Below are 139,280 nucleotides of genomic sequence, written 5' to 3' on the forward strand. Positions count from 1 at the left end.
AGAAGTTCTCTTTATAAACTGCCTGACCACCAGGTGGTGCATGTGACAGGAGTTTACTTTTTAAATTACAGTGTGACATTTGCCCTGACAGTCAAGAAAATGGCCATTGTATGCCGACAAGATTTTAACTTACGACTGGACGCATGTGGAAACTACTTTTAAAAAACTATAAGAAGTCCTCATTCCCTCCAACTTTAGCATTTTTGCAATGCAGCATCATTGATTCATTCTTAAATCTTTTGATTCTGTAGGATTAGAAAATGTGGAAGAAGCCAGTCTCATGAGTAATGCGTACTATTTATGACAAATCAGTCTTATGAGACATACAATCCATAAAACACCTTGAACATAAACACATGCTTTTCTTTTCCTATTTCTTTTTGTGTGCAATGACTTTACACTTGTTTTTCAAAGGTAAAAACATTTCAGTGGGCCAGCTTATCCACCACTGTTTCCCACATTCTTTGTTTCGATCAATTCCTAAAAAAGTAAGACTTTTTTAGTCCTTTAAAAGCAGAATATGGACAAGCTGCAGAATGAGCGCTAATATACATAAATAAAAGGACTGCGCAAACAGTCTTAGCCCCTGTCAAGGGCATGTTGTTGAAGTCAAATTGACAACATGCTCTGAGGTTGTTTTTAACATTTGAAGTCTAACCAGAGTTTAAGTTCTCAGATTTTTAAAAATAACTGTGGCTCTGACAGGCGGACTTAGCAGAGTGAGATGTGAAGATAACAAAAAAAAAACATGATTAATGTCCGCACTGAGTCATCCTTGTCTGACTTGAGCAATACATTAAGAAAGAGGAACTTGGTTTTTGGTGGGATAGAGGACCACAACCTTATATGGTTATCTATGGGTTTCTGTGCTTGTATAGCAATGAAGAGTTTCAAAAAGAAGTTAAATTTAAAAGTTGTTACACTGACCGTGATGATAGATTATTCTTGTTGTGCTAAATAGAAAAAGGGCGAAACAGAGGAAAAAAAAGTAACTTTCCACTGTGAACGGTTGCGTGTGTTTGTGTGCGTGCATCTGGGTGCGTGTGCGCATGTCCGCTTGCCTTGTGATTCACCCTTGTCTAATAATACCCACAGCCAAGTCTAATAGCTGATGCTTGTGGAGTCCAGAGAAAATGAGGAATCAGGAATAAGAAGTGAGAGGGCTGGATGTCCCCTTACACGCTTGTCAAGCGACCGTTCCATGTCATTGTGAAACACATGATGGCCACTGAAACCTCTGGGGACTGTCAGCCAGGAAATGTAGGCCTTCGTTGTGGAGTGTCCACCCACAGAACTGAAATATTCTGTGTGTGTTTTTCCACAATTCTTGAGAAAATTGCAAGTGAAACAGAATGCATTTTGTCCAAAACCCACCCGCTGACACGAATCACAAACCGGGGGGGCAGTTTTCTGTAGGCTAATACAACCCTTGCACATAAATGCTGGATTGCTTGCCACTCAGTGATGATGTTTTGTCGGGTGTGGGCTCAGATCACATTGTGCAAAACTGCATTGCATGGCAAAGTGACAGTATCTGATCGTAAATCGTGGCTGTAATTAGCCCTGCAAGAGTGTCAGTATACAAAAAAAATGTCTCACGCGTATATTTCGATTCTTGTAAATAAATATACTTTGCTGTTTTTGCAGATAGCAGGCCATGATGCATGTGCATACACCATAGATCTTTACACGTTGTCACACCATTAATCGAATTTTGCCAAATTTAACATGCATGCAACAAACACACTTCAGTGTTTAAAAAGTTGCTTTGTCTTGTTTACATGGTGACTTCTTCATTGCAATTTGTTTTATGTTAGATATGTGAAATAATGTGTTTAGCCCTTGGTATAACCTGGCAACAGCCTGGTAACAGATGCTTTAAATGCTTCTTGCAATCATTCTGTGAGAACAAGTACAAATCAGAATGCATCTATCTAACTTCACGCTGTCTTTTTTCCTCCTGCCACCCTGCTTTGCCACTGATTTAATTCAAAGGGGAAGCATCTATTGTTTTAGCCATGCCGATTACCATTCAGTTCATATTCTCACAACACTTCTGTTTAAGCTGTTTTTGTGATTACATGTATTGCAACCCTTGTCACAGAAGTGTAGTGGATAAAATAGACTAAGCTTAAAGCAAAATTGCTTAAAACGCCAATCAAAGGTCACTTCTCTTGTGCCACCTTTCTTTCATTCTTTGCAACAAATGCGCATCAAACTGATAAGAAATAATAATAAGAGGTTTGAAACTAGACTGCTGATGTGGCCAAATGAGTTGAACTCATCAACATTAGGAGTTCGCGCTGGATTCACAGCTGTAACAACTTGTCTTGTAGGAAGTTTGTCACCTTCTTGTTTTAATAGGGAAGAAGAAGAAGGAGAAGAAGAAGAAGCCTTATGGTACCAACCTAAATTGGTAGATTTAAGGAAGTTTTTAGTTCCCCTGCTAATTCAGAGATATATAGAAAGCCTGCATTTTTCAGCCACCTTTGGCAATTTGCTTCCAGTAGTTCAGCAACTCCCGTGTAGAGAATTTACAGCTGGATGCTGTACATCAAGTGATGGTAAGACCCAAGCAGTATTTTTTTTTTTTTTTTTGTTCTCTCTGAGCGAGAATGTGGGCGTTTCTTAACTGATACAAGTTCGCTGTTAGTAATACTTTGTGTTTTTGTACAGGTTTTTAAAAGTGCAGTTTAGAACCAAATATATTCAAGCATTTAACCAACATAGTTCACATTTTTTGTCTCAGTAATTTGGATTTCTTTATTTGGATGTGTTTAATTTTCAAAAGATTTTAATTTGTTTTGTTAACATTAAATATAAGTGCAGATAGATATTCGTCTGTTTTAAAACTTTACTGTTTGCCTTTTTGCATGTAACGTCACTGTATTTACTCAGAATGCACAATTTTGTGCAAGAAATGCATGTGACTGAGTTTGCTTATTTATTTTTATTTATTTTCTTTTTTTTGTAAGTTGGTTAGTGTTAGAGTGTTAATCTTTAATAAAAGCCCGCAGAATATGTTTATATACAAATATTTATGCTTTACTTTCATAGCTTTGATATTTTCTGCTGCACAGAGTTAACCAAAGTTTATATCTACAAGCATCTGCTGTGAAGAAAGTGTAGTCTGCCTGGGGACTTTCTTTTAAGGGTGGGGGTTATAACCTTTTTTTTTTAACTGAATTACTCAACTCGCTCAGAGAAATGGTGAGCGAAGACGATTACGAAATTCGAATACTGCCACAGGAGTTACAGAGTGTGGACATCAACCTGCAGTCATTCTGGTCAAACTGATGTTTTGTGCAGGGGGAGTGCAACACTTCCTGTTGCGACGTACCCTGTATCCTGTTTTCCACAGTCAGTGGTCATGCATGTCATTCCCCTCAGCAAGGCTGTGTGGGCACAACCTCGTGACCATGCGTTGTGAATTTTCTGAGACTGAATCAAGGGAGACTCCACATGTCTGAGAAAAACTCTAAATGTCAGCAGAAAAAAAAATCTGCAGGCCTACGACGGCACGATGAATTTATGCACGTCTGTTAAGAAAAGACTAAAAGTCTAAAATGTGTTTGACTTCAGTAAAGGACTGTATAATCCCTGTGTTTTGCAGTGTTAAGTAAGCTGTAACAGTACCATTTGATAAGCAGCAGATTACTTCCCTCAAAATATTAGTAATACCTTAAAATAAGCACATACAGGCAGTGATGAGAACACTAACACCTCCACACTGCTGGCCTTGACAAGACATGAGGGGCCACACTACGCGACCGTGAATTAAGAGGTGCCAATTTAACTGTTTGCCTACATGTGTGGACTTGCAGATATGTATCTTGTGACTGTATTCAGACTGAAAACTGTGAAGTGCTCAGTTACACCCTGTATTGCAGCCAAACCAGAATGCAGTCCTTGGTCTGAGCTGCTGCAGGCCACAAGTATGTAATTTCACAGTGTGTCACTTACACTTACACTTAAATTTATCAACGCTGAGAGCCTTATTTTATATCTCACTGGACCTGTTTGCCTTAGAATAAGCAGCCTCTATTTAGGTACAAGACATCTCATGCTGCATGCCCTGTTACTGGGTGTACATTTTTAATGTGCAGCAGCAGGGACAGTGCAGGTATGTTAGCAGAAGTCCTGCTGTTGTGTATGTTGGTTAACAACTGTGGCTTATTGGGGCATGTTATGGAAGTTAATATCTATGGAACTTATTCAATCCACCTCCACTTTTTACTCTTTGATGTTATTGTTGATGAAATCAGGCAGCTAAATATTTGCAGTTGGTTTGCTGCCATTGGTTATTCTTATTAATAATAAAATATTATTATTGTTAGCTGACTCAACGCCCAGGAAATCAACGAACAAAAGAAAAGTAGGCCAAGTCCCTAGAAAACATGGACACTCCCAACAAAGGTGGTTCTGTTGACAAAATCTTTTACCATGAGCTTTTCCTCTACTTATTCACGTTATACATGAAATTACAGACATTACAGTTTTACTCCCAGAGTCCCACACCAACTGATTGTATGGCAGCTTTTAACTAAATCCCCTCAAAGTGCAGGGTGCCACGACTAAAATGTTTTTTTGGATTGAATTGTACAAGAAAATAAAGCAGAAACTCATTGTGCTATGCTAACCATCCACTGACTGCAGCTTTCAATTTACCCTAATTAAGGAAACAATATTGATTTGTGTAATTCTCGTTGAACAAGTGGTAGTAAAACACCCAGAAGTAAAACAGGATTTAAAACTATTCAAGCAGTGATATGGGACTTTTTAACAAAGCCACTAAAGGAAGAAGGACTATTAGGAATGAATTACCATGAATGGACCAGCCTCTTTAATATTTACGTTCAAAAAGGAGGTTCATTTGCATTCAGCATTAGTAAAATATACAAATGAATTAATGATATTGAAACTTAGGCAGCTGCCTTGTATTTTGATGCTGAGTCGAGGTTAATGCCTTGCTCAGTAACCCTTAAATGTCATTAAGAGTGGGTACAAACTGTACAAACACGTACATTGCTGCAGATGGAAGAGTAAATATGGAGCCCTCTGAGTACCTTTAATTTATACTATTCCAGTCTGCTTAGATTTTTTCATGGTCATTATTTTTTTTCACATCTGCAATGTGGGAGTATCTGTGACAACGGAGATAAGTACAAACAACTTTGGCACAGCGATCGCGCTGAAACTGGACATTAGGAGCACCTGTTTGAAGAGCAGCTGTGCTGAGCCTCGTCATGTTTTAGCAAAATGTCTGCCAGTGGTATAACAGAGCCCTAAGAAATAAACGCATGCACACAGTGTTAAGTAAAGGGATACTTTTCCAAAGGTTGCAAAGAAGTTTTTAGATTGTATTACAGTTCACAGATGTACCTAATAAAGTGACCTCTGACTGTATTTCAGCAAGAGGTTAGTCAAAGTCACTGTAAAATCATACACACATGACAAATGGAAGGCTTTCAGAGAAACACTGTGTTGCATGTGATGTGTTGTGGTAATGGTTTTTATGTTGTGTTTTTGATGTTGCAACCTATCTGCATGATGTTGGAATAAAAATAAAAATAAAGGTTTTACTGAACACTGAATAAGTTGTCAGTATTTCTTTCTTAAAGCAATATGACTACTGAGTTTGTGACTGTACTTGCAATAAGTTTCAAAGCTGTGTGGAAACTAGTTTGTTTTCAGCCATCTGTTTACTGCAGATGTTTCTGTTACTGCAGTTTCTGTTATGTTGCACAATGCGAATTACGTGTCAACGGTCAGCTTTGTTTTGTTATTTACGCCGGCATTGCCACTCTTTTAATAATACCTTTATATGCCTGATGCCTGTCTGTTTATAAACTGCATAGAAGGGCCTCATCTGGAGCTGGCCTGCATTAAACCTGCTGAACCGACCACAAAATAGCACTCAAATTAAAATAAAAATGCAGCAGAGAGGTGACCGGCTCTTATCGAGACCTGGACCACGAAAAAGGATTCATTTAAAGTCAGCCTTCAAGGAACTGAATCTGAAACAAGAGTTCCCAGTTCCTCATTTAATAGTATAATACTGCTGTTGTGCATGTAATGTACTTCATCACTCAGGCCACAAGGAAAGCAAACTGACACTATAAAACCAAAAAGAAGAGACGATTAAAACACTGACATCGAGTGCAATTTTAAAAACTTTGATTGTATGCTCATGTATAAAAACATTAAATGTTAATCTGGTTTTTCTGTCTTTACCTACTTTGGACACAGTGTTGATGCAATTGTTACGACAGAAATGAAACCACAGACTGAAAATGCAGTTTTATGTTCCACTTAAGCAAGTTCAACAGGGATAGTTTGACTTATTTTTTTAGTCAGCATGTTCACACTCGGCACAGTACTGTTTTATTTACTGCATTACATATACAGGGAGTGCAGAATTATTAGGCAAGTTGTATTTTTGAGGAATAATTTTATTATTGAACAACAACCATGTTCTCAATGAACCCAAAAAACTCATTAATAGCAAAGCTGAATGTTTTTGGAAGTAGTTTTTAGTTTGTTTTTAGTTTTAGCTATTTTAGGGGGATATCTGTGTGTGCAGGTGACTATTACTGTGCATAATTATTAGGCAACTTAACAAAAAACAAATATATACCCATTTCAATGATTTATTTTTACCAGTGAAACCAATATAACATCTCCACATTCACAAATATACATTTCTGACATTCAAAAACAAAACAAAAACAAATCAGCGACCAATATAGCCACCTTTCTTTGCAAGGGCACTCAAAAGCCTGCCATCCATGGATTCTGTCAGTGTTTTGATCTGTTCACCATCAACATTGCGTGCAGCAGCAACCACAGCCTCCCAGACACTGTTCAGAGAGGTGTACTGTTTTCCCTCCTTGTAAATCTCACATTTGATGATGGACCACAGGTTCTCAATGGGGTTCAGATCAGGTGAACAAGGAGGCCATGTCATTAGTTTTTCTTCTTTTATACCCTTTCTTGCCAGCCACGCTGTGGAGTACTTGGACGCGTGTGATGGAGCATTGTCCTGCATGAAAATCATGTTTTTCTTGAAGGATGCAGACTTCTTCCTGTACCACTGCTTGAAGAAGGTGTCTTCCAGAAACTGGCAGTAGGACTGGGAGTTGAGCTTGACTCCATCCTCAACCCGAAAAGGCCCCACAAGCTCATCTTTGATGATACCAGCCCAAACCAGTACTCCACCTCCACCTTGCTGGCGTCTGAGTCGGACTGGAGCTCTCTGCCCTTTACCAATCCAGCCACGGGCCCATCCATCTGGCCCATCAAGACTCACTCTCATTTCATCAGTCCATAAAACCTTAGAAAAATCAGTCTTGAGATATTTCTTGGCCCAGTCTTGACGTTTCAGCTTGTGTGTCTTGTTCAGTGGTGGTCGTCTTTCAGCCTTTCTTACCTTGGCCATGTCTCTGAGTATTGCACACCTTGTGTTTTTGGGCACTCCAGTGATGTTGCAGCTCTGAAATATGGCCAAACTGGTGGCAAGTGGCATCTTGGCAGCTGCACGCTTGACTTTTCTCAGTTCATGGGCAGTTATTTTGCGCCTTGGTTTTTCCACACGCTTCTTGCGACCCTGTTGACTATTTTGAATGAAACGCTTGATTGTTCGATGATCACGCTTCAGAAGCTTTGCAATTTTGAGACTGCTGCATCCCTCTGCAAGATATCTCACTATTTTTGACTTTTCTGAGCCTGTCAAGTCCTTCTTTTGACCCATTTTGCCAAAGGAAAGGACGTTGCCTAATAATTATGCACACCTGATATAGGGTGTTGATGTCATTAGACCACACCCCTTCTCATTACAGCGATGCACATCACCTAATATGCTTAATTGGTAGTAGGCTTTCGAGCCTATACAGCTTGGAGTAAGACAACATGCATGAAGAGGATGAAGTGGACAAAATACTCATTTGCCTAATAATTCTGCACTCCCTGTATTAGAGTGCTGATAAAATCAGAGACAAGCATGACACATTTTAATTCCTTTTAAGGTTCCTATGCTGGAACCTGCTTGTAACATAATTGGGAATATCAGGTCACTTTACCTGTGAGGATTGTTAGGTTTATTTTAATTGGTCACCAAAACATTTAACATGGCTCTCTGATTCAAGATGGTGTTGCTAAAACAAAACAAAACAAAACAAAACAAAAAAACCCATAATGTAGTACAATTACTCACAGTATTTGAGTATTTCAATCTTTTGCAATATTGTACTTCTCTGTAGCAGTTCAGAGGAAAATACTGTAAACTGTTATTAAAGCTCAAGTCACTGATTATGCCTGTAGTACAAACTACTACAAATAAACTTGCCTCTTTGCCAGTTACAGCATTAAAATGAAGAACAATTTTGCATTAATAATTATCGTAAAATAATATAATAAATATGATCTAGGAATGTGTTATTGTGCATAATGAGCACTCTTACGATGGGATTTTTAAATACACATTGATGGTGAATCTACAAATACAACAGTTCTTTGGTATTTGTTCTGTGTACCAAAACTACTTTTACAAAAGTAACACAATAAAGTATTTCTCTCACCTCTGAAAATGATGACACATAACTTCTGTTATGAAATGTTGTATTAATTTTATTATATTTTTTATGATATGGAACACATAATGGAGTAATCTTAACTCTTATCTTATATTTAAATGATCATATTTGAGTTAGCTTAAATGGACGTTGAATGTTATGCCAAAAATGGTCATTATGTTGCTTAGTGAGGGGGGGGGAAAGAACCAAACATTATCTTTTGGTGTCACTGAAAATAGTTGTGATAGAAATAGTTCCGGTCTTGCTGCAGCTCACTCTGTGTATTAATACTCCTGGAAAATGCTACTGTACATATGGTTGGTTCAGCTCAGGCAGCTGTGATTCAGAGGGGGGCTGGTTTGGGGGTAGGCCTCCGTCTGTGTGTTTTTAACAGCTCCCTAAAGTGAGACAATTATGATCCCTCATCAGTTTAAGGTGAAACCAGGTCACAAGGATTAAAAGCATTTAAATTTACAAAAGACCCTGAGGTGGCACTATTTCTGTGACGGACTGTAACATGCCAGCTTCCATAAAGAGATAAATGCATATCTGCACTGCGTATGACTAATAGTGTGCATTTGCTATGATGTCTATGTGCATGTGTGTCGCATGTGTGTTATTTTAAAATGAAGTTTGACCGACTGATCGATGTATAGCTGAAATCTCTGAATCTGTGTGACCCGTGTTCGAAGATAAAGATAAACTTGGTGTTTTGATCATATGCCGGACTTTATTTTCAGCACAATGCCTTATCACAATACTGCATTCTTCCTCTTAAGCAGGCAGGTCTAACAATATGCACTCAGATTTATGCTACACTGTTACTGTATTATTTATCAGTTATTTCAACATCTGGGAAATACGCATTTATTTTCAGATGTTACAGTTGACATGATATGTTTCGAAACTGGCAACCAATGCAGCTACAACACTCAGCCACAACATTAAAACCACTGACAGGTGAGGTGAATAAAATCATCCTGTTACATCTCAATATTTTTGGGCCCTTGGAATCATGAGGATGAGACTCTGACATGTACCATCCACCTAAAGGTAAAGAAAAGGCATATATATATATATATATATTTAAGTTTATGTGCACATTTTTTTTTATGACATTTTTTTTTATGACTGTATGTATATATATATATATATATATATATATATATATATATATATATATATATATATATATATATACATATATATATTTGGTCGATCACATGGTCGATCATCGATCATCTAACATCTAAATTTGATGGCAGCCCGATGTCTTCCTAAACATTGAACATGTTGGCCAAAAAAATTAGTTTAATATATGGCATAACAATGCATTACTGAATTAAAAACAAACAGGTGTTTTCTCAGTTTCATAGACTTTCATTACTGTTTGGCAACAGAGGTACTCACTTCCCCCTCAGGAATTATTCCAACCGTATCTTCTCTGTGTGATAATCACAATCTCCATTTACCTCGGTGAGGTTACAGCACAGACACTGTACCTTCATCTTATCTCACAGCCGTGCATTGCATGCGTGTGTGTTGTGTGTAGGGGCCACATTTTCCTCAGCAAGCCACTGTTTACATGACCAAAACAAATGTAGTAGTCATTTTGCTACAAAGCACTCCTTCAGTCTCTCGGTTTCAGGTCCGCAGTCAGGATCCAGGCACATGGTTGCCATTTACATACTAAACATAGCAAGGTTGGTAAAATAGCATGGAATTTTTACTTGAGCCCTTGAGACAAAGCAGCTGAGCATTTATAAGCACCATATAGCCATGTAATACATGCTTTATAACATGTTGTTGTCTATTTGTAAACTGCAAGGGATAGTTGACATAATTTCAAGGGTTGATTTTAAAGCTTAAAAACAAAACATGATGTAGCAATTGTGAAAAAAAAGCAATGTTTATTTTAAATCTACATGATTTAAAAATGCATTATAATGTGCAGAAAGAATTTTAAAACGTAAATGTTTATATATACTAGTCCATCTGCTTAAATATGACACGTTGTAAAAGCGCAGACATTGACAAAGAGCACAAACAACAACACGTTAAACGCTTGCAAACACTGTTGCCCACATTTATCACCTCACACACTTGATGGGGGGAGAAACTGACAGTGAGGAAAGCCCTCGATGATGATTGGCTACCAAGGCATGGGACAGCATATAGACCCTGATAAATGTGAAGTTTCATGGTCTCCCCTGACAAATCATCAAATGGCCAGGAACCTTTTGCAGACACACTCTATTGCTCCCACCCACACTAAATTTACAGAAGTCAAAAGTTCCTTTTTCATTTTACAGTTAAACAGTGGGCCTTGTTTATTTAATTTTATCTGATGCAGTTGAAAGGCCTGTTTGAGCAGTAAGTGTTATAAGCTTGTGCTATACAATAAGAGAGGGAGACATTTTTTGGTTTTCGTTGACTGAGAGGAAATTTTGAAACATTGTGCAATGGTGCCGCAAAAGTTTTGAAAGGTTGAGAGAGCATTTTAACAGCAAAGCATCTGAGAGTCGGTCCTGGATAAGAGGTATCCATGTTCCATCCATACAGAATGGAGAGCTATCTCATTCAGCCTGTAAGTATAATTTCTTTTATTACAAATATCTAAACTCCGAGGAGACTTTCTAGCCTTTGAAATTTAAACAGAGCTGACAGACTAGTCCTTTTTTACCGCAGGACTAAACAGAGAAACACTCTTAAGAATGGATGACATACATTTTTTTTTAAAAATTAGATGAGTTAATGTGGTTTCTACTACAATTTGAATACAGGGCTTACAAACTCTAAGAGTGTATTATACGATGAGGTACATGAAATTGAAACTCAAAAGTTCTGAGAGTTTCAGAACTGTAGGACAAAGAAGAGAAAAGAAATCGTCACTATTGTAGCAACACTTGAAGCTAATTTAAATGTGTATACATTTACAGGCGACTTAAACGGGTGTTTAAAATGTTACAAATAATTTACAAATCCATTGGATAAAATGCAGATAAGGAATATATTTTCTGCATAGTCCACATACACCATTGACTTAAAGCTTTTCATTAATGATATATACATTTTGTTGTTGTTGCTTTTGTTGTTCCAGCAGCACACAGATGAAATTTACGACCCTGAGATCTACAGACATCAAATTCCAGAATATTCATATCCATATGTCCTAGATCCAGAAAGCCAGGCAGGTGAGTTTTACTTCAACGTTGATTTTATCTAATCTTTTACTGTTTAAAGAAATTAAATGTAAATTAATGATGAAAAAAAGTTTGGACTGTGAAAATCCACTCTGTGATATTTAAATGTAAATAATTTTAAAATAAAAAACAAAGCATGGAGATTGTATTTAAAGATACTGATGTCATTAACTAAACTGTATTTTTAAATATATAAAAAGATTGATATTAAACATAATTTAGTCATCCTTCAAAAAAATTTTTTGGCCATGGCTTAATGTGGTAACGCAGACTTTTCTGGTTTGTTGTACATAAAAAGACTGCAGTGTGTGCAGCTGGAGCACACTGGAACACAGGAAACAGATGCCATTTCTTTTTTGCCGCTATAACTACAGACATAGAACAACTTTCGCCCCATGGGGTTTTGTTAATATAAGAAAGGTGCTTTACTTTCTCTTGTAATCAACTGTTTTGAATGTTGCACTAAAACAAGTTGAAACTGGGCTCGCTGTGAAGGCATCACTTGTCATTTTGATGTGCTCTAACCTGGCGTCGAAAGATGTCAAATCTTTATCTACACCCAGAAATGTTTAAATTAATATATACCGATCAAGGTAATAGATATTAATTACTGTTGTAGTGCTAGAGTTGACGTGGGACATGCTTTTTGAACTATTTTTGTTTATTAGTGATAAGACTGCACTTTGCATTTAAAATATTTGCATATTTGCAGTGTTAACGCTTAAAAAAAAAACTTGTACTTTTCAAGCTAGCTTATCTATCTTTTGTTTTTTTTCTAAACAACTAAATAAGTTTTCAAAATAAAACAACTAGGGAAAATTTGTAAAAAAGAAAATTGCAAATTAAAGACAGTCAGTGGCTGTGGTAATAGTGCTAGTGTGGCAACAAACAGGAAAGAGCTTCATGCTGAATTCTCTTTTATTCATTTCACACTGTTGATGCAAACTCAGGCACTTTCAGAAAGCCAGTTTTCCACTTGTTGTTTGTTTAATTTCTTTAAATATCTCCAAATATGGATTTTCACAGAAATACATTGTGGCTTTTATTATGTCTCCACTGTCATTTGTGCATTTGTACAGACATTTTTCCGAGTTTAGATTTGTCTAAAAATCAGTCTGACTGGGTTTAATTTCTTTCCATTTTTTCTAATTTCACATGTTACAAATTCTGTGGTAGCAAAATAGTAATTACTGTACAAAAAGAAGAGAAAAGGTTGTGGCCATTATGCTGTTTTTCACCATCTCTATTTAGAACACTGGGACTACCATGCTCACCCTCATGTGCACCCTGCAGAGTTTGAAAACCTCCAAGAGAGCAACTTCACAGAGCTCCAGAATGTGCAGGCTCTCCACCCATCTGGGCTCTTACGACACGACACTCTACGATACGAAGCTGAAAACCTGCTTGATCCAAATCTAGCGGCTCATTCCCATGTGTTACAGCAACCAGTAAGTCCTCAAACCCACAAAACACAAGCAGTCATTAGCAGTCAGAGGCTAAAATGACAGTGATACTGACTACTAAAGGGAATAATTAAGTACAAATGAAACTGTTAAAAAGAACAAGTGCTGCCAGCAAGCTTTAAACTGTTGGTCTGCAGTGTGCATACTTCAAACTAAGGATTTCAGTGCATCATCATCAACTCCTCTAAATGAGTTATTTGAAATCAAACATTTACCCACCAGTGAGTATGATAACACATTAAACTACTTTGATGTTATTTTTTTAAAATCTATTTAAAGCCACTGACATTTACACTATACAACTGTGCAAGTATGAAGCATAACTATACTCTGCTCTCTGTGGTGGAGTGGAAAGAGCATTCACTAGAAACTGATATCTGTCAGCTGATTGACACATAAGCCGATTTTGCTACAGTGCACCATATATTTTTAGTTCTATGCAGACATCTTCAGAATCTACATAATTCGAGGCTGTTATTGAAATCACAGAGAAGATTTCGGGAGCTTGAGGCCCTTTAAGGTCCTGTTACAAAAATCAGGAAGTGAATCTTTTGAGTTACAAGAAACACTTTTATTTTAGTGCTTTTTTCTTCTTTCTTCCCAGTGTTAAAGGAAAAATTACTTTGAATAGGCTCTGTAGACTCAGCTAAACTCAAAGTCACATCTGCATGCTTCAAACCTCCAGTTATGAACCAGTGAACTAGAACAGAGATCTCTGGTTTTGGAAAACAGTACGTCTAACCGCTTCAGCGTCGTCAGTTTCAAACCCCATACATTTTGTTGCCTACCTCAGTATGAACTTGTGTTATGCAAGCGTGTGCGTGTGTGCCTGTTTTCTTGTATATTCACATGTTTCAAAGGAGAAAAAAACCCACAAAAATTCTACATACAATCTTCAGCACATGTGAGATCATGTGCATCACAATAAAAAGGACTTGTTTTGATGAAGATCACAGACTTTCCCCAAATCTTACCATGTATGTACCATGTATAGTGACATTTTTGGCTACATGCAAAGTTCATGTTCCCTATTTTAGGTGATGTTAAGTCCAGAGATGTCATAACAATAAACATTTCACTCAGTAGTGTGAAGACGTAAAGTCCTGAAACAAGCAGATACAGCTGACGTGTAGCATAAAAGCATAAGGGATTTTTCATGTTGTAAAACATCTTTTGATTAACCTTAAACTTCACCAAAATACTCACCTCATAAAGAGCAACTTGTGCTTTTGCTGTTAGCAATCACACAAAAAAACCCTCACAGAGCATGTGTGCCTATAGGTCACATGACGGTTTTCACTTGTTAGCGAGTGAAATTTCCCTTTTAAAAAAACATCTGCCATTTTTTACGAGAGGAAAATGTTTGTATGCTTGGAAAAAAAAAGAGACAGAGCGAGATAAGGTGTTGATACAGAAATTTAATTGTAACAGGAAAGTACAATGTGAAAACCACTGTTCACACATGGAAATTCACATGTAGGTATCCGCACCGACCGTTGCCTCAAAAGATGCTATGACTACATTGACAGCTATTGCCTGTCACACGCACAGGAGCATCCACACATCACAGCTCATGCAGAGAGAAACTTTGTTTTACGCTTTCACTTGCAGTGAGAACATCTTAGTGGAAACCCACACTTCACTGTACGTGTTTGATATAGAGTACAGTACAACAGTACCCAACGACCATAGCGAATAGCTGTGCAATGAATTATACTTTTGCCAAGCTTATACATCGGCATTGTGAAGATGACAATTCTACTGTTGCAGTGAAATGCTATACCGTTAAAAGTGTAATATGTTGTGGTCTTGCAGCACTACCCACTCAGGACCTCAGTTTTCATACTTATGGTAGAGCTGTCGGATGGCTTTAGATTTCACGGGTGTTTCTGATAAAGTGGTCACAGAGTGCATTTTAGAGTGGCACCATCATCTCTGTCTGCACTTTATATTAGTATCGTGGTTTAAAACTTTCCAAAAGTCTTTAGCTGTCAAACATGATGGCTTAAAAATGATATTATAACTAAACCCATGCACACATACATACATGAAATAGATAAATAGATGCATACATATTTAAATAAATAAAACGTGTGAAACTGTGTCTGAAAAAACAAGATAAGGGCTAAATACCATACTTGAAAAAATGTTACATTGCAAGGAAAATTTCTTTTCTCAATTAAAACGGCAGACCTCTTAGGAAATTAAGTACAGCTACAAATACAAATTAAAAGATGGATTACATCATTAAGTTCTGTAGCCCTTGGTAGTTGGATTGGGCCACTCTGAACATAGCAGTATCTAAATGTCACATTTAGTTACAGCGGAGTTTAGTTGAACTGCTTTACAAACTGCTCTTTATTGCATCAGCTTGTAGAAAGTACTGTATTGTATACTTTTTTTTTTTTTACCAATAAATGCTAAGTGCAATTTTTCATTGTTTAGCCATCTTTGGTGCTAATCATTGTTTAATATCATTCGCAAGAAGAAGCTCTTTTCTATGAAATGATACATCATTATTTCATTATTATTATTATTGTTTCACTTCAACTCAGGGGAAACCTGGAGATGAAAATAATTTAATAGATAGTCTACAAGTTAAATCATTGCAAACATTTTATTTAAAACTAACTTTGATTTGTATGCTACAGGTAACGTTCTTCCCTCGGACCTTGTATCCACCGCATATATCCCAGCGCAGCTCTGATGAAGAGGACCATGGGGCACGAAGTCCGCCACTGGAGGTGTCTGATGAGGAGTGCTTGAGAGATCGAGTTTATATCCCAACAGGAGAGCTGGGTAAGGAACTAGATTTGCTGTACTCAGTCTGTGGCAGTTAGCATGGATACTTTAGGAAGCACCAACTGTTCTGACCGTGTTCACATTCATAATCTCACTCTTAAGATTCTCAGGTCGTTGTATATCTAGAAGTTCTACGTCAATACTCTTTCTTTAGGTTCTTGAGTCCTGGAAACTAAAGGAACTTTCTATAATATCTGATCTGTATAAACACCATGTGGACGTGGTCCAAGTTCCTCCATGAATGCGTTGACCAAGACAAGGGGAATGTTCATTTGTTGCGTTTTAGGTCATGCATGAATCAGAGGTGCTTCAAGAGTCTTTGTCTGACTTACGGATGAGTTTTGCTTTCTGTGCACTTGGGTAGTGGACATTTGTCAATAACAAATGTCAGCTTTGTGTTCTGCTGACAACTTAAATTGCGCTTTTAGGATCAGCTACAAGTTGCACAACAACTGCTGGTCTTGCATCTTCTCCGGAAATTGGCCACAAAAAGACAGGGAGGTTTTTTTTTCTGTTATGAATTATCATGAATTTGGTCTCCAAGAATGGAATTCAGTTCAACTCATTCATCCGTCCACCAAGCCTGTCACAGCTGTCACTAGGCAAGAGGTGGGGTACTCTGAAAACAGGTCAATTCAGTTCAGTTCGGTTAAAAGTTTCTGTCTCTCTACACTGGATGTTGGAAAACATGCAGTCTGTAGAGTGGGAAAGCTTGCTACCTCGCTGGCCTTCTAATGAGGTATCTACAGAGATCTGTCAGTCTTTGGGGCATTTTTTTCTGCTGTGACCAAGTTCTGTGTAAAAGTAGACAGCAGCATGTTTGTTGAATAGGCATTTTTTCCAACACAGCAGGATTGACTCACACACCAGAGTCAGAGTCTCAGTGTCAGTGGACGTTCTGGATCATGTCCAAATCCTTTCACAGTTGACCATTGTTCTCTGGCTTAACCAAAAGTAGTGTGCACTTCCTCTTTTATATTATTTAGGATGTGACAGAACCTGAGTAGTGTCTGGTGCCCAGTGTCAGTAGTACCTGTAGTCAAGTGGCTTATGCTTTATGCAGTGTTTTGTTTTGTTTGGGGGATTTTTTTTCTTTTAAACCAAGCACCGAGGTGAGGATTTCAGTGGAAGTGAATGTGCGTCATACTAAACTGGTACCATGTAAAATGCTTTTTTTTTTCCCCCATCGGCTTTACAGAGTTCCTTTAGTTTTGGATTGTGTATGAGTGGAAGTGAAAGAGAAAAAAAACAAAACGCCATATTTCTCTGACTATAGAGACATTTTGTCCAAGGAGTAAATAGTTTGGTTGCATGTGTAATTGTCACCTACACTCCCGATCAGGTGGCTGTAAAAAGAACTCTTTTAAACTATAAATTAGATTTTTATTTAATTATTTTGTTAACAAATTAATCACAATAATCTTAGAGTGCAAACGAATGATTTTTAAATGTCTCAAAAAACGACAGTATGATGATATTAGAAAAAGATATGTGTTGTGTTCCCATATAACATACAGCATAAACAGTGTCTTTATCTTGCTTTTGATGTGTACAGGAGTCAGTTGTTTTCAGTTTTGTTGTATGGCTACAGGCAGCCATGTGTAAAGTGATGTAAATTAACGAACGACCTCCTGCATCGTTAATGTGAGATCTAAGCATTGGTTAACCTACTTCAGATACAGTTAACTGTGCGTCAAGCTAGGTTCATTTCATTACAACAGAATGATTGTGTAAAAAATATGATGAATCATGGACGGTTATATCTGCAGGAAAAACATTTTCCATTGCTTCTAAGAACTTAAAAGCGTTTTAGTGCAAAGTCATCGCAGTGTCCTGTACGCCGTGTAACGTTGACACACATAAAACAGATATTGTAAAATCAACTACTGCTCTGCTGAAACAATTTTATTTCTAATTTTCTCAGTGACCGATCTTTGGCTTTGTGTAATTTGTATAAAGTTATACATTTCTTTATTTAATCTTTTATGATTTATATTCACATATATATATAAAAGATTTTCTAATCTGTAAGTAAAACAAAAAAATTATAATATGTCACTTCTAATGATGCAACTCTCTTGTTTCCAAAGGTAATAAAAAGAAGATCCGCTTGTACCAGTTTCTGTTGGACCTTTTAAGGAACGGCGACATGAAGGACAGTATCTGGTGGGTGGACAGAGATAAAGGGACATTCCAGTTTTCTTCCAAACACAAGGAGGCTCTCGCACACCGCTGGGGAATCCAGAAGGGAAACCGCAAGAAAATGACCTACCAGAAGATGGCTCGTGCTCTGCGCAACTATGGCAAAACCGGAGAGGTGAAAAAGATCAAAAAGAAGCTGACGTACCAGTTTAGTGATGAGGTGCTGGGCAAGAGTCATCTAGACAGAAAAGCATACATATAGGCAGGAGCAATGCTCAAATACTAGCACTGAATAATGAAAAGTATAGATTTAATCAGTCTTCCTGATGAGTACTGCTGCACAGTGTGACCGGGTCTTTGAAGGTACTAGTAAATGCAGCATAAAGCTATGGACCACAATCTTCCTTCTAAGACATGCTGGGGGACCGTTTAATAAGTACAGAAGAATCACCATAGAAAGCTCAGTTTGGCTTTTCTGTCTGAAATATTTGGAAGACAAAATACTCCAAATGATCACAATGAAAATAAAGTCAGGGCCGAACACGATTATGTGTAACATGCTGTTTGTAAATGTGTATAGAGATTTGTGAATGAGTACTTTTGAAAAGCTGTTATTGCTGGTGTTCCTTGTTGAGGTGGCCAGAGTTGGAAGTGAAAGTCATGTGATACCATGGTTTAGAGAGACCTTTGATACACACACCTAACAGACAAAGTCAATATCAGGAACTAGAAAGAATTCCTGATTACAACTACCCTTGGGCCATTTTAGACAAAATAGCTTTAAAGTGTGCAGTTTATTGCAGATTAAAGTTTATTCCCAAGCTTAAAGTAATACAGTTCAATGACTTTAGCTCAGTCTCTCAAAAACTGCAGGCAACTCTTGTCTGACGCCTAACTCTTGTGAATGAAATACAGACAAACAACATGTACAAAACAACCATAAAGTTGAACTTCACCTCTGAAACCACAAAACCACTACCAGCCACGGGGAACAATCATCTACGATCATCAAACTCTACAACATCATTTTCAAACACATTCATAAATCTTTGTTCTTAATTTTTCTTGTAGAATTTCTTTTTTGTCATTTTGGTTTATTGTGTCTTTTTGATAGAAAGTATAATAGTTTTCCTGTGTACGCAACAGAAATATGAAAAAAAAATACATGGTTTTTACATTGAGACTTTAAATCCATGGGTAAACAGATTGACTGCTTCTTTTCAAAGGTAGTAAAGTCAGTCAGATGAACTTACTGATAAACATTGCATCTCTGAAATGTAAAACCAAGCTGGGATTATTGTTTTTCAGCTATTTGGAATCTGGAGCAATGAGTTCCAGCAGGTTACGTCTGCTTTTGTTTTGTAGCTTCATATTAAACGTACAAGCAGCAGCTATATGACTCTTTTCTTCGAACTCCTGATATGAGAGGGATTTGACTTGTTCGCTGCCTGTTTAAAAGCATTAAGGAAAAGAAACAGAGCCCTCTCTTGGGTGGGGTGGATGTAGGCATGTTGACATCCCCTATGCAGTTTTAAGTGGGGGTGTACACATATATGGTAGATGTTTATATTCTGTTTGGAAATATCTGATATATTTTCAAAACTAAATTCGGCTTCATGTCATTCAACCACAGCAATGACATTCAACTTCTTTGTCATGTTGAACATGTACAAGTTCTCTTGTAATGTTTTTACTACTGTTTGTATATATTTAAACTGGATTTTTTTTTAAATATATTTAAAACAGAATATTAGGTTTCATATCATGGTTTAGAAGACCGTATATGAAACGCTGTATGTTACAATTACAAATCGCATGTACAAAGTTAATAAATTGTCCGTCACCTTATCTGTATTGTGCTTCTTGCAAAGATAATTGTGATGTGATTTGGGCAAACACTGGAGATAAAACACAAAGAAGAAGAAACACAAAGTCTATATAAATTTGAATTGTGTTAGACACACAGATTAAGTGACATCTCTCATTACAACTGAAAAGATAATCGTTCAACTATGAGGAACTATGAGGTTAATATGGGGCTGGGGAGGTGAAGTCACTTGTCACCAAGTACTTATATCTGCCTGTGTGTACTGACACACCGCAGCCACCAGTTCCCCTGTTCATAGAGGGTATAAAGAACCCACTATGTTGAAAGTTACACAACTACAATTTTTATGTTATATCACTGAGTGGGCAATGTAGTCCTCTGTTCATTTGTTCTCTATTTGTTTTTCATTTTCTAGAATAAAACATTTTTTAGCAAACTGTCTAAAGAAGACCTATGAAATGCTCACTGACTTCTCCGTTTCCACACATATCCTTTTTTAACTGAGAAAATAGGAACTAAATTTATGTATCATGTCAGAATCAAGTATGTCAAAGGCAAATTTTGTCATAGATAGATGCTCCTGTATGTGAAATATTAACATATGTAATGTGTTACTGAGGGTAGCAGATTTAAATATGTATAATGTGTGAAATTAGATATTTAGAAACTGTGTTTTATGGCATATTGTATTGACCTTGTACTGTTGAAGCTTCATCGTGGGCCAGAGAAAAACACTTTGAGAGTTATTTTTTCATTTAAAGTGCTCAGCGTCTGTGTGTTGGTCTCACAGTTGCATTCTAGTTACGATGGCCACGAGTCTTTGGCATTATGGGAGTAGCCAAACTGCAACATTTACTACTGTAATCTGCAATATGTAAATATAAAGTTACCACAGCACCTGGTGTCTCAAGAGCCAACAGCTCCCCACAATGGCTGAGCTATAATTAATATCAATAACAAGTAGGCGTTAAAATGTCCTTCAGTCAAATACAGTAATTTAGAGCTCATGCAAGAGAAAGAGAACTGTGTACATGAGATGCATAAAAGCACCAGATTAGAGTATAGTATAGTACAATATAGTTAGTGTAATATAGTATAAACCTTTTGTAGACACAAATCCCTTTGGGGTGCATCAGGAAGGGCATCTGGTGTGAAAACGTTGCCAAATCAAACATGCAGAGCTACACGATGTGGCAACCCTTGTGAATAAGCGAGCCGCTGATGGTAGCTTTAGTATAGCATAGACAAAAAAGAGAAGGTCTGTTAGGAGGTAACAACAGAGAACGAAAGGCAGAAGTGTGGAGTAACATTTAATTTCAGGACTGTGGCTGTCAAAGAGAGAGCTGGCTGATTCACAAAATCATGGGTTTGAGGCATGCCACACAGGCTGGATGTCAGTAAGAAGAGAAAGAGGACTTCTGGAGTAAGCTGGATGAAGCGGTAGATAGTGTCCCCGGGGGGAGAGAGTGGTGTATGGAGCAGACTCCAAAGTTCATGAAAGTGAAGATAACAGAAAGGATTAGGAAGTGTTAGGTTGGTATGATACTGAAGAGAGAAATGCAGAACGATAGATAGTAGTGGATTTCGTGAAAAGGATGGAAAAGGCTGTGGTGAAAAGTCTAAGGAGCTTGGAAAGCTTGGTGAAAATGTGCTTCAAGAAGAGGAGGAGCACGGGGTAACATATAAGAATGGAGGTGAAAAGAACAAGTACATGAAACTATTCAAAGGAGGATGTTAACAAAGAAAAAGTGAGATAATCTGAGACACAAGCACAGAGAGGGTATACATACGGCAAAAACTGAGTTGAAAAGGAAAAGGCTAATTGTGAGTTGTATGTAAGGCTGAACACTAAAGAAGAAGAAGATTAGAGAGGAAGTGTGCTGATGCCAGTTTTCAAGATGATGTACAGAGCTGTAGTAACTGCACAGGGATAAAGTTGAAGAGCCATATCATAAAGATGTAGGAAAGAGTTAGTTTAAGAAGAGAGATGATGATCAGTGAGCAGCAGCATGGCTTAATGCTGAGAAAGAGTATAGATGTGATGTTTACTTTGAGAGTGTTGATGAAGAAGTATAGAAATGGTCAGACGGGGCATCACTGAATGAATCTGCAGAAAGCATGCAGTAGGAAAGAGTAAGCGAGTGGCAAGAGAGGAACTGTAGTACTGCATGAGGAAGTCAGGGGTGACAGAAAAGTATGTGAGGGTGGTGCAGGGCACCATGAGGATAGTGAGTGAGTAGTGAGGTGTGTAGTAAGAGTGACAGATGGGTTCAAGGTGTGGGTGGAATTACATTACTGAACTATGATGTTTGCAGTTGAGATTTTGATCTGTAGTGGGAGTAGGGTGCAGGTGGAAGAGAACCTGGGCAGGTGGAGGTATGCTGTGGAGAAAAGAGGAATAAATGTTTGTACAGGGAGTGCAGAATTATTAGGCAAGTTGTATTTTTGAGGAATAATTTTATTATTGAACAACAACCATGTTCTCAATGAACCCAAAAAACTCATTAATATCAAAGCTGAATGTTTTTGGAAGTAGTTTTTAGTTTTAGCTATTTTAGGGGGATATCTGTGTGTGCAGGTGACTATTACTATGCATAATTATTAGGCAACTTAACAAAAAACAAATATATACCCATTTCAATGATTTATTTTTACCTATGAAACCAATATAACATCTCCACATTCACAAATATACATTTCTGACATTCAAAAACAAAACAAAAACAAATCAGCGACCAATATAGCCACCTTTCTTTGCAAGGACACTCAAAAGCTTGCCATCCATGGATTCTGTCAGTGTTTTGATCTGTTCACCATCAACATTGCGTGCAGCAGCAACCACAGCCTCCCAGACACTGTTCAGAGAGGTGTACTGTTTTCCCTCCTTGTAAATCTCACATTTGATGATGGACCACAGGTTCTCAATGGGGTTCAGATCAGGTGAACAAGGTGGCCATGTCATTAGTTTTTCTTCTTTTATACCCTTTCTTGCCAGCCACGCTGTGGAGTACTTGGACGCGTGTGATGGAGCATTGTCCTGCATGAAAATCATGTTTTTCTTGAAGGATGCAGACTTCTTCCTGTACCACTGCTTGAAGAAGGTGTCTTCCAGAAACTGGCAGTAGGACTGGGAGTTGAGCTTGACTCCATCCTCAACCCGAAAAGGCCCCACAAGCTCATCTTTGATGATACCAGCCCAAACCAGTACTCCACCTCCACCTTGCTGGCGTCTGAGTCGGACTGGAGCCCTCTGCCCTTTACCAATCCAGCCACGGGCCCATCCATCTGGCCCATCAAGACTCACTCTCATTTCATCAGTCCATAAAACCTTAGAAAAATCAGTCTTGAGATATTTCTTGGCCCAGTCTTGACGTTTCAGCTTGTGTGTCTTGTTCAGTGGTGGTCGTCTTTCAGCCTTTCTTACCTTGGCCATGTCTCTGAGTATTGCACACCTTGTGTTTTTGGGCACTCCAGTGATGTTGCAGCTCTGAAATATGGCCAAACTGGTGGCAAGTGGCATCTTGGCAACTGCACGCTTGACTTTTCTCAGTTCATGGGCAGTTATTTTGCACCTTGGTTTTTCCACACGCTTCTTGCGACCCTGTTGACTATTTTGAATGAAACGCTTGATTGTTCGATGATCACGCTTCAGAAGCTTTGCAATTTTGAGACTGCTGCATCCCTCTGCAAGATATCTCACTATTTTTGACTTTTCTGAGCCTGTCAAGTCCTTCTTTTGACCCATTTTGCCAAAGGAAAGGACGTTGCCTAATAATTATGCACACCTGATATAGGGTGTTGATGTCATTAGACCACACCCCTTCTCATTACAGAGATGCACATCACCTAATATGCTTAATTGGTAGTAGGCTTTCGAGCCTATACAGCTTGGAGTAAGACAACATGCATGCAGAGGATGGTGTGGACAAAATACTCATTTGCCTAATAATTCTGCACTCCCTGTAGAAGCAGGACAGGGAGAAAGGTGTAACAGCAATGCTTTGAGGGGTAGAATTATGGTATGATGTATGTGGCATTAACAAAAAGGAGGCAGAGCTGAAGATTTTCATTGAGAGTCACGGGAACAGACAGGATTAGAAATAAGTACATCAGAGGGACAGTTCAGGGTGAGCAGTTTAGAGATGAAGTTAAAGAGACAAGGCTTTGATGGAGGGATAGTGAATATATTCAACACGGCATGTTGAAGATGGAGCTGAAAAGAGGAAGAACACAGTGAAGATTCATGGGTGTAGTTAAGGAGGACATGTTAAGGAGGAAGATGCTAGAGATAGAGTGAAAGTGAGGCAGATGATCCACCTTGGTGGCCCCTAAAGGGATCAAGCAACTTTGTATTTGCTTGACAACCTCATGGCTCAGTTGCTGCCAAAAGACAACAAGATTGCCATGCATGTGTGTCCAAGACACAGACCAGTTAAAGACCTTATCCATTAAAAAAAACAAACAAACTAGAGTTTGTCTCTCTATTTGTAGTTTTAACTCTTAGACATACGGGCTAACAGGAGGCAGAACAGATGTGGGGAGAGCAGACTTTTTTTGGAATCAAAGTGCTAAATATAAACTACTGCGTTACATCTCTTCCCCTCCCTCTCAAGGCCTATCATTCAGCTGAGGTGCTGGAGGAAAGGATGGTTGAAATATAGCCCTTGGTCAGACGTGACCGGTGACAGGCGGTGGGCTGGGAAGTGGGGGGTGGGGCACTGCTGGAATGGGCTGTAGGAGTGGAGTGGTGTCTGCGGACACTGGCTTAGGACTAGCAAAAATGGCACAAGAGGTGGGATGGTTCATGGAAGGAGGGGAGGCATTTTTGGAAAGAGGCCCACTATTAAAGGCAGGGGGTGTTGAGACAGACAGCAGACTGTTTGGGAGCAAAGAGTCACACAATTTGAAGAGAGGAGATTGATCAGGATGCCAGAGCCAGTCAAAAAACCAAGTAAGTGGACATATTCGACTACCTTAGCAAACTAAGATGGAGCAATTTATTTCTCATCTTATTTAATGTTCCTACTGTTCTGTCACATGCCTGCTTTGAGCAAACTAATCCATGAATCAAAAGGTTTGCCATAGATATGAGTTCTCTTAATAACTGTAAACTTTTAGATACACTCTTTATTGTGATATTACCACGTTCTACCTTAATATCTAGTCAGAAGAACAACAATATGGCAAGACATGTGTAAAAAGTACATGTGAGAAAAAGCTGAGATGGGCCACACCCCTCTTAAGCAATGAACCACAACCAAACTGCCTGCCTAATACCTGCATATCATTTTCGTTATAGACGGTGACAGCCTTTGTTTTTTGTTCATAGTGTTTTTATATGAAAAGTTTTCTAAACAGACTTAAAACATCGTTTTAAATATAAAGCTTATTTATTCCCATGCAATGACTGTAACCTGTGTAACTGAGAAATTACATTTGGAAAACATAAAGAAAATGTAGCTCTTCCTTTTCATGATTATTAAATGAAAGGTGGTTCAATATGTTCACTTTGTACAGCTTAAAGATGTGTAATGCAGTTGACCAAGTAAAGTAGCAGTATTCTTCTTCCATCCCCTCAAATTTAAATATATTCCATGGCTTATTAAGGTGCCACAAGTGCCTTTAATAAAATGCTTTATCAGCCATCATGTAGCCAGGAAGGGAAAATCAGAACCTACTACATTCGTGTGCATGCAGTTGTTGTTTCTCATCAGAAAACACTCTGAACTTGAAGCCTTTTTGGTCACGTCAGTAGCTCACTTACACATCTCGCGGCGCAGGTGGAAACATCGTCCGATGTGAAATCGACACTGTCACATTTCCAGCATCACTGCATTCACAAAATGATTCACTGATCCAAAAATGCCCCGCAGGATTCCAACTTGACAAATGACTTTCCACAGTTTTCTTTGCGCTCTTGAGTGGGAAATGAATGGCCGTTTGAGGAGCGAGAAGCCTGACATGTCACATATCCGATGACAAAGAGTGCAGCCCAAATGGCCAAGCTTGTGTGCGTGTGTGTGTGTTAAGACCTTTACTGTCAAGGATTTGTTCAGGACAAATTGTCTTGAGCCCATAACATTACTGACAATTACTATCAGTACAGTGCGGTCAATAAGATTGTTTTCAGTCAAACATTTAAAGACAAGAATAAATACAGCAACAACATTAAGAAAAGCTGTAATAATATATAAATGAACACATTTGGCTGCAGAAGGTGCATTCAGCTCAATCCTAACCTTTAACACTAATCACTCGTTAATGTGATTGAATTAAACAGAGATTAAACTGTAAATGCCAACATTTAACCCGGTCATCGTGAGATTCAGCTGAAATAATTTGCTAAACATATCCAAAAATAAGGTGAAATTAGGTTTAAAAGACCACTAATCAGCTTTACAATTACTAAAATTCTCTAAAAATAAAACTCAAGGGAGTCTATTTGACCTTAAAGCCAGACAGCAGTATGAAAATTAGAACAGTACAGATGACTGACAACATGACAAGAAGGGCACATTATTCTTCCTCTCCCTTTAAAGTCACAAAAATAGCATCCAGCTAATCCCTCAACTATGATACCTGCAACCCCTGTTGCAGCTTAAGCCTGCCAGCCTCATTTATTAGTCCAGTACATATGCATCCTATATTTAAACTCATACTTGCGGGGCCATCTGTTAACATGTGGAGGGCTTTTTTTTTCTTTCTTTTTTTGGTTTGTGTGTGGTTTGGTGAGGACTCGCTGAAGACTGTCCGCCTGCATTACACCAGCACAAAGTGTGCGATTCATAACCGTTAAACCATTAAACATGTCAGTCAGTCGTCTCAGTCACGCTCACTGTTTTTAGGGTTCTTGCAAAGATGACAAGCACTTAAGAGTTGCTGAAGAAATTTTTTCAGTCTTTCAGATTAAAAGTGTTTAGCTTGTACACATGCAGTACAGCACTGTTAATGCTTGTTCACGTTCCAGAATGTGCTCCAGAATTCATTTTTGTCTTCTAACTTGATGTTTGTGCTCTGACAGGATCTGTGTGGAGTGGCAAAAGGCAAATTTATTGGTTTTCAGTTAGCCCCACCCAGTGTGCTGTGGACTGTACAACATTTTTCACCCTGGGCAGCCATGCTGAGCTCATGACTCTTCTAGCTTTGTTGACATATTCATACTTATTGTTGCCCCCATATGTCTTGTTCTTTCTTCAGAATTTCTTCGGGCATGATCTTTGTTTTTTGAGCAGAGAGAAATTACCCAGATGAAAAAAAGTTTAAATAATGTCAAATCTCACAGATATTTGTCATTTAGTGTTTTTACAGCATGATCAAATTCTAATCACTGAATTGTCGGTGAGATGATGGTATCTGTGTTCACTGCTGGTCTGGAAGCATATGAGCTTTAAAGAAAGAAAGTTAAATTGACACATCCAAGGTTTGCTTTTAATTTCCAACCCACCCTCCCCAGTTTCAGCATTTGCCAGGAAACCAAAGACTCAGGAGGCAGAAGAGGGGTCCTCTGTGATCTTTGAGGCAGAGACCGAAAAGCCAGACGCTAAAGTAAAATGGCAGTGCAACTCAAAGGACATTGCCAGCGACAGCAAATACATTATTGCAGCCGACGGGAACAAGCACTCGCTCACTATAAAAGTTATTACCAAAGAAGACGCCAGTGTCTACGCAGTGATCGCTGGGGGCTCAAAGGTCAAATTTGAATTGAAGGTGGTGTCTCAACCAGGTGGGAGATTGCGATGCAGCTGCTGTGCATTTGAGGTCTCTGTGTGCTCACCTACGGGCTGTAATGTCATCACTGTGCACAAAGCAAAATGGAGCACTCGATGCAGAAAACCACTGAAGCAGTAAATAGTTGACACACTGCATGCACTTGATGTTTCTGCACATTCTGACAGCACCCTCTGACAGCTACTCAAAACCAGATCTCTGAAACAGCTCTGTATGCTGTGTATTTGAGAGATGTTTGCTTTAAAAGGATCAGTTTGACAATTTGGGGAATGCATCATTTCTTTTCCTGTTGAGAATTAAGTTAGAAGATTGATGAAACTCTCGTATTTGACAGCTAGATTCAAGGTTATAGTCAGCAGACAGCTGGCTTAGCATATAACTCATACTGTATTAAGGGCAGCTACCTTGACTCGGTCCAAAGATTAAAAAAAACATCAGACCACCTGTGCATGAAAGGGCACCTCTATAGCTCACTGTGAAGTTGCTGGGGAACCAGAAATGACTGTGTCGAACTTCGTCTAGACCTTTTTTAAAAAGAGACATCTATAAAGGTTTAGACCCTCAGAAGTGTCCAATTGTTATGTGGTTAAATATGTTTTGTAGTTGTGCATACAAACTTAGGAGAGGCATTCTTATGGGGCTAGAGTAATCAACTTAAAAACATTTTGTTTTGAATTCTGTTGGATTTCAGTAACCCTGCTGCCCCCGTCCCTGCTGGAGTCACAAGGTGATCAGTTGTTGGCTCATTAGAACAAATCTATGACATTCAAGCCTGGTTCCCTGAACGGAAAGCTCTGTATTAAGGGACTTTAAAAGTTTGAGTGTCGTCACACTGTGTTTTCCCCAAACATGACATTGTGATTTTTTAACACATCAAAAAATCCTACTGAAACGACATGAGAACCTACGTGGTCCACTAAATCAAAAATAATTGCCCCAGAAGGGACTTGAACACTAGTCAGCTGGCGTAAGGGTCTGTGACATTTGGCTTTGTCGCTATAACTGGAAACAGGCCTTCATGTTGTTTCAGTAAGACTTAAATTGTACATAACAGATGGTGGCGAGAGAGAGAGAAGTCATCCAACTCAGTGGTCGGATGACTCGTTGTAACGTGACTAGAAATTACACAGCTTCCTTCAGTTAGTTGCATGCCTGTGTCCTGGAGACTGTTGTCTCTAAATACAAATGATATTACAACAGCAAGTTTATTTCCCAAAAAGTCCAGCTCTTCATTTGAGGCCGTGAACACACCTACTCACTCGTTTAACTTCACTCATTTTGTCCTGTATTTTATCGCACCTGCACAGCACTCTAATGTACATTGAGACGATTGCCAAGTGTGTCACGAAGCAACATTTGTGCTATTAGTTTATCAGTGTGACCCTTTAGTAAGATGTAAACAAATGTCAAAGAAAGACAGCAGCCAAAGTGCCCAGTGTGCTATAAGGGACTGGCCACAGCTGTCTGGGGCTCATATCATAGCCACCTTTACTCTGTTTGCATGACGACCTTGACCCACACCAGTGCATTATTTCCTCATGAGTAACCACCACTTGACTGGCACTGAGGAAAGGCATGAGAGGCAGCTGATAACACATGGAAAGTCAGCGGGCCTTTAAAAAATGATAAGACAAAAATATTTTGGTGATGAATGTTGGCCAGATACCTTTGTGGAGATAGGTTAATTGAAAAATCTAAATTGCCCATTGGTGTGAATGCAGGAGTGAATGTGAGTGCGAATAGTTGTCTGTCCCAGTGTGTTAGCCCTGCGACAGACTAGCGATGGATGAATGTTGGCCAGAGAGTTTTTGTTGACAAAACACAAAAATGTTTTCACCTCTCGTATTATTTATGTTGTTTCAAAGACTAAAAACTCACTGTTTGGAGCTGATTCTTTGTTGAGAGGGGAACAGTGAATGGACTAAACGTATGATTGTTGTTTCTCTGTGCCTCTCAAATGTTGCTTGCTATCTTCAGCTGAGGCCCCTGCTGATGGAAAACCAGAAGAAGCCCCTTCTCAGCCTGCAGTAGCCCCAGTACAAGAAGAAACTCCTGCCCCAGCACAGGCTGAGGGTAAGTTCATTTTTATCACTCAGTGATTCCTTTGTTCTCTTACCAGCTGTCCATTTTTGTAAAATATGCTGTGAAAATCATTCCCCGAATACTCAAAAATGCCCCAAAATATCTCATAACTGTACATGTGTACTCCACAAAGACTTTGAAAACAGCTGCCATTTGTAAGAAAAGGCATTGCCTGGATGCTATTTTAAGTTTTGCACATGCTATGTTTAAAGAAAAGGTCTCCAAGGTCCTGTAATTCCATGCAGCAGGGTGGATAAATACAGGACCCCTCAGACTTTTTAATGACCTTCTTTTAAAGAGGATTTCACATTTATTTTTACTGTAGTAGAGTAATGTCAGATCAAAAATTGTCATATTCTATTTAACAAAGTTTCAACAACAGCAGAAAGTTGAATGGTTTATGTCATGTGCCTCTATGTGACAAGTGCATTAAGGAGGCAAATACAGGACACAGGAAATAACCTCAAACAATCAGCAAATCCAAACATTTGCCAGTGAAAAGTTGCCAGAAAACATTAGAATGAACCTCAAAGACAGTGAGCAAGTTTACTCAAGAAAGGGCAAAAGGCGACTAAGACAAGACAGATGCAGAGGGATGACTGGGGCAAAGAGGAGATACAGCTGAACTGGACAAGACAAGAGATGAGAGACTACCAAAATAAAACAGGAAGTAACACAGGCACAACAACAGCCACACACAGAGACTTGACAACCTGACATGAGGAACAAGGAGGGAATATAGTGACCACAACAGTAACTGAAACTAAAAACCCAAGCATGAACACGAAATAACATGCACAAAGCTGAAAAACAAAACAATAATAAACAATTTAGGAAAGACCCTGCGGATCATAAACAGAACACGAGGGACCGAAATATAAAAAAGATTGGGTCAGCAGCCCAGGACCATGATAGGTTTGTCTTAACTCTCAGAGCTAAGCTAATAATGTGCTATTTTCAACATAATGAAAAACCCAAACATTTTTATAATTGAAGTTCATGCTGTAGCATTGTATTTTAATCCCGTCGGTTTTCAGATGCACATCCTCCAGACACCAGACAGGACCTGACTGGACTCTTCACAGAGAAACCTCAGAGTGGAGAAGTCACTGTAGGTGAGTGGCTTCAAAATACAGGATATAGAATTAAATACATTTAATCCTTAATCTAATCCCACAGAATTAACCAGCTATGTATAGGAAGGGTGGACACACAAAAGCAAAGATACTTGTAATGAAAATACTTAAAAAGTAGAATATTGTATCCTTTTAATAAAAAACAAAAAGAAGCTATATCACACAATGAATGTAATGTGTATAATGTGCGCTCAGTAAGATGATCATTTGTAGAAAAGGTAAAGATGCCATCAGATATGAGAATCAAATCCAAGCCTTGTTTTCACACAGGTGAAAACATCACATTTGTGGCTAAAGTGAACGCTGAGTCGCTGCTGAAGAAACCCACGGTCAAATGGTTCAAAGGGAAGTGGATGGACCTTGCCAGCAAGTCTGGAAAACACCTGCAACTGAAGGAGACATATGACCGCAACACCAAGGTGGGCTAATGCTAAAAAGACATCACAACAAGCAACACTAGAAGAAATTTGGAATAACATATGTTAAAAGCTATGCTTCCTTTCAAGGAACACACAAATGCAAGGGCTCATGTTGTTTGTCACTAAAATGACCTTAAGGCTGGAATATGTAGCATTTCACGCTGAAGCAACCGACATGTTTTGCAAGTCCTGCCCTTCTCACTGTCAGTTGGGCAACATCTTGCCTCAGGCATTTATCCTGAAAGCACGACAAACCACAGGCACGCTATCTTCGAGGTAATGACACAGCAGTGACACATCAAACCTGTTTGGAAACCCAGAACTTCAAGGAAACTTAGAGATTTCAAAGGAAAGGAGGCTGGGAAAATCAGCAGACACCTTCCTAAAAACATCCCACATACACACAGCAAAACACATTATATCTCCAAACACATTAAATCTCACATCTCTTTGCACACATGTGATTGCAGGTCTACACATTTGAGATGCACATCATTGCTGCCAAGGCTAACTTTGCTGGAGGTTATAGATGTGAGGTTTCATCCAAGGATAAGTTTGACAGCTGCAACTTTGACCTCACTGTTCATGGTGAGCGTCCTTATTTTATTAATGTGACCCTCTTTTTATAATACATACATACATACATATATATATAAAACCACAGTGATTTATGGTATTGGACACTTTCTTTCAGAGGCTCGTGCTCCAGAGGGCCTGGATATAAGAGCAGCTTTCAGACGCACGTAAGTTTTATTTTAAAAAATTAAATTAAATAATAATTATGTCATTCCAAGAATAAACAAAGTGATGTGACATTTTTAAAAAGATTTTAAAAAAGTAAATTGTTTATATGAGTTGTTCATTGAGAGTTTAACTTCCTCATCCCATTTCTTTAATGTCACAGCTATAAAATTCACATTCCCTTTATAAAACTATTTATAATCCATTAATCAATCACACTTTTACTTCAATTTTGTATTACCAGGCTGACTATATTTTAATAAGTGAAATATTGTCATATGTGAAGGGTACATTTTGATACATTTTTTGTGATCTGTTTTCTGTAATCTCGTTTTATAATCAGAAAACCATTTTATTTTGGATTTGTTGCATATGAACAAACCAGTTTTTGCCCTCTGTAGAAAAATACAGAATATTTCTAAACAGTCTAAAGATGACTATTTAAAGTGTGAAGGAAGGACTGAATTATTTCATTAGATGAGCTGGAGTAATTACTTCTGCATGTTTTCGGTAGATAACAGAAACACTGAAAACCACTTAAGTACCCATAGGCAGATATATTTTTGCACATGCTTTAAATCAGAGTCAATGGGGAACAAAACTGCAGCCATCACTTTGCCGTCAGCTTTGTGTATGATAGCGAGGACTCAGTAGATTATAAAGTCAATGCACAAGTACAGTTGCTAATAAACTGCAGTGGATTATTGCTGTCTGTGAAAAATAACTGTGGAAATGCTAACCTGTCAGGAGTGAAGGCGGTAAGAAGAGAAGTGGACCAGGAGCAAGGTAGTAAAGGTGTTTGTTGCAGCAATTGAGGCCTGTATTCAAACTCTGAGGACTTTGTTAAAGAACAGAGAAATCAGGATGCAGATCAGAGACTCCTCTCTCTTCTGCGGCCTGCCTTTTCTCTGCCAAACAAACCCAGTGTTGTGAATGATACGGCCTCCCTTTTGCAGATTTTTGAGAACGACAACAGAAGGAAGACCTTGAGAGAGAGCTAAGTGTGGGACTCAAATTCAAAATCCAGAATGCAACTGCTAATTATAGCTGCGATTGTGTTAATCTTCGGCTCTCCATATGTGGAGATTTGAGCTATTAAACTGTTAAGTGACATGCCGCTAGTTGCATCTGTCAGCTCCCTCTGATCTCCTCCTGGGTCTTCATCAAAACACCAAAGCCAGCTGCACAAACAGCTACATGGCAGAGTGAAATTGGACGGTGGTTTGATCATACTGAAAGTGCAGGATGTGCTAAGACACAGGCTTTTCAGTAGCCGAGCTCTTCCATAAGGGGTTGCCACACAGAGGAAGTGCAGCTATGGTGTGTTGTAACTCCACCGCATAAACCAGAGACTCACCTTCTAATCCTGCTGCCGGGTCACAGGCAGGAGACAAACACACAGTCACATCTACTGTGCCCTTGTTTTTATCTGTTATCCCACTCATGAGCAGCAAACAGAGCCTATACCGTACGGTGACTTGTGTTTGCTTTAACCTTCAGTGTTTTGCTTTGTTCTTGCGTGAATGAATGCTGCTGCTCATGGCTTGAAGAACAGTTCTATAGTTTTGGGAAATACTGCTTTTTGACTTTGTTTCCAGAAATGAAGTAAAGTTATCCTAATGTAACAAGAATGGAAGGAGATGTAAACGGCTTGCCTCGATGCCTTAGGCATGACTGGCTTTGCTGTTTTGCTCTTTGTTAAAAGATGCTGGTATAAGACAGATACAGCCATTCCGCAAAAACAAGAACACCATCTTGTGTAATTTCTTAGTAAACTTCCATGTAGTAAACTATTTGAGTTTCAGCAGGGATTATAGTCACATTCAGATGCACACTGGCAGCTGTGGGCACCACAGTTGAGCAGTTATTCCTGTTAAACTTTTCCAAGTCTACTTCGAGTCCGACTGGACTCATGAAGCTGGTATGCTGTATTTGTGGAGCTTTGTGGATAAGTTTCCACCTACATTAACTGGACCAAACAGACCCCGACCCCCCTGAGTACACCAGCATAAATAAATGTGTATTTCCCAAAATGAAAGCTGCTTCCTTAAACATGGCAACATCTGTCTTTCCAGACAAAAACATCTGCCTGCACTTCACATCTTTCCATTTGTTTTCTTTTAGTTTCGGCGTGTCCGATCCAGTTTTTTTTTTCTTCCAACATTTTGATATGCAAGCATGTCTCTCCCTTGCATATTGGAGTAAACAGGAAATGATTTACCAAGTCTGGGAATGTGGATTTGTTTTATTTAAAATAGACTATTTCTGTTTAGTAATAACATTTACTTATTGAAGAAATGAGAAAAAGGTAACCTACTGGGCTGTTGATATTTTCTGATTCCTGCAGTAGCACAGATGGAAATGATGACTCAGGAGAGCTGGACTTCAGTACTCTATTAAAAAAGAGGTAAGCAATTACAAACTAATAAACAAAAAAATTCTAATTATTTATAGTCTTTCAGCTTTTGTTGTTGTTTTTTTGGAGGGTTGCCCTTTATAATCTAAAACTCTCACGCTTTCATTCCTTCTGGATCTCCTTGCATCTTCAGAGAGTAAGCTACTTCTGCATTTGCAAACTAAAAGTTGGAATGATCACGGATCTGCAACCAAATAAGCCTGAACACAAACTAACAATGCACAGTGATAATTTAAGGTGGCATGATGTGTTCATTATCTCCAAGCTTTTACATTTGTCTGTCACGCAGAATAGAAAAAAGTGTTACCATTTTTTAAACGTACACACGTGATTTTCCATCACATAACATCCTGAGTCACTTTGTCAGATCCCATTGCCTTTCCTCACACTTTAAATAAATCCCCTGCTCACCACTGTCACAGCCCCGAAGATCATTTCACTCAGTCTATAATAAGTCTGACAATACTTCCACCTCCGTGCACCTACGTTTTTCTTTGAAAGTCTTCGGGGTTAACACATGTCACATCCCTAAAATCCGCATATATGCCTCACTATAAGCAAACCCTGTGTTAAAATCCAAACAATGCATGCTTTGTTAGCATATGAGTCATTTTTGACTGACGTTGTGACTCAGGTTTAGCGTGTGCACGATTGCTTCAGTGCATTTTAACCATTGTAATGATATTTAATGTGCTTTAAAAGCATATTTCTAATTTGCTGATTGCATTGCTTTTGAAATGCTGTGTTTTAACTTTTCTGGTTTGTTTTGCCATATTTGCCTCTTGGGTTCTACCTCTGAATGAGCAGCAGTTTCTTAAAACCCTCAAATCGGTAAGAAACTGCTGACACGTTGTCTGAATGTCACTGGGAAACTTTTTGTTGTTCTGTGTTACTTGTTTTTTTTCCCCCCATGACAGCAAACATTTGACTGCAATAATTAATAGTAATGCTGAAATCACGATCATTCTTAGCTGATTAAGTGCTGCTAGTCTATTACAGAAGCATAAGCAAGAGTCAGTCATTTTGACAGAATGTAAAACAAATGCATAATAATTCCCCATTACATGATGCACAGAGCAGGCAGATGGAGTTAAACAAAACTTTACTCAGGAGGCAGTCTCACACCAAACAAGACATCAGCAGCAAGTAAGCAACAAGGAAACAGATGACAGGTACACAGAGGTACACAAGCAGTGTGCACAGCTTAGTTAATCCAAGGTATGAAAAGGAGACATTCTCATTTGTAGTGAAACTGCTCTAAAGAAAAAGAAAATGCACATTTTATCTTATTTTGATACAAATATGTTGATATTAATGTTTAATGGGGATCATATTTGCTAGGGAAATTTAAGCATCTCATAGTTTTTCACATCTATAACTTTTATTATCAGTGACACTCTCATATGGAAGGTGAGCAGCGCAACTGGACTGTATAAAAATAATGAATTTCAGGCCTCAATTATGGTGCAAGGGAAAGCTGTTTTCTCTATTTCTTTTATCTATATTATTTCTGCCTCTTTTCTGGCAGCCAGTTGTTTATTTAATGGGGTTAGGCAAGTAGTTTAGGTGCCTAAACATAACCAAATAAATAAATAAGTTCACATAAAATTTTAAAAAGTTAAAAAAAAGAAGACGAAGAAATACAAAGTAGGTATATATGGAAATATAGTACTACAAGTAAGTCAAACTCTTGCCATGCCTTCACCACCACTTTAACCTTTTTTTCAATCATCAAGTTTTTTGTTGTCTTCACTACCAAATGTAATTTAGTAGCGAAGATAATACATTGTTATGAAGCAGGGTACAGAGCTGTGGTTCAGGAGGTAGAGCAAGTCATCGACTAACCGGAAGGTTAGTCATAAAATCCCTGGCTGCTCAAGTTTGATATTGAACCCTGAGTTGAAGAATGAACATGAGAGAGAAAGCATTTAGGCAAGGGGAAAAAATGCTCGTTTAAATGTGTGTGTAAATGAGACATGTTGTACAATGCACTTTGAATGCCTAAGTAGGACAAAAAAGTGCTATATGAGAAACTGTCCATTAACAGCAGCACAAAAAATGTGCATGGGGAGCTTCATAGAAAGCCTTTCTCAGGTGGCTCAGTAATTTTGTTCATGTAGTTTGTAATACTCCTAAATTCTTGAAATTAGCTTTACAGTAACTACAAAATGAGATCAAGCCATAATGACACAACAGGAGATTACAAAACACAATCGATATCGATCTGTTTAAACTAATCGTTAGCTACAAGTTTGTAAACAATCTACTAAAATGACTCTTGAACGGTTGCTTGTTAGTTTTTCAGTATCGAATAATGAACTGATGCATGCAATATCAATGAATCTGACTGTGTCAGTTTTGCCAGTGTGTTACAGTGACTGTCCCTGTTTTAACAGCCTGCTTCTTTTCACTCATTTGTGTCACTGGAGTGGTTTTAACATCTCTGTCTTTGTGTGTTAGAACCGTGCAGGTGCACACGGAGACCGATGTGGATGTGTGGAACATCCTCAGCCAGGCTCCTCCTACTGAATATGAAAAGATTGCTTTTCAGTATGGAATCACCGACCTGAGGGGTATGCTCAAGAGGCTGAAGAAGATGAAGAAAGATGAAAAGAAAAGTGAAGGTTGGTGCGCTGAGCTTGTAGCAAAACTAACACAATTGAAATGAAAACCTAACAGAGACTGATTATTTTATTTTATTTATGCTCTGAAACACAGCTTTCCTCAAAAAGCTGGATCCTGCCTACCAAGTGTCAAAGGGCCACAAAATAAAACTGGCTGTTGAGGTTGCCAATTCAGATATTGAGGTGAAGTGGCTGAAAAACGGGCAAGAAATTCAACCAACTGGAAGGTCTGAATACACCCTACCTGTGCACCTTTGCTAAGTTTTATATTTATAGATGCAAGTATTTTATCTTAATCAGGGCCTCATGCCTCAGTTTGCAGGGTGAGCTGAGGGATACTTAAAATGCATGCAGCCTTCTGAATGAGAAAGTGAACGCTGTTTTATTTCTAAAGTTTTAAATAACTCTGCAAAAAGAATCTAGTTTTTAGCAGGTCTTAAAATTAGTTAAATACAATTAAAGTCAGATGAACAACAGCACATATTATATATTACACTGTGTCAGTATTTATGTAACAAAGATTAAGGTGTGATGGAGGAGGAGTGTGTGGAAAAACACTTCCACAGGAATTTGATTGATCATCGGTAAATGTGAGCAGCTTTATAAAAGCAGATGTTTTGGCAGTTTCTAGATCTGGAGCATTCAGATATATTTTAACACAATGAGAAGCAGGAAAGAAAACATCAGTGATCTTAGAGAAGCTATTATTGTTGCACATCAATCTTCATCATCAAACACGTTAAAGTCTGTCATTCTGCATTGGGGAAGATTATATTCAGTTGTAAAACATTTAAAACAGCTGCCGATTTTCCCACGAGTGGACGTCCCATCAAATTCACCCCAAGGCAGAAAATTTGGAAAAACCCAACAACTACAACTCGGACTCTTACATGTTAAATGCTAAAGTTTGTTACAGTACAATCAGAAAAAGACTGAACAAGGCTGGCTTGCTTGGAAGAGTTGCCAGGAGAAAGTCTCTTCTCTCTAAAAATGTTTGGCCAGGTGGTGGAGGGGTGATGATTTAGGGTTGTTTTGCAGCCGCAGGAATTGCAGTCACTGAATCGACCATAAACTCCTCTGTGTACCAAAGTGTTCTGGAGTCAAATATGTCAAAATTGCCAAAACTGGGCCATGCAAAAGGACAATGATCAGCAAAAGAATCAAGGTGTTGCAATAATCCAGTCAAAGTCCAGACCTCATGGGCATAAATAAATGCCCACAAGCCTCAATGACCTGTAGCAATGTTGCAAAAAAGTGGGTCAAAATTCCTCCACACCAATGTGAAAGCCTGATAAAGTCATACCGAAAATGATTACTTCACATTATTGCAACTAATGGTATTTCCACAAGCTATTGAATCATGGGCTGTGCTTAGTTTTCACACACTGCTTCTGCATTTTGACTTAAGTTCTTTTTAATGTGTTGTTGTTCATCTGAAATTCTATTTAAATCATTTTAGAAGATGCTCAGGGTGGCTTTTTATTATATTCTGTTGCAAAACTTTAGGAAGAACATACTTAACTATATTACTGATTGTTTTTCATTTCTCTCTTTTGCCTCTCCATGACCAACTTCCCTCATTTGTGCCTTTATTGCGTCATTTGGTTAAATCGATAGCAAGTAAGTGTCATAAGTAATACAAAACATTTCCTTTCCTTCTCACACGCTATATTGTGGTTTTAAAAAACAAATAAAAACAGTGTTTTCATTGTGTGATAATCTTCCTCCCTGTCAAGGTACATATTTGAGAGTGTTGGCAACATGCGGTACCTCACCATCAACCACTGCTCCCTGGCAGATGATGCAGCGTATTCCTGTAAAGTGGGAGAAGAGAAGTGCACCACTGAGCTCTTTGTTAAAGGTATTTGATGTTTTGAGAACATTCACAACATACCAGTTCCAGCACAGGTATGCAAAAACAAAGATGTTCAGCTAAATCACATGTTCTTATCTGTTTTGTGCAGAGCCTCCTGTCCTGGTAGTGAAAAATCTGGAGGATCAGATGGTCATGAAGGGTGAGCGGGTGGAGTTAGAGTGTGAAGTCTCAGAGGAAGGAGCAAATGTTAAATGGTTAGATGTTTTTCTTTACACTCATGGCTAAGCAGCCAGTAACTGATCATCCATGTCCCAATTTATAAAAAAGTGTTCCATCTACCATTAAATTATATTTAATCGGGTTAAATTTAGGCTCTCTTTTAATTTGCTGGATCCTTAACAGTTGCTCAGACACCCCACAGATGGCATCTGAGGATGTCGTGTCTGCAGATAGATACCAGGCCTCAGAGACTGTGAAGTGTTGCTACAAGCTGTGAATTATCATCTCAATGAAAAGGTTGCATGAGCCATTCAGTATGTCCCTCATGACCTTTACCTGAAGAAGAAAGTTGCTGCTACAAATGTATACAAGCTATTATTGTCTGGCCAGTGTAGGTTTGTTGAAACAAAGTACAAAGATTAAATGTATCAGATATACCACCTCTGTATTACAGTTCTCTGTGGTTCTATGTATTCCTGAATTACCTGTTAATCTGAAAGGTCACCTTGTGTATTTAATGGAGTGACGCAAGTAGACCTAAACCTGCCAGTAAATTGAGCTAAGGAAATGTGTGATTGTGTAACTAAAATGCAAAAAAACAAAAAGAAACAGGTGGCTGTAACAAAGTGAGAATCATCTGAAAGTTCCAACTTTTGCTAAAGCGATAAAATAAGTGTATAACACAGGACTGCAGCCAAAATGCTTCAAACAAATAGTCAAACCTGAATTCTTTTGCAAAAATGGCCCAAACTGGCATGTGTATTCTGAAATGCAGTGTAAACTTTCTAACTTAAGATATTGTCTTTATTTCACCTATTGACCTGTACTCTGACCTTGGATTCTGGAAGCAGGAAATCTGTAATGTTGCAATGTAAAGTTACATGTTTTTTAAAGTGTATCACCCAGAATAACATTTTAAATTTTGTTCCACCGCATACTATGAAAAGTACACAAAAACTCACCAATGAAATGCACTGAACCATAATCAGACATGTTGCTAAGTGATGAAACCAACACGTGTGTCATAATATTTTTAAGTGATGAAACAGATGAAATTTCTAAATGTCAAAACATCCCACAGGTCAGTGCTAAACCACCTAACATTGAAATATTAATCATTCAAGCTCTTTTATCTCAAGGGATGACTCAGTCATGTGTCTAAACATAGCAGGCAACTAAGCAAAGAAGTAATTTTAACTGTAACTCTTTAAGCTTTTTGTTACTAGCAGCCTGTTGCAAAAACAAGTAGTTTGTGGTGCGTGGTATGCAGTGTGTTCTTAAAAAATCTGAGGAATTTGGGCAAGTGGAGGACAAAAAAAGAAAGAACCTGGCTTAAAAAAATGTCTGCAGTAGATTAACAATATCTGACAGTCGTGTCCTTAAGATACAGGGGAAATGTCAGCTAAGCCCTGACACTGGCCCTTCAGTTGATCAGTCTAGTGTTCATCAAATCCTCATCATAAATGGTCTCGGTGGAAGTTTGGCTGACAAGAAGTCATTCTTGAGGAAGTGAAACAGGATAAAAAGAAGCCTGAGATTAGCGAGTTTACCTCAGTTGGACAGAAAGTAAGGTCTGATGAAGTGATGAATCCATATTAAAATTTGTGGGTACAAATAATCATCAGTGCATATGGAGGAGGTCAGGAAAGAGCTTCAACAGTGAGTATCTGCAGCCATCTGTAAAGCACGGTGGAGGCTCTGTCATGGTTTTGGAACTGCATTTCAGACAATGGTGTTGGGGATCTTGTCAAAATGGAGAAAGATTGATGAATTAAATACTGATTAAATACAGAAAAGTATCCTCAGATTTTGATTTAGTGTGCAGTGCCAACTTACTTACTGTGATTTTGCCTTATGCTACATTTCCACGTATGTTGGCACATGGTTTAGTAACATGTTTCACCATCTATTTACCATTTTCCTAGCAACATATTATGTACTGTACATAATATGACGCAAAATGTAACAAAAATCTAACGTCTAGCCAATTAGCTGTTTTAATTGTCATACTAGGATTCAGTGGCATCAAAATCCACAAGACGCAGTGCATTTTACCTCAAAAGTAGACAACCTCTGAAAAATGGTTGAGCAGTGTAACTAGCTCTTTTTATCTGAAACTTTTCACCATGTTTGTTGATCATATTAATTTTAATTGTGGTTTTAATTTTTGTTCAGGGAGAAAGATGGTGTGGAGCTGACAAGAGACGAATCTTTCAAGTATCGCTTCAAGAAAGACGGCTGCAAGCACGTGCTGATCATTAACGAGGCCACCAAAGAAGACTGTGGCCACTACAAGGTTAAAACAAACGGTGGCGAATCTGTGGCAGAAGTCCTGGTGCAGGGTGAGTGTCAGTTACGCCGTACAAACCATATGAACCATTTTTGTCAGTGATGAATTCTTCAAGGACACATTCCCATACCTTACCAATAGCTCCGTGGCCTTGCCACTCTTGGTATGTGGTCTATCTTTAGGATATAGCACCTATCATTGTCCCAAGGTTGCTCCACAGATGTAAGAGCACATGTAAGCTAAAGTTAGAAGACATATATTTCACCTAAAGGGCAAAGAGTACTTTGTGGTTTGAAAGTATGTTTTATTATTAGATGGTAGATTTTCCTCTAGTATCAAGTCACAGCAGCTCGGTGATGCTGATGTAGGATCCCCGCTGGGCACAACTGAATTTTGTAAGTCTCCTTTTGAGAAATTAGTTAGATTTGGAACTTTTTTTTTCAATAACATGATGGTCTTTGGTATATTTAAGACAAGTGTCTCTTTGAAGGTGATTAGATGTTTTATTTTTAATTCCACAGGTGATCTAGAAATAATGGATGGAGACTGTTCAAACTCATCCATACACGGACGTAGGCAAAATTCATTAAAAAAAATCTAGTTAGTTTTCCCTGTAACCATCTTAGCACCATTATCTCACAGAACAAAACATTCATCAAAATCCCTCTAAAAGAAAAGATTATCACACAATGGTCATCAACATCTGTTTAAAATTTCTTCGCTTTATATTGAATATGCATGCTCTCTCCTTTGCATATGTTGTTTTTTTTTTTGTGTGTGTGTGTTTCAGAGGTGTGTGTAGATATAAACCTGATCTTTGCCTCTTTGTTGGCCTTTTAATTGAACAGCGAGTGTCATGTTTCGGCTGTGTACAGGCAGGAGAAGGACCCAAACGCAAAACTCACGACAACGAAATTAAACTCAAAAAGCTGCTTTATTGCAGAATGGCATGGAAAACTAAACTGGGACATGGATGACTAACACACAGGGAAACACAGCCATGAGGGAGACTACGACACTGACAAAGAGAAACACAGGGCTCAAATACACAGAGGGATAACGAGGGAACAAGACACAGAAGGAGAGCACAGCTGGGAGTCATCAGGCTGGACGAGACAAGGGAAGCAAAACTAGAAACACTGACATGAGACACGGACCTTCAAAGTAAAACAGGAAACACACTGACTGAACTCTAGACATGTAAACTTAACAGCAACTGGAGAGACAGAACATAGGAACCTGAAACATGGTTTCAGCCACAGTAGACACAACATGGACCACAGGGAAGCCATATTACAAAGCCAAAGAACTAAACCTATGATAACCATAACTGAGACCTAGGGAAACAAGAAACAGTACAACAAAGGACTCAAAACATAATCCATAATATAAAAACACGAGATCTCTTCAAAATAAAATAGGAAACATAATGAGACGCAGACATGACAACCAGAACTTGACAACGTAAGACACAGACATGAAACACATGAAGAGCAGGGGAGACTTAACATGGGTTGGAAACACAAGGGGGAACTAATAAGCAAATGAACATAGGAGACCTAATGAGCTTAAACATACTATAAACATCAAAATGAACTAAAACTCAAAACACTGGGTCATAAGACCCAGGATCGTGACAGCGAGCCTGCCAAGAATTACCAGCTGCTATCGTGTTGCAGGGATCAACACCTCAGTCCACAGTAGAGCTCCCATTATAATGCCATTGGACATTCCCATCATATATGCCCTACCTAGCAGTGAGCTGACGTGAAACTGTTGTAACCTTTAAAAGGAGCGCAGTGTGAGATATCTCACCCAGATAACAATTTCCCTGGGACAACTTTAATAACCCTCTTGTACATTATTTCATCTGATATACAGTAATAACCCGAAGCTCCTGCATATGGTCCTCATATCCTCATATCTTGCCACTTTATTTTCTACTATAAATCTAATTAACTATTCCTCTTGTGTCTGTAGCTAAGATACAACACACAGAGGAGACCCTCATGCTCAAAATCATTATCACATTATCCACGCGTACAGTCGCTGGAGCTTTTATTTTTTTTAATCATATTATCCTCACAAGCTATCAACTAAACCTGGTGTCTCATAAAGCAGAAGGCCTGCTGTTATCTGCACTCTGAGCCTGTGTTTTCTGAACATGTAGAGAAAGAGCTGGAAGTCTACCAGAGCATCGCAGACCTCACAGTGAAGGCAAAAGATCAGGCGGTTTTCAAGTGCGAGGTGTCAGATGAGAACGTGAGGGGAACCTGGTACAAGAATGGCGTCGAAGTCAAGCCTGATGCCAGAGTGAACATCACGCATATTGGCAGGTGAGGACATGTTTGCACGTGGTAATGCGTGTTCGGTATGCTGCCTGCACTCCATGACGCCACAAGCTAAAGTTTTTGACCCCGTAGGATCCACAAACTGACCATTGATGACGTCAAACCGGAGGATGAGGGGGACTACACATTTGTGCCAGATGGCTATGCTTTCAACCTCTCTGCTAAACTAAATTTCTTGGGTAAAATGTGTGCTTTTATATTCTTACACTTTAAAATTAGAGTCTCTTTAGAGACTCACATGTTCAAATTTTACTTAAATAACTTATTTAATTGTTTTTTTCTTGATTTCCAAGAGGTGAAGATTGATTATGTGCCACGCCAAGGTACACAGCCACCAACTTACGCAGATTGTACCAGTCATAATACAAAATATTTTTCCATTTTAACCATTTACATTACATTCACAGATCCTCCTAAGATCCACTTAGACTGTATGGGTCGCACCACCGAGTCAACCATTGTGGTGGTGGCTGGCAACAAACTACGTCTGGACGTCCCCATCACTGGAGACCCAGCTCCAACAGTGATCTGGACCAAAGGAGAAAAGGTAAGACAAATGGAAGGCTTGTGCTATTAATCATTAATTAAGACATGTGCCACCAGTCCAGAGTTATATAGGTAAGATTTGAAATCTGAAAAAAAAAAAACCCACTTCATTCATTACCAAAGACACACTGATCAGTCACAACATTAAATCACCTACGTGACAGCGTACAGGTCACTGTTGTGCCACCAAAACTGTTCTGACCCAGGTGGGACCTCCGAGGTTGGATAGCGGAGCCTACAAGCTCAATTTGATTGAGATACAGGGATCTCAGAAGCCAGGAAAAAAGATCTTTTTGTTTGGTTTTGCTGGGTGAGGTGGCTGGCTGCCATCAGGGAGTGCTATCATCATGGGGGTGCATGTCCTTAAATAATGTAACTGCAGTGCAATGAGAAGATGAATGTTGTTCATTTTACCTGTCTGCAGTTTCAGTGTTGTAGCTGATTAGTTTATATTTGAAAGACATACTAATACTGCATTTTAAAAATAAATGCAACAATATGTTACATGCTTCCAATATTAAACAAGCCAAGGAGGTATATTTTCATCAAATTGCTTTTGATAATCTAAAGTGGCACAGGCTAGTTCTTCCATATTGATATCATGCAAACTAATACATTCCTCCCTGCTTTGGCTTGTAAACTTTGACGCTTTCACCAAGCTGAGTAAGCACAGTGCTGCTAATGGCTTCCAACAGTGATGCTAGCTGTAGTTTGCAAGTCTTTGATTTGAGGGGACCCTCTCTGTCCTCTTTGGCTTTTAAGGCTTTGCTCTGCTCAAATGTAGGCTAGTTCTGTAAAATCTGGAGATGACAAAGGAGGGCACACAACCTCTTGGACCACGAAGGATGGGGAAGTAAGTGTACTTTTCATTATATGCTTATTTTTTGTTTGTTTTTGTTTGTTTTTTTTCACTCACGCCAGCACTGCCAGCGCATGCCTCAGTTTCCACTCATGTGCACTTGCTGACCTTTACAAGCTTTTGTGACACATAAACAGTAAAGTCACATGTCATGCATTTAGATTTACAAATGTATTGTAGAAATGTGCTGTAAACCTGCTGTCTTACAGCTTGAGCTTTGAAAAGACTTTAACAAGAAAACCTCAAAACCTCAAAGAGCAGAAGTAACAATTGTAAACTAATACATGGATTTTCTTAAAAACACTTTATCCAGTGAATACCATGGTTTTTTCCTTCCTCTGTGTCAGTTTTAAACACTAAGAACAGGATAAAACTGCATGCAGAGTTCATCCATGTCACTAAGGTAAGAGCATGTTATGACTCTTCCCTAAGACAGACAGAGGGCACAGGAGGCTAAGCAGCAAGCACAATGTGTACAGTATGGAAAAGGTATAAACCATATGAGCATGAAAACGACATTTGGAAGCTCTCTTGCCACAAGGGGTCACGACAGCAGGTAGTTCCACATGTCTGATTTGGCAGAGTTTTTTGCCTGATGCAACTCCAATGGGGATATTTGTATCTAGTTGAAAATGAGCTAGCAACCTTTTGTTTGGCAAGCAAATGTGTTAACTGCTACACAACTGGAGATAAAATATACAACTAAATACTAGATTCCAACATTAAATGTAGTAATTGAGAAATATTGTCAAGGTATAATATTAAGTTTGTCATAAAGGAAGCAAGAGCAGCATCACCTCAATCCGGTATTGGTCAAGAAAAAAATTCAAATGGTTAATACTATCAGTCAGACCAGTATATTATATTAGTATTTTAAAGTTCACCTACTCTGAGACTTAATCTGATGGATTTTTACTTTCTATTTTAAAAAAATAAGAAGAATTAATTAGCTCATGAAATTAGATTTCAAATTAGATCTTCAAGTTGTAAAGCAGCAAACTGACATGCTAAATTGTATATTCATGGAAATAATAATGAAAGCATTCAGTGTCTGCATTTATAAAAGCTGATAAATGACTTCAACAAAGTCAAAAAGAAAGGGGAGAAACACCCTTCAAATACGTTATGAGAGTTGAATTTGCATGGTTTGTCCACCATAGGGCACTCTGCAATTTCCTTGTCAGCGACACATGTTTGCAACACTACAAACAACCAGCAGATGTGAGCAGAGTGAGGCAAAGTGTAAAAAAAATAATAATTTTAACAAATATTAACTACACAAATGGCAGTGTAAAATATTAGCTGATACACTTGGATTTTTTTTTTTTTTAAATCAGCAAATATTGTTATTTGTATTGGTCTTAAAAATCATAATTGATCCGGCTACAACCATCATTTTTAAGAAAGTGCAGCACAAATTCCCAAAAGAAACTTTGCTCAAAATAATCGAGTAACTTTCATGGTTGTCCTCATGTAGGTCGTCACAGAGGGAGATGGTAGGGTCCATGTGGAAACCACCAAGGGCCACTGTGTCTTCACTATTGAGTGTGCTGAAAGGCAGGATGAGGGAATCTACTCTGTTGTGGTTCGAAACCCTGCTGGGGAAGATACAGCAGATATCCACGTGAAAGTTGTCGGTAAGACATCATTATTCTCCCTACCAAAGCCCAAGCAATACCAATTAACACACACCAACAGCCATCAAAGTTGTAAATTTATGAAATTTATCTATGAATGTCAAACTTTCTTCTGACAAAAAGAAGAGTAATGTTTCTCCTCCAGATGTTCCTGATCCTCCCATGGCTCCCACAATCCTCAGTGTGGGTGAAGATTCCTGTGTCGTTCAATGGGAACCCCCTCTGTTTGACGGTGGCCAGCCAATAATTGGTAAAAATAACTTCTAATGGGCTTTATTTCATAATAATATGAGCCATTTTCTTTTTGCATCTTCCTTTATTTTTCCTTGGAGACACCAAGCCAATGGCAACACACATTTGTATTTGCAGGGTATGTGCTGGAGAGAAAGAAGCTGAAGAGCTACAGGTGGATGAGACTGAACTTTGACCCCTACCCTGAAACCACCTATGAAGCCAAGCGTATGATAGAAGGTGTGCCATATGAGATGCGAGTCTATGCTGTGAACAGCATTGGTATGTCTCGTCACAGTCCAGCCTCTCAGCCATTTGTGCCAATCGGTGAGTCCGTGAATTTATCTTTAGATTAAATAAACAGAAATAATTGCAACACTAAAATGGATAAGTGATGTTCCATTTTCATTCAGGTCACTTTCATGAAAAGGTTGATTGATGAGTTGTCTTGGTTGTAAAGATAGATTGTGATAACATTGGCATGTTTGACTTGAATAAGTTGGGTCATGCAAGTTCCAGTGACTTAGTCAGTCTAACGTTTCACTCAGGTCATAGGGCTAGGGTGACTTGTAATGTGGTCATGAGTTCAGGGTCTGTGAACTGCGCATGTAACAAATTAAAAAACAAAAACATGATGATGCAAAGATCATCTCTGAGTTAACTCAGGAGTACAGAGCATGTCTGTTGGCTATAAGGAAGAAGTGGCATTTCTGTGGTATAACGCAAACATGAGTAAATAGTCACTGAGACACCGAACACATGTCAGGCTCCTATGATATTGATTTAGAATGGACTTTTAATTAAAACAATTGATAGTCTATGACTAGTTCATCAATAGTCTACTGGGCTGCAGGCACACCAGTTCAGCTCCTGGGCTCCTCTTCTCCAGATCTATGCTGCTGTACTAGATGCAGTATGCAGTTTAGCATTGTCTTACTGAAATATATGACATAATCTGGATAGGAGCATGTGTAGCTCTAAAATCTGTATATACAGACTTTAGAGGCATTGATGGTGCCTTGCCACATAAGCAAGCGCCCAGTTCCACAGCCAAACAAGGTTTGGAGTTAGATGTACTCTTTATGACTGTCACTTTCCATTCAGCAGCTCAGGTTTTAGTTGTCTTTTATTGTGGCACTAATTTATCTAAACTGCAATCTTATCCTACACTTGTTGATTTAAGAGGGAGCATCAGTGTATCCAGATGGTCAGTCACTCTTAAGACAGCTGATTAGGAAACTATCCATGGCATCCCTCTCTATAAATAATGGCCTGGAAGCCCTTGACTCTGCTGGGACCAGCTGCTTAACACACAGGGGGGTCACTGCTTCTGTGGAGGCTGCTGCAGAACAAGCATCGTTATTACAACAAAGACAGCAGGACGAGAAGAGAAGACTGTCAATGAGAGAAAGAAAAAGACCACGTTGAAGAAGCAGATACAACCACCAGTTTAAATTAACAGCAGGACGTCTATGCACCGAGGAAAAATATGACAAAGCCTAAGCTCTCAAAGACGGCTGAGAAGAAGCCAGTGGAAGATAAGAAGTCTTTGGAACCTGTGGAAGAAACGGCAGCTGGGGCTCCAGAGAATGCACAAGCAAACTGTGAACACAGTAAAGCTGAGACAGAGGCACCTCCACCTCCTGATGCAGAACAGGAACCTGGAGCCAGTAGTGCAGAGGCAGCACCCAGTGGAGAAGAGGGAGCACCAGCTGAGGATGAAACACCAGCAAAAGGTGTCACTCTGACAGAAAGTGGTCCTCCTGCAGAGGAAGCTGCAGCCCCAGCAGTGCAGACCCCCGTGGAGCCTGCTGCTGCCGCTGAGCCAGACCCACAGCCTGTTTGCAGTAGGCATTGTTTGATTTAGGATTTTAGGATGTGATTTTTATTTGATTTTATTTTTTGTTGGATTATCATGTAGGTTTTAGAAAAAGGTTCAATCCACACTAGCAAAATTATTATGGTCATAGCTGACTGTATATTTAGGTCATGCTGGCAGTGAATTTTGATTAAGTAAATATTTGTCAGTGCACTGACTGCTCAGCAAATCATTCCCTAACACGTTTACTGGCTGTGCAACACACACAGAAATAGTCACACAATATTTAAAACTTTACACATTTGGTTTCTACGTGTTTAAGGGCAAGATGGAGTAGCTATTCAGTTTGTTCACAGCTCCGCATATGCTTTCAGTTTGTCCTCAGAGTGATAACAATAGGGCTAAACTAGCCACTAAATCAGTTCCTCCTCTGTTTCACACAAATTCTAATTAACCCATTGAAGCTGTTCTTCTAACTGTCCTCCTAAAAGAAAAGATTCAATCCAAAGACGTAAGGCCGAAAATCGACCATCTTGGTCTCTATGGATGAGAAACTCCCAGGCAAAAGAGCTGTATAGCGCTCCAGAGCCACAGGTCTGAAATCACGTGTCACACAAAGTATCACAGCCACTTGGACTTTAGCCTGGCAAGTCGAGGTCAGTCATATTCACTGACTCATATTTCACTGGATGGAAAATGATGCCTAAATCTGGCTTATGGGCTAAACGGCCATTTGATAACTAATAACATTTAATATTTAATTAATATGTCTTTGTTGTTCAAGTTAGGACAGGATTAGGCAACCTGACGCTGAATTTCATTATTGGAGATGAAGATTGTGCTAAACCCTGTGGACTATATAAGACCAATAGCTCATCTTCACATACCTCCCACTAAAGCTGCCTGAGTATGATCTGTGTATGCTAACAAGAACTTACACAAGTGCATACTGAATTTAACTTGACGGTCTACCACTGCTTCTTAAACACAGAAATGTAATAAATACTGTCGATTATTATCTTATTGGATGTAGTCAAGCTTATACTAGCAAGCTATATATACAATTATAGAGTGTAGAGGAACACTGCAGGAAAGAAAGATGCAAATTAGCCCAGATATCTATACAGAATTCATCAAAACTGCAGCACAGGCAATCCTGGATGGTCTGTTAGTAAAATTACTGCAAGGCAAACAGCATTATTTGTCAGATAATTCAATTAAAATGCTCTAAAACCTGCTTTTTAACTAAGTGTACATCTTTGCCTTAAAAATAAATTAATTAAATACAAGATGAGGAAAAATAGTGATTTTCTTTTCTCAGTCATTGCTTACCCGGCATGTTCTCCTTAAATTCTCTTTACATTAGAGTTTTAAATATTTTTATTCAGCCATAAACTGACACACAAAATAGGACCCAGTGAGATCCACTAAGATAGATTATGGTGATTTCTGATGCAAAAGGTATCTGGGGTCATGGAGATTTTACATTTTAAATGTACAGTCGAGAGCATTTAATAACATTCACACTATGTAGAGCCTATATTAAAAATCTCACATTATACTGCATTTAGCAACACAACATTCATCTTCACTCAAATATTAACATCATCTCTAAAAAATATCTACAAAAGGCCTTTTTATCATCGATGTGATCAATTGTAAGAGGACAAAAAGTTAAAAAGATTGTGCATTAATATATAATATATATGATCCCTAAATTCTAAAGCTCTCTGTCACTGTCCTGACACTGATGACAGACTGATTGTGAAAGAATTTATTTTAAATAAAATGAATGACAAACTAGCATCTACCTGGGGTTTCAAGAAAGACGTAATGTGCAGCAAAAGTGGAGGAAATGGAGAGAAGACCTGTTCCTCATAACTAACCTGAGGTTTGAGTTAGCCCTCTGGCTTTGAGCTTTTCCTCATTACAGGGTTCACAAATTTTACTAGGCCTCCTTTTTTGGAACAGGACCCTAAAGTGTAATGAAATGCAATTTATTAGGTAGACTTTAAGAAAGGAGATTTTTTTTTCTTACTGTCTATGACTTGGAGCTTGCTGACTTGACCTGGTGTGGAACAAAAGAAAAGTAAAGCTGCAGTGTAATGTGATGATGGCTCTGAAGAAGGGTTAAATAATCTTGTACTGATTATTGTCATCCACTTGTCGAGTAATTAATTAAAGTAATGTATTGCTTTAAAGCTCTAGCTGACTCAAAGGGACATTTATGTGCTCTCTGCCTCTTCCTCAGCTCCTACAAGCGAGCCCCTTGGACTGTGCATCGACGACGTCAGTGACACTTCTATCACGCTGAAGTGGCGGCGGCCTGAGAGAATTGGCTCAGCTGACCTTGAGGGCTATGGGATTGAGTACTGCAAGGAGGGCAGTAAGTACCGGAGCAAGTTGCATTTATGCTAATTTCCACATCATAACTCTGTGATTTGAGATTATTTGAATTTTTTTGTGGTTTCTGGCAACAGCTGATGAATGGATACCAGCAATGGAAGGTCTGACAGAGAGGACGTCGACGATGATCAAAGGCCTCACCACCGGAGACAAGCTGCAGTTCCGTGTGCGAGCCTACAACATGGCGGGACCCAGTGCTCCCACCACTCTGGCTCAGCCCGTCACCATCAGAGAGATTATGCGTGAGTAATTTTAATTTACACGCTTCATTATTCGCTTACATCCTTTAGTTCCCTACGTGGACGTGATACACAATGCTCAGCCATTTTTTCATACTCTTATTTTGTGTTTTATTTTCACAGAACGCCCTAAAATTTGGCTTCCCAGAAATCTCCGTCAGACTCTTATCAAGAAAGTTGGAGACATCATGAACATCGTGATTCCATTTCAGGTGGCTTCATGAACACATGAAACACAACAAGGGATGTTACCTATGTTTGATATCAAAGTAAAACATGACTGATGTCTTTATCATTATTGGTCATATCTGGTGGTCATATCAGTGTGACTGGATGGATAAAAAGGTAGGATTGTTTCACCTTTCCCAGCATGGACATAAAAAAATGTAAACCTTGGTCTGAAGACGGCGCCAGGTCAAAAGTTACTTTCATGTTAACATGTAGGCTGTCAGTAATTAAGAATGTGGCCACTTAAGAATCTGCTCTTTGGAATCTGGAAACTTCACCTGTAAGGTCAGATAATTGCTTGAAAAAATTGTTTGTGGGAAAATTCACAGTAGTTTCCTCAAAAGTATTTAAGATTTTTAACTCTGGATCAAAGCAGTGTAGTGATGCCACTTTGAGGTCAACCACTTTTAAAATGAGGTGCCTTTGATATTGACCATAGACTGGTCCAGGTCCAGGTCTGAAAAGGGAAGCCACAGTAGAAATGTTTTGAACCCACACTCTAATGGACCAGCAGGGGGTGAGTCCTGAGTTTGTAAAAAGAAGACAGGTTGTACTGAAGTCTATAGAGAACTACTTCTCATCTCCCTCACTCTATCACCTCAGCCCTGATTGTGTTCAAAGAAGGAGTTTGCAGTTTTGTTTTGACAAGCTGACCAACTGTGGCAACGCTGAGCAATGTTCTGTTTATGAGCTGCTGTTTGAACTTGTAAGTGTGACAGGAGAGAGTCGAAAGGTTGCTTTTCTTGTCTCTTATTTGCAGACAAACACAGAAGCAATCTGAGTTACAACCATTCCTTTCTCTTTTCTTGTGATGCAGGGGAAACCCAGGCCAAAAGTCACATGGAGCAAAGATGGGGAGCCCCTAGATCCCACCTTAGCTAGTGTTAGGAACAGTGAAGTTGACACGATCTTCTTCATCCGCAAAACAGAGAGAAAACATTCTGGGAAGTATGAGCTCCAGGTGCAGATTGAAAACGTGGAGGACAAAGCAGCTGTAACACTGCAGGTCGTTGGTAAGCAGAACTGAACAAATGGAGAGCTACGTTTGACTTCTAATCGGAGTATAAAAAATCACTGCATTAAAACAGCACCACAGATGTTTTGTCAGTGGGCACTGAATGAGAGCTCCTATTTTTTTTCCTTCTACAGACCTCCCAGGCCCTCCTGAGGCTCTAAAGATTGTTGATACCTGGGGTTTTAATGTGGCGCTTGAGTGGAAGCCTCCAAAGGACAACGGAAACTGTGAAATAACCGGTTACACCATTCAGAAAGCCGACAAGAAGACTATGGTGAGACTGCGCTAGAAAGCTTTTTGGAGTCCAGCTGGATCCAAACACTAGTTCTCGCTTTTGCTGTTAGCATGTTTTTCCATGCTTTTCCACCCAATAATAAGCAGCTAAATTCAATAAAAGTAGAGATTAATTGAATGTTTTAATTTACCTAATACTTTCCTGTCCCTTTTTCCACCTTTCAGTACCAAAAGTTACATAGAGCAGACGTTCAGGTTAGGAAAATCCTGGTGGACAGAATCTATTGGAAGCACTTTTGCTCGGCTTTCTTGTGGTACCATGCCTGCTCCAACTTTATAGTACCTGTGCCAGTAATAGAAATTTGTGCAATATGTTCCACATGGGGAACCTTTGGTAATTTTTGTTGCTAGTGCGTTTCTCCAGTGGTCAGGTTAGGTAGAAGAGATAATAACACTCAAATCTAAATTTCTTTCTCCCTGGCCCAACCGTCTGTGGTCCTGGATGAGGTCAGATTAATATTTTAGTCTCCCTCCTGGAACATATCCTCTAATTACAGCAGCTTATGCTGAACATGCAGTTTCTGCTGGCACACGGGAGAAGTTTGGTTTCTGGAATTTGTATTTGGAAACATCTGCATAGTTCTGTTACCTAAATGTAACCAAACTATTTTTTAAGTTAACAAAGTCTAAATATAAGTCAGCAGTTAACAAAGATTTATTAAATCAATGAGGCTTGGGACTCTCAAGCAAGCCCTACTTATCCACCACAGCCTGCTCCCAGCACCAACTTAGTCAGTCAGTATATTACAGTTGTGGTCAGTTTACATACAGTTTTTAAGTTTACATAAACTCATCATGGGCATAAATGGTAATGGTAAATGGCCTGTATTTGTATAGCACTTTACTAGTCCCTAAGGACCCCAAAGCGCTTTACACAACCAGTCATCCACCCATTCACACACACATTCACACACTGGTGATGGCAAGCTACATTGTAGCCACAGCCACCCTGGGGCGCACTGACAGAGGCGAGTAATATTATAATAATTTGTTTTTTAAATAATTTCTTTCAGCTGTTAACCTATGGTATTTGGTTAATTGTCCCTTATCAAGTTGCACCTTGACCAGATACTTCTGGTGGCCATCAACAAGCCTCTGGCATCACACAGACCCAATTTCTAAGGAGGCCTACACATTTTCAGTAGGGAGGTTCGCGAAAGAAGCTAAACGTTTTATCCACTGCAAAGCAGGTTTTGATGTGTGTTTGGGATCATTGTCTTTTTGGAACATCCGTCTGTGTCCAAGTTTGATTATTCCTTCCACTTTGTGCAATGCAGCAGTACCACTGCTAGAAAAGCAGCCCCAAAGTATGATGTTACCACTTTGACCATGCTTAAGAGTTGGTACGTTTTACTCCTTCAAACATACCTCTTGTCATTTTGGCGAAACAGCTCAATTTTTGTCTCATCTAAGCACAAAACTTTTCTCTAGAAGTCATTTGGCCTGTTCGGGTGTGCAGCTGCAAACTTCAGTCCACCTTGAAGATGCTGATTTTGGAGCAAAGGCTTCTGCTGTGGTCAATAACCTCTCAGTCTGTGGCGATTTAAACCTTATTCTGAACGGTAACACTGGTGTTCCAACAGTTTCCAGTTAGTGGCAGCTTTGAGCCTTGGTGGTTCTCATCTGATGTTTAAATTTCTTTCTGACCTTATCAAAATGGTAGCAGATCTAAATAACTTGTAGTTACGTACAATTGTGTAAACTCCTTATCTTGAAATCTGCAGTTGTTTAGAAACGTCTCCAAGAGACCTTCCCAATTCTACAATTCTCCTTCCTAGAGCCTATTGTTAGTATTGGTTACTCCAGTGAGTGCTTGTTAAGATATAAGCCAGAACCTTTCAAAACTTATTAAAAAATTAAAGTGACTTTAATGGCGAACCCATTGTGTATATTTGAGCCTTTTTGCCGACGTTTGATCCTGTGTGGATTATCGAAAACTGCAAATAAATTTGATCTTGAGCACCCAATTCTTGTTTTTTAAAGTCAAATTCAGACTCTTCCCAGTAACTTTCCTCTGTGGGTCACTAGTGATGTAATATCTGGCCTCCTGGCAAGAGCTCCAACTGCCACCATCCTCCACCTCGAGCCGCCAGGAACAGTGTCAGCCAGGAATGTCCTAATCTTATCCTTGTAGCTTTGAGCTGGTCCAGATTGTCTGCACAGTGACGCAGGACCATTGTTCCCCTGCCAGCACAGCAAGTGCTCATGTTTCACTCTAGCCATTATTATTAGATCAAATTAAGTTTGCTTGCAACATAGTGAGGTAGGAGTGTTTATTATCATGTTACCAAAAACAGTGTACCTGTTATGTGGCATAGATAAAAGCACTTAGGGCAGGTCTCCTTTAAATAAACCCTTATCATGTGTTGCGAAATAAATAACCTGTGATAAATTCTCCTTTGGGTGAGCACTTTTCTCTTATCAAATCAGTAAAATCTTTGTAATGTCTCAAAACTTTATGTGGGCTGTGCCTTAATGTAAAGATTAAATGTCATAAAATGAAATATTACCATAGCCATCCAGAGTAGCTTCAGGTGTCCTTAAGCTGAAAACTTAAATAAGTATGAATTACACCCTTCTGGACTCTAAATAAAACCAATTTATAAAAGTATGATGATTCATTCTTTTTCCTCAGTCATTCAGTTACATTTGTCTTTAAAGTGGTACTTAAATGTTCAATCTGTTTTTTTGTGTGTTTTTTTTAATTAATGTGAAGGAATGGTATACAGTCCATGATCAGTACCGGCGAACCCATTGTGTTGTGTCCGACCTCATCATGGGGAATGAGTACGTGTTCCGAGTCTTTTCCATAAACCTTGTGGGCCTCAGCCCAGAGCCGTACTGCACAAAAGACAGTGTTTACATTCAGAAAACAGGTGAGCAAATACAGCCAGTGTGATGCACTTGTGGTTATGATTATATGCTCTTTGGAACTGAGAGGAAAATATCCAATTGTCTGTCCTCTCAGGTATCATATACAAGCCACCCAACTACAAGGATCATGACTTCACAGAGGCTCCCAAGTTTACACGCCCTTTGGTGGACCGTTCTGTCATAGCAGGATACAACGCCACCCTAAGCTGCGCCGTGCGAGGAATACCAAAGGTCTGTAGGGTATGAATTAGATGTTTCAAAGATATTCACTTTTACTAGAATTAAACCTTGTTAAACATTTTCCTTTGCTTATATACAGTGCTTAACAATTTGTTAGACCATACATATATATATATATATATATATATATATATATATATATATATATATATATATATATATGTGTGTGTGTGTGTGTATATATATATATATATATATGTATATGTATATGTATATGTATATGTATATAGATAGATAGATAGATAGATAGATAGATAGATAGATAGATAGATAGATAGATAGATAGATAGATAGATAGATATAATAACTCTGTCAGAAAAATGCAAATAAATAAGCAAATAAATAAGCACTTTACATATCCTAAACTAGTACAGAGAAAACCCCACCATCAGATGACCCCCTATGAGCAAGACAGGACAAAAGACACACTGTGGAAGATTAATAATAACTAATAATTAAATGCAAAGTGGTGTATAAACACCTGGTACACCTCAGACATCACCCCAGTGATAGACAGAAGGAGTACAGAGCACTAGTGGATGAATTTGTGGAGTAGTCTGCGAGGAATCACCTGCTTCTTAAAGTGAGTAAAATGTGAGATGATGATCGACTGCACACATATCTGCATAGCCACGACAACAGGCTAAATTGGAAGCCCAAGACAGAGGTTGTGTAAATAAAGGGGGATGAGTAGATTCTATTTCCTAAGGAAGCTGAGGGAGCAGCATCAGAGCTGGTGACTCTAGCACGCTGAATGAACAAATCAGCAAAGCTGGCTCTGTGATTGGCTACAAACTGGAAACTTCTGAAGCTGTGGTGGAGAGGAAGTCACTGAACAAACTGTAATCATTATAATCTTGACCACCCTGAAATCTTTATTATTATTATTAGTAGTAGTAGTATTAATCGTATTATTATTATATTATTCAATCAACATTTAAACTGCTTTCCAAAATCTTTTCCCAAAAATATATACTTACATAATTCTACTTTTCCTCCCTTATTAGCCCAAAGTAACATGGTACAAAAACAAAATGGACATCTCAAATGAAGCCAAGTACAGGATGATCAGTAAGCAAGGTGTCCTGACGCTGGAGATCCGTAAGCCCTGTCCATTTGATGGGGGAGTGTATACGTGCAAAGCAGTCAACGACAGCGGTGAAGACACAGTGGAGTGTAAACTGGAGGTTCGCCGTAAGTAGTTCATGAAATGCATGTGTCCTCTTTTTCATGCCCCACTTAGACTGCACTTTTTCTCCAGCATCCTCCTTTAACACCCCCTTCCACCTCCCATGTTTGTTCTTAAAGAAAAACATTCACGCACACATGAACTCATCAAATAATTAAAGAAAAATATATAAATATATTTTAGTGTTAATAGCAGAATACAAAAAAAACTTCCACATTTGATGTGAAATGGTTTCTTGGAAAATACTAACTGACCACACACCCCAGAAAATCCTCGACACAACAGTCTTGTATTTATGTATTTATTTCATGAGTAAAATTGGACATTCATTAACAAAGAAAGATAAAGAAACCCATTCAGTTTGATATTTCCCCACATCCTGAATTGGCTCTCAGGCTGCACACTTACTAAGAGATAAACAAGTTTCTGCCGAAGTCCTTTGAGTCCAACTAACAATTCATTTAAATTATGAATTAAACCCGCTGAGCCTTTTCTCAGTTTTTTCTGTTAAATACTAACATTTTATGAAGTTCTTTCTGAGATAACGTCTTGGGGATTATTGGGAAATTACAGAGCTCTAAATTGTGCTGCAGAAAAATAATCCTGTTAAAAACTGATTTGCAATTTCTGTCATAACTGCAAACATAAAAATAAAATCACATTTGCACAGAGTAAAAGTTGGCATTTTTAATTGTCATAATTTACCCTGTCAAGCTCCAAAATAACCTGTAATATGATGATAATATGATAAGTTCTTAGGAGGGATTTGACAGAGAATTATGGACTTTATTACAGTCTCCACATTTATGAGGTTTTAAATGTCCACTGAGAATGTTTAAACAGTTCAGCTGTATTCATTTATTTTTAATTCAACAATAATTATTAATTGAATCTACAGACAATCATCACCAAGCTGTGCAACTCTCCTCAGTTATGTGGAGGTGTGACTTTCAGTGAACTACAGTTCTGCTTCAGCATTTTTTAAAAACCAATAAAACAGTAAAAACACACTACAGACATTAATGTTACCTACTCAGCACCTAACAGATTAAGTAATTTTTTGTTTTGTTTTTACTGAATAAAAATCCCCCCTGCCTTGCAGCTCAAATTACTAGAGAAGATAAGAAGGAGCCCAAGAAGGAAAAAATTCAAGAAGCCAACTGAAGAGAAGATGGCATCTCAGAGTTCAGCTCCACATCCTTTTTATGTTTATGTGCTGCTTTCCTCTCCTGCAGTCATCTCACATCATGTTATCCTCACTGTTATATTAGTGTCATGTAAACCACTGGATGACTGAAGTGAATGGGACTCACTGAATTTGCTGTTCCTTTATTTTCATTTTGCTATAAGTATTTATTTTTAATTATCCCAAACAATGATCTTTATTTCAGTCTAGTTCTTGGTATTGATAACAGAGATAACAGTGTTTAGTAAGTAGTATCAATATTTAGGAAACTACTTTCTGATTTGCTGCTTGTCTGGGCTGATTTGTGTGCATAAAAATTACTTGAAAACAGAATTACTAAGTGATTTTTTTTCAGTCATGTAGTGTACAGAGCTGTGAGGACTATGTATTTGCTGTCTTTCTACTTTTTAATTTTTTTTTCACATTTACATTTAAGATCATCAAAGTTTACACAATATTGGACAAAAATAACCTGAGTAAATTCAAAACAGACTTACAACCACCGTGTTAAATCATGAATTAACTATGATTAATCACATTTTTCTTTTCGGAAAAAAGAAAAAAAAACTACAGACCTCAGTCCTCAGTTAAGGTCTGAGTTCTTGATTCAACAATATGAAAGGGAAAAAATGACATCTATAGGGGAGCTCCAAGGAGAAAACCACTGCTGACCAAAAAGAATACAAAAACTCATCTTAAATTTGCCAAAAAACCTCTTGTTGATCCCCAAGACTTTTGGGAAAATATTCTGTGGACTGATGAGACAAAAGCTGAACTTTATGGAAAGTTTGAGTCCCGTTACATCTTGCATTAAAACTTCTTAGAAAGAACATCAACAGTAAAACATGGTGGTGGTAGTATGATGTTCTGGGGCTGCTTCGCTGCTTCAGGACCTGGACAAAATTGCCATAGTTGATGAAACCATGAATTCTGCTCTCTACCAGTAAAGGAGAACATCCGGAGGTAAAGAGTACTTGACTTATGCAGCAGGGAAATGATTAGAAACACACCAGCAAGTCCACCTCTGCATGGCATGAATGCAGGTGTTGGATTGGCCAAGTCAATGTCTGGACTTAAATCCAACAGACTTGTTTTTGCATGACCTTAAACAGGCTGTTCATGCTCAAAAACCCTCCAATGTGTCTGAATTAAAGTAATTCTACAGAGAAGAGTGGGCCAAAATTCATCCACAGTAATGTGAAATATGAAAAAAAACCCTAAGAAATCAAGAAGTGTACTGTATATGTAGGTGGTATTACATTATAGTGCAGCAAGGATTTTTTGAAAACCCCCAAAGCCTGCCACTGATACTCAGAAGTCTGGTGCAATTGATACGAGTTTCTGAGAGCTTAGTTTTATTGTAACAAAGCCTTTTTAAAGCCAGAGCTGTAAGGCATGTGCCTGAACTATGTGAAGGGCTAGAATAGCTGGGATGTGATTAAATGTAGAGTAGAGCACATTCTGGCTTTGCTCCATAGTGGGCTCCTGTAAGATCACTCAACAGTTATTCCTTTGATGCCTTGAATGTAAATATTTCCCGTGCCCTCTCAGCGTACAGCTGAAAAAGATCCAGAGAGCCTTGTACGTGTCACAGGGTCACCTGGAACATACTTGATAAATGCTTTAGAGCATCTCTGTTTTTTGCAAGGTGTTTTGACATTGGACTTCACCAAAATCCACAAATGATGAGGGTAAAGGGTAACATGGCTGAAAGTTAAACCAAGCACATCAAATTTCCTGTCTGTAACAATTCCACATGACAATTTTTACTCATCACCTTGTTACAATTCATGAGCTACACCACAGAAAGGAGACAGCTGTGGTGGCTGGAAGTGGAAAGAAACTGAATGCCACAAAAAGTGTGAAATAAATTCACTGCTTGTTAATGTAAATATCTAATCAGCCAAACACAGGGCAGCATCTTAATGCATGTAGACATAATCAAAATGACCTGCTTAACTTTAAACTGAGCGTCACAACCAGGAAGGTTTTAGTATTTCTGAACATGGCATGGTTGCTGGTGCCATGTTCAGATGTCTAAGTATGTCTACGTATTTCCAAACCTGCTGAACTGCTGGGATTTTTCCATACAACCATCTCCAGGTTTTACAGATAATAGACAGAAAATGAAAAAGTATCCAGTGTGTGGCAGTTCTCTGGGTAAAAATGCGGTCAGAGAAGAATGGCCAGACTGCTTTTAACTAACAGAAAGGAAACAATAATTCACATAAACATCTGTTGCAATTCAGGTATGCAGAAAAACATCTCTGAATTCACAGCACATCAAACTTTGAAGCGAATAGGCTACAGCAGCAGAAGACCACACCAGGTTCACCAAAATTGGACAATTTAAAAGACTGGAAAAATACTGCCTGGTTTAACGAGTCTCTATTTTTACTGCCACATTCAGATCATTGTGTGCTAACAAGATAAAAGCATGGATCCATCTTGCCTTGTATCAGTGGTTTAGGCTGGTTTTGTATTAGTGTGGGGACAGTTTCAGGGAATGTAGCATCTTCTGACGGCTACACTGTGGTTGCAAAGGGATGGACATGGTCATGTCACAAAGCTCAAACCCTCCAAGGGTTATATAAATTAAATAAAAACAAATACAGCACCTCTGAGATTTGGTCGAATGTGAGACTTGCATCATGGATGAGCAGCAACTGTGACACTATCATGCCAGTATGGACCAAAAATCTCTGAGGAATGTTTCTGTGTCTTGAAGAATTAAGGCGGTTCTGAGAGCAAAAGTGGGTCCAACTATAGACAGAATAGAGGATAAATGTGACTATCTTGACTTTAACCTTTGTTGCAAAACAATGAATGTGCTGAGGACGGTGGGTCTAGCTTTAAAACCTCAGTAACTCACTGGCTACTGACTAGTGACTGATATCTCTTTAGCCAATGAGTGTGCAGTTTCATACCACATATAATCCACCATTTTGAAATAGAATATCTTGAAGAGTTACAAAACAGAATTACATTTCATTCAGCATGACCCAAAATGGTTAAGTGAGTCTATAAACTCAGCAAGAAAGTCTTCAGAGAGGTCAAGACAGAGAGCAATTTTCCCATAGACCTCTACAGGACCGGCAGTCTTTTTGCAACCACAACTATCGCCATCTGGTGGCCTTCAGAGACACTGCATGCAGGTTGAAGACACTTTCACATTGGCTTCATTTCTCCATCCAAGAAGCCTTGTCCTGGTTTTATACGCTTTAAGGCTCTGGCTCAGAACTAGCATTGTGTAATTAATCACATTGTTAGCTTGAAGATCAACTAAGTTTCTGTAATTTACATTTAGTGGCAGAAATGGTACAAAGTTTTGTGTATCCATCACATACTGGGTAATAAGACTGATAACTTCTCACTTTAATTCATCAGTTGTACCTCAACTGAACATGTGGACAGAGCAGCTGGCTCAAGTCACTTCAAATGTGGTACAAGCAAGCAAACAAATGACCTTTCCTCTCATATACCGCCAGATGCTGGTTTGTGAATAGGACTTTCATGGTCTTAAAAGCAACACAAAAGTACAAGAATTATTGTGTTCATCCAATTTTATTCATTCAAAATTTAAAGAAATACCTTTTTTTCTACTTTAACAGAATAAAAACAACTCGGGGAGATCTCACGTGTAAAACTAGTAAGATTTAATTCAAACTGAAAATAAGTGAGATACTTTATATATAATCTGTATTATTCTGCAGGTTCATATCTATAAAACATAAAAACAAAAAAATTCATAGTTTAAGGTTGGTTAAAAAAAATCACAGTATACAGTACATAGATTCCTCCCACAATTTGCAAAGAACTAAAACGATGTACAAACAGAGGTGACAAATTAAAGGAAAGGCCAACTTTAAGCCGTATGTAAGGTGTGGCATTCATTCATTCATTTATTCTACAAGTCTGTTTGGATGACGGTGCCGGAGAGCCCCGTCTAACTTATCAGTCTACAATCTCCCATAGGTGCTGAGATCTGGCGACTGTGAACACATGACAAACATTATTAACGATTCAATGATCCCTCGTGCCCTGTGGGATTATCATCCTGGAAGAGACTGCTCATATGATGACAGAAATGCGTCACCACAGGATAAGCTGTGTAGCTAGTCGCTAAGGAAAAGTTCTATTTTGCAGAGAGACAAGCAGACCTAAACATATCAACGTTGCATGGATGTCAGGCATTTGAGTTTTCCTTTAATTTGTCACCTATCCTCTGTCAATGTAAAGCCAAGAATGCAAAAAAAAAGAAAAAGAAAAAAATGAACAAATCACTGTTGGTAGCCACTACAGTTGAGGAGGTAGCTTCCGTAGTTAGCATGCCATTCTTGATTATCTGTGTTCAAATAATTTACAGACAGACACAAAAACAAAAAACAATAATCAAAACTACACAAAAAGAAAGAAAGAAAGAAAGAAATAGATGCATACATTTTCACCACGTGGCGCATCAGACATCTCAAACAGTCAGCGAGACATTTTGGTAAGTGAACTTATTTACACACTCAGTTGTCTGGTGTGTGAAAACAGAAGATAGGAGTCGAAACGCCGAAATTGAAAGTTGCAGTAGAAGAACACAAGAACGTTTTATTGGTGGAAGAAAATGTTTCCCTACATTGCCTGAATTCCAAAGCGCTCACATGACGTGCACTTGTGAATACATGCTCAGAGGGTGTATCCACCTCAATGTGTACAGTCATGCTCTAGCACAACACCAGCCAATCCCTCGTCAAACACAGCTTCACTTAGGTCAGCTCTCAGGATGGAAAGACCTACATTTTACTTTAAAGCATTAAAAAAATGCTTTTCTGATGAGCTAGACGGACGGGACTCAGTATAACTTAAGCTGATAGCGAGTCTCAAACAGCAGAGTTAAAGTAGTCAATCTGTTATAGATAAATCTTCCTTTTCTTTTTAAATCAAGGCCTTATTTTCCTTTTTTTTTGTACCATCACATATTTACTAGTCAATCCATCATATACAGGAAACACACAGGCTGCACACAAATACCTTTTAATACAGGAGCACACTGCAGATGCTTGTCTTTAAATATCTGTGGGTGACTAACAACCGCCCCCATTTCGGTTATACTCGTCCATTTCATACTTATTGGCAATGCTAATGCACCATCTTGTCAACTCAGCTGGCTGCCAGTCTTGTGTAGTGTTCAAATCACGTGAAAGTGAAAGCAGTATTACATTCATGTTTTTGTCTTGGATGATATTCATGAGTTTGTTTGTTTTTTTTCTTGCTCATGAGCCAAAATCTGTTTAATATGTATACGACTTCAATCAATAGTATAAAAAAAGCAAGTTTTGGCTGCTCCATTGCCACAAGGGGTCACCACAGTGGGTAGCTCTGCACTTTTTTGTAGTATAACCAGCATAAATGTAGCTGATTTAAATTCGTAGACTGTTTATTGCCTTTTTTTTGCAACATATATGTGAGTTTCCATGCTCTGAAGTAAATCCAGGGTTGTAAATGTTTGCTAAACATAGAGCAGGTGGATAAAAAAACGAATACAAAAAAAAAGCCTGGCTTAGGTTATGCTAAGCTAACAAGCTGCTGGCTGTCATCTTACCCTAAGCCAGTGGTTCCCAAATTTTTTTGCTAGGCCCCCCTTTGTTTTACAAGAAAAATGTTCGCGCCCCCCCCTCGCACGCACAAACACATCCTCCAACCACACACACCCTTATTTTGCTCCATTGCGGTTTATTTCACACCTCAAACATTTAGTAAACAATTAAGCAAATACAAGTAATCTGCAATAAATTACAGGTAGTAATAAAATAAACTACTAACTCTTTTATGCTACGTCCGCACCTACACGGGTATTTTTGACAACGCAGCTGTTTCGTCCACATGTAAACGGCGTTTCGAATCACCGACTTTTTAAAACTCCTTTTTTGCATCTACCTGTTTACGAGGAATACAGAGCTCGTCACGCAGCGTCAAAGGTATGTGCCTTTTTTCATGTCACGCTGTGCGCCACGTTATTGTTTACATGAGATGAATTGCAGAATGGCAGATAGTCAGATTAACAGTATTTTGTCTCTATCTGCAGGTTTTACACGCTTACATATACACACACAGTTACTGTCCCTCTATTTAGAAAGGCAAAGGCGTCACGGTGTAATTATTTCACGTGTAGTTGTTTTTTTACTGTAATAATATTCAACATTGCTATCAATACATTTTTCAAAAAATGCCTCTCTGTGCAAAATGAGTTTAAAAACATAAACAGCTGTGGGATACTGTTTGTCCGTGATTTGAACAGGGGTAACAAATCATGGCAGGATCAGCCTGATATTATTTGTATCCCACTGTAACTTTACTGTATAAAGAGCTAACATCTCCAAAATGTCAGGAGTAGTTAGTCATTACAAGTGTTTGTGAACTAAAAATCACGAATGTGGGATGCTGTTTGTCCGTGATTTGGAGAGCCCAGCGCTGCTCCCGACGAAGGGGAAACCAATTATGCAGGGGAGACCTACCTTGGCAACTACATTGGAAACATATTCAGCTATGCTTCATCTCCTGCTTTGCGTTTCTGTGGCTGCCCCGTGCTAGCAGTGTCCATGCGTTTTGTTTTTTCCCCCCTTTTCATACCGCGCCCCCCCTGCAATGGCTCTGCGCCCCCCCTAGGGGGGCGGGCCCCACACTTTGGAAAGGTCTGCTTTAAGCAAACAAGCACATTTCCCAAAATGTTGGTTTATTCCTGTGATTTAAATGATTTCTTTTTTTATTATTATTATTCATAGGATTCAATTTTTGAGCAGTTTATGCTTATAAATACTCTGCATTCAGCACCATTAACAATCACCCTGTAGGCCACAACCAATCTGAGTATCAGGCCTAGGCAGATCTCATTTAAGTGTCATTGTACTGAAAAGGCTAACAGCATGCATTGCTCTGTAATTTAGCAAACAAATAGCTCAAAAAGGAAAAACAAATATGAAAATAAGGCCCAGATTTTAAAATAACTGGAATTTTCCATAAGAAAGATCAAAAATTGTGACATGAACCTGCATGAGAGTGCTTGTTTTGGTTTTTTGGTGAGGAAAAACTAATAAAGGTGCTGTTGTTTTGGTGAATGCTTGTTATTACACTGTATTTATCATTCAGAGGCCAGAAACTGTCTCCACCCAGCCAGAGACTTAATGCTACTCAAACAATAAATAATCTTTCACAACCGCTGCGCCTAGTTGTTGCTGAAACAGTGATATCTGCTACTTTTAATCACATTCTTAGTCTTAAAGTAAAGACATGTTTGTTTTAGACTATTTTAGACACTTTACAATCACACGCAGGCAGGGCAGAAGTTATTGCTGACTTTATATTATCCCCCCCGCTAGGTGAAGACCACCTGAAAGTTACATTCATACATGAAAGTTTAGAGTGATTATTACATTTGCTACATTTTTGTAAAAGAAAAAAAAATTATAAAATCAAAAGTTGCTGTGAAGAAACTTAAAAAATTGACAAGATGTATAATAATTAAAAATTTAAAAGCTTATAAGTACAGGTGAAACAGGGCAAAAAAAATCATTAACACATACATGGAGGCTTGCAGACGCAGGCACCGGTGGCAACATTTTCCTTTGCGAGATCCTTTGTCGACCAGTTTGTGATGCAACTTTCTCGGTTCAAACCAAGTTCCCTTTAAATGATTGGCTGCGTCTGTTAACACAGTTATTAGAAACTAAGTGCTTGCTGAATCGTAGGGTAGTTGGCACATTTTGCTGTTTGATATAAAAACGTTTATTCTTGTAGCATCCAAGTTCACATGACACAAATGCGTCATTAGTCCTTGACTCGAGGTATGTTGTATGAGTAGTGTACAAGAGGAAGGCCTCTGCTCTGACAAAAGCAAGCTCGGCCACACGCCTGAATCTGGTCCGAGCTATCTGACACAAAAGAGTCCCCCTCGTCTGCGTACTCAGACTGTGCAGACGGCGTGCTGCTGTCTCCCCAAAACCCCTCCGAGCGCTGGTATGCCGCAGCTCCAGCCAGGAGGGTGGGACAGCTGTGGGACTTGACCAAGTGTCTACAGACTGTGGAGGACGAGGGGGAAGAGCAGGTCCTGGCACGCAGTGCTGCCTCACACTGCTCACAAACAACCACCTCACCGCAAAGCTGCGAGTACATCCCACAGTCAAAGCCTAGGTGTGTTGAGGAGCCCCCGTCTGTGAGCTCAGACCCTCCGCCACTGTCATCTCGGTGACCTTCTGTGGTGGTCTTCATCTCCCTGGTTGAACTTCTGCGACTGCGTAGTCTCAGCCAGTCCTCCCTGAAGGCTGGGCTGAAGAACACGTACAGCACTGGGTTCAGGCAAGCGGGCAGCGGGAAGAAGATGAGGGTGACGGTCTTGGCAATCTCCGGGCCACCAGCTGTGGAGCCAGTCAGGAGGGGGGCAAAAGAGAACGCTGCCACAGGACAGAAGAAGATGCAGTTGGTGAAGATGAGCCAGGCGATGTGTCTCAGGGCACCCGTCTGCTCCGGATCTGCCAGCTCCACCCTGCCCAGTGTGCAGTACAACTGGGTGTACACAGCTGCGGTGAACAGGTAGGCCACGGCGTTGAGCAGCACCAAAATGACCGTAACACTCAAAGCTGGACGCTCGCCGCCGGCAAACGGCAGGCAGAGAGGAGACGAAGACTGATCACCGGAGGTCACGAGAGGCAGGCAGGCCCCAGCGGCGGCCAGCAGCGCCAGCAATCCTGCAGCGAGGCTGAAGCGTCGATCTCCTCTTAAGCACCCGCGACGGCTGCTGGCACTCCTCCTGGGCGACATCATGACCTTCCCAAGAATCATCCGCACGGCCACGCTGCGCTCCACGGATGCCAGCGACAGCAACAAGACTGACCACTCTGACGAGAAGACGGCCAGAACTCCTGTGATCTGACAGCCGGGTCCCATCTCCCACCACACCCCAAACTCAGCAAAGGATCCCCACGTAGCAACATCGAGCACAGTCAGCACGCCGACGTACAAGCCCGTGAGCAGGTTGGCCAGAGCCAGCAGCCCCATCAGCAGCCTGGCTGGAGAAAGAGACGGGGTCGGGCAGTGGGAATGGGCACCAGCTCGGTGTGAGGGAGAGAAGGTGGCCACCAGCACCAGGCTGTTAAAGACCAGCGACACCAGGCAGATGAACCAGACTGTCAGACGGATCATCCAGTTACCCAAGAGGTGTTCACAAGGCTTGAAAGCTCCTGAAAAGCCAACAATATGACAAATTTAGTTATTATCTTTTTAGGGATTATTTCAAATCTTTAACACTGATTGATAAACACAAAAGCTGACTACCTGGTGAAGGAGAACAATGCATAACCATTGAGATTTTTTCCACATCTTCCCCACCTACAAGAAGAAAGAAAATGGATATACTAAGAGGGAAAAGTGTTGTTGTTTTTTTTTTTAACTCAATCCAAACTAGTAACATTGCTGTTTAAGCTCTCTGTGATACTTTCAATTTAAATGTAGTTTACATTTTTTATATCTTTTTTTGGGAATTTTACACACTCATGACAGCCAGGAAATATAGCACAATTTTTAATGTTAGTAAGATGGAGTTACACTAACACTGCAAACAATCTTTTTACTTAAATAACACATGCAGTTAACATGTCCGCCATCCCCACCTGCAGTTTTCTTCATGTGTTCTTTCTCAAAAGAAGTCGTCACTGAGTCACATCCAATGAATGCACAGCACTGGTAGGCGTAAGGGACAGAAATGGACCTTAAAAAAAAAAGAAAATGTTTATCATTTAATAGCACTGGCAGATTTAAGTGTTGTATATACATTTCTGGCCCTTCCGATTGCTTCCAATAGTAGTATTTAGATGTGGACTAGCCTCCTCATTCGTGGAAGCTGTTGTGTTTTCCTCAGTTTTTCTATACCATTGTTGATTTGTTTCTCTTTGCTGTACTGAGGGACAACTGTTCAGTTTATACTTGTGTGCACTATGTATGCTTTTCAATTCTTGAAAACTACTTGTCCTCTTTGTCTAAGCATGCAAGTGTACTTTACACTTACATGTCCTCAGCCTACACAGCGTCATTCTCACCTGAGTTTAGGCAGGTTATTTGCAGTTAGCACATTTTTCATCTGCGGGTTCCCGGAGAGTTTCAGCTGACTGAGCGCGCTCAGTCCAGCTGTTGGAATCCCAGTGAGAGAGTTCATACTCAGGTCTCTGCAGAAATGATTGCACACAGACAGTTTAATTTTGTAGGGCACAGAGAGTGACACCAAACAGTGTGACTGAAGGTCCTACTCACAGGTTGGTGAGCGCCCTGAGGGTGAGGAAAGCATCTCTGTGGATAACTCGGATTTCATTTCTACTCAGGTCTCTGTGTAACATAACTCAGTGAATTCACAAATCAGGCATAAAAACATTTGTTTATATTGCATCAAGGAAGTGCATGACTAAGTGGACTTACAGTAAACGGAGAGCAGAGAGACCTTGGAAAGTGTCTCGGTTAATTTTTTCAATATGATTGTGCTGAAAGTTTCTGTAAATGGGAAACATAATTTTATCAGGTTATAAACAAGCAAACATTTCTTTAATCGCCTTATTTGTTTATTTTTTCTGCCTTTTAAAGCTTTCTTTTGTGTAATGGCTTTTCGATCTTCACTCACATCTCCTGCAGCTGGGTGCAGCCCTGGAGGGAAGGTAACTGTTTTATCTCATTGTAGGACATGTCGCTGATGGAGGAAAACAAACAGCTTCAATAACTGCACAACTGGGACAAATTAAAATGAAAGAACAAAGACAAAAAGGTTGGACTGTTCCATTCAGTGATAACTGGTCTGTAAAAATGAGTGCACAGACCTTACTAAAACACTATATATAGTTCTGCACTGTTCGACCTACTCTACTCTCTTTGTATGTTCCTAACGATCAATTACCTGCTGTAGGTAACAGGAAAGAGAATGTTTCTTACAGCGTTCGCAGCACTTTGAGGTCCTCGCACAGATCAGTGGGTATGGACGATATCTTGGTGCCCGACAGGGTCCTGAATATGAAAAGCTACTCAGTCACTTCTGAAACACAAAATCGCACAAGCAGAGAAAGATGCCACATCTGAGTTCACTTACAGACTCTCAAGGTTGTTAGTCCATGTAAGGATGGGGAAGTCCTGCATCATACTGGCGCCACGCAACATCCTGAAAACACAAGTTTGAAGAATAGTAAAATCATTATTACAGAGATCAAAGTGTGAGATGGTGTGACTTAAATAAGACTGACTGACTCTTAGAGCACATTCAAATTGCCTTTTTCATATATTTTTATTCAGCACTACCATCTGTCAGGAGTTGAGCCTGATGGAGGGACTTACAGTGAGTGCAGGCTGGACAGGTTCTGGAAAGCTGACGCGCCCACGAATGACAGAGGGTTGTCATAAAGATGTCTGGGAGAGCAGAGGGGGGAGAATTCAAAGCAAAAGTCATTCACTATGCGAGAATGGCACCATCTTCTGGACATTCATCTTTCTGAAGCCTCAAACTTGTATATGGCGTATTTACAAAGTTAAGCTATGAGTGTGCCATGTCTGTTTATAAATGAGTGTCTGCAAGTCAGAGGGGAGAGTTGGACCTTACATGGTTTTCAGCAGGGGATTGTTGTGGAAGGCCCCCTCGGGTATGGAAGCAATATCATTGCTATGAAACCCACTAAAGAGAGTAAGTAAGTAAAGTAAAATTTTATTTATATAGCACATTTCTAGATAGAAATCACAAAGTGCTTCACAAGATATAACAGATTCTAAAAAAAAAAAAAAAAACAAAGTTAGCAAAAAGCAATTTTAAAAAGATGTGTTTTTAGCTGTTTTTTTAAAAGTAATCAATGAATCAGCGGATCGTAAGTCCTGAGGAAGGGAATTCCACAGTCTGGCGGCCACAGTAGCAAAAGCTCTATCACCCCTAGTTTTCAGTCTCGTATACTGAGTGACAAGTAGGCCCTGACTACTCGACCTCAGAGACCTACTAGGGGCATAGGGCTGTAAAAGTTCAATAATATATGGTGGTGCTTGTTGTTGAAGAGCCTTAAAAGTTAAAACCAAAATCTTAAAATGGACTCTAAATTCGACCGTTGCATAAGCAACGGTGTTATATGTGAAAATTTAGAAGCTTTCGTCAAAAGTCTTGCTGCAGCATTCTGAACGATCTGCAGACGCTCCAAAGAACCTTTGTTTATTTGTTGAACCTTTGAGAAGGTGGCAGTGTCAGTAAACTTTCCACAGTTCAACACGTGGCATACACATTACTTAATTTCACATACTCTAAGCCAAAGTTAAAAAAAAAAAAAAGACATAATGATTCTATCAGTGAGTTAAGTGTCAAATGCTTTAAAAAAACTTTTATCAAAAAAACATGTTATCTATTTCTCTTTAAACATCATATCCAAAAGGTAAAAGCTCAGATATATAACGATGTAACAGCATTAAAGTCAACAGAATATTTTGTTTCTGTGTGTGACAAACAGAAACAGTCACAGAAATGAAGGTAGCTTAAAATAATTTCAGTATACATGTGTCTAATCCTCTAATATTTAATATAATTGATATTTTCCTCATTACACATCTGTCCTTTTTTAAACCAGAAAAAAAGACAGCAACTTGCCTCAGTGAGGCATTAAAAGCTTCCTAGCTTTAGTAACAGTACAAAATGTCTTTCTCAGGCAGCAGAAATGGGGCAGTATACTCACAGCTCTTTCAGTTTGGGGAGGGCCTGTATTGCTTTGGGAAAAACCTTCAGGTTGTTGAAGTTAAGATCTCTAGACAGAGAGAGACACAGGAAATCAGCGCAGTTTCATCCATCCTGTTTCGCATCCAAAAATCAATGCAACATTTAAACAAGGACATCTACAATTAGGAGGAAAGACTGGTTTTGTGACTAAGGCCAGCACAGAGTCACGCACTATTGCGTGTCCCCCCCACACACACACATTTTAGCCAGAGTCAAAGGAAAATTATCAGCCCTGTAAATATTTTATAAACACTTTTGTTAATTGGGGTTTCATGTACTCGGACATTACTGATGTTTTTGTTTATTAATGGTCACACATAATGGGGAAATGCATTGATTTCTGTCAAATAAGGTAACAGAGACTCATTGCCTCTAATGATCTACTGATCAACCGAACCTGCTTCTTCCCCCAAAGGCCTAGCTCCAGAAAAAACCCCTGCTCGTTTCTCTAAATATAACAAAAGCACATTAATCTATTAAATATTAAAATACTGAATGCTTCCAAGTACACTGTGTTGTAAGAAACTAGTTAATAATCCATTTTTAATCAATTTATTACTGGGTTCATATTTTAAGCAAAAAAATAAATATTGTTGACAATATCCTTGTTCAGGTTCCAGAACTGAGACATATTCAGTTTCAGTCATAAGCATTTTTCTTTGCTTAATAAACATATGCAATAACCCACAATGAGTCTGCCCCTGAATGTATGAATGAATGACTATTCAGCAAAAGCAAAGAAAGCCCTTCAAGTCCTTACCAAACCTTTCTGTCAGCAGCTAAACCTCTTGCCTCCACAGATATTACACACTTAAAGAAAAAAGATACATTAAAAAAACTGATGAAATGTAATACTGTACTAATTTTATAAGCTTACTTGTGTCCCCTGTGCTGTGTCATTGTGTCTGTAAATACCAACAATGGCTCAGAGCAAGTGCCACCAGATTATGTGTTGTACAGTAACCATTTGCCAGGAGGTACGGCTGTCACTGAAAGGTTTTTCATGGCTCTGTGGCAGTAGGAAGTGAACAGTGGGAGGGCAGATTTGATAAGCATCATGTACTTTGCTCTATTTATCCTAGAGCAATTAAAGGAGGAAGTGGACACAATGATGTCTGGAGGACTGAAGCAGAGGAGGGTGGGGCAAGGGGGGACATGTTAACACACACAAATATGAGCACCAACACGCACGCAGGCACACACACACACACACACACACACACGACAACAATTACAATACTGCTGTGTACTTACAGCGTCTCCAGGTTTACAAGTCCAGAGAAACAGTTGTCTCCTATCTCGTTGATTCTGTTGTTGTGAAGATGCCTGAAAAAGGTAAAACACAGATCTGCAAGACTGTCGTACCAAAGAGAAATAAAATCCTTCAATCATTCCTCGTGGGTTGTAATCTACTTTTCAGCTTTTGCAAAAATATCCCATGCATGATTTCTGAATGGCGCTTATGAATCAGGTGTCTGTGCTGTATGTGTATATGCAAAGAGTCCTCCTCGCCTAATAGATTCAAGGTCTTTTCTTCCTGTTTATTCTGACGTGTTTATACTAACCCTGCAGCAATGCCACTCAATGCGTGTGTTCTTGAGCGTGTGTTTATGTGAACATATAACAGCAGCAGTGAAAAAAAAAAGGTCTGGAACAATCCCTTGGATTCGCAGTGCAACGCATTTTTGTACAAGCTCCTGGCCAAGGATGGTTTTAGGATTTCCCTTAATACATAAAACAACATAACTTCTGCGTCACTGCTCAGCATCAAGCTCCTTTTACAAAGATTTTGCTAACATTGATTTGCAATGTCCGGTGCCTGTGGCTCGTTTCACTGCAAAAACGCCCTCATGCATAAACACAGCAGAGAATGAGTAGCGACCTGTTTAGCTGACTTATTAAGCTGTAAGCTGTGGAAATAAACTATGGTATGTCTGTGTTTGGAGTTTGACCCGCAGTCAAGCTGAGGATACATTGATAGCTAAAGCTCAGCTCAAAGAAAGATATTTTATGTTGACTTGTGGTGACAGAATAATACAAATGATATATGAAAAAACACAAACTATAGCTTACTTAACTCAGATGGGAACACAGGCAATACATTTAGATTTTACTAACATGATGTTAATTATACAGCCAAGTAGAAGAGATTTACCCATGACTCAGAAACTTAAGTACCTTTAAACTATAGCTAAACTCACCCTATAGAGAGTTAACATGTGCTGGCATTATAACCTGAGAATCGTCCTGATCTTATTGACAACCCACCCCCGAGGAGTTTCACTTTGGCATCTCCCTCTGGCCATGTGAATGTTTGCAGTCGCATTGCCTGCTTAATTATAGTTTTTCCAAAAAGTACACCAACGAGTTGTTCCTGCTGAGTTATTCTGTGTATAGTTCTATGAAAACTGCATGCAAAGGTCCTTTAGCTATCCTGGGGAATTTACTTTTATGGCAACTGTTTCACAGGCAGGCTACTTAAACATGATGTTAATAATTTGATATTTATACCAACTATCAACAGATCATTTATAGATTTACATCCATCTAAAGTTAAGGCACAAGGCGGTTTGGTGCCCTATGACGTTCATCATCCGCCCTGCACTCTGCACCATTGGCCCGACTGGCCAGAAACAATTGTCAAGTACACTGTAAACATTAACGCTTAAATGCTACTGTGCAGATTTTCATTCTAAACCACAATTAAACAGAAGCTTAATATAACTTACAGTACAACTAAACTGGTGAGGTTTGCAAAGGCGTTGTCTGGTATGTACAGGATGCGGTTAAGTGCCAACGTCAGAGCCTGAAGGTTCGCCTGGTGCCTCAGAGAACCGACGGGCACCTCCATCAGGTTGTTATCATCCAACCAGAGGTGGCGCAGCTGCTGAAGGCTTTCAAAGCTGTCATCTGGAACAGTTGTAATATGGTTGGCATCCAGGCGACTAAAAAACAGAGCAAAGTAGAAACGCATTTGTACTTTGGATTGGATTTAATAAATACATATAGAAATTACATTGCAATAATGGCACCATTACCTTCACCCTCTACACTTTCTTGAGCTTTTCTCTGAGCCCTTGGTATACATTTGTTATGCAAATATATATATATATTAGGGCAGGGCAATATGGCCAAAAATATTTATCACAATATATATTTGGAAATTTGCGATAACGATATAACTGACAATATAATTGACGCGAGACAAAATACTTTACAACTCCACAACTTTATTAGTGCAAAAAACCCCATCAATGTATTTTCACTTAAACAAGCAGCTGTTTTTTTAAGTAAAAATATAAAAATTTAACAGTGCAAATTCCTTGCTGACAGTTTAACCAAAAGGCATTTCCAGTGAAAACTGGCTGACATATCCTGAGCATAACCATGTTTAATATCCACAAAACTTAAAAAGAGGTTATACACACACAATACGGTAATATTATGTTGAAGCACAGTACGTATCACTCCGCAAGGCTCCTGCCTACGATAGCCGTAATGCTCCGACAATCCATCAAGTGGTGCAACTTCGTAGCTTAGCAAAGTCGTACTAAAACATTTTTTGACAGATTTTCGAGCGCCGTGTACAACATAAAATCGGTTCGATGTCAGTAAGCACAACCAGAATTCATACATAAGGTGCACCGGATTATAAGGGGCACTGTCGATTTTTCAGAAAATCAAAGGATTAATTTTAAGAGCGACTTATTTTCCAAAAAAACAAAGTAATAACGATGGTCCGCTTGCATGCTCTACCAAAAATTGTGCTTTGTTGTGTATCTGACGGATGAAAGCCAAACCAGTTCCACACCACTGAAGTTGCAGCATTTTTACAAACCAATTCTGGTTCATCTCTTTCATTTAACGATCCGCTTTCGCCCTTTTCATTCTCCGTCGCTGCCATGCTTTTTCTGCCACTGACATCAAGTCAAGAAAGCTCCTTACCATGCATGGAGGGTTTCATCCCAAGTCCAGCACCCTGAGGCTGTACGCTAAGCGGAAGGAAGGAGGCCGGGGACTGGTGAGTGTCAGCACCACAGTCCAGAATGAGACAACGAACATCCATGAATACATTGGGAAGATGGCCCCAACTGACCGAGTGCTCAGTGAATACCTCAGGCAGCAGAAACCCAAGAAAGAGGAGAGAGACAAGGAACCATCATGGAAGGACAGGCCCCTGCACGGTATGTACCATCGACAGATAGAGGAGGTGGCTGATATCCAGAAATCCTACCAGTGGCTGGACAAAGCTGGACTGAAAGACAGCACAGAGGCACTAATCATGGCAGCACAGGAGTACAAGATCCATAGAGGCTGGGGTCTATCACACCAGGCAAGACCCCAGGTGCAGGCTGTGTAAAGATGCCCCTGAGACAATCCAGCACATAACAGCAGGGTGCAAGATGCTAGCAGGCAGGGCATACATGGAGCGTCTTAACCAAGTGGCCAGCATAGTGTACAGGAACATCTGTGCCGAATATGGCCTGGAAGTTCCGAGGTCCAAATGGGAGACGCCCCCAAGGGTGGTGGAGAATGACCGAGCTAAGATCCTGTGGGACTTCCAGATACAGACGGACAAAATGGTGGTGGCTAACCAACCGGACATAGTGGTGGTAGACAAACATGAGAAGACGGCCGTAGTGATCGATGTAGCGGTTCCGAATGACAGCAACATCAGAAAGAAGGAACACGAGAAGCTGGAGAAACACCAAGGGCTCAGAGAAGAGCTCGAGAGGATGTGGAGGGTGAAGGTAACGGTGGTCCCCGTGGTAATCGGAGCACTAGGTGCGGTGACTCCCAAGCTAGGCGAGTGGCTCCAGCAGATACCGGGAACAACATCGGAGATCTCTGTCCAGAAGAGTGCAGTCCTGGGAACAGCTAAGATACTGCGCAGGACCCTCAAGCTCCCAGGCCTCTGGTAGAGGACCCGAGCTTGAAGGATAAACCGCCCGCAGGGGCAGCGGGGTGTTTATATATATATATATATATATATATATATATATATATATATATATATATGAACTCCATGTGCTCCAGCTCCAACACAGAAAAACTGAAAACCCTGTGTAGATTTATGTCTTCATGCATGTTCAATCATCCAGGTAAGAAAATCCCAGAAAGTTGGTTCTATTCACGTGGATGGAACGTTTTGAAAACCATGTAGGTTTACAATGCCGAGGGGAATGAAAACAGCAAAATAAAATAAAACAAAATAAAAATAGGGGAAACAAGAAAAAAATAATCCACCTATTAAGAGTACGCCTGTGTCAATAAAAAGGTTTTTAGTCTGTTTTTAAATTTATGCAGATGTAATTAATCTCAAACAACAGGACCACAATAACTGAAAGCACCCTCAGTACACTCAGATCTAATTCTAGGAACAGTTAACAGATCTGCACCTGATGACCTGAGCGCTCTGACTGGACTGTAAAGTGAAATGCTTAAACAGGGTGGCTGTGGCTCAGCAGGTAGAACGGGAGTGGGGTGGTTCAATCCCTGGCTGTTCCAGTCGGCATGCCAAAGTATCTTCGGGCAAGATACTGAACCACAATTTGCTCTCCGATGCATCGATCAGAGTGTGAATGTTAGACAGGAAGCACTTGCGCACAGTAAAAAGTGCTTGTGTGAATTAGGCAAGTAAGCGCTTTGATTGCTCAGGTAGAGCAGAAAAGCACTATATAAGAACCAGTACTTTTACTAATACTTACTACTTTATTTAATTGGATAGAAATTGTATTAAACATGTAAACATTCTGTTACAACCCGGCTTAAAAGCCACAACATAAATATGGAGACTAATACCAGAATTTCATAGAAAAGGGGTTTTATTTTAAATTACATAACAAGTGGGGCGTAACACATTCATAACTTTACTGACAACAATGGAAATCTTTCTCTTTTCTTTCTCTCGTTTTCTTAAACTATCCATGTTGTATATTAGGTGGTGTCAAAAGCAAATTACCTATATCATCATGTTTCTTTGGCATGTTCTATAGAACATAAGACAGGCCCTTTTGCCACAGTGGTTTAACTCACAGCCTACTTTTAACCCTCACTTCTGAGAAACAGTGAAACACCTGAAATTCTCCATGTCCCCACAAACTCGTAGCTAAGACATGAATGTTTATTTAGTAGCCATATATAGCAAACTCAAATTCTTTGTAGACAATTCACAGAATTTACATTTAAAAAAAGCAATATCTGCGTGTACCATGAATGATCCAACAAGATCCTAAAATTCTGATCACTGACAGTTTTGGGATTAAAAAAAATAAACAAGAAGATAAAAAAAAGGATTTAAACAGTATTATGAATGCACAAGTGCTCTTTTCACCATAACCACGTTACGTTCTCCTGCTATCCTCCCTAACTGAGTGTCTCACCCTCCCTCAAAATTCCTCAAGTGTCTGGCCTGTAAGAAAAACAGACATGATTGACATTTAGCTCTCTACAGGCTTTATACAAACCAAGTCCTTACTCTGCCAATGCATAATACTTCAGCTACAGACCCTAAAACCCCAACAGAGAAAAGACATCTGTTAAAAAAGGAAGAAGAAAGCCGGAAAAAAGAAAAGGGAGGACATATGGAGGGATACAGAGGAGTGATTATAGCTGAAGGCAGAATTTTCAGCACATTTCTCCAGCTGGATGCATTCCTACTTTAGTCTCTGTCAAACTCAAAGGCACGGTGCTGGAGAGAGGTGGTGTCTCGAAGAAACTGGTATTTTGAAGTTGGTGAAACGACACTACATATGAGGGTTAATGGAAAAGATAATTGTGAAAAGGCCGATGCTTACAAGCAAACGTAAAAACTCCAGAAACAAACAGAAAAGTTAGCAACGGATTGGCTGAATAAGACTCACCTACAAATACAGCAGCGGAGTGATAAGAATGTGATATGACTGAAAGAATGTTCAAATGCCTCAAAACAGATTAGGCAAATAAATCATTTCAACAATCACTCTCAACATTTTAGTTACTGTAAAATTGCTGTGTACAGTCACACATTAAACAGGAGCCACTATCTACAAGAATTTGGTCCACCTGGTGCGCAACATAAATGCAACTCCACCACACACTCAGGCATGAGACAACAAGGCTATACAGTTTACAGCACAAATGCTTACATCTAGAACAGTTATTAGAAAAATTCAGCACGCGTTTTTAAAGACTTGGACATAACTGATGGTTTTGTTTATTAATGGTCACACATAATGCTGGCTGTGCGTTCAGCTAAATCCTAACGGCAACACATCTGCAACGTCAACATTAACACGATGAAGCTCAGAAAGTAAAGTGCTTACAACTGTCACTGTCTTAATTTTGCAGCTTAGTAAATAAATGTTTACTAGTTAGTACTGAACACACAATACATCCTAAATACTGCACAAGCTGAAAACCAAGATACTCAGTTATTCATTAGTTGCTAAAGACAACTTTTGGGAGTCAGTCCAAACCACACGGTAGTACTGTGAATCACATAGCGGTACTGCGAAAGTAACTGGGATTTATCATCTGACATTTGGGAATCTTTGTGGTAAATTTAAAAGCGATCCCTCTCGTAGATGTTTACCACCAAAATTGTGGGCCAACTAATCAACACAGCAAGAAGCTACAACACAGCCCTCCCCCCAAAAATAATCCCAGTAAAAATCAGCGCAGCCGATTTTTTTTTCCTGTTTTTCACAACATGAAACTAAAAGCTCAGCTGCACAGTACAGAACCATTTGCATACATTTGTTATGCAAATTTTCAGCAGCAAATGTTATCGTTACATATCATAGTAGATAAACTGTCCTGCAGTGCTACTGTTGCTTCATTATCATCTTTGTGAGTACCCATCTTGGATGGGCTTGTTAGTTTGACGTTAAATTCCATTTCCACACCGTAAGTTGCTTAATACACTAAGAGTGCTTCGTTACTACAGTACATATTCCTAAGTACACACTTAAAACACATCAGTATCTGTAAATTCTAGAAGAAACAGGCTTTTTAGTTATTGATTGAGCCGCTCTAATAGAAACACTGTATGTTTATAGTAAAAGTATTATAAAATAGTTTATAGTACAACAGCATCTCCACTTTTTGACCATTCACATTTTCCATAAGCAATCCAAAACAGACAGTTTTCAGTCCAGAGTTGAGGCTAAACTTTATTTTCCCTGTGAGACCACGTTTGGAAGTTTACAACCTTTTATAACTAATCAAACAATATATCTAAACAGCACTGTAATACAATAACAAAGAATTATTACAATCTCTGGAGCAGGCCTGTGCATTGCTTCCTCCAAGGTTGATGCAGGAGAGGAAGGTCCACTTGAATCCTTGAAGGATTTTTATCTAGACAATACCCGGCACGTGCTTAAACATGCTGCACGTGTGTGTGTACGTGTGTTCATGCAAATGACTTACAGAGACTGGAGAGAGTGAAGGTTCTTCAGTGCTGAGTTTGGCACCGTCTTCAGCTGATTATTCTGGAGCATCCTGAGGACAAATTGGAAAAAATATATCTGAATATTTCAATTATTTCAACTCTTGTTACAAAATAAATAAATTCATTTCCTGAGGTTCCCGTCCGTACGCTATCACGTGGCTTCACTTTGGCTATTATTACTCACTTTAGAAAACGGAGTTTCCCCGAGCAAATACAGACAACCTAAAGTCTACAAAATCTCCCACAACTTTTGTGTGTTTAATAAACTTAAAACAACATCACATTCCTGTCTAACAATAACTCTAAAGTCTAAAGTTTGCAAACAAATATGAAGAAACAGTAAATGGTGACCCTGACCTGAAGTGAACATTAACTTAGTCTGCCTGAAGCCAATATACAGCCAATTATTTTCATTTGTGTACTTATAAGTAACATGAATAAATCACTGGATCTGACACGCATATATAAAGTTTCCATGTGTTTCTGTTTGCAGTTTCTATTCAAAACTTCCCCTGTATATCAGCAGGACTTTGAACTTTTGGCTAAGTGCACAATCTACAGGACTGTGCTTTGTTTGTCACTCCCTGTGTGCAAGCACACTAGGGTGTGCTGCCTGATGTAAATTTTGGAGTTCTAGCTTTTAAAGCAGAGCATGTACGCAGTTCTCTGTTGGGGGTTCCCATATACACAGTCATAGTTGGGGAAGGGGTGGAAAACTACATTTAGTTTACACCAAGTGTATGCCCAGCCTGTCAGTAACTGACACTGCCACAATGTTCCCGCAAACTGCAATATTTACTCTCTCCCCCAGTGTGTAGAAAACACTGTCACAGCCGTAAGTGCGTCTGTGTGTGTTTGTGGGGGTATGTGAGTGTTGAGATTGGCAGAGAAGGCGAATGCTTACAGGACTTTGAGCTGATGCAGTCCAGAAAAGGCTTCGGGGTGGATGAACGACAGGTCATTTCCTGGAAGTCGACTGGGTGAGAGAGAGAGAGTCAAACTTGTATTTAAGACATTTTTCAAATGATCAAAAGCTGCAAGAGGCATTTAAACAAAAACAGAACAGAGTGTAAGAAAACTGCAGACTCTGTTTTATTTCTGAAGCTATGCATTCAGTTGAGGACTTCTTCATATCCAGCGTCTCTGCATATCATGTTCCAGCTCTCAGGGTGAACACGGGGCCTGGAGTGTCAAAGACATGCGTCTGTGCCCCTGGCCTGTTGTCACTTCATCTGTCACCCATGAGAGATTAGAGCTGTTCCTGGATATCCCCTGCTTAAATCCCTTTCTGAGCCTCCAAAGCATCACTATGAAGTGCTCTTTTTAGAGAGAGTGAAAAATAATTCACCTCTCTGAGGCTGACACAAGCAGAGTTATTCCCTTTGAACAGTGCTGCCTTGTTACATTTATCATCACACAGCTCCTTCAGAGCATTTATGAATAATTTGAGGCTGAGGGGACAACTCCCTTTCCTGTTGGAAACAGGAAATATATAGGAAATATGGGTGTAAATAAGCATGGGACAGACTGACTGGGATACAGAGACCAAGTATCCTATCTAGCCTGAGAGATTAGCAACAGATTTATCACTCTGCAATGCGAGTCAGGCCAGGCTAAATTCCCTGCAACAAGAGCTGCTGGGTGTGAGCCTGAGAATCAAGGCTGAGTGTATTAGAAGACAGTTTATCAGACTTAAAATTTGTCTTTCTTTGCATGTCACGTGTTCAAATTTATTTGAGAGTTAGTGCACTTTAGTGCACAAATTTAATTGGTTGGATTAAGGAAGAGGTCAGGTCAGAAAGTTAGTAAACTCTACACATAAGAAGCAAAAAACACAATAGATTCAAATGTGTCCGCTCTCCCCCTTCAAGATCGTTTCCTTGTGAAGTCTTGCGTCTCTGCCGGCACTGCTGCAGATGTTGGAACAGTCTGCAGGAGTCTCGTGCTGACCACCTGCACATCCTCATTTGTCACAGCTTTAGCAAGGCCCTTAAACTCATGCAGAGAGAAAACATTAACTTCTGTGTCAAACTGACCCGACCTTCATGCCGAAGACCATCAGTTGTGATACAAGCAGGGCATCTGGGATCCAGAGAGCAAACATCAGACTGGGTGCTTCTCATTTGATCATTGACAGGGATTGTGCACTACCCCCAGGCTTGTAAAGCCCTGAGGCATCTGAGGGAAAACGTTTGGCGGAAACTTTCTAAACCATGGCGCGTGCCATAACGTCATTGCACACTTTCCAAAATGAAATTCAAGTTCAAGGGTTTACATTTTATTACTGGGGGAAATCAACGGTGCGTTGCAAATGTGCGCCTGCAAGTGGTCAGAACAGGATTTCTAAGAAGCGCTTCACATGAGCCGAGCTCATGTGAAGCGCTTCACATGAGCCGAGCTCATGGTGAAGTTTGAACTGAGTAACAAACCTGTCATACATTTACTGTGGTGTTATACTTTTTGTTATACATGTTCTTTAAACACTAAGCAGTTTTCTTACAGTTACATGTACACATATTGTACCACAGATGATTAATACAGAACCTTCCTCAGAAAAAGATATTTTGTCATTATCTAAGTAATTTAGTGGTGATTTCTAGTGGTACAAACTGGATGCAATGGACAAAGAAACATCAGGTAACCTTGCAAGATTTGTACATAATGGGCCTTGTGCTGTAGATTAGCAAACTATATCTACAATATTAAACTTATTAAATCTGCTTTCTGTTAGAGTTTATATCTGTTCACATGAAAAAGACTTAAAAATATTACAATTTAATTGCAGAATACCATCAAGCCATTTTATCCATCACAGTAAATCAGGCACAGCCACTTTGCTGCAAGCTTATCAAGTGCAATACATGAAGCAGTGAAGTTCCTGGTCAGACAAATCAGACAGATTAAATATTCCTGCTTCAATAGTCAAATTGGGTCCACTGTTGACTTTATCACAAAATCAAAAAGCATGAAAAACATGCCAATATTTGTTTCTTTTTTTCTGTTAGAGTCATCTAAATAACTTGATAAATTCTGATTTTGGACTTGCATGATACGCATGTTAACATGACCTTAACATTTAGTATTAACTGTGAATGTTTGCCAGCTATTAGAGGCTGCTACCTCACACTTTGAGACAAACCCAATTATAACCTCCAAAGCAGAAGCCCGTAATTCACAACACCAACAAATCAACCAATAAATATAAACATTTGTTTCACTTCCGACTTAAAGTTTGTCACAATGACGTCTTGCAACAGAATTTGGACTGCTAATTATTAAAGACCAGTCTGCAGGTATAATCGTGACTGCAGCACAAGTTGGCACACGCATAAAGACGCCTATAAATCAAACATGACATTAATCTTGTCAGTAACTGTTGAGTCACTCTTGTTCATTTCCAACAGATAGTGACCAATGTGGCTAATTTGATGTGACTAACTCCATGGGAACTCACACAACCCAAAGCTTGTGGTGACTGTCACAAGCCGCTAATTACGACACGCAAACAGTTTGACAAATCGTTCAGGTTTCTCAACATTAAAAAGGTTCCCCGCCTCTTGCATCTTTCAGCAAATTCAGCACATGTCCCCTCAGGGCTTTGATGGATTTCACTGAGGAAAGGCTAAATCCTTTCCTTGTGCAATACCACTCCCACAGGTCTGCCTCTGTCAACAGCAAATTCACTAGAAAATGCACAGTTTTGTAGCAGTAAATAAAAACAACACGATTACTTTCTATCTGGTAAACCACTGTGGGTAAATCAAAACAAGGACCCCCTCCCACACATGTGTAATGCACACCTGTTTGTACAACTATTAGTACAGTTACCTGTGATTATACAGGCCTGATGTCATTTCCTATCTACACACAGCAGACGCAGTCCTATGGTTTGGATTTGAACCCCTCTGGTTTATCATCTGATAGTGAACAATAACAATTTGAACGTGATCTGAGCCATATCGTCTTCTGCCCAGCAATAGTGGCTGGAACTTCAACTTCTCAGAAATGAAACCATGTTATAAAAGCAGGAATACGGAGTAAATCCCATCACAGAACCACCATTTCTTCTTTATATACTTTATAACTCAACAATTTTCATTACACTGTAATATATTAACTTTACTTAAAAAGAAACTAAAAAAAAAACCCAAATACATAAGCTTACATTTACTAAAATAATATGCCAGATTCTGCAACTTATAATTATCAGAAATAAAGAAACTTTTATGTAACCATTTCAATGCACAAAAGAGAAAAAAGATGTGGACCATGCGGCTGCAACCAAAAATATTTAACAAGGATGACTAAAAATAATAAACACATTAATGTTTTAAATCTTTGTGTCACGAAACTAAACATATCAATGCTGACTGACTCAGTTGACTGCAATTCCCTCTTGATACACAGAGAGCCAATCAGTCACAGGTTACTTTAAAGAATATAAACAAACAGTGAGGGAGACAGAAAATACCTCTGTCATCACGTCTGTTGAGCTTTGAGCCTTTGGCAAGAAAGAAAAAGGGTGAAGGAGATTGCGTGACTAAGAAGGAGGGAATATTCCTCCCTTTTCTGTGCTCCTGTTCTGTAAAGGGATGGCCTGCACTTTTTTCTTTTTTTTCCCCTTCTCCTCCTGATCTCTTTCTCCCCCTGTTTTTTACCCTCAGGGCCCATGCATTGATTCACTGACACTGCTGAAGCCCTAAAGCGAAACAGTTGTCCACCAGAATTCACTGAATACTGAAGACTGATACTGCTGATTTGCTCTGAGAAAGAAATGTAAAAACACAAAAAAAAAAAACCAAGGGGGGGGGGGTTAAACAAACACAAAAAATGAGCTAAGGGTTTTTATCAATAAACCCCTGGAAATGCCTTCTCCAGAAACAGACAGCTCAACGGCGGTCAGACAGTTTTGATGATCTAAGACGAGACAGCGAGACAGCGAGACTGGGTGGGTTTTTTTGGCCTTGTTTCCATAGAAACCATTGTTTTGCCCTCTTCCTTCCTGCCTTGCATTCCTACACACAATGCGATGAAAAGTAAATTGCCCCTTCCACAAAGCAGGTTTGAGTGGTACACTCGATGAAGATTCTGCCGGCTGAAAGATGCACAAGGGGCTTGAAAAAAAAAACAACAAAAAAAATACACAACCGCATCAAGTCAAGTGGAGCTGGAACTGCCGGAGTACGTTCACTCGCTGGTCATTTTTCTCGGGGCTGCGTGTTACCTGATACCAGGTAGACAGATTTTTATCTCTGGCACTCAGCAGTGCCGAGCCAGACAGCAAAGTATTTAAAGAGCAAAGAAATAACACCCACGAAGATTAGATGGAACTCCACTCCAACAAAGCCCCAGAGCACAGATGTGCTGCTGCCACCCTGATAATCCCTTAAAAGCAAAAATCCACACAGGATGTCACATGATCGTTGCCTCAATGCATGTTGTCTTACCTCACCTTTTTAATTGAGCATTACTGCACCTTTTATTATTGCCCTTGCTCAATTCGTGAATGGTGAGTGATTCGTAACCTCAGTTAATGCTACGCTTATCTCCCTCAGCTAAGACGAAGGGCATGGTCTGTGCACTTTACAGTGCAAGCTAAAATACCCAGGTGCGTATCATAAAGACCAGCCCTCATGTCAACACTGTACAGAATAAATACATCATTTACAGGGGGGGAGAGGGGGCATGTACTCACAGTTCTTCGAGATAGGGGAAGTTTTTGAATACGTATGCTGGAAGCTCAGTGATGTTGTTCATGCTCAGGTCACTGTGGAAACAGGAAAAAAATTTGTTTGAGTTCACCGATACATTTGCAAAGATCACTTTTCATTCATTCGAGACTCTTGTTTTTTTTTTTTAAGTTGCTTTCTTGGCTTGATTTTGCACTCATTTTCCAAGTGTTCACTTTTATGTTGATTATAATAGTTATCCCCTCATTTTCAACAGCTGTAAAGTATTCATTTAACCCTAGATTTAAATAGTAAAATACTCAAAATAAAGTTTTGCTTAGTTGCAAAATAACCTTCACGTGAAATCATCTGTCTATGAAGCCTGATTTTATCACATAAACTAAACATGCACAAGAGATATTACCGTGATGGAAGATTTTGATTGCATTTGCAGCCTATTTACACAAACAATAGGGTCGTTAGATCATTCGTCCCCAACGGCAGCTTTCTATCTTTGACTGTGCCTGCATGACTCTTCAACTTCAACCAAAAAAAACCCTTGAAAAAGCCCTTCTCTTTAGCCCCAGGGATCTTCATTTTTCAAATCAACAAGTAAAGATAGGCATGTAGCAGCATGAAAAATATGCACAGAGGACTTGATTTGCTTCCCCACCAAACCTAAAGTGTGTGTGTGTGTGTGTGTGTGTGTGTGTGTGTGTGTGTGTGTGTGTGTGTGTGTGTGTGTGTGCAAACCTGTGTTTACATATTAATAATAATAATAATAATAACTTTAAAAGTAAGACTCTATTGTGTTTAGAACTGGCGGAACAATGTTTTCAGCTGGTGATGAAAAGTAAGCGTCTCCAAGAATAAAAGAGCGGAAAAGGACGTATTGGGGTTTACTGCGGATATCACGTCTGGATGCCTACTCCTAATATGTAAAGAGACATCAATCCACAACAGAGACGGATAAAACATCCGGTATTCGCGAATGAAGCAACCCCCTGCACCCCGCTCTCTCTCCCCTCTCACTCCTTTCACTCCCTGAGTGGCCATCTTGAATTTCACTGCCAGATCTCTCTTGGACCTTGTGTGTGGGCCCCTGAATCTTACAAGGATCATATTGCTCTTCCTCTGCAGACCCAGATACACAAACACACACACACACACACACATAGCCAGGCAGACACACAAACACACACAAAAGCCTTAAAAGGCAGGCCCTGACAGAACCCTCATCATCCCTGCAACCTACAGCATGTCCCATCTCCATTTACCTGGTTACCCAGTTACCATATAGACTATATAGACACAAACACACTTGTATCAACAGTCCTTATGGTTTTGTTCCTACACTGACAACATCTCAAGTGGTGTTCCCCAACCACGGCTGCAGTGGTCAGATGGATACATCCTTAACCACATTTTTTAACCTTTTGACTAAATCATCCACGCAGACTGTTGAGTGGCCTAAACCACATGCCGTTCTGGGGAGTACAGGAGGCTTGAATGACTCTATCACACTTCCTCCCCTCCCACTGTGTCTGGCTGCTTTACTCATCAAGGTCCTGGCCTGTCCCTGCTAAGACAGATTGAAGAGGACACTAAAACTGCAGCTGTGATAAATGGTGACAAGCCTAAACGCTTCTACAAACAGGTATCTGCAAATTTCTATCCCGTGTGCTGTTTGGCTTTATTTTAGGAGCAAGGAAAGAGATAATCTGAGAAAGGTATGAGATGTGCTAAGAGAAGAGGAAAATATGGAGAGCTAAGGTGAAGCAGGGATATATATTCTTAAAGTCAAAACATAGGATCTTAAAAAAATGCAATCTAAATCTGTCAGATAAGTTGGGTCAAGGCAAGCAAGCGCTTGCCATGACACAAAAATACTACATATAAAACTGTGCTGAAAGGGTTGGCACCCACACAGACATTGTTTAAAATATTTAAAACATCTCTGAAACTTCTTACATTCAAAAGTAATTATAAAAAAAAACTACAACAACATAGCTATTTGTGACCTAGAACCAATTTCAGGCAATTTTTGGCATCTTTTTAAAATCATCAGATTAAGAAATTAAACAAAGCACAGGTCTGCAACCTGCAGCCTGTGGGTTCAAACTGAGTACAGGTATAAAAATTGCTAAATTACCACAAACAAAGTCTTAACAGCAAGCTTACATGTCAGTACTTACACCTGATAACTACTGGGTGTAACTGTTGCTCAGCCCCTTTAACCACATGATTCATCTCTCTTGGGAAACAGTGTGACAAAATTTCAGAGAGAACAAGAGGACTTATAAGAAGAAGGAAATAAAAAAGCACTTGCGCTGATTCTCCAGAGAGCTAGCTGTCTGACCAAACCTAAACAGGAACCGTGAAAGGGCTTTAATTAGGGTCTGAGGCCAAGATGCCAAGAACTACTGTAAAATAACTCGAGAGGTCATCGGTTCCTGTGGGACACTTCACCGGAAGAGAAAACAATCGCTGCAGTGCTTCACAAATCAAGCTTGCATGACAGGGCCAAAACACAAAAAAGGGGTTGTGTGAGGCACTTTTTATATGCTCCTAGGTCTTGGATTTTTCCAGATCTTGTGTTGTAAGAGCAAAAAAGTAAAACATACAGACTACTGGAGCACACTGTGCCACCTTTTTCCTCAATCTGTAGATTGATGGCTGATCTATTGCATTCTCCGTGTGTGACACTTTCCACCAGTTAGATAAAGAAATGTACAATAAGCAGAAAATGGTAGAAACCTAAATAGAAATATTTGACTTTTTTAAAATAGTCATTCACTGGGTAAATATTTTTAAATTCAGATCTTTGTTTTTTTTAAAATGTGGAAATATACTCTGCTTCAGTGCCTGATACCCTCATGACATACTCACAGCAAAAGCTAAGCAATGCTTTCATGCCACACAATTACATAAAGAAGACATTAACTGCCCCAAAAACTGATTCAAATACACATGAGTATGGAAAAATTTCAACTGTGCTGCTAAAGGCTTGTCAGCTGGGATTGATCCCCATAGACTCGGCATTCTCGTGATGCCTCTAACAATCACAAATTTGAGTTATTGTTTTTGTTTGTGTGACAAACAAATTGCAGGACTTCTTGGTAAGTTCTTAAAGTCACCCAACAGCCACTGGCTTTCATGAACGACTATTTGTGGGCCTCAAAAAACACAAAACTATCCAGTAAAGAAGTAGAAATATAGCAACAGCCAGCAGCCCTCCAACCACAAGCACACCTTACTCTGAGTCTACTTTGTTCAGTGAGGGGCTGAAAGAAGAGAGCAGCTTGCATGTGAGCAGTTGCCTGGCTAAAGGCCTCTGAAACCCTCCACTCCACTGAGCTGGACTAAGAATTAACTGATAATTACAACTAAGCAGGGCGATATAACCAAAAATATTTATCACGATATACATTTGAAAATTTGCGATAACGATATAACTGACGATATAACTGACGATATAATTGACACTAGACAAAATACTTTACAACTCCACAACTTTATTATTGCAAAAAAAAAAACCATTGGTGTATTTACACTTAAACAAGCAGCTGTTTTTTATGTGCATTAAAGTTATATAAAAATTTAACAGTTCCAATGCAAATTCCTCACTGACAGTTTAACCAAAAGGCATTTCCAGTGAAAATTGGCTGACATATCCTGAGCATAACAATGTATAATATCCACAAAACTTAAAAAGAGGTTATACACACACACGCACAATATGGTAATATTATGTTGAAGCACAGTATGTATCACTCCGCGAGGCTCCTGCCTACAATAGCCGTAGTGCTCCGACAATCCATCAAGTGGTGCGACTTCGTAGCTTAGCAAAGTCGTACTAAAACATTTGACAGATTTTTGAGCACCGTGTACCACATAAAATAGTTTTGAGGTCAGTAAACACAACCAGAATTCATACATAAGGCACACGGGATTATAAGGGGCACTGTCGATTTTCAGAAAAATCAAAGGATTGATTTTAAGTGTGCCGTATTTTCCAAAAAAAAAAAAACACGGTAATGACGACGGCCCGCTAGCATGCTCTACCAAAAATAGTGCTTTGTTGTGTATCTGATGGACGAAAGCTAAACCAGTTCCACACCACTGAAGCTGCAGCATTTTTACAAACCAATTCTGGTTCATCCGTTTCATTCAGCGATCCGCTTTCGCCCTTTTTATTCTCCGTCGCCGCCATGCTTTTTCCACCATGTGCGTCTGAAAACAAAGGCACTGCGGATGCGCGTTTTACCCATATTCTATCGCGATATTTCATTTTCTTATCGTTGCCCAACATTATACCGGTATTACCGTGAATGGTATGATATGGCCCAGCCCTAATTACAACTATCTTAAGAATGCTGTCAACTGCCATGTATAAGAAAATTATTAGGACAAACCTTAATTCATGGAAAATGCATGCTATATAACATACATTGAAAAACACATAATAGCACTTATTAATAATATTAATACACTATTATTAAGTTAAGCAGGTGGTTATGTCGGCTTCATTTAAGCTAAATTGTGACAAAGCATAATCAGAAGACCTGTTGCTATGGCTACAGTTCAAAATCCTTGCACACCAATGGTGGTTCAACTGTTGACCTGAACAACATTTTATTTGCTCTGGTTTTTAAGTGAATATACACCCACCAGCCACTTCATTAAAGACACATGTTCAACTAGCTCATTGACACAAATATCTAATCAACCAATCACATGGCAGCAACTCAATGCAATTAGGCATGCAGACGTGGTCAAGGCCCCGACTATATTCTGGTGGCTGCTTCCAGAAGGATAACCTGCTGTGTCACAAAGCTCAGATCATCTCAAACTGGTTTGTTGAACATGGCAATGAGAACTCAAACACCCTCCATGGTCACCAGATCTTAACCCACTCCCGCAGGGATGTCAAACTCAGATTAAATTCTGGGCCACAATCTACACACTTTGATCTTATGTGGGCTGCAGAAGTAAAACTATAGTTTCTCTCACTGTGAATAAGTTTTACTATACATTTAATCAATGAACTATACACTCAATCTTAATGTAAGAAGAGAAGAACATTTTCAACATTATTTCACAGAATATATACGTGGTAAAGAAATGCTGCTGTGGTAAAAAGAAATCTGTCAGCATTACCTAAGCCATATGTGTCAAACTCAAGGCCCGCGGGCCAGATCATTTTATATAGATTTATTATTACTGTTATGCATGGCCCGGCGATATGAGGTGCTAATAACACACAAACAACAGATCCCATAATGCAGCGCTGCAGCCTCCTTTTCGAACGCTAGGCTACCCAGGTACATTCCCGCGTCAATCAATTCAAACTTCTGTTATTGCGAAGCTAGCCCCTCACAACGGCGAAGAGAAAAGTTGATTCTGAAAGCAGAGCTTTTCAGCACCGGTGGGAGGTTGAATATATGTTTACAGACATTTCTGGTAAACCCGTGTGTCTTATTAGTGGAGCTAATGTGGCTGTAATTAAGGAATTTAATTTAAGACGGCACTACGAGACAAAACATCAGGATAAGCTGAAAAACCTAAATGCAGAGCAGAAACTACAGAAAGTAGAAGAGCTGAAGAAGAATCTAACATTTCATTTGTCACCAGAGCAAAATCACAAAGTGAAGCTGTTGTGAAAGCAAGTTTTATTGTAGCAGAGGAGAAAGCCAAATCAGCCCGGCCATTTACCGAGGGAGAGTTTCTGAAGAGCTGCATGATGAAGGTGTGCGACGTCTTATGTCCAGTCAAAACGCAGATTTTGGCAAATGTGAGGCTGAGGAGAAATACGATTGCTGATCGGGTTTGTGAGATGGCCGCTGATTTAAGAACACAGTTGTGTGAAAGAAGCAAAACCTTTATTGCATACTCTCTTGCTGTGGATGAAAGTACAGACATGATGGGCATTGCGCAGCTGGCCATCTTCATCCGTGAAGTGGAAATATTGGACATTAAATTGATTCACGGGACGACAGGAAAATACATTTTTTAAAAAGTATGTCAAAGTGTAACCGACATGAAACTACCCTGGGACAAACTTGTTGGACTTACAACAGATGGAGCACTGGTGTTGTGCGGTGAAAAAAAGTGGACTAGTCGGCGGGATGCGAGTAAAGATGCAGGAGGAGAACTGTACCAGTGAGTTAACAGCATATCACTGCATCATACACCAGGAAACGTTGTGTGGTAAAGTCCTAAAAATGGAGCATGTAATGATCACTGTAACGCAAACCGTAAATTTTATCTGAACTAAAGGTTTAAATCACTGTCAATTTCAGTCTTTTATGTGGGAAATAGATTCAGAGTTTGCCGACATTCCTTATCATACAGAGGTCCGTTGGCTGAGTTGGGCAAAAGTTCTCAATCGAGTTTTTGAGCTCAGCAAGGAAATCTGTCGGTTCATGGACATGGCATGTATGATACGGTGAAGGCATTTCAAGTGAAGCTATCACAAATGCACCAGTACAACTTGCCTCACTTTCCCTATTGACAAGTAATGTTGAACCAAGTCAGCGCAACAGTGTTCCCAAATGCGCACTTTGCTGATTAACTGAGCGCACTGAGTTAGCACAAAAAGAGAATTTCGAGCTGCTTCGCAACCCATTTATGTGGAAACTGCACCTGTGCAGATTCAGATGGAGTTGCAGTGTAATGGTACACTCAAGGCAAAGTACAACACTGAATGGCCCGCCCAGTTTATTAGTTCCATTCCTGAAGCAATGCCCCAGCTCCGTCTACATGCGGCTCGAACCTTGTGTATGCTTTCATTTTTTTTTTTTCTGGGGTTTTTGGCAGCATGTTCATATTTCTAACTTGCAGAATTTTGACAGGACATATTTTTATGAAGAGCAAAATATTTAAAGTTAAAGTTTATTTTTTAAAGTTTATTTATTCTGGAATAATATTCCTGTCTGTTTTTATTCATATTTATGTTTAAAAAACATTGTTTTAGTGTGTTCAATAAATGTTTATCTTGTTTGGCCCGCAACCTAAAGTGTGCAATGAGTTTTGGCTGTAAGAAGTAAATGTGTAAAATTACAGAAATTAAAAGGTAAAGGGAGAGTCGGGCTCTATCCTAGCAAAGTTAGAACCAATAAAGTGTCAGACAGTCCTTAATGGGCTACAGGAAAAATAAAATACAGCTTTTAGAACAATAGATTAAATGTAACTAATGTACTACTGACCTACCAATTTCTGGAAGAAGAACTGAAAATGTGCACAAAAGCCCATCCTGTTATAAAGATATGCGATGGCATTTATGAGGGTATTACTCTGAGCTATGGCGCAGGTTGCACAGCAACACTGCAGTTAAACTGTTATATTGTAAACTATTGCACAGGGCAGTAACTGATTGTCAAGTTTTGCAAATGCTGTTGGAGTGATTAAAAAAAATAAACAACGAACCACAATTTCAGGTAAAAAAAATTTAATTGCAGTTAGAATCTCAGATTAACAGTTAAATGTGGCCATGAATCACTCATGTTTTCTTAAACATTTGGTCATTTAATGTTAAAAATATTAAAATAAAGGAACCCAATTAAAAGCAACTGCAACTATTATGGGGAAAAACAAATAGAGAGTCGAAACAGCTCCACTGAACGTTTGGTTTTTTGTTTTGTTTTTTACTTTAATCTGGTAAATTAATTACTTTTTGAGAATTTTAAATGACTGGTCTCTACTTCACTGGTTGACTTATTTTACAAGAAAAGTAAGTTATCACCCTTCACAAATGACTCCATTACATCAGTGATGTGGAGCCTCGTAATTCACTCATAACATATAATTAAGGTTGTTAAACAGTTCAAGATACTGAACACAAAACATACAATTAGATTAATGCTAGAGAACACTTCACAATAATTTAGCACGACAGCAAATAGACAGGGCTCGCAAAATCGCTAGCCCGACGTCCCGGGGCTAGCGATTTTTCCAGTCAGGCTACCAAAATCTATCTCTGCCCTGCCCGTCGGGCTATCGTAGGAAGGGAAAATATATGTCAATGCTTTTGCATTCTTTCGGAAATTTCGTTTGAATTTGCTTGTTTTTTTTGCTTTCACTTTGCAATCGCGCGAACTGTGTATAGAGAGCGACAGTACTGATTGGTGAGTGACGATAATTTGCGCACCAATTCCTCTGACATCGTCTTATCAATCGTTAGCTTACTATGCAAACATGACAAGTGAAATCTCCCGCAGCAAGCTTAAACATGTGAGAGGTTGATCGCGCAGAGAATCGCTGAGCGTTAAGTGAGTGCGTGTGTAAAAGCAGCAGGATATATATTTTAGTTCTGCTGAGCCAAATAAGACAGGTCAGGGTGAAGAAGTGACAGCCAAAGAAAAGGTTACCACAAAACGGAAAAGTTATGACAAATCAGACTATAAGGCAAAAAATAAAGTGCAGCTTTATGGTTTCATGGACAAAAGAATTTCTGTGGCTGCAATATGACGAGCTAAATAACCAGGGCTGCACATAAGTGGTCCGCAGGTGCATTCGCTGTCAAAATAAAAAAAGGCGCACAAGATAAGAAGTTGCAACGCGTGTTTGCGTACATAAGATTTTCTGGAGGAGGACAGACATTTGTTTAGAACTCTTAAAGATGTCGAAGAAGCAAGCTCCTTTAAGCAATTACTTTGGTGTTCCTCCACCTCCAAAGAAATGTCAGAAGGACTCCGAACCACAAAAGAAGCGCGTATTCTCGGAAAAGTAGTTGCAGGAGGTGAGCTGGCTTCAAACAAATGATGAACGCACAGAGATGTGGTGCGGAATGTGCCGTGAAAATCCCACTCTAGCGGACAAAAACAGTGCATTTTATATGGACGCAAACACGCGTTGCAACTTCTTATCTGGTGCGCGTCTTTTATTTTGACAGCAAATGCGCACATGCGGACCACTTATGTGCACCCGTGTAAATAACATAATGTTCTGCCGGGTGTGTTGTTGGTTTTCCCTCGATTTCTGAGTCGACAAGCGCCTTTGTTACTGGGACCAGTAATTTTAAGAAAGACCCCCATTAGAACCCATGAGAAATGCAAGAAATGCATTATTGCTCAGTCTGCAATATCTTTCCCAGAACAAACACCAATTGCAAATAACATACTAAAAATAAACCTGAAAAATCTGTTTAGAACAGCGTACTATGTTGCAAAGAGTGAACTACCACTGGCAAAATTTAGCAGTCTTTGCAAACTTCAAAAAGCAAATGGCCTAGATCTTGGTTCCACTTGCCTCTTACCCGTGACTTCAGTGGAAATTTCAAATTCAGGATCTGACACAGGCTGATTCATGTTCTACACAGTTCTTACAAGTTCATAGAAATTTCTGTTCAATTAGAACCAAGTATTTGAGTTGATGATTGTAATTTTTATACAATGTTGTAATTTGTGTTTCAACAATTTTTTGATTAATGTTTTGTTTCCGTTACAATATTATACTTTAATGTATAATATTGTAAAGGAAACAAAACAGGAAACAAAACATCAATCAAAAAATTGCTCTCTTTTTTATTCGGGCTACTTAAATTTATTTTGGGCTACCAAAAACTGAAGAGTCCCTGCCCGAAGGGCTACCAGGGATTTTGAAATTTTGCGAGCCCTGAAATAGACAACATGATGATAAGCATTTCATGTGTATGTGTGAGACAAACTGGTGGCTCTGGTATATTAATGGCCAACAAAGCATGGTGGATGACTCATTTTAGTATTGAAGTACTTAATCCACCAACTAGTTGGTGGGTAAGCTACCAGGCTAACAGCTGTAGTTCAAGTCCATCCACAGGACAAGAGATCTACTGGAGAGGCAGCTGAATCCAATCATTTAACATCCACCATATTACCTAAGTGCCACCCCTAAGCTGATTTCCCAGACTGTCATTTGCATATCACCTGCCACAGATTAGATTCATTTTCAAGGATGTGGTCTCACATCCTTTTGAGTTACCCTAAAACCTCTTCCAGTTATCTCTCTTTGACATTCTAGAAGACCAGACACTTAAGTAAAAAATCTGAAACCCTGAGTTTCTTGTAGAGTTTTGAAGAGAATTTCTGAAAAATCTCTGAACATTTGAAGCTTTGCAGGTGGAGGACGGAAATAGGTATACCAATGAAGCTCAGTGTTAAGAACTCAGAGAGGATGTTGATATTCTTCCATCCACAGCTCATCCTGTTTGGAAGCAGGAACTACTTACTGGCTCCTTTCACCTCTGCTGACCAAGAACAAAAGTATCATTCAGTTAAAAATGGATTGAGGGCACCAGTGGTGAAGTCGGCAAGCTCTACCAGCAGAGTGCAAGACCCATGACGCCACCCCTCCATTCCCCTCCCAAGTCTCAGGCACCCTCACGCTATGAAAGGACCTAACATTACTGAGATATCAGCTCTAACAATGCCTCTATGCTTGCTTAAAATACACACGTTTGTGCAGACACTGTAGCAAAAGAGAAACCTATGTGGACACTCTGTGACAGGTACACTACAAGAGTGTTTGCCTTGTCACTGGCTGAGGGGCCTCTTCTTCCATCTGTTTTTCTGTGACAGGCCTGGTTCCATTATAGAAGCCAAAACTCAAGCCCCTGTGGGCTGAAGGTAAGAGTCCACGCCAACAATGTCATATGATTTATTGTAAAAATGCGTTGTCTCCCATTACCACGTTTATTTTTTCCTTCATGACAACGATACACTATTCCACAACATTGAGATCATTTCCTTACCTTTGGGCACTGAATCTGCTGCTGTGAGTGAGCACACTTGTGTTTGTTTCTTCACACACCTTCTTTCCTGATGCTGGAACCCACCAGCCTGGATATAAAAGGTTCTACTTTTGGAGTGTTTCTGATTCTAAACACATGATAAACAAATGGCCCTTACTGTAGTGACAAAACGCTCATATGAGACATTTCCTTTACACTTCAGCGGGCCATTGTGGATGCATTAGCCCCAAGAGAAGGAGCCCTTGCAGCTGCAATATGTCTCACTAATCCATCATGATCTCTCCCCCCCCTGCTCCACATACAAAAGACGGAGGGAGTAAGAGAGGACAACTAAAGTTCAAGAGACCAGGAAGGGAAAAAAAGAGAGGGGGACAAGCAACCTTTCACATACTTTAAGTCTCAAATGAATACATTAAGCGGTTTAAAATGTGTCACAGAGCATTTAGATTGCTTTGAGTAGGACAAACTATGAGAACCAAAGACACCACAAGCTCGCAAACAACACAGTGTTTTCCTTTTTGCCATAAAACTAGCCAACAGAGTAGCATGGAGAGCAGCAGTGTTTTTCTGTGAAAACACTGCACCATATTGTAATTCAGATGTCATAATATAGTGGTAAACCTTTTATTTTGTTTTTACCCAGAGGAGCAAGTATGCCGAGAGGTTCAGCTGTAAGCCTCATGCGCCATGCAACCATTTCCCCTCTGTTTAGTTCACCTCACACCTTCAACAATGGGAATTTCAAGTGGTACACTGTCCATTCTGGTGCAGCAGGGCTTTGGCCGCCGTTCTTAGAAGGCAGCACAGCAGCACAAAGGTTTCAACAAACAAGCCTCTACACTTTTCTGAAAGTCGCATGCACTTTTGCACATTTAACAAGGCCCAAACTCTAAATGGCTGTTCGCATGTGTGAAGCTCGAGTGTGTTTTTCACGCAGGAACTGGCAGAGTCAGTGACTAAAGAGTTACTTTAGTTTGTGATTAACCCAGAAGTTGTGACACAAACTCTTTCTTAGTGGGCCAGTCATCAACTGTATCTGCACTGCTCCATAAAAGACCAAACCTACCTGGTCTCTATTTGCTCAACTTGTTGTAAAAATGAGTGCAGCAGTTAAACATAGCCAGACTTGCTGTGAGAATGTGATAAAGGAACAGGCTTGACTCCTTATTTTATTCTTTCAATCTTACAGTAGAGGGAACAAGACACTGCTGGCTACCATCCATGCATTACTCACCCAAATCTAGCCCTATTTGTGATCACAGCACTTGGTACATTACTCTATGATTCCGTCATTTTTCCCACAAAAACCTTTAGAGAAACAGTTGGATAAGTTGTGGCTTTACCTGGAGGATTTATTTTAAATATATTTGTCATACTTGTGTGTACACGTCAGGAGCTAAACCAGTTGTTTAAATATAATATTTCCACATAGACTGTCCATGCAGTCTGCACAGATTACAAAAGACAGAGAGAGTAAGACGGGGGTTACCCATGGTTCAGGTAAAGCAAAAATCAAAAGAAACTTTAACTGTATTTGGCCCCTAAATGGACAGTAGTTTTGTAGCGCTTTTCTACTCAATTTGAACACTCTAAGCGCTTTCTTACAACAAGCCTCATTCACCCATTCATACAAACACTTTTAACCCAACATTCACCCCTGACTGATGCATCGGGGTAACTCTGGATTCAGTATTTTGTGGGATCCAGGGATCGAACCACAAAACCTTCCAATTTACCTCCTGAGCCACAGCCACCCCCCTGGAGAACATTTCATTGATCATGGCAAAAGTCAGACATCACCAAGTTCAAATGTACTTTAAAAAGGCTTCCTGAAGCTGGGCAGTATTTAACCATAACAATCGCAAATAGGTAAATATGTGTATTTCATTTCTTTGCAGTGTTTTCCTTTTTGCTTTATGTTGTCATGCACCATAGACGACAGTTTTGCATTAGATCAAGTATTGCAGAATCAATGTATCGTGGGAAGCTTCATAGTAGCATCATAAATCTTTCACTTCTCAGTGTCTACTGCTTTCACTCTATGATTAGTAGCAGATATTTTCTCATAAGGAACCACTTTTAGTAGCAAACCAAGCAAAAAGTTTCAACCTGTGCTTAAAAATGACTTTATTCACCTGTTCTGAAAACAGCTTATGCAGATCCATCTATCAGCTGATTCCCTGTTTTAAATAATAACTGATAATCTAGTTAGTTATTAGCTGCAATCATTACACATGTCATTACAACATTAATGGAGGCCGTGCTGCTATACTGATGCTATAATAGTGATAAGTCCTGAAGATTCAGCTGTGTATAGTTTGTTTCTGAACTACGCCAGGCTTTTGAATGTTGTGATGCATTAGATAACAGGTCAGCCTTTGTAAGTCTGAAATCCTAACATCCACGGCAGGACATTCCCTCCATCTGCACTAAGTTTACCCGGTGATGTTCAATGGCCATCACTCACTTAGTTGTAAACACAGTACAATAAACGATGAGGCAGTTTTTAAGTGTGCAAATAGCTTGTGTTTCATCATAGATGCTTGGTTGTCACTTACAGGTAGTAGGTGAAAGTACTGAGCCCGGTTGGGACGGCGGTCAGCCCTCTCCCGGAGCAGTCTGCACCCCCATCTTCATCGCAGCTGCATGAGAGCGAACAAACGGCCGTCGACTGCCCTTGACCGGTGGCACCGGGGCGAAGCAAACACCACAAACAGACCCAAAACAGATCCACACGCATTTTCTCCTCTTCGGTTCAGGTGGCAGCGACGGGAGAGGGGGGGGGAGAAGTGGGGCCTTTGTTTGCGGTTTAATCTACTCCGGACGTCGTCTTCTTCTCATGTGGTTTGGTAGGTTGTGAACCATGAAGAGGTGAAGCCTAACCGACGCTTTTCAAAACAAAACCCTTGCGGTTCAAACACTTCATACATTCACAACCCCGACCACACAAAACAAAAAGCAAAAAAAAAAAATGTACCCACAAAAGCGTTTAGCTAGCTCAAAACACAAACACTGCCTTCGAAGACGGCCAGTTTACCTTGGTGGGAAACATTTCTCTACCCGTGTGTCGTATTAGTCCGTGAAAATAAAAGTAGCTCTGCTGGCGACAGGAGCTGTAGCGTACCTTGCGTTCTTTTTGCGTTTTCGCTGTCCCATTAAATAACCCCCCTCTGTAAAAGAAAAGAAGAAGAAAAACACTAGCAGTGCTTGTTAGTGCGTCGCTGAAAGGCTGGTCCGGGGGGCAGTCAGGTCTTCAGCTAAACATAGCGGACGTTTGCGTCCCGGTTTGTTTCCTTGCGGGAGATCACCGTCAGTTTTCAGCCATTCCTCACGTTCCTCTCCTCTGCTCCTGACATCAACAGCATGCTTGTAGCTCGGCAGGCACCCTACCGGACAACCTGCAGCACTGGGCCCGGCCTGTGTAACACTGAAACCTGCACCACCGCATCAGGCAGCCAACCACTGCACACTCCCCCACTACACACACACACACACACACACACATACACACACACAAAAGTCAGGTAAAAGTGCTCACACATGCATGGAGGACCAGTACGGCTGCAAATTTTCTTGCATGATTGTGCTGCTGTGCATAGCCAGCTGCTTCTTCAGCCTTTCAATTGTATATAAGCATGAAAACTTCTCAAGAGTAATCGTGCAGTAAACATGTGTGAACATGCGCACAACATGCATTAATGTACTTTAATGGTTGTTACATGCACAGGTAGTTCATGGTGCAAATACACAACCCAGTCTTATATATGTAGTTTTACATTATATTTAAGATAAGATATAAATTATTATACAGTTAGTACATCTCTGAATAATCGTCACCAATCCAAAAGATTGTTTTTTAAAATAATTTCAAATTCAAATTTTATTTGTCACACACACAACCATACACAGTATGACATGAGGTGAAATGCTTGTAGCTGTGCAATGCAATGCCCGACCATTAAATGACAGTAATTTATTAGTAGTATAATGTAAGTAATCAGTTCATGATACATTTATAATTAAAAAGCTGCTATTTTAGCAGTAATGAATCTTTTAAAAAGTTTTTTTAAAAGTCCACAATACTTGCGAAATATTGTGTTTATAGCACAGTAACACATCCAGGTGCAGTCTTTTACATAATATATTTATTATGTAAGATTTTTATCTTGGATGTAACAGGTAATGTAGTACAAGTATGTGATTTACCAAAATGGGAATAAGCACATGTCATTCTGCTTTAACTACTTTACACTTTGAATGTAGTGACTGGGCACCAATAGTTTTGCTCACTAATCTGCCCTGACAGATAATTGACTGGGTGTATACTTGTCAAAGTAGATTTACTACGTACAGAGTTCACTTGAGATCGCATTATACATGCATGAATGAGCCAGGTAACTGTGCATGCAGTGGAGGATGTCAATAAATGTAGATATCATTGTAAACATATAGCGAGAATTAGTTTCAAATCATATGACAACAATCACACATAAATGTATTTTTTTAAAGTGTGCATGTTTTTTCTTTCAAACCTCAGAAATGTGACGATTAAGGGAAAAATAATACTGTGAAGGCAGGGTCAAAGACTCCTTGTTTTAAAAGGGATTACATATTGTTGTTTTTAGGGTTATTTTTTTATCATCTTGTCTATTAAATGTGCAAGAGACAGGAAAGCACTCTAACGAAGCATAAATCAACAACTCCCATCAAAGAGCTTTGAGCAAGAAAACAGTAAACCGCCAACAGCTCCTGCCAAACTGTTTTGCAGACCACAGCTTTTCCCTGAAGTGCTTTGTGTGTCTGTGTGTCATTAAAATGTGGGCATGTTGTAAATAACTAATCAGCTAGACTTGGCCTGCTGAATTTGGGAAAAACTACAATTCTAAAGAATAAGGCTAATAGTTTTAATAGTTTTAACATTTTAATGACCAAGTGAGTTTCAAATGATTTACTGCCTGTGTTAGGTTTTAATGCTTACACAAAGTGCGATCAAAAAGTTTCACAACTGTGAAAAATAAAAAGCAGAAACTATAGGTACATTTCATAAGTCCATTATCCCTCTTAAAGGATATTCTTATGAAGTGTGGCGTCTCCAGCACCCTTATTATGTTTTGAATCGCACCCTGGATCGCACTGTAGTGATGTGTCGGTCGCGAACGAAACAGAGCCGGATCTTTGAAGTGAACGACACAAGCCGTGGGTTTTTTTTTTCTTTCTCTCACCCTCTCTCTGGTACTTTTTTCCTGCTTCACTCCGCATGTGAGCCTTGTGCTTTGCGCTGGGAAGAGGGGGGAGGGGCGGTAGTTACACTCGCAGTAGCACAGGAACAGAGCAGGAGGGAGAGAGAGAGAAAGAGAGCCAGGGACAACAACGTCACATTAGAAAGGTATAGTAATCATCCACAACTATTTTCAGTTGCAGATGATAAAGGATTCAGAAAGTTTATTCATGCAGGCCCATATGACAGAGAATGTGCATCTTCTTTTTGTTTTTATATTTTAATTTATATTTAATTGTGTTGTGGCTTGCAGTGTTTTGTGTTGTTTCACTTTAAATTTGTTTAAAAGGAAAAAACTGAAAATTTAAATAGCTAAAAGTTGAAATGTGAATAGTTGGTTTTTGTATAATATGATTTTATTTATTACATTTTATGTGGAGTGAATAAATAAAAGTATATTTACGGTGGCCCCTAGAGACAAAGCACGTACAAACTCCAAAACACGTAAAAACTCCAAAACACGTACAAAAGACAACAGAAGTGCTTCAGAATGCTAGGCACAGTGTTGAGCTTTTGTTACCTAGTGGCTACACAAGCCAGCAAGTACCAACAACCGCATTTGGTATGTGGTAGTAACAGGTAAATGAACTTTTTTTTTTTAATTATTTGAATATATATGAGTGCTTGTGTATAAATACACAAATAATACACATATGCTTTCAATTGTGTGATTTAAGTGATCTAGGTAGCTCTGTTTTGGAAGTTCAGTTAACGCTAGAAATGTGTTTTGGAATTTGTACGTGCTTTTTGGAGTTTGTACATGTTTTGTCTCTAGGGGCCACCGCATATATTTATATATAAACATATATAAATAAAACCACATTTTTTTACATTAGTAATTTCTTTTGTGCATAATTTTATATTATTGTTAATAATAAATTAATTAAAGCAACAAAACAACCTGAAGAGCCAGTTTGGAGCCGAAAGAGCCGGCTCTTTTTAGAGAACAGCACTGAATTCTGCATGAATTTCAATTTGGGGAAGAGGACTAAGTCTCAGAGAATGCCATCTGGTGAGTTAAGTAATGGTATAGACTGGGACAGTAACTGTAAGGTTACACAGGTTATCCAGATGAAATTCAACTTATCAGGGGGAACTTTTCTGTTGTACATATATTCTAAATTGCCCTTAAGTCTGGTAAGGCATGGTCTTGCATTTGTAATATAGGCACTTTATGTGTTTTTGTAAAAGTGCATTCAACAGCTCTTTTCTTCTTATTTTTTGAGCCAGCACCATTTGGTGCACTGTGACTTTAAATGGCAAGAACATTGCATTATATGCAGGAATATGCAAACATTCAATACCATCATTCAATTAAGTGCTGACTGCAAACATAAACTGGCACAAGAAGCTGCAATGCAACCAGAGTAAACCCACAGACTTCTACATTAACAGCTTGTCTTAAACACCACAGCAGTTACTTCTTTTTTGTGTACCCAATTTAGTGACCTTGCACTTGCTTGACTACTCTTTTTTTGTTTGTTTCCATGATGAAGAAATTCCTCTTATTCGCTAACTACATACAATTATAGTTTAACAGCACCTGACACTCAGAGCATCTCTACTGTTTGCATTATAGGATAATTAGTGGTCCATGGGCAAAAGGGCAATCAACCAGATAAGGCACAAGGCGCACAGGGTGTGGTGACTATGTTAGGTATTTGTGTACCCAGAGGCACATGGCGCACCTGCGGCACAAGTGGTATTGTATTACTATCAATACAGTGTGGTGTTTACTGTTTGGTATCTAAATCAGGCTTGCATATTCACTTTAACCTCCTAGGACCTGGCGTCCACATACATGGACATCAGATTTTGGGTTGTCTAGACCAAAATACTAAATTTTGCTCTACAAGGGCTTGATATCCACTTACGGGGACATTTTGCTGCCACTGTTCCATCAAAATTTTAAACAAATATCCTCATCCTCAGCTCTCATTTTTCTTAGGAACAAAAATCGGGTAAAAGAAAAAAATCTGTGATTCTTTGTTTTTACATTCATTGGGTCCCAATATGCCCAAATATCAAAGAGAAATTAATAATGCATGCCGTGGAAGAGTTCAGGTCTTAGGAGGTTAAAAGGACTCTCGGCAGTCCTTTGAAAAACTAAGTACACCCCACGATTCAGTAGATTGTACTACTTTTAGCAATAGTAGGTTGAAGTTTTCTGTTTAAATTTATCTTTCTCTGATTTTGTTGTGGAGAAATTTTGGCCTTCTCTTCTTTATGATGTTTCATTTCACTGAGGTTTGCAGGGGTTAATTTATGCACAGTTCTCTTAAGGTCCTGCTGCAGCATTTCAATCAGGTTGAGGTCTGGACTTTGACTGGTCCATTGCAACACCTAGATTCAGATGACATAGGTGACTCTAGAATACTTTGTTATGCAGAGGAGTTCTTAGAGACGTCTTAGAGAGCCACATCTGGCGAGTTGGGTAATGGTGTAGACTAGGACAGTCATTGTTCTAGTCTATACCAAATTACTGTATTCGAGGGAAAACTCCAACAATCAGACAACATCCTAAGAGCAAGCGGTTTGCAGTGGTGGGAAAGTCCATCCATCCACAATACGAAGCTTGTCATTAATATACTGCAACAACATGGGAATAGAGCAGCTTTGAGAGAATTCAACATTAATGAATCAATGGTACGAAGAATGAGTTGAGTAAAGTTTGACTTATCTGACTGTTTTGTTTCGCTTAATGCGCCTTATAATCCGGTGCGCCTTATGGTCCGAAAAGTAAATAACATGCTGGAGTAGTATATAAACATGTGGAGAGTGAAAAGACACGCATGGAGAAAAAGTGCTCAATGCACAAGTCCACAGCAGTCTGAGCCAATACCAACATAACTAAGAAATAGGTTAGGGTCACCTGATCCAATCCTAGTAAAAAACTTAATGAAAAAGGAAAGAATCTGGAGATGATGTGTATCTCCTGAATCTAAAATGGAAGCTGGTTCCACAGGAGAGGGGTCTGAAAGCTGAAGGCTCTGCCTCCCATTCTACTTTTAGAAACTCTAAGAACCACAAGTAAGCCAGCAGTCTAAGAATGAAGTGTTCTGTTAGGATTATAAGCTACTATGAGGTCTTTAAGATATGATGGGGCCTGATTATTCAAGATTTTGTATGTGGGGAAAAGGATTTTACATTAAATTATGGATTTAGTAGAGAGCTAAGGAAGAGAAGGTGATAGAGGAGAAACATGGCCACTCTTTTTCGTCCTTGTTAGCAGGCTCAGTACAGTGTTTTGAGTCAACTGAAGCTTTTCACAGAACTTTTACAACAATCTGATAATAATGAATTAAAGTCGTCCAGCCAAGAAGTAATGAGCTCATGAAGTAGTTTTACAACATCAATCTGAGACAGGAGGTAAATTTAAAGATATTGTGCAGATGATAGAACAACCCTACATATTTGTTTGATATGGGCTCTGATGGACAAATCCTGATCAAAAATGACTAAAAGATTTCTCACAGTGTTGCTGGAGGCCAAAATAATTCCATCAGAATTAAGTATCTGATTAGAAAACATGTTTCAAGGAAGTGTCAACTAATTGATTTGTGTCATCTGGCTTGATGGACAAATAAAGCTGGGTATCATCTGCACAGCAGTGAAAATATGCACAGGGTTTCTGATAATCTTGCTGAACGGAAGTGGGTATAATGTTAAAAAAAAGAGTGATCCCAATACAGAACACAGTGTAACTCCATGACTAACTTTTGTGTGTGAAGAAGACTTCCCATTTTCTAGAACAAATTGGAATCTGATAGATATGGCTCAAACATTGCAGCTTAATAACAACAGTGTATTCTCTTCTCTGTAGAAAAATGTTATCACCAGTGGTACTGAATGCTGCACTGAGGTCTAACAGGACAAGCACAAAGACTCCACTGTCAAAGGTCATAAGAAGATGATTCAGAACTTCAGTAGTGCAGTTTCACTGCCATGGTGAACATCTGGATTTAGGACACTGATCCAAGAGTCTTGTGGTTTGTTCAGATGCAGCTTTGCAAACCGAAGCTCTGCTTCTATCTTCTTTCTACATGTTAACAAGGTTTGTAGAGTCTGAGATGTAGCTCTTTATTTTCAGTTTCTCTGTGCATTGCACAGCCTGACCTTGGTGTCAGTTTGCATTCACTTCTAGGAATATTGTGCCATTGTGTCAATGCACATCTGAATCCTCCAGACCATCAGACCATTTGTTTTGTTTCGACTATCCTTTTTTTTTGGGGGGGGGGGACTGCAGATTCCTGTGAAAATGTTCTTTTCAGGTGTTCAGGTGATTATATAGGAAGCCATGGACCTCACAAAGATTAATGTCATCTGAATGTGCAACTTTATGAGCAATGTATTTTCGATAGAATTTTTGAATAAGTGATTATTTAACATCTGCACACTGTAATTATAGGCTAAGTTCTCATGCATGGTATCTAATTGACTAAGAAATTAGGCTAAAGGTCAAAACACACTTAATTTACTTCTAGACTAAGGTTATTAATTTTAGGTAGTGCTGCAGAGAGTACACCTGTTTAGAACTGTAAACAATATTACTGAATAGGAGCACTATTTACTGAGAGTTTGCAACAAAAAAAACATTGAGATCTGCATTTATTTTATACGTCCACACAGTAGAAGTCCATGTAGTATGACATTTCAGTCCAAGCAAAGAGAGGTGAGGTGAAAGTGCATATTATTTTTATGATCTTTTCTTTATTAATGTATTTGTGGGCGTAGCCAAATTCTTATGAAGAGAAACACTACCCCACAGTGGTTAGAGTTTCTCTGTGCTCCAAAATGTTTTCCTGTGTCACACAAGTGGAAATACTTTTGCCTCCCGCAGATGGATTCTGTAAAAGACAAAAGTGCATTTTTACATGCGTCATGTGAGCGATTTAAATTAAGGTATATGTGTAATAAATATAACCTCCACTGCCAGAAAGGGTTTCATCTGCCTTTAAAAAGAAAAGAAACAATGCAAAAGGGGAAAGAATGCTTTCATTTAATGCAAATTAATTTAATGATTTCTTTGTACATGTTGGCTATAATATACCAAAAAAATACCAGAGCCAAGAAATAATAATGAAATAAATAAACATATTACTCAAAATTTGTCCTCCATGTTTATTGGTGCTGTAAGTCATAGAGAAATACCTGATATTGTGAAAACACTTAAAAAGTATGCGTATTGCTTTGGTAATGATATGCTATTACTTGAAACTGTTATAGAATATATAGTGCAACCTTTCACATACATTTGTAACCTGTCCTTTCCAACTGGTATGTTTCCCTCAAAAATGAAAATAGCAAAAGTTTTTCCCATCCATAAAAATGGAGAGAGGTGTCAATTTACCAACTATAGACCAATATCACTACTTCCACAGTTCTCAGAAATCTTAGAAAAATTGTTTGTTTAAGGACTTGATAAATGAGAAACATAATCTTTTAGGTGATACCCAATATGGCTTTAGAGCAAAAAGGTCCACTTTGATTGCAGTGATGGAACTTGTCGAAGGGATATCTACTACATTAGATAATAAGAAATATACTGTTGGTGTTTTTATAGATGAGATGATGAGATGAGATAGCCTTTATTTGTCAGTTGCAGGTCTTTTGCCCACAACTGAGATGACAGACCTTGCCGACTGTACATACAATACACAAACATCACATTGGGGAGACAGGTCACGCTAGGTAGCGAGGAAAAAAACATCGAAATGTGTAACACAAAAGGATAATACAGGAATGCACAGATATCAACACACCATAGCACAATAAACACAGACAAGCAACATGGGAAAGTGTTCCAATGTGTACATCTGATCTGGGACCGCTGCAATCTTCGACTGCGCCTCCAGCTGACCCGATGTCCACATCAAGGGGGAGGTAAGCGTTGGAGGTGGCGTTGGATCCGGGGTAGGGAGGGTAATGCGTCAGTGAGTGCTTATCAGTATCAGTATATGTATGTGTTTGCATGTCCATAGTTCAGCTGAGACAGTGTCCTTCGCCCTGCCAGGCTAAGTAAACAGTCTTCCAGCCAACCCAGGTGGCCTTTGCTTGGAATGGGAAGGAACAGACTCAACATAGTCGTTATCGGGGAGTTTTTGTTCGGCTCCAGCCTTGAGCCCACAGCTGGCGCCGAAGGGGTAGCCGGATTATGATGGTAATTTTTCTTTTGCAACAACTCATGAGAATTTCAAAGCTGTTCTTTAACCCCCTGACACTGGTCTCTCAATCTCCCGTTGGAGAACCGTGAGCTTAACCATGATGGTATCAAACTTGCGTTCCGTGGTGTTGTCATTCTTTTGCTCAGAGAGCCGATTCTGAGAACTCACGACTGCAGTTAGCTGTTCCACGATGTAATCCAACTTTCGCTCAAAGGTGTTATTCTGAGCAGGCCTCTCCTTGATGTAACCCAATATATGCTCAGAGGTGTTATTCTGAGTATTCACGGCAGCTGTAAGCGTCTCCAAGGTCTTAACCATGCTGCTCTCAATGAGCCCGTTCTGAGAAGTCGCGCCTCGTCCCATCGTTTCAATCCCAGCGGGCAGCCTTGGGGGGATTTGAACAGCCGGTTCCGCTTTCTTAATTCTCCGATAAGCCAGGGCCGGCAGGGAAAGTCCCTCCAGGGCACTCGGGCTCTCCCGAGCCCAAACTTCTCGTTGAGAAAAGGGTGTCAATAGCATTCAGAGACCAGTTGATCAAATCCATAATTTTATAGACTTAAAAAGGCATTTGATACAACTGATCATAGTACATTAATGAATAAACTAGAGAGATATGGTATGAGAGGGATAGCGTACAAGTGGATGAATAGTTACCTGGATGATAGACATCAATATGTGCAAGTCAATGGTGTAAAATCAAATCAGTTGAAGGTAACTTGTGGGGTTCCTTAGAGCTCTGTGTTAGGCCCTAAATTACTCATATATAAATGATGTATGTAATGTTACCAAACTATTAAAAAAACAAATAAAAAAACAAACAAAAAATTATTATTTTTGGCACCAGACCAATGAAAAATGTGGCTATAGTCAGGGATCAGTGGCTCCGGGAGGGAGTATCGTCACGCTGTAACAAGCTGGCTACAGCAACTTATTTCTGGCTTCCCATGGCTACCGGATTCACTTCACCCATTAATTCAGGACTTTCTCCTCAACACCCTGCACCTTCACCCTCCGACTCCAACCGCTTACCTGCCCGGCCCACCAGGGGATTTGATGCCCGGCCCGTCGAAGGACTTTCTGCTCGGTCCGCCGGAGGATTCACTGCCCAGCCCACCGAAGGATTTTCTGCTGAACCCATTGGTTCTGCCTTCGAGGAGGAAGCAGCGCCCATGCCGCCGATGCTCCTCACGACAGCCGGATGCCAGACGTGTCCAGACGTGATAATATGACTGCAAATAAAAGGCCAATGTTCCCAAAAGGTTGATTCTGTTCATCTGGACATAGCATTTTCAGTGGGAGAAACGTTTTGTCACTCATCCAAGTGACTTCTTCAGTCTCAGCCTACTGCAGGTTTCCCCAACCTTATAAACAGATCAGTGATCAGTGGTCTTTGATCAATTGTCTTTCAGTGGGCTGGTTTCAATTATTGCGCAATATACTGCTTATGGGTCTACCTTACAATATAAAGCGCCTTGAGGTGACTGTTGTTTTGATTTGGTGCTGTACAAGATAGAACTGAATTGAACTGAATTGAATTGAATTGAATTGAATTGAATTGAATTGAACTGAACTGACCTCTGGTGGAGACGTCGCTGGCCCAGATGGCAGAGTGGCAGTTGCAGGTGGTTCAGCTGGTGGTGCACAGACAGCTGGATGGGCTCTCCTAAGCCTCCAGCAGGAACAGGTGGCGGCATGGAAGCTGCAGATGGCCGGACAGACTCCTCAGAGTACCCAGCGGAGACAGACGGCGGCATGGAAGCTGCAGACGGCTGGAGCGGCCCCCCAGCACAAACAGACAGTGATGTGGAAGCCGCAGGCGGCTGGATGGAAGCCACAGATGGCTGAAGTTGCTCTCATGATCCCCCAGGGAAAACAGATGGCTGGAGCGGCTCTCCTGATCCCCCAGTGGGAACAGACACAGGGCCAGCAGGTGCAGAGAACTCTGGCTGAGGTGAAACAGGCTGAAGCTGCACAGGGCACAAAGCTGGCTCAGGATGCTAGGGCTGGGGCTGCGCAGTATAGACAGTCTGTTCATGCAGCAACAGTGAAATGAGGTCCATTAGTGGCTGAGTGAGCTCACCAGTGCACTCGGCAGATGATGGAGGTGACTGGGTCAGCACACCCGAGCTCTCAGTGGAGGCTGGAGGCTGAGACGACTCGGCTAGCCTCCAAGGTGGAAAGGGCTGTGCAGATCTTGTTACCTCTAGGGGCCACAGGCTCAGCCTCTGATAAAGCTCTGGGAAGAGATTCAGACTCTGGGGGGCCTGACGTGGCCGAACAATGCATAGTCTCGGAGTTAACAGTCTCAAGGATGACAAACTCAGAGTTAACAGTCTCAAGGGTGACTGACTCTGGGTGACTGACTCTGGTTGACTGACCCTGGGCTAACAGTCCATTCAGCTTGAATAAACAGCCTCTGAGGAAACAGTTCTTTTACTTTCAGTCAAGGAAGAGGCACGAGTTAAACAGTCTATCTTCTCCACAGAACTGGAAATAACATGCATAGAAAAAACAGACTTCTGATCCAGTTGTGTCCTCTTCCTCTATTTGTCCCACTACCCTAGCATTCAACAAGCCACTCTTTGTCCACTTTATTTGTTTGTTCTGTTTTGCTTTTCCCTTGGACTTCTGGCGACCCTCAGTTTTCGTAACATGTTTCTTACTGAGAGCCTCAATCTCCTCCTCATGGTCATTATCAGCCCGCATCACTGCCGCTGCAGCACCAATTGGTCTGTCGATCTCCGGCTCCCTTCTCCCATCACTCGCGAACAAGACCCCAAGATACTTGAACTCCTCCACTTGGGGAGTTCATCCCCGACCCAGAGTGGGCACTCCACCCTTTTCCGGCTGAGAACCATGGCCTCAGATTTGGAGGTGCTGATCCTCATTCCCGCTGCTTCACACTCAGCTGCAAACCGTTCCAGTGCGAGCTGGAGGCCATCACCCGATGAAGCCAACAGAACCACATCATCCGCAAAAAGCAGAGACGAGATTCTGAGGCCACCAAAGCCCTCCGCGACTATAGAAATCCTGTCCATAAAAATTATGAACAGAATATGTGACAAAGGGCAGCCCTGGCGGAGCCCATCACCCACCGGGAACGAGTCCAACTTATTGCCGGCAATGCGAACCAAGCTCTTGCAACGGTTGTACAGGGATCGAATGGCCCGTAGCAATGGGCCAGACACCCCATACTCCCGCAGCACCTCCCACAGGACACCCCGAGGTACACGGTCGAATGCCTTCTCCAAGTCCACAAAACACATGTAGACTGGTTGGGCAAACTCCCATGCGCCCTCAAGTATCCTTGAGAGGATAAAGAGCTGGTCCAGTGTTCCGTGACCAGGACGAAAACCTAATTGTTCCTCCTGTATCTGAGGTTCAACTAGCGGACGAACTCTCCTTTCCAACACCCTGGCATAGACTTTCACAGGCAGGCTGAGGAGTGTGATCCCCCTATAGTTGGAACACACCCTCCGGTCCCCCTTCTTAAAGATGGGGACCACCATCCCGGTCTGCCAGTCCAGGGGTACTGCCCCTGATCTCCACGCAACATTGTAGAGGCGTGTCAACCCTACAACGTCCAGAGCCTTCAGGAACTCGGGGCGGACCTCATCCACACCAGGGGCTCTGCCACCAAGGAGTTGTTTAACTGCCTCAGTGACCTCGCTCCCGGAAATTGGCGGGTCATCCCCCTCATCCCCAGACTCTGCTTCCTCTTCGGAAGACGTGTCAGTGGGATTAAGGAGGTCCTCGAAGTATTCCTTCCACCGCCCGACAATGTTCTCAGTCGAAGTCAGCAGCGCTCTGCCAGCACTATACACAGTGCAGGTGGAGCACCGCTTTCCCCTCCTGAGACGCCTGACGGTTTGCCAGAATCTCTTCGAGGCAGTCCGAAAGTCTTTTTCCATAGCCTCTCCGAACTCCTCCCACACCCGAGTTTTTGATCGTGGCTCAAGAGTTGGGAGTTCGCCTTGTAATCGGAAGGTTGCCGGTTCGAGCCCCGGCTTGGACAGTCTCGGTCGTTGTGTCCTTGGGCAAGACACATCCCCCGTTGCCTACTGGTGGTGGTCAGAGGGCCCGGTGGTGTCAGTGTCCTGCAGCCTCGCCTCTGTCAGTGGGCCCCAGGGTGGCTGTGGCTACAATGTAGCTTGCCATCACCAGTGTGTGAATGTGTGTGTGAATGGGTGGATGACTGGTTGTGTAAAGCGCTTTGGGGTCCTTAGGGACTAGTAAAGCGCTATAAAAATACAGGCCATTTACCATTTGCTTCAGCCACTGCCGGAGCCGCATTCCACTTGGCCTGTCGGTACCTGTCAGCTGCCTCCGAAGTTCTACAGGCTAACCAAGCCCGATAGGACTCCTTCTTCAGCCTGGTGGCTCCCTTCACCTCTGGTGTCCATTTGGTTCAGGGATTACCACCACAACAGGCACCAACCACCTTGCGGCCGCAGATCAATGCAGCAGCTTTGGCAGTGGAGATGCTGAACATGGTCCATTCGGACTCAATGTCCCCAGTCTCCCTCGGAATGCTATTGAAGCTCTGCCGGAGATGTGCGTTGAAGATCTCGCGGACTGGGGCCTCTGCTAGGCGTTCTCAGCACACTCTCACTACTAGTGATGTGTCGGTCGCGAACGAAACGGCTCTTAGAGCCGGATCTTTGACGTGAACGATGCGAGCCAGCTCCTTATTGGGAGCCGTGGGTTTTTTTTTTCTTTCTCTCACCCTCTCTCTCGCACCGGGAAGAGGGGGGAGGGGCGGTAGTTACACTTGCAGTAGCACAGGAACAGAGCCGGAGAGAAAGAGAGAGAAAGAGAGCCAGGGACAACAATGTCACATTAGAAAGGTATAGTAATCATCAACAACTATTTTCAGTTGCAGATGATAAAGGATTCAGAAAGTTTATTCATGCAGGCCCATATGACAGAGAATGTGCATCTTCTTTTTGTTTTCATATTTTAATTTATATTTAATTGTGTTGTGGCTTGCAGTGTTTTGTGTTGCTTCACTTTAAATTTGTTTAAAAGGAAAAAACTGAAAATTTAAATAGCTAAAAGTTGAAATGTGAACAGTTGGTTTTTGTATAATATGATTTATTTATTACGTTTTATGTGGAGTGAATAAATAAAAGTATATTTACGGTGGCCCCTAGAGACAAAGCACATACAAACCCTGAAGCATGTACAAACTCCAAAACACGGAAAAACTCCAAAACACGGACAAACTCCATAGCACGTACAAACTCCGAAGCACATACAAAAGACAACAGAAGTGCTCCAGAATGCTAGGCACAGTTTTGAGCTTTTGTTACCTAGTGCCTACACAAGCCAGCAAGTACCAACGACCGGATTTGGTGTGTGGTAGTAACAGGTAAATGAACTTTTTTTTTTTAATTATTTGAATATATATGAGTGCTTGTGTATAAATACACAAATAATACACATATGCTTTCAATTGTGTGATTTGAGTGATCTAGGTTGCTCTGGTTTGGAAGTTCAGTTAACGCTAGAAATGTGTTTTGGAATTTGTACGTGCTTTTTGGAGTTTGTACGTGTTTTGTCTCTAGGGGCCACCACATATATTTATATATAAACATATATAAATAGAACCAAGTTTTTTTTACATTAATAATTTCTTTTGTGTATAATTTTATATTATCGTTAATAATAAATTAATTAAAGCAACAAAACAACCTGAAGAGCCAGTTCGGAGCCGAAAGAGCCGGCTCTTTTTAGTGAGCTGAGCTGAAAGAGCCGGAAATCCCATCACTACTCACTACGCGTTTAGGTGCACCATGTCTGTCCAGCGTCCTCCCCCGCCACCTGATCCAACTCACCACCAGGTGGTGATCAGTTGACAGCTCAGCCCCTCTCTTTACCCGAGTGTCCAGAACATATGGTCGCAGGTCTGGTGATACGATTACAAACTCGATCATCGACCTGCAGCCTAGAGCGTCCTGGTGCACTTATGGACACTCTTATGGACGAACAAGGTGTTTGTTATGGCCGAACTGTGATTTGCACAGAAGTCCAATAACAAAACACCGCTCGGGTTCAGATCAGGGAGGCCGTTCCTCCCAATCACGCCCCTCCAGGTCTCGCTGTCGTTACCCACGTGAGCATTGAAGTCTCCCAGTAGGACAACAGAGTCTCCAGGTGGAGCACCTTCCAGCACCCCACCCAGAGACTCTAAGAAGGCTGGGTACTCTGGACTGCCACTCAGCGCATAAGCGCAGATGACAGTCAGGACCCATTCCCCAACCCTAAGGCGCAGGGAACAAACCCTCTCATCCACTGGGAAGAACCCCAACGTACCGGCAGAAGGCCGAGGGGATATTAGAATACCCACCCCGGCCCGCCGCCTTTCACCGGGGGCAACTCCAGACTGAGACAGAGTCCAGCCCCTCTCCAGGAGACTGGTTCCAGAGCCCAAGCCATGCGTAGAGGTGAGTGCGACTATATCTAGCCAGTACCTCTCAATCTCACGCACTAATTCAAGCTCCTTCCCCACCAGAGAGGTGACATTCCATGTCCCAATTGCCAGTCTTGGTAGCCGGGGATCAGTCCGCCAGGGCCTCCGCTCCTGGCCACCGCCCGGCACACAATGCACCCGACCCCTACGGCGCCTTCTGAATAACTCTTTGTCTGGTCCCTTACCCAGGACCAATTTGCATGGGAGACCCTACCAGGGGGCAAAAGCCCCCGAACAACATATCCTCTGGGATTCCTGGGACACACTCGATAAGGTAGCGATTCACGGAGACTCCCATAATCTGAGTCACTCATCCTCTCATTTCTTCTGGGCTTCTGAAGTCCTATTGGAATCCCGTGATTTGCCACACAAACACTTCGTACTGCAGCTCTCCCATAAATCCACTTAGTTATTTTAAGGGACCTACCAGCTGAAGGACGTGTCCTAATATATTTGGTTTTTATATCCTGTTTCTTTAGTTAAATAACAGGAACAGGAACTGATGCCCTTAGACATTGGTGCGTTAGTGGTTCTTGGTGTCTGGGGCTGGGCGGTCAGGTATGCACCGGCTCACTCCCGGTGGCTGCTTATTGGGGCCTGGCACCTGTGGCTCAGTCGGGCCCCTTCAGAGGGGTGAGTTGCCCTCTGCCTCTGGCCCTGGGGCTCGGTCCACTCTGGCACAGCTGGCTGCCAGCGGAGCTCGCGGGCACATCACTGCAACCCCGTCTGGCTCCTGCTCCGTGGCTGCTGGGTGACCCCTCTTCTGGGGCTCCCTTAGCTCTTTCTGGGAAGGTGGCACAGTTGCCCCTCCGTTGGTCTTGGACTCTGGGGGTCTCTGGATACCTGGAGCCTGGATCTCCTCTATACCTGCTTCATGCCCTGGGGGACAGGGCTATGGCTCCCCACATCCTCTAGCAGATCGTTACATGAAGAAACCTTTTGAATACAAGCGCGCTCATGCTCACAGGTGGGCACACAGGTGTTCACAGACACAAACTACAATCTTTCTTGGCTGCTACGTCAAAGCACACTGTGCGCTGTCGATCTTACGTGCTGTACAATAATATTCAATATTTAGTATTTACTGTTATATACACACAGATTATTGCAATGGTGTTGTTTATTATATTGCTCTCTTTTTTTGCTTGTTTTCTCTTTTTTTTCTCAACAGGTGATCCAGGTGATATATATATTAAAAAAAAAAAATATATATATATATATATATATTTTTTTTTTTTTTTTTTTTTTTTTTGCCCCCCCCCCTTTTGTTTTTTGTTTTTTTTTGGGGGGGGGGGGGGGGTGCCCTTTATCGCTGTTCGTCTTCCCCGCTGCTTTTCTTTCCCTCCTCTCTTTCTCCCGTATGTAAAAATTGAAAATAAAATAAAATAAATAAACAATTAAAAAAATAAATAGAAAAAGGAACACATCTGCACATTTCAAACGTTATTGGTCATTGTGATGTTAAAGATTTTAAGGAGTGGCCATATCTTCATGCGGTCCTAAATAAATTTGAATTTGGCCCATTGTTTCAAAAATGGATTAAAATACTGTATTCCTCTCCAGTTGCAGCAGTGAGGACAAATAATGTAACCTCTGACATTTTTCAGCTTAGTAGAGGCTGCAGGCAAGGCTGTAGTTTATCTCCCTATCTTTTCAACTTAGTAATTGAACCTTTAGCGATCGCTCTTAGGGAGGACGGTCAGGTAGCCAGAATCTCTAGGGACGGGACAGTGCACAAAGTATCATTGTATGCAGACGATTTATTGCTGTATATATCTAATCCAACGGCATCAATCCCTAAATTGCTCAAGGTATTAGACCACTTCGGACGCATATCTGGATACAAATTGAACTATTCAAAAAGCCTACTGTTCCCTATTAATAACATAGAGCAAGATTTCTCTGCCTTCCCTTTTAAATTAGAAAAAGAAACGTTTAAATATTTGGGAATAAATATAACTCGCACAATGAACGAGTTGCGGATTCATAATTTTGACACTTTGTTAGAACAAACATCACAAGATTTTAAAAAATGGGCAACACTTCCAATCTCATTAGCAGGCAGAATAAATATAGTTAAAATGGCAGTCTTACCAAAATTTCTCTATGTTTTCCAAATGGTCCCTGTTTTTATAACCAAATCAAGTTTCAAAGATTTAGACAGATTAATAGCAACATTTATTTGGAAAAATTCAAATCCCAGAATAGAAAAATATTCTGGGATTCTCTTTTGGAATAGAAGTACCAAAAGAGGCTGGTAGGCTAGGGTTGCCAAATTTTATCTTTTACTACTGGGCGGCTAATATCACCAAATTATTGCACTGGAAATATGTTTATGAAAATAGCGAGGGTGACGCTTGGGTAAAAATGGAACTGATGTCTAATCCACTTCCCCTCCTAACCTCATCCCCAGCTCTAAATCAAAAAAAGAAAATAACAAATCCAGTTGTAAGAACATCTATTAAAATATGGCTTCAATTCAGAAGGCACTTCTGTTTGCAAAAGGTTAGTAATTTTTTCCCTGTTGCTTTTAACCCTTTTTTTGCCATCCATTTCAGATAAAGCATTCCAAATTTGGCATAATAATGGTTTGACGTTTTTTTACAATTTATTTTCAGGAGAAACTTTTAACACCTTTGACGCTCTGATGAGAGATTACAATACACCAACCTCACATGTGTTTAGATACCTGCAAATACGAAGTTTTGCAAAAACATTGTTTCCTTCTTTCCCCTACCTACCTCCTAAAAATCAAGTGGATACCATTTTGGAAATGGATCCTTTTGGCAAAAGGAGACTCTCCGTCATATACAAACTGATACAGAGCTTAAGGCCTATTACTTGGGAAAAAACTAAAAATAATTGGGAAAAAGACATTGGGGTGGATTTATCTGATGATGAGTGGAGATCTTGTTTGAATTGTATACATACTCCCTCCCTTTGCATTCGCCATGGTTTAATTCAGTTTAAAATTCTTCATCGTCTTCATTATACAAGAGAGAGGCTTTCAAAATTTTTCCCAGAAGCCGATCCTGCCTGTCCCAGGTGTGGACATAATCCAGCAAATGAGGGTCACATGATGTGCTCTTGTCCAAACCTGGATAATTACTGGGAAAATATATTTAAAGTATTATCTCATATCAGTGCGCAGAACTTAGTGCTTGATTTCCGCATTGGCATTTTCGGAGTTATGCCATCTCAATACAAAATTAGTAAATCTCAGGAAAATGCCATAGCATTTGCTACATTGCTTGCCCGTAGACTTATTCTATCCCACTGGAAGCCTGATAAGGCTCCTTCATACATACAATGGTTAAAGGAGGTGCTTTTTTTTTTTACCACTGGAAAAACTTAGATACAGAGTTCTCTCTAGTGATGGGATTTCCGGCTCTTTTTAGTGAGCCGAACCGAAAGAGCCGGATCTCTAAAAAGAGCCGGAAATCCCGAACCGGCTCTTCAGGTTGTTTTGTTGCTTTAATTAATTTATTATTAACAATAATATAAAATTATGCACAAAAGGAATTACTAACGTAAAAAAAAAGTGGTTTTATTTATATATGTTTATATATAAATATATGTGGTGGCCCCTAGAGACAAAACACGTACAAACTCCAAAACACATTTCTAGCATGAACTGAACTTCCAAAGCAGAGCTACGAGATCACTTAAATTACACAATTGAAAGCATGTGTGTATTGTTTGTGTATTTATACACAGGTACTCATATATATTCAAATAATTTAAATAAAAGTTCATTTACCTGTTACTACCACACACCAAATCCGGTCGTTGGTACTTGCTGGCTTGTGTAGCCAACTAGGTAACAAAAGCTCAACACTGCACCCTAGCATCCTGGAGCACTTCTGTTGTCTTTTGTACGTGTTTTGAGTTTTTAGGTGCTTCTGAGTTTTTACGTGCTTCGGAGTTTGTACGTGTTTTGGAGTTTTTACGTGTTTTGGAGTTTGTACGTGTTTTGGAGTTTGTACGTGCTTCAGAGTTCGTACGTGATTTGAAGTTTGTATGTGCTTTGTCTGCAGGGGCCACCGTAAATATACTTTTATTTATTCACTCCACATAAAATGTAATAAATAAATCATATAATACAAAAATCAACTATTCGCATTTCAACTTTTAACTATTTAAATTTTCAGCTTTTTCCTTTTAAACAAATTTAAAATGAAACAACACAAAATGCTGCAAGCCACAACACAATTAAATATAAATTAAAATATGAAAACAAACAGAAGATGCATATTCTCTGTCATATCGGCCGCATGAATAAACTTTCTGAATCCTTTATCATCAGCAACTGAAAATAGTTGTGGATGATTACTATACCTTTCTAATGTGACGTTGTTGTCCCTGGCTCTCTTTCTCTCTCTCTCCCTCTGGCTCTGTTCCTGTGCTACTGAGTGTAACTACCGCCCTAAAGCACAAGGCTCGCGTGCAGAGTGAAGCGGAAAAAAAGTGCAAGAGAGAGAGAGGGTGAGAGAAAGAAAAAAAAACAACCCACGAGCCGGCTCGCGTCGTCACTTCAAAGAGCCGGCTCTAAGAGCCATTTCGTTCGCGAACGACCCATTACTACTTTTTAGTGAGCCAAGCCGAAAGAGCCGCTTCTCTAAAAAGAGCCGGCTCTTTCAGCTCCCAACCGGCTCTTCAGGTTATTTTGTTGCTTTAATTAATTTATTATTAACAACATTACTAATGTAAAAAAAAACGGTGGATTTATTTATATATCTTTATATATAAATATATACGGTGGCCCCTAGAGATAAAGCACAAACAAACTCCAAAAAGCACGTACAAATTCCAAAGCACATACAAACTCCAAAGCATGTAGCATGTCTCTAGGGGCCACTGTAAATATACTTTTATTTATTCACTCCACATAAAATGTAATAAGTAAATCATATAAAAAAAAAACCCAACTATTTACATTTCAACTTTTAACTATTTAAATTTTCAGCTTTTTCCTTTATTAAAAGTGAATAAAGGAAACAACACATGCATTAAAAGTGAAACAACACAAAACACTGCAAACCCACAACACAATTAAATATAAATTTAAATATGAAAACAAAAAGGAGATGCACATTCTCTGTCATATGGGCCTGCATGAATAAACTTTCTGAATCCTTTATCATCCGCAACTGAAAATAGTTGTGGATAATTACTATACCTTTCTAATGTGACGTTTTTGTCCCTGGCTCTCTTTCTCCCTCTTTCCCTCCGGCTGTGTTCCTGTGCTACTGAGAGTGTAACTACCGCCCCTCCCCTCTCTGCCCAACGCAAAGCACAAGGCTCGTGTGCGGAGTGAAGTGGAAAAAAAGTGCGAGAGAGAGAGAGGGTGAGAGACAGAAAAAAAACCACGGAGCCGGCTCGCGTCGGTCGCGAATGAAACGGCTCTTAGAGCCGGATCTGGCTCTAAGAGCCATTTCATTCGCGACCAACACATCACTACATCCCTTATCATGTTTATTGTTTTCTTCAGTGTCTTTGTATTGCCATTACACATTACACACACAAGGGACACTAGAAAATTGTCCCTTATTGAAATACAAAAATTGAAATACAAAATCTATGCCAAAATACAGAAGCAGTGCCTGATGCATGTTGAACAACCTTTAGCAACAATAACTTTTTTTTTCCCGCCTGTCCCGTTTGGTTCTTTTGCCATCAGAATTACTGTCTAAAGGCCAAGAAAGATGCCCAATGGATTTACTTTACCAAGTGGACCATCCCGGCCTTGCCGTATCAGTCCATTTGATTGACCTTTGTTTTTATTATCATAATAATAATAATAATAATAATAATAATAATAATAATAATAATAATAATGGATTGGATTTATATAGCGCTTTTTAAGGCACCCAAAGCACTTTACAATGCCACTATTCATTCACTCTCACATTCACACACTGGTGGAGGCAAGCTACAGTTGTAGCCACAGCTTCCCTGGGGCAGACTGACAGAAGCGAGGCTGCCATATCGCGCCATCGGCCCCTCTTGTTTATTTTATTTTATTTTCAGTTGTTACAGACACGACTGGGGGAAGGGAAAGGGAAAAAGAAAGAGAGGGAGGGAAAGAAAAGCAGTGGGGAAGAGGAACGGTGATAAAGGGCACAAAACAAGAAAGAGGTGGGGGGACAAAAAATACATATATATATCAAACACCTGGATCACCTGTTGAGAGAGAAAAGAAAGAAGAGAAAACAAGAAAAAAAGAGAGCAATATAATAAACAACATCATCGCGATAATCTATGCGTATTTGTCAAGTGTTCTGTCTGTGAGGTGCCCACACTTGAAAAAGACCAGACTTTGAATTTCACTCAATTTATTTTGACCAGCTAGTTAGATAGCTGATAGGTAGGTGAAAAACCTTTCAACACAAAAAATAAAGAACATTTCATTAATCATTCAGATAAATTAAAATGCATTATGCAGAATACAAATGAAATAACAAAAATATATACACTTCAGTAAAGCCATGTAACATAGCTAAAGCTAAATACTTTTGTCTAAACTATCATTTAACCCAGTTTAAGTTAGTTTTACATTCATTGGTTTTTAATCACAGAGCTGAGTAATTTCAAACAACGAAGATGAAATAAACTGTGGTTCTTAAATACACAAAATGTGTCTACCTTGCATTTTACACTTTTTATAAACAATTACATTTTTAAAGTATACATTTTAAAGTTTTGCAAACATTTTAATAGAGACTTTAACCAAGGATTTTCTTTTACAAAGAATTATTTTCCTTAAATTAAACCAAACATATTTACACTAGTTTTAAGATTTACCAAAGATTTGGGGTAACTATTTTTAGTATTAATTAACATAAATATGTGGGAAACACTATCTACATAAACAATTTATTCAAACTTAAACATTCATTTTAATATCAATATAATTTTTTAAACTTAAATGCAGTAACTATTTCCCAAAGCATAAGTACATTTCCAGAATTGAGCTTCCATAGTTCCCAAACATATAAGCAGCAAATATGAGTCCAAGAGCTTACCGATAGCCCGTCTAGCTCAAAGTCTTCCTCACAGTGGAAAGTGGATTGTGCTTTGTTTGCTGTCCTCTCAGTATGTCGCACCCGGGTCAAATGACTGCTGCATGCATTTTAAGGTCTACTAGGCACACCAGCCCTTGATTGCTCTAATTCAGCTCACCTGGCGGAGCGGCGCGCACCAGGCCGCGCATAGTTGTAGATTGCACACAAGGTCTAATCAGCGGCCACGCGCAAGCAGCAGCACAGAGCAGGTAGTGGGCAGGAGGAGGAAGAGAAGAGTAACAGCCACACCTACTAGGTCAGCGCGACACCTCCCACTCGATCTTTGCTCAGCACTGCCTGGAAAGATCGCACTCAGGTGGGCTGGTCCCTTGCTTCATCTTCCACCGGTAAAAGGACCACAAGACGCCGGATGTCCCGATGTAAAATGGTGCCCAGCTCAGGACTTCTGGTAGCAGATTTTGGACTCTTGACTGCAATGCTGGAACTTGGAGAGACCCTCACATGCAAATCTCGAACGATCCCTCTGGAATCAGGATTCACGCTGATGACTTTTGCGAGTCTGAACTGCCCTCTAAGGGCATTTTGGTCGCAGAGCCAAACTATGTTTCCAACAGCAATGTTTCTCTCCGCAGTATGCCGCTTACTGCGGATGAACAGGTTTGGTCCAGCGAGTTGGCTCCAGGACCTCCAGAAGTTGTTGACCATGGTTTGTATTTCCTTCAGCCTTTTGAAAGGATAATTTGTGAAGTCGATAGTCTTGAAGTCCCCACTTTGTGTGGCTCGACCAAGCAACAGATTATTCGGCGTGATGTAGTCAATGCAATCTTCTCGGCTCTGAATTCTGGCATCAATGGGTCTCTCATTTGCAAGGTTGGCAGCTAGCTGGAGTGCTGTCAGAAACTCACTGAAGGTAAGAGCCTCTGCATTGCCAAGAGTATGAAGGGCTCTCTTGGTAACTCTGACAGCAGCTTCGGCGGCCCCATTTCGGTGAGGTGAGTCAGCGGGAAGAATCTTCCATGCCCAGGTGGTCTCATTTTTGGCAGAGTATTCTTCAAGCAACTCCTTGTTTTGTTGTCTCAGGTAAGCATACATTTCTTCTAATATAGGTTTGGCGCCGACAAAGTTTGTGCCAGGATCTGACCAGATTTTTCGGGGATGGCCTCGGACAGAAGTGAACCTCTGGTAGGCAAGCAGGAAGCTCTCTGTTGATAGTGTGCTCGCTAGTTCGACATGAATGGCTCGGCTTGCCATACAGCAAAACACAACTCCCCAAACTTTCATGGTCACTCTTCTCTTGACATCATCCCTCACATGATAGGGTCCAAACAGGTCGACAGATGTGAATTCGAATGGTGCAGCAGGATTTGAGCTCTCTTCAGGTAAGTCTCCCATTACTTGCTTACAGGTTCTTGCCTTTGCCTTCTTGCAGATGATGCACTGGTCAACGACCTTTTGGGCAATAATTCTTCCTCTGACAACCCAAGCCTTCATTCTCATCCGCAGTAAGGTTCCTGCCACTCCGCCATGTCCCTCGCTGTGTGCTTCTCTGGCAAGGAGGGTGGATAACCAGGCTTGGAATGGTAGAAGGGGAACGGCTTTGCGGTCTTTTTTGAAGGTCTGGATTCTGCCACCACAAACTAGAAGTCCACTTGTTTGGTCTCTGTAAACGACTAGTCTGTCTGTTGTAGTGCTTGGGAAGTTGACGCCCTCTTGTGCTGCTAGGCAAAGGTCTTGAAAAGCATCTCGTCTCTCGCTGACTGTGAGGACACCCGAAGATGGTACTACCTCCCACTTTTCTTGGTCTCTGGTCTTGGATCTCATGAACATTTTGGCAACCCTCCAGACCCACGCCACGGTCCCAATCAGCCTTCTCAGGTTGCTGAATCGCCTTTCGTCGATTAGCTGTTGGGTTGCTACTCCTGCCAGTGGTCTTCTCGACTCTACGTGTGCTGAGTCCTGAGCTGCCTTGATGTGGGTTCTGGTAAGGACCGCAACAAAAGTCTTTTTCTGTAGCTTTATGACCTTTTCTTGAGCTTGGGCAGCGACTTCTCCGGCGGATTTCTTCAGCCACTCATCTTCAGGAAGTTGGAGAAACTTTGGACCCGACTGCCACTCTGAGTCCTCGGTTAGGGCATTTGGACTGGCCCCTCTGGTGAGAATGTCTGCAATGTTTGCTGACCTGGGAATCCACCACCAATCTTGGACATCAGTGCTACTCTGGATTTCACCAACGTTTGCGAAGAAGGTCTGGAAACCGTAGCTCTCACGCTGGATTGCACCCAAGACGGTCTGGCTGTCGACGAGGTGGTACCATTTTTTGACCTGGATTCTGCAGTGTCTCTGGAAGTAGGTCTTCAGACGGGCAGCAAAGACGGCGCCACACATCTCTGCTTTAACAGGATTGCCTTTGTGGTTGAGAGGCGTCAGTTTGGCTTTGGACTCTACTAGTCTCACGATGACACTATGGCTGCAGCTCCAGCGAAGGTACATCACTGCGCCATATGCATGTTCACTGCCATCAGAGAACGTGATGGCACTGGGCTCTGCACAGGGATCTGGTGGAGTCAGGGCTCTAGTGAAATGCAGTTTCTTCAGGTCAGCATACTCTTCCAGAAGCCATTCCTGACGATCTCCATCTCCCTCTCTTCTGCGAGCGTCATTTCTTTACCCCCTGGCTGGCAGCTCCCACAACGACACCCTCCACATCTCGGCTGGCAAGCGGCTCCGATGCTTTCCCGCCTCCACCACTTCAGAAAGTCTCTGCTGCCGGTAGCTGTGGTGGATAGAGTCTCAGGGTGATCAGGATGCTGACAGGAAGCTAGGTCTTTAGTGAACTCTTGGTACTTGAATGCGGCAGCTCTCATTGTTCTTGCGAAGTGAGTCTTGGAGGTGTGGGCCATCAAAGTGACTTCCTCAAAGAGGTCTGGATGCGTGCCCCCGATTGTCTTGCCAAGTGGACCGTCCCAGAGCACCAGGTCACCGATGGAGCGGATTCAAAGTCTGGTCTTTTTCAAGTGTGGACACCTCACAGACAGAGAACACTTGACAGTGAAAAACTGCCCTGGCCAGTAAAGAAACCGGCCTTGACCAGTGAAGACTCCACGAAAGCTCACCACAAGGACGGAGAACACTCCACCTGGGGGCCTGGAGGAAATCGCAACTTGCCGTTTGCCTGTCCAATCAATAACCAAGAAAGCAGCATGGCTGAGTCCAAGTCACTCGAAGAGCTGAAAATGGAGCAAACCACTGCAAAGAGACTGTTTTCCAGACTCACCAACCATATAATAAGGACCCACATGGATATGTCTGTAGAGGAGCTGCAGGATTCCTTCAGGAGACTCACAGCAGAGGGCTCCAAAGTGATTGACGTGAATGAGGAGCTTGAGGCCGCCTACATCACGCAGTGTGAAGCAGAGGGCACACCGGAGCTGATGGGCCAACAGAGAGCAGACGTCGAGAAAACGGAGAAAGAATGTGAGCAGAAGTTGAAGGAGGCGAAGCACCTGATCAGAGAGACACTGTGGACATCATATGGTGAAAAAGAACTGACCCTTGCTCTAAAATCAGCAGAAATGGTGTGTGAGAACGTCACATCCACTCAGCCTGATACACCCCTGGAGGCATATGATTTTATGCTCCACCATCTGGAAGAACTGGTGAAGAAAGCTAAGCAGGCACACCAGACATGGAACCGCTGGGCTCCATCTGCTGAGAGGCGAGATTGTGATCGCCGACTAATGGAGCTCGAAACCTGCCTTCCAAAGCTGGTGTCGGGGAAGGCAGCCCTGATCAAAGCAGAGAGGATTAAAAGAGATGCCGACCAAGCAGTTGTCACAGTCCGCAACACAGCGTCGGTCGCAGCCTTAAAACTGAAAGCCACAGCTTTACCAAAGTTCACCGGCAGCCAGCGTGAGTTCTACAGATGGCGGAAGGAATGGGAGGCTCTGCAAAAGCATGGTGAACCAACCAGGTCCATGGAAGTAAAGAAATTCCAACTTCTCGATAGCCTCGATGATAAAGTGGCCAAAGATCTGCACCTGTCCACATACACCTCGGCCGATGAGATCTTCAGAGTCCTTGAGAACCGCTATGGAAATCAAGCCTCCATTGCCATTGAAATCATTGAGGAGCTTCAAGCTATCCCTCCTGTCCGTAGCAACCAGCCTAGAAGAATTATAGAGCTTATCCACGCAGTTGAAAAGGCCCTCTATGATTTGAATGAGCTGGATAAAGCAAATGCCATAAAGAACCTATTAGTAATAAAGTCTATTGAAAGCAAGCTGCCTGAGTCCCTAAAGAAAGACTGGCTTACCCACGCTGCTGATCCAAAGAATGCTGTAACTCATCAGAACCGGTTTGACAAGCTGCTCGCATACCTCCAATCTCAAGAGTCCATCTACGAGTAGTTAGACCACCTGAGAGACATCAACCCTGCCAAGGAGAGAACAAAGTTCCCAATAAAGTACGCCCGTACCAAGTCAGTTAAATCCAGTACTGATCCAGCAGGCTGCATCATCTGTGGGAACCCAAAGCACAAGAGAAAGCTCTACATCTGCAGACGGTTTAGAACCAACGCAAAGTTACAGGAGAAAAAAGATGCAGTGCAGCAACTTGGAGCCTGCAAGAGGTGCCTCGAGATCCACGACGAACCCTGCAGAAAGACGACTTACCTGTGTGGAAATCCAGAATGCAAAGACCAGCATCATTACCTTCTTTGTCCCTTGCCACGACCCTTATCACAAAGGCCCAAGTCTGGTCCGGCGAGAGTTGAGGGGAGGAGGTACACAGAGGTTCAAGAAGAGTTCATCTCTAAACTATCGCCAGAGCTAGCGCAGCAGTGTCGGAAAGCTTTCTGCAACGTCTCATCACGAGCCTTCAACTCCATGGCAGCAGAGAGAGGTCTACTAAAGGAGACTGGTCTAAAAGAGTACCCTGTGATCCTGATGCTCCTTGACGTCATCGCCAATGATGGGCAGAGAATTGGGACACTAATTGATCTAGCATCTGACACAAACTACATAACCCATAAAGCTGCAAGTAAGCTCAACCTTCGCAGTGAAGACGTCATGCTTGTCATCCAGGGTGTCGGCGGTATGAAGGTGTCTGTGGCAACCAAGCGCTACCTTCTCAAGATCCGTGTCAACACCTCGAGAGGAACTTTAAAGCCTCACCAGTTAGTCTGCTATGGTCTTGACAAGATTGCTGAAGTGGAAAGACATGTTCCACCTCAGAACATTAACAGTAAATATGTCTGTGAAGGTTCTCAGTCATCCAGGTCATCGTAGTCCCAATCCCAATCTTAAAGTCAGCAAAGAGGCACAGAAAAGAAGATCAGACACCAGCGAGGGAGGATAAGAAGGACAGACGCAACAACATTGTCATCCCCTATGTAGCCGGTGTATCAGAAAAACTCAGGAGAGTTTTCTCCAAGCATGACATCCCGGTGCATTTCAGACCCAGCAACACGCTCAAACAAAAACTGGTTCACCCGAAAGACAAAACTCCAAAACACAGACTTAACAATGTGGTGTATGCTGTACAGTGCAGCGAGGAATGCCCAGACCTTTACATTGGAGAGACCAAACAGCCACTTCACAAGCGCATGGCACAACATAGAAGAGCCACCTCCACAGGACAAGACTCAGCAGTCCATCTGCATCTTAAGGATAAAGGACACTCTTTCGAGGATGCCAATGTTCACATTTTAGACAGAGAGGACAGATGGTTTGAAAGAGGAGTGAAAGAAGCCATCTATGTCCACTGTGAGCGACCATCTTTGAACAGAGGCGGTGGTTTACGACACCAACTGTCTGCCATCTATAATCCAGTTTTGAGTTCCCTCCCCAGACGCCTTAACGCCCACTCACATCCTGGGCCATCTGACCTCAGGAATTCGCATGATAAGGTGGGCCAGGTTTCACAATGAGCTCACCCGAAACCCTGGCTGATTGGGACCCACACCCAGTTTCACACCTTGGCTCAGGCGATTAGAGGATCATCAGGGGGTCCTTTTGTGGGGGGATACTCCCACTAGGTTTAAATCTGGGACTCCCCACCATTTGACCTTAGAACTGAAGAAGCTTCTCGGATGAGAGGTGAAACGTCTTCAAGCAACTTAAAGAAGTCCAGACGCTTTTCTTTGCAAGCTCCTTTGGCTTAACAGTAAATACTAAATATTGGATATTATTGTGCAGCATGTAAGATCGATAGCGCACAGTGTGCTTTGAGGTAGCAGCCAAAAAGGCGTAATTTGTATGTAGTTTGTATCTGTGAGCACCCGTGTGTAAACCTGTGAGCATGAGCGTGCTTGTATTCAAAAGGTTTCTTCATGTAACGATCTGCTAGATGGTGTGGGGAGCCATAGCCCCATCCTCCAGGGCATGAACAGGTATGGAGGAGATCCAGGCTCCAGGCATCCAGAGACCCTCAGAGAACAAGAGACCAAGGAAGACCAATGGAGGGGCAACCGTGCCACTCTCCCGGAAAGAGCTGAGGAGAGCCCCAGATGAGGGGTCACCCAGCAGCCGCGGAGCAGAAGCCAGAGGGGGTTGCAGTGACGTGCCCGTGAGCTCCGCCGGCATCCAGCTGTGCCAGAGTGGACCGAGCCCCAGGCCCAGAGGCTGAGGGCACCCCACCCCCCGAAGGGGCCCAACCGAGCCACAGGCGCCGGGCCCTGACAATCAGCAGCCACCGGGAGTGAGCCGGTGCATACCTGAGCGCGCAGCCCGGACACCAAGAACCACCAATGCACCGATGTCTGAGGGCGTCAGCCACTGGCAGGGGGAGTGGTGGGGGAGATAGGCCTCCACACCATACCTTGGAGGACCTGAGATGTCCCTAGAGAGGTGGCGTCTAATACCCGACCCGACATATAGACACAGACAAACACCCCCCCCCCCCCCCCGCACACATTTGCAAATACTCAGCACTCACCCAACGTGGAGACAGACACAAGGAGACACTTTACACGCAATCATACTCCCCAAATGTACTCTATATCCCCGGTCTAGGTACCCTTGCCCCTAGAGGGGGAAACTGCATCCAGACCCAGGAGGTGTCACCCTTTTCCCTGGGGTGGAGACAAGCAGACCGCTCCCGACTCCGCAGTAGCAGGGAGGTCCCACATTCCAGACCCCAAGCACCATAGTGCTGGCGTGACACCGAAAAGCGGCGGGCAGAGTTAGGAGCTCTGCCCATCCGGGGTAAGTCCCGCGACATATCGTGCCGCAGTAACCTGGCTCACTAGAAAGAACGGTGACTGTCGCTGCCCCTCTCTCTTCTAGTATTCTGGAGTGGAGAGTCAGACGGGATGGCTGGTGATGCCGCCGGGCTTTTCCTTGCCCCGCTCGGATTTCCTGGATTTTAACGTTGTGGCGGATGCCACCGGATTTTTAATGCTTATGTTTTATTAGTTTTTATTGTGTGTTCTCCCTGGCCAAGGTTGTTTTAATTCCTTTTAAATTTTTAACTGTTTTTGTATAATAAATTATATTTTAATGATACAGTTTTTATATCGTTCTATTCCCTTGGCTGCTCCACTGCTTCGTCTGTTTTTTTGGAGGATTTCCCTCTTTAAAATACACCTGTTTAATTCCACATTACATATGTGTTATTGTAGTGTCCGTAATGTGGATGTCTAAGTTGTTGAATAAAATTGAGGCACAGCGGCCAGAAGGGGACGGGGGGGATGCCTCCCCTGTGCCCCGGTGACACACCTGCACCCCTAGGCCCTGCATGTGTGGGTGATTGTGGTGGAGCGGGAAGAGGGAGGCAGCTGGAGATGGGGAGGGAAGGAAGGGGACCCCAGTAGGCACCCCGACACTCTGAAACCCACCAGGGCAAGGGGGCCCAGGCCCACTCGCCCATAACCTCGGTAACACACCAACCAGGTCCCAAGCCCCCAAGGCCCAGCCAGGGCCCCAGCCCGGAGACCGAGCACCCTCAGAACCCCACGCCCACCCGAACCCACCCAGGGGCAGCCAGGCTACCAGGTCAGTAACCCACATCTATCAGCACAGACCCTCCCCCAGCCCCACTGCACGCAGCCACAGGGAAACCGTCATCTAACAGCCACCAGAGCCCGTAACAGGTCATGACCACAACCCCGGGTTGAGCCCTCCAAAGAAGATGCTCCTAGGTAATACCTCTCCTGCTGTTGTGTTTAACCTCATGAAGTCTCCTCCTGTCCCAAACCAATGACCCATCCTGTGCTGTCTGTAGTTCTACAGCTTCAGAGTCAATTAAGTAGTCTTCGTGCTGGGAAGGAGCGCCGTCGCCCGAGAAGGAGACGTTATCGACCATCTCTTCCTTCTGTAATCATTGGAAACGTAAGATCTTTGCCCAATAAGATGGATGAGCTCACGTTGCTAACCCGGTCACAGAGGGAGTACCGGCAATGTAGCATCATGATGCTAACAGAGTCATGGCCAACACCGCTAACTCCGGACACGAGCGTGACACTACCGGGATTCCAGCTGCTGCGAGCGGACAGGACGAGAGAGAACGGTAAGAGGAAAGGAGGGGGACTGGCAGTGTTTGTGAATGACAGATGGTGTAACCCTGGGCACATCACTGTGAAAGAACAACTCTGCAGCAGAGACATTGAGCTGTTAGCCGTTAGCATGCGTCCATACTACCTGCCCCGGGAATTCTCGCATGTTATCGCGATAACAGCGTATGTCCCCCCCCTCAGCCAACGCGGATGCAGCCTGTGACTCTCTCCACTCTGTGGTCAGCAGACTGCAAACACAATCTCCGAGAGCCCTTCTCATAATATCAGGGGACTTTAATCATACCTCATTGGACCCCATGCTGCCCACCTTCACCCAGTATGTGACATGCCCAACCAGAGACAATAGAACACTGGACTTACTGTATGCCAATGCAGAAGAGACATACAGTTCATCACCTCTCCCTCCCCTGGGCAGATCTGACCACAACCTGGTGCACCTTGCCCCTGTGTATGAGCCCTTAGTGCGCAGGGAGCCACCCGCACAGTACAGAGATGGTCGGAGGAGAGCAAGGAGGCTCTTAAGGATTGTTTTGAGTCGACTGTGTGGGAGGTGATCTGTGACGACCACGGAGAGGACATCAACAGCCTTACTACATGCATTACTGACTGTATTAATTTCTGTGTGGATAACACCGTACTTACCAGGACTGTGCGGTGTTTCTCCAACAACAAACCTTGGAGTACCCCAGAAATTAAAGCTGTCCTCAAGCAGAAGAGGAGGGCCTTCAAATCCAAAGACGAGTTGAAAAGGGTGCAGAGAGAGCTGAGGGGACTGATAAGGAATGGGAAGGACAGCTACAGGCAGAAGATGGAGAACCAGCTTCAGTAAAACAACGTTGGCGAAGTCTGGAGAGGCCTCAGAACCATCTCGGGCCACAAACATCAGAACTCTCTGCCTGGGAGGGATGTGAGGTGGGCAAATGAACTGAATCATTTCTTCAACAGATTTGATTCATCCATGAGGCAGTCTTCAACATCGGCTGCAGACTCATCTACCCCCACTACTGCTGTTCCACCTCTGACACCTCAGACACTTCACACCTCCTCTAATCACCCTGCTCACTCCTCCCCACCCCTGACAACAGCATCCAATACACAGTCAACACAAGGCTCCAGCCTGTCTCTCTCAACCACCCAGGTTAGGAGGGAACTGAGGAGGATTAAAGTCAAGAAGGCAGTGGGCCCAGATGGCATCAGCTCAAGGGTTGTCAGGTCCTGCGCAGACCAACTGTGTGGGGTGATGGAGCACCTCTTTAACCTGAGCCTGAGGCTGGGGAGAGTCCCACAGCTCTGGAAATCCTCCTGTGTTGTACCAGTGCCAAAGACTTCACGCCCCAAGGACCTCATCAGCTACAGGCCGGTGGCTCTGACATCCCACCTGATGAAGACCCTGGAGCGACTGGTCCTGGCTCAGCTTCGGAACCTGGTGAGCTCATCATTGGACCCACTTCAGTTTGCCTACTGGCCAAATGGGAGGCCACAATGGACGTGTCCAGAGCAATCCTTTACCTGGGCACGGAGGCTGTGAAGCTCCACACCACCAAGGAAGTCCCGCTGCCTGCCTCCACTTTTTCAGCCAGCGTCAGGAAGCCTGAGGACCTGTCGCCGCTGGCGGTGGAAGGGGCCTCTCCTTCATCAGCAGTACAGCAACTGTCCACAGAGACCAAGCAAGCTGTCGAGGACCTATACCAGAGGAGCTGCGAGGGTCTCCAGGCTGATCAGCAACGGCAGCTGCGGGAGATACTCGACTTGTTTGCCGACATCTTTGCAGCCAAGGATGAGGACTGCATGCAAACCAGGCTGGTACAACACGACATTGACACTGGGGATGCACAGCCCATCCGCCTCCGCCCTCGTCGCCTTCCCCTTACCAAGCGTGCCGCAGCAGAGCAGAAGATCAGGGAAATGGCAGAGGCGGGCATCATCGAACCCTCAGACAGCCCCTGGGCAGCCCTGGCCGTAGTAGTTCGGAAAAAGGATGGTACCTGGCGGTTTTGTGTCGACTATCGTCTACTCAACAGCATCACACGCAAGGACTCCTACCCATTGCCCTGGATTGATGATGCCCTCGACGACATTGCTGGGTCCTGCTGGTTCAGTTCGCTCGATTTGCGCAGTGGCTACTGGCAGGTGGAGCTGACACCAGAGGCCCGCCCAAAGACTGCTTTCTCCATTGGCCAGGGACTGTGGCAGTTTAAGGTGATGCCCTTCGGCCTCTGCAATGCCCCAGCCACATTCAAGCGCCTACTACAGCTGTTCCCTCAGCAGACCGGAGAGGAACTATTGTGTCACCCGTGGAGAGCTGCTGGCCATCATCCTGGGCCTCCGCCATTTCCGACCCTACCTCTACGGGAAGAAGTTCCTCCTGCGCACAGACCATGCGTCCCTCACTTGGCTGCTCAGCTTTAAAGAACCGGAGGGACAGCTAGCCTGGTGGTTGGAGACATTGCAAGATTACCATTTTGAGGTTCGTCACCGGGCGGGACGTCTCCACACCAATGCAGATGCCCTCTCCCGACGCCCTTGAGAGGAAGAACAGTGCAGGTACTGCCAATGCCTGGAGAACCGGGAGGGCATGACTTCAGTGATCGCGTCACCACAGGGCGGCCGGTAGAATGACTTTGTTCCGGGTGGGCACTGTAGCAGTCTTCAGGTCCAGTCCGCCTCAGGGGACACCGAGGGTCTGGAGGCCATGGATCCCCAACAGCTGCAACGCGACCAGAACCAAGACCCTGCCCTTTCCCAGGTTCAGTGTTGGATTGGAGCCGGTCAGAGACCATCATGGCCAGAAGTATCTGCACTGGACCTCGAGACCAAGGCTCTCTACTCCCAATGGGCCAACCTCACAAGCCGGAACGGCCTCCTCTATCGCCGCTGGCAGGCTCCCGGGGGTCACTGTGAGGTCTTCCAGCTCTTGGTACCTCAACAGTTACGGTCCAGGGTCCTCCAGCTGGTCCATGGTGCGGCGGGGGCAGGACACTTTAGAGTTACCAAGACTCTGCAGCGACTTCGGTTCTACTGGCCCGGGTGTCGCCAGGACGTAGAGCTCCATGTCCATCGGTGTGATGCCTGCACATCTCAGAAAGAGCCTTCCCAACGCTCTCATGCCCCCTTGCAGCAGTATCAGGTGGGGGCTCCCATGGAGCGGGTTGGAGTGGACATCCTGGGACCCTTCCCCACCACTGACCAGGGGAACCGCTACATCCTGGTTGCCAAGGACTACTTCACTAAGTGGCCTGAGGCCTATGCAGTCCCTGACCAGAGTGCTGTTACCACCACTGAGCATCTGGTCAACGAGATGTTCTGCCAGTTCGGGGTACCAGAGGAACTGCACAGCGACCAGGGCCGGAATTTTGAGGCTGCGGTGTTCAAGGAGGTCTGTCAGTGTCTGGGTATCAGGAAGACCCGGACGACGCCACTGCACCCCCAAAGCGATGGGTTGGTGGAACGCTTCAACCACACCCTGGCCACCCAGCTTGCTATCCTGACCTCCCGCCAGCAGCGTGACTGGGATCAATACCTTCCCCTGGTCCTAATGGCCTACCGTTCTGCAGTCCAGGAATCTACTAAGTGCACTCCAGCGACCCTGATGTTCGGTCATGAGCTTCGTACCCCAGTGTACTTGGTGTTTGGATCCCTCCCCGAGCAGGAAGTGTGCGGGGACCCCAGGTTGGACTACATCCACAACCTCCTGGCCCGGCTACAGGAGGTGCACCAGTTGACCAGGCAGGCTCTCCGAGATGCAGGCTCCCGGCAGAAGCAAGCTTATGATACCCGCTGCAAGGGGGAAGGACTCTCGCCAGGTCAGCATGTGTGGGTCTACACCCCGGAGAGGAAGAAAGGGCTTTCCCCCAAACTGATGAGCCAGTGGGTTGGACCCTGCACTGTTCTCGAGAGGCTGTCCAACGTGGTCTACAGGGTGCGGCTGGTCAAACGGAACAGGGTGGCCGTACTCCATCATGATCGCCTGGCACCCTATCAGGCCTTGAGTCCACCCAGGGAAGAGCCAGGGTCCCAGCTCCAACTGCAGGCCCCCAACATGGCCTCAGAGACGGCTGGGGACCCACGTAACGTCCTCAACGACACCGTCGCCTTCCCCAACACCTCAGAGACTTTGCTATGGACATGCTGGTTGCTGGGGACAGCTAACCACTCAGGTGGGGGCTGTGTGGCGTGTTGGGGGAGCAGCTAGTTCTCTCCCATCATGTCTTGGCACATGTGCTGGTGTTTAGATGTTCTTGTTTTATTGTTTATGGTTGCGTTACTTTTAACTGTTATCTTGAATGTTGTGTTTACGCTGTGGTGCAGAGTCACTGACAGTTGTTGTTTTGTAGAGAGAGTGCTGTACCATGAGTGAGTTCTGTTGTGCTGTTGTTGACCCCTGAGGCACATTGTAGCACCGGCAAGTGTTTTAATAAAGAGCTCCCCCTACCAATTTGGGGTTGAACAGCAAGCTCAATCTCTCTGTGAGCTTCTTTGTTAAGATTCCTCTGCATGCCACAATACGTTATACAGAAGAAAAGAATATATCGCGATATATATTGTTACCGCACATGCTTCAAATTATACCGTGATATGGGTTTTAGGCCATATCGCCCAGCCCTATGTGGTATCCACAGAAACCTCTGAATCTCCACTAAAATCTCATATAAACCATTTCTACAACCACCAAACACAACAAAATTAAGACATGATTAAACGAGCAGTTAAGTAAATGCGCACAAGTCCGCTAAACAAACAAAACCGAACCAGAAATTCTTCAGACTTCATGTAACTGGCTAAAGAAAAGCTAGTTATCTTCCAGAGCTATCACCAATTCCAAACACCAAGTTTCACCAAGCTCTGACCAAAATTCACTGAAAGAGCCGCAAAAGAAGACCACAAAAACGCACAGCGGCACAAATGCGATATGACAGAAATTGGCTTACCGTCCTGATTTCCTCCGTTATTTTCGCCGGTAGCCGGTAGTTTCATCATTATCAGTAGTTTCCACGGCTAACTAGCCGCATCAGAGCCATTTCCGTCAACAACCTCCATTTTAGACCCACCTACAGACACGTGACTGGACAGACGCCACATGCAGTAAATTTGGGTGGGATTTGGCTTTGCAACTTCTGATTGGCTGAAGTTACGTGAATGTGGCATCATTACTGTGATCCTATTGACTTAAACAATTAAAAAAGAGGTGTCATTTGTCTTTTGTTTAACAAGAAAAGTTAAAATGTGTGGGAAAGAAATGTTTGAGAAAATATGTCATATAAGATGCATACAATGTATATGAGTTTGTATAATCTCTTGATAAACAAATAAAAAACAAACGAACACAGGTGTCAATCATGCAAATTAGCCAAAAGAAACCAAAGTTACAGCCCCTCAGAGGTTAAAGGGCCAGAGGCCAATTAAATGCTGCATGCACGGCAGAAAAGGCCCATTGCCATGTAAAGGTGTGGTTAATTCTTTAAAGAAAATATTTAAAAAAACAAGCATTTTTAGGCCGGTTAATAAAATTAAATAATTTCTGCTCTTTAATACCTAAAAAATTCAACTGACATGGTGTCCAATGTGTGCCAACATTGGAAATTTTTGTACAACGTCTGGATATTTATGTATTGACAGTGCTGTAATTTTTCACTGTTTCACTTTAGAAACATAAATCTTTGCACAGATGATGTTTATATGTTGGTTACTGAATTTCTGGAATGAAATGTGAACTGAAGCATATTTTTGAAAGGGTTATATGCTAAAAAATAAATACAAAATTTAGGCAAGGATAAAATCTACTTTCTGTGTTCCAGTCTCAGTAACTTTGACACAGTACTATCTGCTGCAATATTTATACCTCTGATGAAATTTTACACGTGTTAGCTTTATTTTGATTTGCAGAGAAATAATCAATTAATTTTGAGCGTTTCATTTTTGAGCAGGAAGCTCAGAAACCCCTTTGGGGCTTAAGAGGTAAGTAAAAATGAAAAAAAAAATACAGCAGTGGACAGCAGTGGACAGCACTGTAAACAGCGGTTAGTGTTGGGGCGTAACGGAATACATGGACCCGCGTTGCGTATTGAAAATACAAAATATGAGTAACTGTATTCTGTTACAGTTACAGTTTAAAAAGGTGGTATTCAGAATATAGTTACTTTGTTGAAATAAATTGATTACACGGCGGTCTTTTTCTGTTTCATATGTTCGGCTATGCCCTCTCTATTTTTGGTAATTCCACACTGGTGGAAACCCAAACAAAACACACATTAAGAGGCACTAATGCCTGGGTCTAAATCTCGCGGCCCATGTCACCCCTGCCCGCATAATGACGTGAAGAAATATTTTTTATAAATTATTATTCAAAAAATAATTTAATATGAAAGCAATGGGCAGAGTGTTACAGGCACAGCCCTAAAGAATGTAGCCTCATGGGCAGTGTATTCCGTGCTGCAGGGAGAATGCTGGGAGAAGACTGCTATACCCATTATGTGTCTGTGAGCGGGAGGGAGGGAGAAAAAGGAGAGTCGAAAAGTACGAGTTGTCACCGACCAGAAACAGGAGATGGAAGCATGTAAATATAATAATAACCACTGAAGCCAAAAAGAGTGCCTGACGAGCCCAGTTGTAAGTAAGCTATTAAGACTCGACTGTACACTGTGTTCGTGTTTTTCTCCGAAACAATAAATTCAGTTGGAGCAGCTTTCCAACGCCTCTCTCTGTCTAGCAAAGTTGACCCAAACAACAAAGCAAAGCTAGTTTTTGGCTACGAGCCCGACATGGAACCGGACGAATTAGCCAGAGGTCCCTTTACTATGGTTTTATATACGCGTGGAAAAGTGCAGCCTTACCTAATGTCCACCCTACTGTTACTCATTTTATATTAAGATATAAAATGAGTTTCCCAGGGGCGGCAACCCTGGGCACGACCATAGCTGGACTGGCCATCGGGCATACCGGGCTTTTGCCCGGTGGGCCGATGGTGATTTTTCATTTTTATGGGCCGATGATTTTTATTTTTTTTGTAACGGTATAAACAATGAAAGGAAGTGGATTGGCCAGATGCTGGTCGATGTGTAAAAATAACTCCATTGTTTGGTGGTGGCTATGGCGGAGCTTCCACAGAGGCCAGCAGGTGGATGAGGGAAAGGGGAGGCAGGAGGAGGAGAGACCCGAGGCGGTCCGAGTGTCAGGTGAACTTAACTTCAGGTAAGAAGTTATGACCTGCAGTCTATCTGGGTCAGATATAAACCAAGTTTAGTTGTAGTTTATTTTCGTTGTGCTGACTTTTTACAGTCAGTTACAACAACTCATACTACTAGCTAGCATGACGGAGTTTCTATACAGCTGGGTGGGTGCTATGATGTTACTGATAGTGAACTTTATTTTATTCATAAGGTTAGTTAGTAGAGTTGCCAACCGTCCCATAAAAAACGGAATCGTCCCGTATCCAGAGAAAACATTACGCATTTCGTATTGAGCTGAAAAGGAACACAGTTTGTCCCGGACTTCAGCTAGAATGGAAAACGACACAAAGCTGGAGTTATTCTGTGTTTACGCTGCACAGCTGTTTCTTCTTCTCTCGTTCTCTCCCCCTCCCTCTCCTTTTGCTACTTCAATCATGAAACTGCTTGTTTATCGCCCACTTTGCACCAGAAACAGGAAACCAGCGGATGTCGCGCTAAACAACAGCAGCACGTTTAAGCTTGATCAGCTGTTGTTAGAATTTATTTAATATTAATTTCTAGTGTCAGCTGATGTTTGCTGGAGCCACAGCTGTAAAAGCTGCTGGTCATGATACTGGTTTGGATATCTGGTAAGAGGGAAACATGAAGATGAAACCAGGAGATGTCCTTACTGAATCATCAGGGCTGAACAGGTGATGGAGAAACAGATTTACATTTTAGGTGACATGAATGAGTTGAAGGGAAGTTATGAACTGTTTCTGAGAGACAAATAACACCAGGATCCTTTTCTAAGTAGCTAACAGCTGGTAACTGTGCAGGGGCTGGTCTAGCAAAGCTTTGCCAGGGGGCCAAGTAGGGTATTAACAGGGAAAGGGGGGCACAAAGAGGAAGGGGAGAGAAAGGGGAAGAAGAGGCAGCTGCGCAGTGTAAAGACACAGAATAACTCCAGCTTTGTGTCTTTTTTTCACTCTAGCTGAAGTACGGAACAAATCGCATTCCTTTTCACCTCAATACGGAACTTTAAAGTTTGACCTCCTCGGCTGTAATTGGTCCAGCCCAGAGTCCATCATGACCAATTGCCCAATCCACCACCTTTCATTGTTTATACTGTTACAAAAAACAACAACAACAACAACAAAAACAACAACAATAATAATAATAATAATAATAATAATAAACATCGGCCCATAAAAACGAAAAATCAACATCAGCGGCCAATGGCCAGTCCAGCTGTGGCTCCATATATTGTTTGTTAAGCTTAACGTGGGAGTGCTTTACAAACATTCAGTTGCCTTACTTCTCTGGGATAGCTTTCTAAGAGATTAAATGCCAGTTTGGAAGCACGTAGTGAGGCTCCAAATGCTCAACCAGACCGCTGACAGGTCTCGCAAACCACAGCCGATTTATCATCTGCAATTTTCAGTTGCAGATGATAAAGGATTCAGAAAGTTTATTCATGCAGGCCCATATGACTTAGAATGTGCATCTTCTTTTTGTTTTCATATTTTAATTTATATTTAATTGCGTTGTGGCTTGCAGTGTTTTGTGTTGTTTCACTTTAAATTTGTTTAAAAGGAAAAAACTGAAAATTTAAATAGCTAAAAGTTGAAATGTGAATAGTTGGTTTTTGTATAATATGATTTATTTATTACATTTTATGTGGAGTGAATAAATAAAAGTATATTTACAGTGGCCCCTAGAGACAAAGCACGTACAAACTTCAAAACACAGAAAAACTCCGAACCACGCAAAAACTCCAAAACACGTACAAAAGACAACAGAAGTGCTCCAGAATGCTAGGCGCAGTGTTGAGCTTTTGTTACCTAGTGGCTACACAAGCCAGCAAATACCAATGACCGGATGTGGTGTGTGGTAGTAACAGGTAAATGAACTTTTTTTTTTTAATTATTTGAATATATATGAGTGCTTGTGTATAAATACACAAATAATACACATATGCTTTCAATTGTGTGATTTAAGTGATCTAGGTAGCTCTGTTTTGGAAGTTCAGTTAACGCTAGAAATGTGTTTTGGAATTTGTACGTGCTTTGGAGTTTGTACGTGTTTTGTCTCTAGGGGCCACCACATATATTTATATATAAACATATAAATAGAACCATGTTTTTTTTTACATTAGTAATTTCTTTTGTGCATAATTTTATATTATTGTTAATAATAAATTAATTAAAACAACTCAACAACCTGAAGAGCCAGTTCGGAGCCGAAAGAGCCGGCTCTTTTTAGTAAGCCGAGCTGAAAGAGCCGGTTCTCTAAAAAGAGCCGGAAATCCCATCACATGTGTACACGTGAGAAGTGGAACGAAAATCATACATGATTCCAAACATTTTTTACAAATAAATAACTGCAAAATGGGGTGTGCGTAATTATTCAGCCCCCTGAGTCAATACTTTGTAGAACCACCTTTTGCTGCAATTACAGCTGCCAGTCTTTTAGGTAATGTATCTACCAGCTTTGCACATC

The 139,280-nt window shown here is 41.0% G+C and overlaps 3 protein-coding genes across 5 annotated transcripts; 2 read left to right on the forward strand and 1 right to left on the reverse strand.

Annotated features, from left to right (window-relative positions):
- The first annotated feature begins 10,791 nt into the window (after nt 1–10,791).
- spi1b (Spi-1 proto-oncogene b) lies at nt 10,792–20,028 on the forward strand. 3 transcript variants are annotated; one of them, XM_084935636.1, is made up of 5 exons: nt 10,792–11,157; nt 11,671–11,764; nt 13,025–13,221; nt 15,888–16,035; nt 18,129–20,028. In XM_084935636.1, the coding sequence occupies exons 1-5, from the start codon at nt 11,116–11,118 to the stop codon at nt 18,440–18,442; spliced, it is 795 nt and encodes a 264-aa protein (XP_084791762.1). In that variant the 5' UTR covers nt 10,792–11,115; the 3' UTR covers nt 18,443–20,028. The 3 variants fall into 3 exon arrangements, with proteins under 3 accessions (XP_084791762.1, XP_084791781.1, XP_084791772.1); XM_084935655.1 differs by having other exon boundaries at nt 13,067–13,221; XM_084935646.1 differs by having other exon boundaries at nt 11,674–11,764.
- Nucleotides 20,029–24,774: 4,746 nt separating this feature from the next.
- On the forward strand, nt 24,775–59,024 carry mybpc3 (myosin binding protein C3). Its single transcript, XM_084935684.1, has 32 exons — nt 24,775–24,959; nt 29,714–29,809; nt 30,856–30,933; nt 31,225–31,373; nt 31,844–31,961; nt 32,068–32,116; nt 32,862–32,900; nt 34,462–34,521; nt 35,338–35,361; nt 36,991–37,154; nt 37,249–37,381; nt 38,772–38,774; nt 38,891–39,015; nt 39,119–39,224; nt 41,365–41,531; nt 43,650–43,815; nt 43,903–44,009; nt 44,124–44,153; nt 44,238–44,377; nt 45,161–45,229; nt 46,713–46,872; nt 47,018–47,122; nt 47,242–47,430; nt 51,174–51,308; nt 51,403–51,570; nt 51,691–51,779; nt 52,613–52,808; nt 52,945–53,084; nt 55,821–55,980; nt 56,073–56,209; nt 57,226–57,412; nt 58,510–59,024. The coding sequence occupies exons 1-32, from the start codon at nt 24,935–24,937 to the stop codon at nt 58,569–58,571; spliced, it is 3,576 nt and encodes a 1,191-aa protein (XP_084791810.1). The 5' UTR covers nt 24,775–24,934; the 3' UTR covers nt 58,572–59,024.
- Nucleotides 59,025–62,138: 3,114 nt separating this feature from the next.
- On the reverse strand, nt 62,139–99,664 carry lgr4 (leucine-rich repeat containing G protein-coupled receptor 4). Its single transcript, XM_084935669.1, has 18 exons — nt 98,741–99,664; nt 85,480–85,551; nt 80,689–80,760; nt 79,763–79,834; nt 74,080–74,295; nt 72,605–72,676; nt 71,310–71,378; nt 70,205–70,276; nt 69,943–70,014; nt 69,701–69,769; nt 69,547–69,618; nt 69,242–69,307; nt 69,043–69,114; nt 68,881–68,952; nt 68,670–68,795; nt 68,244–68,341; nt 67,909–67,962; nt 62,139–67,814 (listed from the first exon to the last, which is right to left on the reverse strand). The coding sequence occupies exons 1-18, from the start codon at nt 98,920–98,922 to the stop codon at nt 66,406–66,408; spliced, it is 2,937 nt and encodes a 978-aa protein (XP_084791795.1). The 5' UTR covers nt 98,923–99,664; the 3' UTR covers nt 62,139–66,405.
- Nucleotides 99,665–139,280: the final 39,616 nt, after the last annotated feature.

The sequence above is a fragment of the Perissodus microlepis genome, chromosome 1, assembly GCF_051167445.1.
Source record: "Perissodus microlepis isolate ML-2025 ecotype Zambia chromosome 1, ASM5116744v1, whole genome shotgun sequence".
NCBI classification, from domain to species: domain Eukaryota; kingdom Metazoa; phylum Chordata; class Actinopteri; order Cichliformes; family Cichlidae; genus Perissodus; species Perissodus microlepis.

What these genes read in the sequence shown, in the direction of transcription:
- spi1b (XM_084935636.1), top strand. Translation starts at nt 11,116, where the DNA reads ATGTTCCATCCATACAGAATGGAGAGCTATCTCATTCAGCCT. An exon ending in AGATCCAGAAAGCCAGGCAG is followed by an intron (nt 11,765 to 13,024) that starts GTGAGTTTTACT and finishes ATCTCTATTTAG; the next exon opens with AACACTGGGACTACCATGCT. An exon ending in TATCCCAACAGGAGAGCTGG is followed by an intron (nt 16,036 to 18,128) that starts GTAAGGAACTAG and finishes TTGTTTCCAAAG; the next exon opens with GTAATAAAAAGAAGATCCGC.
- mybpc3 (XM_084935684.1), top strand. Translation starts at nt 24,935, where the DNA reads ATGCCAGAGCCAGTCAAAAAACCAA. An exon ending in TTCTTAAAACCCTCAAATCG is followed by an intron (nt 35,362 to 36,990) that starts GTAAGAAACTGC and finishes TTTGTGTGTTAG; the next exon opens with AACCGTGCAGGTGCACACGG. An exon ending in ACATCGTGATTCCATTTCAG is followed by an intron (nt 51,780 to 52,612) that starts GTGGCTTCATGA and finishes CTTGTGATGCAG; the next exon opens with GGGAAACCCAGGCCAAAAGT.
- lgr4 (XM_084935669.1), bottom strand. Translation starts at nt 98,922, where the DNA reads ATGCGTGTGGATCTGTTTTGGGTCTGTTTGTGGTGTTTGCTTCGCCCC. An exon ending in CTCACCAGTTTAGTTGTACT is followed by an intron (nt 72,677 to 74,079) that starts GTAAGTTATATT and finishes TACCTTTTTCAG; the next exon opens with GCATCTTCACAACAACAGAA. An exon ending in CTCCCCAAACTGAAAGAGCT is followed by an intron (nt 70,277 to 71,309) that starts GTGAGTATACTG and finishes TACTCTCTTTAG; the next exon opens with TGGGTTTCATAGCAATGATA.